This window comes from Heptranchias perlo, chromosome 38 (genome assembly GCF_035084215.1).
Source record: "Heptranchias perlo isolate sHepPer1 chromosome 38, sHepPer1.hap1, whole genome shotgun sequence".
Lineage (NCBI taxonomy): Eukaryota > Metazoa > Chordata > Chondrichthyes > Hexanchiformes > Hexanchidae > Heptranchias > Heptranchias perlo.
The window spans coordinates 12,952,786-13,074,681 of record NC_090362.1 but is presented as its reverse complement, the minus strand read 5'-3'; the positions used below and the strand labels follow the sequence as shown (position 1 = coordinate 13,074,681).

The window sequence follows — 121,896 nt, the reverse complement described above, 5'->3', positions numbered from 1 at the left end:
CAATTGCTAAATTTAAATGTGCGATAGATGGCTTTTTGGCAACAAAAAAGTATTAAGGGATATGGGCCAAAGGCAGGTATATGGAGTTAGATCACAGATCAGCCGTGATCTTATCAAATGGCGGAGCAGGCACGAGGGGCTGAATGGCCTACTCCTGTTCCTATGCTCCTATGTTCCACTCTCCAACAGCTTCTCCTCCCTCAAACCAGTTCTCTCAATTTGCCCGGCCCACTGCTTCTGATCCCAGTCCCACAACATTTGAAACTATTGTGGGGGAGGGGGATGGGGGGCATCTCCGGTGGCATTGCTCCTGGTGAGTCTCCGGTGGCATTGCTCCTGGTGAGTCTCCGGTGGCATTGCTCCTGGTGAGTAGGCGGGCCTTTCTCAGAGACATCCCTTACCTTTTAGCCCCGTCCCTTTCTCCCAGCCCCGCCCCACACCCGTTAGCCACACCCCCTCCCGCATCACCAATATAAGGGGCGGGACGGGGAGCGCTTCTTGATGACATCATCACTCCGCGCCCCCCCTCTCCCCCGGATCTTTCCGAGTCGCCATCTTGTGAGCTTTTTTGTTTCTTTCCTGAGTTTTGTTCCTCGGCAGCGTCGCCATGGCGGCTCCGATCAACCTCAGCGCCAAGCAGCCGCCGATCCAGTCCACGGCTGGGGCCGTGCCCGTCCTCAATGAGAAAGGTAACGTGGAGGGAGGGAGGGGAAGAGCGAGTGGGGCAAGTCCGGGGACTGAGGCCTAGGCCCACCGGGGAGCCCCGGGCTCTGGGTATCAACGACACGGGAAGACTGTGGGGTTGTTGATCTCGAGAAGTTTGGCACCTGTGGGGTGAGGGGATATTGTATCAATTTTATTCTAACGTTTTATTGCAACATTGAGGGGCGAGTGTGTGAAACCTGGAGTGAGGGGACTCTGTTTACCACCAGGACTAGTCTCTAATCAGTGCTCTGCCCACGGACCCTGAACCCCCCTTTGCCCATCTGTGTGTCGCTCTTTTTGTCCGATTACGCCGCTGTGAAGCGTTTTGGGGCGTTTTACTAAGTTGAAGCTGCTATATAAATGCAAGTTATTGTTTATTTTAGCTGCTGCTCCAGACTTGAGCCCATTCCTTCCATCTCCCCTTCCTGTCTCCTCCCTCTTCTGCCTAGTCATAGAATCATACTGCATGGCAGGAGGCCATTCGGCCCATTGCGCCTGTGCTGGAGAGTCATGCCACATATTATTTCTTCCTTCTCGGGTACTTTGCCCTGACCCTAACTCCTCTACCCTCCTGCTGCCATCCCAGGCTTGAATCCCTCTCTGATGAGCCCACAGCTTTGCTCTGTGCCTCTCTTGACATTCTCCAAAAGCCCTATTGAGGAACATGTTGTTGCCTCCTTACGAGAAGCAGTCCCAACTGTCTCATCCCCCCCCCCCCCCCTCACTGACCTTCCTGGCCAGCGCGCTCGCTGGCGATTTGTCTCGCTCAACGCCCGCTCAGTCCACAGCAGACTAACAAACGCCATCCCTCTCTATATTTTCTTCCAGAATGCTTGCTCAGTCACAAATAATGCCCGTGGTATTCACAACCTTGTGGACAATTGCATTGACACTTGGTTTTGACTGAAATCTGCCCCTTACTGAAGCCGTCTTGCCTGGCTATGCTTTCCACTACTTGGTCCACCCAAACTGCTGTGGTGACAGTGTCACCCTTACCACCAAATCACACCTTGGTGTCTCCCTCTACTTCTCTGGCACCTTCTCTTCCTTCGAGCACCTCACAAGATTCACCCCTCTCGCCTCTCCTTTAAGATCCTAATTCTTTACCGCACACATCCCCAACCCCATCCCAACGTTCTCCCTGAGATAACCGCCCTCTCCTCCCTCAGACTCTGCACTGAGCGACTTCTCATCCGTGGTGATTTCAATTTTTATCTCCGCTTACCCACAATGTAGCCAGGGTGGGAACCCCGAGAACCAGGCCCCTTTCGGGGGGCTGTTGCTGCTGATCCCCAGTTACTGTAGATAGGCCCGTGGCTGAACGCTGCTGCCTTGTGTGCCCAGGTGAGGTGTCGATGGAGAAGGTGAAGGTGAAGCGCTATGTCTCCGGTAAACGACCCGATTACGCTCCGATGGAGTCCTCTGACGAGGAGGAGGAGGACTTCCAGTTTGTTAAGAAGCCGAAGGATACGGAGGCGGAGCCTGAGGTGAAGGAGGAGGTGGCGAACGACCCGCGTCTGAAGCGTCTCCAGAACAGACTCTCCGAGGATGTAGAGGAAAGGTGAGAGAATCTGGGGCACTGGGGTCGACACGCGGGATCTGGGGTCTGCCAGGCAGGTGGTGGAGAGCGGATCCTGATTTAGTGGTTTGTGTGCTGTTTACAAAATGATAGGGCTCCCTGCTTAAACAGATTGTCCGGTCCTGAGCCGCACCAAGCAGGGAAGGTCTCGGGTGAAATGCCTGGTTTCAGCTGAAGGTAACGGGAGCTGATTATTGGCTTCAGAGCCTCTCAGTTGGGGAGTAAAAAAGCTTGTCAGGATTCCTGGTCCTGATCAGGAATTGAGCACATAATCTAGGCTGACACATTAGTGTGGTACTGAGGGAGAGCTGCAGTGTCGGGAGGTGCCACCCTTCAATTGAAACGTTAAACCAAATCCCTGTCTGCCCTCTCAGGTGGATGTCAAAGATCCCAAGACACTAGTCAAAGAAGAGCAGGGAGTTCTCCCCATTGCCTGTCTAACATTTATCCCTCAGCCGATGTCCTGAGGATGTGAAAGGCACTGTATACACTGACACCTGCAAAAAAGAGACACTCATTGACAGCCCCAAATAATTTACTGTACATACAATGACCATTTTGAAAATAGGGACACCTGCAAATAAAGGTCACCTGATGCAAGTCCCTTAGGTGTCCCTAATTTACAAGTTTGTAGATGCAAGTTCTTGTATTTAAAAAGAAAGTAATGTCCAACGTTTAAGCTGCGTTGGGGAGATGACTGAGGGTTGCCCCTTTGCTTTCCTGCAGGTTGGCCAGGCATCGTATGATTGTTGAACCAGAGGTCGTAATGGAGGCTGAGTCGGAGGATGAGGGCGAGCCGTGGCACGTGGATCGGGAGGACAGCAGTGAGGAGGAGGAGGAGGAAGTGGACGACGAGGTGGGTACGAGCCTCATGCAAAGATGAGGATGAAGGAAATACAGCAAGTGCTGGAAACGTAAAATAAAAGCAGGAAGGTCCCCACAGCAGCTCGCCAGTGTCTGAAAGTTAAGAGGCAGCTTACGGACTCGGTGGAGATTCTGAATCGGAGACTTGATGCAGATTCTCGCCCGAGTCACTAGATTATCTTCTCTCTTTCAGGTCTGGACTTTTCCAGCGTGTTCTGCCTTTACTTTCACTCTGTGATGGCAGCTGGAGAAAGTCAGCACTGCTCTTTGCTCGGATCAGACCGAGTATGTAACTGCTTCGGCCCAGAAGTTACATCTCACTCGGCAAAGGGTCAAAGCAGCTAAATTCACTTCTAATTGTTTGAGAGACAGATTAGAAATGACTTGCACACTGTCAGATACAGAATTATTGCATAGATTCACATTGAATTTACAGCACAGAAACAGGCCATTCAGCCCAACAAGTCTATGCTGGTGTTTATGCTTCACATGAGCCTCCTCCCATCCCTCTTCATCTAAATCTATCAGCATATCCTTCTATTCCTTTCTCCCTCACATGCTTATCTAGCTTCCCCTTAAATGCATCTATGCTGTTCGCCTCAACTACTCCTTGTGGTAGTGAGTTCCACGTTCTTGCCAATCTCTGGCTAAAGAAGTTTCTCTTGAGCACGTTGGGCAGCGGATGTTTATGTTTAAGTTGGAGCCTGGATGGAGATCATCACTGGACTATTCAACCCTGGGTCATCACAACTGAGCCCAATCCTTCCTCCAATTGACATTCCTTCCCCACCATGCAGCTTCCAGCAGTAGGACCCAGGGCTGACTCTCCCTCTCTCTAGCCCAGTGTGGTGCCCTCACTGCTGCCCCAACTGACACCAACTAATTCAGCACAGGGATCAAACCTGGGACCTTCGCAGTCTATATGGCACAGATACTCACTGGGTAAACTCATTATCCCCTTCCCCCAATAATTCTGTCGCTGCCAGTGTGTGACCTAGTTTTGACGTGTTGTCTGAATGGCCGAGAAACCTTTAATTATATAACGTTTCAATTTGGAGTGGGAGGTACAAGTTTAGTGCAAGGCCGTTTTACTTTTTCTCCCCAGTTAATCATTACTGGGAGAAAACCTCAGGATGGAGGCACCCAGAGTGAAACTGAGCCGCCCAGATCATGGAGGTCCCGGCAACTTTGCTGATCACAGCTGAGGGGGAAATAGATATTACTGCGGTTAACTTCAGCCTCCCTTGAGCAAGATAAGAACCAGGGTCCCCTGACCACTATCCAGTGATCCCTGCTGGGAAGCACTTATGTGTGATGAGGACACGGTTGGGCTCGGCTGCGACGCCTCACACAGTCGAATAGCCGGCCACCACTCACTGGGTTAACGCATGAAGAAAGGCCACTTGAGCGAGGTATCGGAAGACTGTCACTGCCTGCGGATCTGCATGCAGGATGGGTAATTGTGGCTGGACAAGGAAAGGGGGGAGGAACTGATGATTTATTGTTTGTTTAACCTGTGGTGTGTTGGGGGGAGAGTCTTTAGTTGAGTGGCTGTGATTGCCAGTGGCTTTGACTGAAATCTGCCTCTTACGGAAGCCACCTTGCCTGGCTATGCTTTCCACCGCCTGGTCCACCCAAACTGCTGTGGTGACAGTGTCACCCTTATCCCAAATCACACCTTGGTCTCTTCCCTCTACCCTGGCACCTTCTCTTCCTTCGAGCACCTCACAAGATTCACCCCTCTCGCCTCTCCTTTAGATTTCCTAATTCTTTACCGCACACATCCCCAGCCCCATCCCAACGTTCTCCCTGAGATAGGCTCCCTCTCCTCCCTCAGACTCTGCACTAAGCGACTCCTCATCCTTGGTGATTTTAATTTCAATCTCCGCTTACCCACAATGTAGCCACGCTGGGAGCCCCGAGACCCAGGCCCCTTTGATCAGTTGTTAGGGTTAACGAGCCCAGGCAGATTTATTCCGCCCAGTCTGCAGCTGTCTCACTCTCGTGCTCCCGCAGGAAATCGAGCGTCGTCGCGCCATGATGAGGCAGCGAGCTCAGGAGAGAGAGAACGAGGAATTGGAACTGTTGGAATTGGAGGACGAAGGCAGATCTGGGGAAGAATCGGAGGAGGAGTCGGAGTACGAGGAATATACGGACAGTGAGGATGAAACTGAACCCAGGCTGAAGCCTGTCTTTATCAGACGGTATGATTCAATTGTAAACCTAGCTGATCCGCAGCCTTTCTCATTAGTGACTTACAAAGGAGGGACAATGTGAACTCAGCTTGCAGTGTTTGTGGGCACATAGAATAACACCTGCCCTTAAATGACCAACAATCGGCACCAAATCAGCAATTTCACCCACAGGCTGGCTGGTGCACGAAATGGAAAATATGTCGTACTGTTGAAATAAGGGACACTTTCTGTGAATGAATCTAAGGTATTTTGAACAATGTAGAATGAACATAACTCTGTATCCAGCCCATGCTGTACCTGCCCTGGGAGTGTTTGATGGGAGAGTGTAGAGGGAGCTTTACTCTGTATCTAACCCGTGCTGTACCTGCCCTGGGAATGTTTGACGGGACAGTGTAGAGGGAGCTTTACTCTGTATCTAACCAGTGCTGTACCTGCCCTGGGAGTGTTTGATGGGAGAGTGTAGAGGGAGCTTTACTCTGTATCTAACCAGTGCTGTACCTGCCCTGGGAGTGTTTGATGGGAGAGTGTAGAGGGAGCTTTACTCTGTATCTAACCAGTGCTGTACCTGCCCTGGGAGTGTTTGACGGGACAGTGTAGAGGGAGATTTACTCTGTATCTAACCCGTACCATGCCTGCCCTGGGAGTGTTTGATGGGACAGTGTAGAGGGAGCTTTACTCTGCATCTAACCCGTGCTGTACCTGCCCTGGGAGTGTTTGATGGGAGAGTGTAGAGGGAGCTTTACTCTGTATCTAACCCGTGCTGTACCTGCCCTGGGAATGTTTGACGGGACAGTGTCGAGGGAGCTTTACTCTGTATCTAACCCGTACCATGCCTGCCCTGGGAGTGTTTGATGGGACAGTGTAGAGGGAGTTTTACTCTGTATCTAACCCGTGCTGTACCTGCCCTCAGAGTGTTTGATGCAGACACTGGGAGTCTAAAGTGGATAATTTGCATGTTTCCTACATTACAACAGTGATGACACTTCAAAGGTACTTCACTGGCTGTAAAGTGCTATGGTGTGTCCTGTGCTTGTGAAAGGCACTATAGAAATGCAATTCTTTCTTTGATCTGAGGTTTTTACCATAAGCCAGTCTGCACAGGTCACTTGACCAACGTCCCCTTTTGATTCTCCCAGGAAGGACCGAGTTACTGTGCAGGAACGTGAGGCTGAGGCCGTCAAACAGAAGGAACTGGAACAAGAGGCCAAACGCTTGAGCGAGGAGCAGCGCAAGTACACGCTGAAGGTAGTGAGCGCTGCCTGCGGACTGCACCGGTTCATCGTGATGCTGTCTGTGGGATCCTGTCCTAATACACACTTTCCAGCAGAGGTCACTGGATAGTGATCAGGAGCGGGAACCCTGGCTGATTTCACCATCTCTAGCCCAGGAGCACTGCAGGAAGCATTTTTTTTTAAGTGGCTGTTAGTGGGGGGGGGGGGGGGAGAGTGGGGGGTGCTGTGGTTTCCCTGCTGTTTTACTGAGCGATGCGACGTTATTTTGCAGATCGTGGAGGAGGAAGCCAGGCGGGAGATCGAGGAGTCGAGGAGAACACTCTCTGCTCTCGATGCACTGAATACTGACGATGAGAATGATGAGGAGGAGTATGAGTCGTGGAAAGTACGGGAACTTAAACGCGTCAAACGGGACCGAGAGGAGAGGGAGTCGTGAGTACTTGTGCTATCTGTGTTTCACTTACCTTTTAGAAACTTGAAATTGTAAAGTTGAATACTGTATTTGATCACATATATACCGCCTCTGCATAAAGGCTACACCCTCTAACCTCAATGCACAAAAATAATCAATATGCACATAAGCTGCAAACCCAACTCTGCTGAAAGTCTATCCTATTTACAAGTTAGTAGAGCATTTCTTTGAGCGGTGTGCAATCTATATGAGTCAGAACGGTAATTTGTCCAATGTGCGACCTATATATAAGTCAGAACGGTAATTCTTTAAGCAAAATGAAAAGCTTGCTCTTCCTCTCTCGTGCCAGACTGCGAACGTGTCTGCCTCGGTGTGGTTTAAAGTGGAAGAAGTGATTATTTTGTGAAAGGTCTTTTCTTCTTTAATTGTCTTCCCTTCATTGCAGCATGGAGAAGGAGAAAGCTGAGATTGACCGGATGCATAATCTGACTGAGGAGGAGAGACGAGCAGAGCTTCGAGCCAACAGCAAAGCCATCACCAACAAGGCCAGCAAAGGAAAATACAAGTTCCTGCAGAAATACTACCACAGAGGAGCCTTCTTCATGGTGAGTGGGGCTGATTTCACCCGATACAAAAGACAAACGCCAATGTTTTAGGGTTCCCCCGATGGCTCAATTAATACATGCATCGCTTGATGCATCAGCCAGTGTTCACACGCCTGATCGCTGTTCAGTGACTCGTGCTGGCGAGTGTATGTGGAGATAGGATTAGGCTCTGGTGTGATGCCCTCCGCAGTCAGATAGCCTGCTGATATTCACTGCCTGGCATCACGCATGAGGAATGGTCATTCCGAAGAGTTGCGAAAGGGCTGTCTATGCCAGCGGAACCCATGCCCCAGCAAGAGGCAGCACCTTTGGGAGATGGAGGGGAGAACTCCGATCACTCTGTGGGGTGTTTGAGCAAGCACTGATTTCAGCATAAACTTGGCCATCGAGGGAGTTTGATATGTTTTGTTTTGTTACAAACTATATTTGGTCTGTCTGGGAATGCACCACTTGCATGGTTCACATGTACCTCCCTCTAGTGTGTCAAACTAACTGACCCTCTTGTTTACCGTTTAACAGGACGAAGAAGAGGATCTTTACAAACGGGACTTCAGTTCTCCGACGTTGGAGGACCATTTCAACAAGACCATCCTGCCCAAAGTCATGCAGGTACTGTGCACCTGGATCACCAGAGGTTGCGTGTCCAACAGGCACTGCTGAACAAGCACTTGCCTTTCTGTAGCACTCCTTGCGCATTAGATGGACGCCTCTGAGCACTTGACAGGGCGGAGAAAAGTTCTGCACCCTCATCTCTGAGGAAGGAGAGAACGCAAAGGTCGGGGGAGCCTAAGGCATGGCCAAAGAGAGGGGTTTTAGGAGGCTGCTCAATAAAGGGAGGGTGTCCCAGAGGGTGGGGCTGTAGTGCCTGAAACAGCAGCCGTGAGAGGGGAATGAGGAGGTTGAGCTGGCGCCAGAAGAGCAGACGGTCCTTGCAGGGACAGGTGGCTGGAGGATGTTGCTGAGGTCTCGGTTCAGTACAAGATCAGGGGTCAACCAGGGCTTACTTGTTTCCTCCCTCACTGACCTAAACTTCAGCCAACAGGTAATGCACAGCAGGTCGATCAGCATTTGAAAGAGAAAAGATGAGTTCATGTTTCGTGTGGAGACTCTTCATCAGAACGCTGTCTTTTTTTTGATGGATGGTCCCACCAGGAGCTTTAAAACGGGTCTCTTTCAGAAGCTGACTGACTGCTGCTGTGCGCTTCCCTGGTAACTATCTTATTGTGAAGTATGGGGGAATGAGAAACCTCACAGTTGTTCCCTGTACGACTCTGTTACTCGTGACGTGCAGAGAATCGTCAACTGTTGGTCGAATCCCCCGCCACCCCGATCCCGAGATAAAGTCAAATAAAAAGAAAGCAGTGAAATGCTGGAAATCGGAGATGACGAAGGATTACAGCGGGAACTTTAACGCATCTTTTTTTCTTGTAGTGTTTATTTAGTTTTAAGCCCCTTTTTTTGGACATTAGAAATATCAGTTACTGAGGTGGAAAAATGGTGATCAAAAATTTTCAGATGAAAATTTATCAAAGCATCAAGAAAACTTATTGGAGCGAGTTGTTATGATCTGGAATGCGCTGCCTGAAAGGGCGGTGGAAGCAGATTCAATAGTAACTGTCAAAAGGGAATTGGATAAATACTTGGAGGGGAAAAATTTGCAGAGCTCTGGGGAAAGAGCAGGGGAGTGGGACTAATTGGATAGCTCTTTCAAAGTACAGGCACGATGGGCCAAATGGCCTCCTATGTGCGGCAAGATTCTGTGACTATTTGAACAAAAATGGCTACCTGTTTAAACTCAATTTGGATGTCATTTTGCCCCCCCCATGAACACCAGGTCAAAAACTTTGGCCGTTCGGGTCGGACGAAGTACACTCACCTGGTCGATCAAGACACCACCTCGTTTGACTCTGCCTGGGCCCAGGAATCTGCTCAGAACAGCAAGTTCTTCAAGCAGCGGGCGGCTGGTGTACGCGACGTCTTCGATAGGCCTTCGGCCAAGAAGAGGAAGACCACGTAATCGCTGGGGGGGGGAGGGGGGCGTTCCGGCTGGACGGTCTGTGCGCTCGGCACCAAGCATCGGAGCTCTCGGACGGTGAACTTCACTACACCACTTCCTGCCACGTGTGGAATTTAAAGAGTTTACAACACTCTTAGTGACTCTTTGTTGAAACATTGTTTTCTCTGTAAAAATGCTCTTCTGTAATTTAAACCTGCTTTTTAAAAAAAAAAGATTTTCTAAAGTGTTTATAAGTGTGTAATCATGTGTTCTGTTTTATGTCATGTAGGATTAAAAACTGCAAGGTACCAAATTTATAATCTCCTCGTTTCATTATCAGGGAACGGCTGCACAGCCTCCAGAGGGAGAGAGATCTGTGTCCTGGCAACGACGAGATGTAGCCCTGCATTTTATAGTGAATTAGTACCTTGGATTCTATCCATCCCTCCCTCCCAACACAAAAACAGGCCATTGGGCCCAACCATTCCATGTTGTTACTTGTCCTGCTGTGCATTAAGAAGGTGAAGGGGAGATTTAATAGAGGTGTTCAAAATTCTGAGGGGTTTTGATAGAACAAATAGGGAGAAACTGTTTCCATTGGCAGGAGGGTCAGTAACCATAGAACAGATTTAAGATAATTGCCAAAAGAACCAGAGGGGAGATGAGGAAATTTTTTTTTTAACGTGAGTTGTTATGATCTGGGATGCACTGCCTGAAAGGGTGGTGGAAGCAGATTCAATAGTAACTTTCAAAAGCGAATTGGATATATTCTTGAAAAGGAAAAATTTTCAGGGCTGTGGGGAAGGAGCGGGGGAATGGGACTAATTGGTTAGCTCTTCCAAAAGATCTGGCACAGCCACGATGGGCCGAATGGCCTCCTGTGCTGTATGATTCTATGATCAGCGTTGAGAGTCTTGCATTTGAATGGTTCTGATGTTGCCGGATTTGACTCCCGCACGCGTGTAGAGAGCTCAGATGCACTTTCGCGGAGCCAATGCCTCGTGACCAGCATGTGGATACCAGGAACTTTTTACCCCGGGGTCGTGAAACCATTGTTAAAATTCAGTAGCTTAAAATGTCAGTGGTCAAAACTCAGATCAGTTTGCTTTTATTTTAACCGGTCCTATGGAGCCAGGTTAATTATTTCATAAAAATATTAGGGATTTCTAATGAAGATGCTACAAGATACACACAGATGAGGAAAGCCAATTGGCTCATCTTCTTTCATTCATTCAGAAAAACTCTCCTTTCCGTTTCACCATCTGTGCAGTTCACCATTCTATTGGGTCTTTTGGTTACTGCTCAGTGGTGGTTGGCCAATGTTGAGTTTTCTATGAAGTTTCCTAAGTTTTTCAACTTCAAACTTAGTTACTTCAATAGTATTGGGAGGGGGGGAAAATCCCTGAATAAAACTCCTTATGCTGCTGTACTGAACATACTTTAAATTTATATAAAACCGGAGCAGCAGTGACTGTGTCCCAGCTCCAATCAGATTAATTCAGTGTCTGTGGGGCGTTAACTCCTCAATAATAAAAACTCCTAATCCTGAGCTCAACCCGGAACAGCTCAGGGGACGTTACTTCTGCTACGTGCTGACGCAGTTTCCGGCGAGTGCCCCTCCCCCTGGACGGTGGGTGTGCGCGGTGACGCGATTTCCGGTGGCGGCGGCGGACGCGTGCTGATGGCGGAGGCTGACGGCGACCTGGATTTGGAGAATGAGGAGACGGAGCGGCCGGCGGAGAAGCCGCGGAAGCACGACAGCGGGGCGGCGGATCTGGAGAGGGTGACCGACTATGCGGAGGAGAAGGAGATCCTCAGCTCCGACCTGGAGACGGTGAGGCGGCGGCCTGGGGGAGGGAGTGAGGGAATAAAGGGGGAGGGAGTGAGGGAATAGAGGGAGGGAGTGAGGGAATAGAGGGAGGGAGTGAGGGAATAAAGGGGGAGTGAGTGAGGGAATAGAGGGGGAGTGAGTGAGGGAGTGAGGGAATAAAGGGGGAGGGAGTGAGGGAGTGAGGGAATAAAGGGGGAGGGAGTGAGGGAATAAAGGGGGAGGGAGTGAGGGAATAAAGGGAGGGAGTGAGGGAATAAAGGGGGAGTGAGTGAGGGAATAGAGGGAGGGAATAAAGGGGGAGGGAGTGAGGGAATAGAGGGAGGGAATAAAGGGGGAGGGAGTGAGGGAATAAAGGGGGAGGGAGTGAGGGAATAGAGGGGGAGTGAGTGAGGGAATAAAGGGGGAGTGAGTGAGGGAATAAAGGGGGAGTGAGTGAGGGAATAGAGGGAGGGAATAAAGGGGGAGTGAGGGAGGGAATAAAGGGGGAGTGAGGGAATAAAGGGGGAGGGAGTGAGGGAATAAAGGGGGAGGGAGTGAGGGAATAGAGGGGAGTGAGTGAGGGAATAGAGGGAGGGAATAAAGGGGGAGTGAGTGAGGGAATAGAGGGAGTGAGTGAGGGAATAAGGGGAGTGAGGGAATGGGGAAATGGGGGGAATAGGGAAGGGGACATGAGGGAAATAGGGGAGTGGTGAGGGAAATGGGGTGGGGGGAAATGAGGGCACGGCGAGGGCGGATGGGGAAGGGGGGGGCACGGCGAGGGCGGATGGGGAAGGGGGGGGCACGGCGAGGGCGGATGGGGAAGGGGGGGCACGGCGAGGGCGGATGGGGAAGGAGGGGGCACGGCGAGGGCGGATGGGGAAGGGGGGCACGGCGAGGGCGGATGGGGAAGGGGGGGGCACGGCGAGGGCGGATGGGGAAGGGGGGGCACGGCGAGGGCGGATGGGGAAGGGGGGCACGGCGAGGGCGGATGGGGAAGGGGGGGGCACGGCGAGGGCGGATGGGGAAGGGGGGGGCACGGCGAGGGCGGATGGGGAAGGGGGGGGCACGGCGAGGGCGGATGGGGAAGGGGGGGCACGGCGAGGGCGGATGGGGAAGGGGGGGCACGGCGAGGGCGGATGGGGAAGGGGGGGGCACGGCGAGGGCGGATGGGGAAGGGGGGCACGGCGAGGGCGGATGGGGAAGGGGGGGGCACGGCGAGGGCGGATGGGGAAGGGGGGGGCACGGCGAGGGCGGATGGGGAAGGGGGGGCACGGCGAGGGCGGATGGGGAAGGGGGGGCACGGCGAGGGCGGATGGGGAAGGGGGGCGCAGGTGGGTTTATTTTGCAACAGTGAGTGTGGGTCGATATCGTGACCTGTTTTTTGTTTCTAGGCAATGTCCGTCATTGGAGACAGGAGATCCCGGGAACAGAAAGCCAAACAAGAAAGGTCAGAATCTCCAGTTCAATGGTCTGTCTGCCCCGTAAATAACCTCTTGTGCTGCTGAGGTCTCCTGTCTGCCATTCTGACCAGGGAGTGGGTGAAGGAGAGGAAGCGGAGGCGGGGTGTTGGCACCAGGGAGTGGAACAATTCCTGTTTCAGTCCAGCTCCAGCCCCTGGTTCCACCTCCCTCCTAGGCCGCTGACTCAGGCTGAACCTGATGGGAGCTCGGTCGCAATGCTTCAAACCCCACAGCCTATTTCCACCTCTAACGCTGCCTGCCTCCACCCCCAGCTCAATCCCACCACCGCCGGAAACCCCCGTCATGCTTTCTTTGACTGTCCAGTGGCCTCTCGTGGTTCCGAGCTCTTTCACCACCTGCCTGCTATTCTCTAACAGGCCTCTGTCCTTGCTGACCCCCTGACTCCCAGAGCATTGATTTCAATGCCCCCACCCTTGTTTACGGATCTCTCCATGGCCTCCTGTGGTTGTACCTCTGAGGGGCCCTGTTCTGAATTGTACATCCCCACCGCCCTCCGCCTCACCGTTGGTGGTAAAACCTCAGAAGTCGTCGTCCTGCACTCAGGAACGCTCTGCCTCACTAACCCACGCCCCCCCCCCCTCCCAATTTAAAAACCCACCAGTGCACCCACACTCTGTCAGCTGCCCTAAACTCTTCTCCGACTCCTGATTAGTGTCCGATTTCCTCCCCCCTCCCCGAACCACCCCCTTTGGATGTCTCGCTGTGTTTAAGTTGTTGAGACTTTTGTCCCATTGGTCCAGATACGATCCCAGAGGTGGAAATACATCATTCCAAGAAACTGTGCCTTGCATAGCTGAGTCTAGTGAAGAACTGGGAATTAATTTTGTTCTTTGCTCCGCAGGGAGAAGGAGCTAGCGAAAGTGACCATCAAGAAGGAAGATGTCGAACTCATTGTAAGTCGTCTTTGCAACGATACAAAGCAATTGTTTGAGATTCAAAGCAGCTTTAGCTCTGAGCTCCTCGATATGATACCGAGCCATGTTAAACACAGGAGATTCCAGCTCTGTGCTGAGGTCCCTTGGAGTTGGGCAAAAATACTCCCCTTGCTAATGTCACCCACGAATAATAGAAATAAAATCAGCCGAGGTTCCTGCTCAGTACTCACCATCTGGGCACACGTGGGCCTGTACTCCAGCAAGAGTCCGAGCTTTCAGGAGAGGAAATGCTTTTAAGGGAAAACTAGATAAACACATGAGGGAGAAAGGAATAGAAAGATATGCTGATAGAGGAGAGGGAGGAGGCTCGTGTGGAGCATAATCACCGGCATGGACCTGTTGGGCCGAATGACCTTTTTCTGTGCTGTAAATTCTAAGTAAATGTACAAAACATCGTACGCCCAACTGCAAAAAATCAGTTCACTGTGTATCCCAAGGATTGGAGTTATGGCCGTGTAATCCATTCAAATCTCATTGCACCCTCAGTCCTGTTTATTCAAATCGATGTCCGGGAATCAGCAGACAATACGTTAATCTGTTTCCTCCGTACTCTCACCTCAGAGAGTTGTGGTTCGAGCTCCACTCCAGGACTGACCTTTCAGCGCAGTACTCAGGGAGTGACCCTTTCTTTCGGGTACAACATTAAACGGGGGGGGCCCCGTCTGCCGGTTCAGGTGGATGTTGAGAATCTATGGCACACGGAGTTCTCCTGGTGCTCAGCAACACTCCTCTTTCACCCAGCACCTGCTAAACAAAATTAAAATGGTTATTCATCTCATTGCTGTTCCTGGTGCAGAGTGGCCGCAGTGTTTGTCTGACAATCAGTGCACTCCAATAACTAACTGACTGAGACGGTGCCTGATGTTCTGAAGTGATAAAGCATTAGCTAAACGCAGGGATTCGTCAGGTTCACTTTCAACTTTTTTTTTTCTCACAGATGAACGAGATGGAGATTTCTCGAAATGCAGCAGAGCGCGGATTACGAGAGCACCTGGGAAATGTTGTTGAAGCCTTGATCGCTCTCACAGACTGAGGCCACAGTGTGTTGACAGGGACTGTTTCGGAGAAGTTTGGTGGGTGAGGAGGGAGGAAAAGGAATGTATAGTGAGTGGGGCAAGTGATGGATAAAATGGAACCTCGGGACAGGTTCATCCGTTTAGACGCTGTCAGCTGTTTGGTGACCGGATTGGCAGGGTTTCAGTAAAAGGAGTGCTTTGCTCGTGCAAATGTTTCTCGTTGTGATCCAGTGCTGAATCCTGACGATCAGCATAACATCCACAGGGAAAAGATTAAAAAGACTTAAAACGGAACCAATAAAATACAAGCTCGCTTACTCAAACCTGGCCTCGCTGTGTGCTTTGGGGATTTTTACGGCGGGGGTGGGGGGAGGTTTCGATTGCGATGTTGAGTGTAAAACAGATCCTGCAGTGAGTGATCCACTCGAGTCTCTTCACTGGAACACAAAATCGATGGGGACAAGGACAGCCATTCAGCTCATCCATCCTAAACAATGTTAAATGATTCCAGGATTCCCTCTCTCCAACCCACATGTGTCGATCGCTCTGAGTGTGAAGAAGTCCCTGATACCAGTCCTAAATTTACCTTTTACCAGTTTGAACCTGTGACTCCTGAGTGAACTCTCACAATTTAATTTAAAGTAATATTCTGGATTCACCTTCTCCACGTTTCACTGTTTCTAATATCTTATTATGGACACCTCCTATTCAAGCTGATAAGTCCAAGTTTCCTCAGTCTTCCCCCATAACTCGGTCCCTCTAACACCAGTGATCAGCCTCCTCGCTCCTCTCTGCACTACCTCTAGGGTTGGAATATTTTCCTTGTGTCTGGGCGATCAGAGCTGGGCACAGTCCTCAGGGGCAGTCTGACCGGAGCACTGGACAGTTTGATCATCACTTCCTCTGACTTGTGCTCTACTGTCCTGGTTCTAGTGTTCAGCATTCAGTTTGCTTTGTTGATTGTTGCTCTGCACCTAATCTAAAACCCCTTGATTTCATTCAATCTCCCTGCCAGTTCTAGATTAGCCCACTCACAGTATGCAACGATGGACGAACCCCCTTATCTTTACGTAGTCATAGATGGGACCCCCTTATCTTTACATAGTCATAGATGGACCCCCTTATCTTTACCCAGTGATAGATGGACCCCCTTATGTTTACCCAGTGATAGATGGACCCCCTTATCTTTACATAGTCATAGATGGACCCCCTTATCTTTACCCAGTGATAGATGGACCCCCTTATCTTTACACAGTATTAGAGATGGACCCCCTTATCTTTACCCAGTGATAGATGGACCCCCTTATCTTTACCCAGTAATAGATGGACCCCCTTATCTTTACCCAGTGATAGATGGACCTCCTTATCTTTACCCAGTGATAGATGGACCTCCTTATCTTTACACAGTAATAGATGGACCCCCTTATCTTTACACAGTAATAGATGGACCCCCTTATCTTTACACAGTAATTGATGGACCCATCATCTATATATGGTCTTTTAGAAAGCCTTTGACAAGGTACCACACAGGAGACTACTGGAGATGATTGAAGCATATGGAATTAGGGGCATGTAGCAAATTGGATTGAAAACTGGTTAGAAGGAAGGAAACAGACTCGAAGATAGAGGTAGATTCTCAGAGTGGCTGGAAGTAGGTGGCGTTGTCCCACAGGTTTCTGTTCTGGGACCGGTTCTATTCACTGTGCATCATTCGTTTGGATATGGGACTAGAGGGAGTGATGTTCAAATTTGTAGATGATACTAAAATAGGAGGCATATTAAATAATTCTAAGGATCAAAGGAATCTACAAAAGCACGTTGATAATACAGGGACCGGACAAAAAAGGTCAGATGGAATTCAATGTCAGTAAATGTGAGGTGGTACATTTTGGTCAGAAGATTGAATGGGTGAAGGCTGGGTGATGTGGAAGAGCAGAGGGATTTGGGGATTAAGGTTCACGCGACATTAAAAGCAGCCCCTCAAGTGGATAAGGTCATAAAAAAGCTGATGGAATCCTGGGTTTGTGGCAAGAAGTATAGAATATAAAAGTCGAGATGTAACGGTGAATCTATATAAACCTGGAGTATTGTGTAATGTAGAGGGTACAGGACAGATTCAGTAGGTTGAGGAAATAACTAACATAGATTTAAGGGGATTGGCAAAAGAACCAAAGGCGACATGAGGAAAAGCTTTTTTACACAGCGAGTGGTTATGATCTGGAATGCACTGCCTGGGGGGGTGGTGGAGGCAGATTCAATCGTGGCTTTCAAAAGAGAATTGGATAAATACTTGAAGGAAAAAAATTTGCAGGGCTATGGGGAAAGGGCGGGGGAGTGGGACTAGCTGGAATGTTCCTGCAGAGAGCCAGCATAGACTCGATGGGCTGAATGGCCTCCTGTGCTGTAACCTTTCTATGATTCTAACATGAAGAAAGATTTGAAAAATTAGAACAGAAGAGATTAAGCGATGCTTTGATAGCAGTGTTTAAAATTATGACAGGATGGAACAGAGGAGATGGAAATACATAGACATAAGATTAAATGTAAGAGACCTGGGACAGAGGGCAGGAGAAACCTCCTTACGCAGAAGAATGAGAGGCTATGGAATGCACTACTGGAGTTAGTAACTGAAGCAGAGATTAAGTCAACATTTAAGAATAGGTTAGATAGGTGGTTGAAGGAAAGGGGAATAAAGGGCTATGGGAACAGAGCAACAGATGGGATTAAGACTACTGCTCAAGTGGAGCATAAACACCAACACGGGCTGATTGGGCCAAACAGCCTGTTTCCATGTTGTAACTCTATCTGCAGTCATAGGTTGACATCCTCATGTGATAGACTGACCCCTTCATGTATTCAGAGTCAAAAATGGATCCCATTGTCTGTACACGGTCATAGATGGGGCCCCTCATACATAGACAATCGTAGATATGTGTGTCTATCCATTTGCAATTCCTCAGATAATGAAGCAGGACAATGTCCAGGCTTAGGCTGATAAATGACAAGTAACATTTGACCCACATAAATGCCAGGTAATGAATATCTCCAACAAGAGAGAGTCTAACCACCTCCCCGTGACATTCAATTACATTATCATCACTGAATCCCCCAGCATTCTGACCATCAGCATTCTGGGGGTCGCCATTGACCAGAAACTCAACTGGACCAGCCATATAAATACTGTGGCTACTACAGCAGGTCAGAGGCTGTGTATTCTGCAGTGAGTGACCAACCTCCTGACTCCCCAAAGCCTTTCCACCATCTACAAGGCACAAATCAGGAGTGTGATGGAATACTCTCCACTTGCCTGGATGAGTGCAGCTCCAACAACACTCAAGAAGTTCAACACCATCCAGGACAAAACAGCCCACTCGATCGGCAGCCCATTCACCACCTTGAATACCCACTCCCTCCACCACCGGCGCACTGTGGCTGCAGTGTGTACCATCCACAAGATGCACTGCAGCAACTCACCAGGGCTTTTTCGACAGCACCTCCCAAACCCATGACCTCCACCACCTAGAAGGACAAGGGCAGCAGGTGCATGGGAACAATACCACCTGCACGTTCCCCTCCAAGTCACACACCATCCCGACTTGGACATAGATCGGCTGTTGCTTCATCGTCGCTGGGTCAAAATCCTGGAACTCCCTACCTAACAGCACTGTAGGAGAACCTTCACCACACGGACTGCAGCGGTTCAAGAAGGCGGCTCACCACAACCTTCCCAAGGGGCAATTAGGGGATGGGCAATAAATGCCGGCCTCGCCAGCGATGCCCACATCCCGAGAATGAAATAAAAAACAGATAGATCCAGTCATAATTGGGCCTCATATATGTTTTAAAATGCAGTCATTCAGAAAATTTCCTGTCCGTTTTTCAGTTTTGAAATGAGGTCCCCTGGACCAGAGAAAATGTTTCCACTTGTGGGTGATCCAAAACTAGGGGTCATAAATATAAGATAGTCACTAATAAATCCAATCAGGAATTCAGGAGAAACTTCTTTACCCAGAGAGTGGTTAGAATGTGGAACTTGCCACCACGAGGAGCAGTTGAGGCGAATAGCATAGGTGCATTTAAGGGGAAGCTGGATAAACACATGAGGGAGAAAGGAATAGAAGGATATGTTGATCGGGTGAGATGAAGAGGGGAGGGAGGAGGCTCGTGTGGAGCATAAACACCAGCATCGACCAGTTGGGCCGAATGGCCTGTTTCTGTGCTGTAGGCGCGATGTAACCAGGCGGTTCTGGGGCTAGGCAGAGACAGGCTGGAGGAGGGCCAGAGCAGGGCAGGAACCTGGCTCCAGCTCCTTCATGGGGCAAGTAAGACCAGAGGCAGAACGATGTGATTTCAGGATCGATTCCTCCCTGTGTTATCTATTAACCTGCAGGTCCGCACCACAGCTGAGGGTTTTAAAGTGTTTGTCCCGAGGTCTATTTCCATCCATTAAGAGGTTTAAAGAGCCTCAGAGGATTTTTAGGATAATCACTTTTTAATGCTGGTTTGACATTCCAACTGCAAGATCAGGAACTGTCCACTTCACACCTTCACTGACCAGAAACCTGTCGAGCAATAGAGCCTGTTCATCGAAAGTTCAGGTTTCATTAATGAAGTTTTGAAGTCTGATTTTTAAAACGTTGTGATTCCTGTGGCCTGGCGTTTCTCTGCAGCATGGTGTTGGTATTCCCGAGACCCCACATCCAGTTACTAAGAAGCCGAGGGCTTGGCGGGGGTGCATTCGACCTGTGGGTGCCCTGATCGCGGATCTCTCCAGTCTGTGAAGGAATGTGTGGGTGCAGCTTCCGAGCACAGGTAAGGACATCGGGGTGAGGGTAAAGGGTGGGACCGCGGGAGAGTTGGGTGAAGGGTCGAGGCCCACGGTCCAGGACAGCACCGAGGGTGGAGAGAGCAGGAAAGGAGAAGGGGGAAATCAGGCCGTGGAGGTTAGGAGGAACAGGAGACAGTGGGAGGTGAGGAGGACCATAGTCTTGTGAAAGAATGGGTTAGAGGAGGCGATGGTATGATGAGTCTAGATTTTAACACAATGAGGGAGGAGGAAGAGAGTAGGACGGGAGATTTGGAGCTTGCTGTGCACACATTGGCTGCTGTGTTTCCTAGATTACAACAGTACTTCATTGCTGTAAAGCGCTTTGGGGCGTCCTGAGATTGTGAAAGGCGCTATATAAATGCAAGTTTTCTCTTTTTAGAATCTCTGGTTTATGTCAGTGACAATTCTCTTGTTAACCTCAGCTGGTTACCTCCCCCTGGTGGCTTGATGGGAAGGTGCACCTTCCAGACTGAACCATAGAGACTGAAGGGTCCAGGTTCGATCCCTCACCAGGACTGAGTGAGTTGATCTCAGCTGATGCAGCGCTAGGGACTGTGATATTAGTGACAGTGCCACAGGGCTAGGGAGGGGACCTTAGCTGTGGTTCTTGATCCTGCGTTACAGGTGGGTGTGGGGTGAGGACAGGAGCGGGCTGCCCAATGCTTACTGTCTAATCTCACATAAGAGGAAAGGCAACTTGGACGAGGTATCGGAGGGCAGGCAGTGGTCACGGAAACCGTACCCCAGTGAGAGTCAGTACCTTCAGGGACTGTACCCCAGTGAGAGTCAGTACCTTCAGGGACTGTACCCCAGTGAGAGTCAGTACCTTCAGGAACTGTACCCCAGTGAGAGTCAGCACCTTCAGGAACTGTACCCCAGTGAGAGTCAGTACCTTCAGGAACTGTACCCCAGTGAGAGTCAGCACCTTCAGGGACTGTACCCCAGTGAGAGTCAGTACCTTCAGGAACTGTACCCCAGTGAGAGTCAGCACCTTCAGGAGAGGGGAAAATAAGAGATTGAATTATGGGAATTCATGATAGGTGTAGAGCAAAGCAAACCACTGCAGCCTGGGCTAAAATTGGGTTAACATTAATCCACTCCAATCTGTGCATTTAGTGCCTCTGTCTATGATGACAGAACAGATGGCGGTATGGGCCCCTCCCCTAATCTCACTACCTTTACAGAGAAAGCACCTTGTGTTAATGTAACATTACCAGAATATCTGAAGGTTCCATTGTCTCCTTTCCTGAAGATACTGAGGGTTTCAGTTCCACAGGCCCCGGCAAACTCTCCTATTTCCAGCTGAGGCCTCGGGCAATTTGAGCCTGATTTTCTTTACTCTGTATCTAACCCCTTCTGTACCTACCCTAGGAGTGTCTGATGGGACAGTGTAGAGGGAGCTTTACTCTGTATCTAACCCGTGCTGTACCTGCCCTGGGAGTGTTTGATGGGACAGTGTAGAGGGAGCTTTACTCTGTATCTAACCCGTGCTGTACCTGCCCTGGGAGTGTTTGATGGGAGAGTGTAGAGGGAGCTTTACTCTGTATCTAACCCGTGCTGTACCTGCCCTGGGAGTGTTTGATGGGAGAGTGTAGAGGGAGCTTTACTCTGTATCTAACCCGTGCTGTACCTGCCCTGGGAGTGTTTGATGGGAGAGTGTAGAGGGAGCTTTACTCTGTATCTAACCCGTGCTGTACCTGCCCTGGGAGTGTTTGATGGGAGAGTGTAGAGGGAGCTTTACTCTGTATCTAACCCGTGCTGTACCTGCCCTGGGAGTGTTTGATGGGACAGTGTAGAGGGAGCTTCACTCTGTATCTAACCCGTGCTGTACCTGCCCTGGGAGTGTTGGATGCTGACACTGGATGTCTGAAATGGAACGTGTTCCATTCTCCAGCGCTGACATCCCTCACCCTGATGTACATTCCAGGGGGCCTCTGTTTTCCTGTTAATCGTGGCATGATGTCTCTTGTAACCTGCTGTCCCATTCGTTTCTGACCCAGATCTGCTGCTGCTGTGGCCCAGCTCCTTGCTCGCTGTGCTGCTCGTTTCTCCCAGGCATTAAGGTGTCGTCAGGGACCCGAATGATGTACACATTGTATCACATTGTCAGCTCCACCGGCTGCTGCCTGATGTTGTCCAGAACGGTGGCAGAGTCAGTGAGGGAGAATGTAAGTACAAAATGGCACAGAGACCATCGAACGCTGGAATCACATAGAGGTGTGAACTGAACCCTGCAGTGTACCCCGTATATCAGCGGGACTCCACGGACATGCTGTTTAAGGGTCACAATCCCAACCCATGCCTTGGTCATTGTTTCACTGTTGAGTGGGACCTGCACCCACCATCCCCCACACGGTGACCTCCTGGTCTCACTCAGGCCACTGTGGTCAGTTACTGTGTGGAGGTCAAGCCCTTCCCACAGGGCAGGAAAACTACAGGCCCCAATGGTTCCGTTTTAACGGGGCTTCTCACTTTCCGTATGGAAACTGGGATTAACCTTCCCTCTGAAAACAGTCCCCTTCCTTCTTTCCCTGGAGAACAAGGAGAAGGAACATGGGCTGTGGGAGGAGATTAAATGGGTGGGTGGAGTCCGTGATAGGGGAGAGTGCACATGGGCTGTGGGAGGAGGAGGGCAATGGGTTGAATGGCCTTTTCTCACTCTGATATCTTGTGTTCTCGTTGTGAAGCACCTTGGGACGTTTTACTACGTTAAAGGCACTATATTAAAGCAAGCTGTTGTTGTTGTTTGTGTTGAAGTGAAAGACTTTCCAAATGGAGACAATCGCTCATGATTCTGTAACAGGGTTAACTTTCAGCTGTCTATCATGGTTGGGTTTGGTTCAGCCTGACTGAGTCCCTGGTCTGTACACAGGTATGATGTGGAGATGCCGGTGATGGACTGGGGTGGACAAATGTAAGGAATCTTACAACACCAGGTTATAGTCCAACAGTTTTATTTGACGAAGGAGGTAAGCTCCGAAAGCTTGTGATTTTCAAATAAAATTGTTGGACTATAACCTGGTGTTGTAAGATTCCTTACATTCGTACACAGGTAAATCACAAAGTGTTTGACTCTTTTGCCTTCTGTTTCAGGTGCCTTTCTTTGGAATGTTCTGTGAACAGCTGCAGGCCGGCTCCGACTGTGACATGTTAATCGGATACTCGGCCGTGTACCGGGTTTGCTTTGGAACGGCCTGCTTCTACCTGTTGCTCTGTGTGTTCCTGCTCAACGTCAAGTCCAGTAGAGGTTTCAGGGCTGTGATTCACAATGGGTAACTGGAATTGTGACTGGAGTACAGTACCATTCAGTATCTGCAGGAGAGCCTGAACTATGTGTGATGGGCCGGTCAAAATCTCAATGGGAGTAACAGCATATCCTGCTGTCGGGGCAACGGGAACTATAGCAACGCACACACTGACCAATCGACACACGCACTGACCAATCAATTCAAACACTGACCGATCAACACAAACACTGACCAATCGACACACACACTGACCAATCAACACATGCACTGACCAATCAACACAAACACTGACCAATTGACACACACACTGACCAATCGACACACAAACACTGACCAATCGTCACACACGCTGACCAATCAACACACGCTGACCAATCAACACACACTGACCAATTGACGCACACACACTGACTAATCGACACACACACTGACCAATCGACACACACACTGACCAATCAACACATGCTGACCAATTGACGCACACACTGACCAATCAACACAGACACTAACCAATCAACACACGCTGACCAATTGACGCATACACACTGACCAATCGACACACACACTTACCAATCAACACACACTGACCAATCAACACACACTGACCAATCAACACACGCTGACCAATCGACACACACACTAACCAATCAACACACACTGACCAATCAACACACACTGACCAATCAACAAACGCTGACCAATCAACACACACTGACCAATCAACACACACTGACCAATCAACACACACTGACCAATCAACAAACGCTGACCAATCAACACACACACAGACCAATTGACACACACACTGACCAATTGACATACACACTGTCTAACTGTCACACACACTGACCAATCGACACTGATTCCTGGTGGATATGAGAACACAGCATAAAACTGTATCTAATTTATCAGCAGCATTACTGAAGGGCCACAGATTGTTCGGTGCCAGAGCCAAGAACCTTAACCTGATGCTTTTCTGAGCTTGGGGTTAAGGCACGTGTTTGAGGATTTCTGCCTCCTCGTGATCATATGTTCCTCATGCCTATAGGTGGCGCTGTGCTGGTACATGGAATACAATGTGACCCGGACCTGCTGCTCTGTCTCAGTGTTTCTCAGTGACCGTGCTGCTCTGTCTCAGTGTTTCTCAGTGACCGTGCTGCTCTGTCTCAGTGTTTCTCAGTGACTGTGCTGCTCTGTCTCAGTGTTTCTCAGTGACTGTGCTGCTCTGTCTCAGTGTTTCTCAGTGACTGTGCTGCTCTGTCTCAGTGTTTCTCAGTGACTGTGCTGCTCTGTCTCAGTGTTTCTCAGTGACTGTGCTGCTCTGTCTCAGTGTTTCTCAGTGACCGTGCTGCTCTGTCTCAGTGTTTCTCAGTGACTGTGCTGCTCTGTCTCAGTGTTTCTCAGTGACTGTGCTGCTCTGTCTCAGTGTTTCTCAGTGACTGTGCTGCTCTGTCTCAGTGTTTCTCAGTGACTGTGCTGCTCTGTCTCAGTGTTTCTCAGTGACTGTGCTGCTCTGTCTCAGTGTTTCTCAGTGACCGTGCTGCTCTGTCTCAGTGTTTCTCAGTGACTGTGCTGCTCTGTCTCAGTGTTTCTCAGTGACTGTGCTGCTCTGTCTCAGTGTTTCTCAGCCCCTGTGCTGCTCTGTCTCAGTGTTTCTCAGTGACTGTGCTGCTCTGTCCCAGTGTTTCTCAGTGACTGTGCTGCTCTGTCTCAGTGTTTCTCAGCCCCTGTGCTGCTCTTTCCTGGTGTTTCTCAGTGACTGTGCTGCTCTGTCTCAGTGTTTCTCAGCCCCTGTGCTGCTCTTTCCTGGTGTTTCTCAGTGACTGTGCTGCTCTGTCTCAGTGTTTCTCAGCCCCTGTGCTGCTCTGTCTCAGTGTTTCTCAGTGACTGTGCTGCTCTGTCTCAGTGTTTCTCAGTGACCGTGCTGCTCTGTCTCAGTGTTTCTCAGTGACTGTGCTGCTCTGTCTCAGTGTTTCTCAGTGACTGTGCTGCTCTGTCTCAGTGTTTCTCAGTGACTGTGCTGCTCTGTCTCAGTGTTTCTCAGTGACTGTGCTGCTCTTTCCTGGTGTTTCTCAGTGACTGTGCTGCTCTGTCTCAGTGTTTCTCAGTGACTGTGCTGCTCTGTCTCAGTGTTTCTCAGTGACTGTGCTGCTCTCTCTCAGTGTTTCTCAGTGACCGTGCTGCTCTGTCTCAGTGTTTCTCAGTGACTGTGCTGCTCTTTCCTGGTGTTTCTCAGTGACTGTGCTGCTCTGTCTCAGTGTTTCTCAGTGACCGTGCTGCTCTGTCTCAGTGTTTCTCAGTGACTGTGTTGCTCTTTCCTGGTGTTTCTCAGTGACCGTGCTGCTCTGTCTCAGTGTTTCTCAGTGACTGTGCTGCTCTGTCTCAGTGTTTCTCAGTGACCGTGCTGCTCTGTCTCAGTGTTTCTCAGTGACTGTGCTGCTCTTTCCTGGTGTTTCTCAGTGACTGTGCTGCTCTGTCTCAGTGTTTCTCAGCCCCTGTGCTGCTCTTTCCTGGTGTTTCTCAGTGACTGTGCTGCTCTGTCTCAGTGTTTCTCAGCCCCTGTGCTGCTCTGTCCCAGTGTTTCTCAGTGACTGTGCTGCTCTGTCTCAGTGTTTCTCAGCCCCTGTGCTGCTCTGTCTCAGTGTTTCTCAGTGACTGTGCTGCTCTGTCTCAGTGTTTCTCAGTGACTGTGCTGCTCTTTCCTGGTGTTTCTCAGTGACTGTGCTGCTCTGTCTCAGTGTTTCTCAGCCCCTGTGCTGCTCTTTCCCGGTGTTTCTCAGTGACTGCGCTGCTTTGTCCCAGTGTTTCTCAGTCACCGTGCTGCTCTGTCCCAGTGTTTCTCAGCCGCTGTGCTGCTCTGTCCCAGTGTTTCTCAGCCTCTGTGCTGCTCTGTCCCAGTGTTTCTCAGCCTCTGTGCTGCTCTGTCCCAGTGTTTCTCAGTCACTGTGCTGCTCTGTCCCAGTGTTTCTCAGCCGCTGTGCTGCTCTCTTTCTCTAGGTTCTGGTTTCTGAAGTTCCTGATCCTAGTCGGGATTTCTGCCGCAGCCTTTTTTATCCCAGATGAATCATTCCTCCACGGTGAGTGAAATAAAAAAAGCTCCCCAATTTCCTCCCACCTCTCCTGAAGGCTCGGCCGCATGTAGGGATGGCCTCCAGTCCCTCACCCCAGTGACTGTGCTTTCTGCATGAGCCTAGGCAGTGGGGGTCAACAGGATATTTGACCTTGGGGTGCATCACAGCCGAACCTGATCGTTTCTGCACCTGATTTCCACACACGCAGATTTTCCAGCAAGTAAAGCGCTGGATAGAGATCAGGAGCAGGAATTGTAGCTGATTTTCTTCCCCCTCCCTAAGCTCAGGAACATTGTCCCTCATCTGATGCCCCGATGGAGAGCAGATAACTCAGCACAGACCGGGGATCGAACCCTCGAGCTCTCTGGCCCTCACGGCCACACCCCTCGGTGACAGAAAGTGGGGCCTCCGTCTCCCCAATCCAAACGTTGCGCGAAGTGGAATTTCCCCGTTCCTTGTTTCATTCCACCCGTTTTCTGACCGGTTCCAGAACATTCTTTCAGACTTGATCGTGCCCCAGACCTCAGTGGTCCTCCTCATAGCTCAGCCTATTCCTCTGACTCGCAGCCCGAGGCACAACCGACAGCTCAGTATCTCCACCTCTGCTGTTTTATCACTCTACATAGAACGATACGGCAGAGAAGGAGGCCATTCGACCCATCGTGCCTGTGCCGGCTCTTTGAAAGAGCTATCCCATTAATCCCACTCCCCCGCTCTTTCTCCACACTCCTGCAAATTTTTCCCCTTCGAGTATTTATCCAATTCCCTTTTTGAAAGTTACTATTGAATCTGTGCGGTTTATATCTGCAGGTTAAATAATGTGCTTTTAATATCGGGTTTTAAAGCTGCAAGTTGCTGTAATGTCAGCTGAAAACCACCAGATGGCAGGAAACTGCCACAAACTCAACCTGTTCATTTCCAAAGCCCTTTCCCCCCCCCCTCTCCTCACCTGAAGCTGCTGCTTCCTCACTGGGGTTCGGTTCCACAGGTCGATGGTTGCACACAGCTGGGGCCCAACAAAGTCAGCACTTCCCCTGCCCTGCCCACTAGCGCAGTACTGAGGGAGTGCTGCACTGTCGGAGGTGCCGTCTTTCAGATGAGACGTTAAACCCAGGCCCCGTCTGCCCTCTCAGGTGGATGTAAAAAAATTCCAAGGCACTATTCGAAGACGAGCAGGTGTGTTCTCCGTGGTGTCCTGGCCAATATTTAGCTCTCAACAAATATCCATAAGGCAGATTATCTGGTTATTATCACATTGCTGTCTGTGGGATCTTGCTGTGCACAAATTGGCTGCTGCGTTTCCTACATTACAACAGTGACTACGCTTCAATTGGCTGTAAAGTGCTTTGAGACATCCTGAGGTTGTGAAAGGCGCTATATAAACGCAAGTCTTTCTTTGAATGTTGGGTGAGTACAGGATTAGACTCGGCTGTGGTGCCTCTCAAGGTCAAATAGCCAACCAGCACCCAGTCTTAAGGCGCTCATGTGAAGAATGAGGCGAGGTGAGGTATTGGGGGAGGGGGGAGCACCTGTGGAACGATATCCCAGGGGTCTTCAGAAGTGGGAAGGAGGGGGGTCAAAGGTAAACGGACCCCAGACCCCAGACGGCATCTCTGTTTCACAATAGACTGAAATCAGCTTAAAGATAAATTCCACTCCGAGTCTAAATGTAGATAAGGTGCAGGTCACTTTAAAGTTCAAGTGGTTACTGTGGGAGCCTAACAGAGGAATGTCTGTTTGTTACCGGGAGATTCAGGCTGCTCACCAATGTTTATAAACACCGGTGGAGAGAATGTAGGGGAGTCGTGCCCCACCTTGGCCCTGCGACCAGGGGATGCATCACATCAGCTGGTGGGGGGAGAAGAAACAGTCAAGAACTTGTTTTCCTGTATCCTGGTTTCCTCTCCCCCCTCTCCCAAGATGCTGGCTCCAGTGGGATGGATGGTTTCCACGGACACCGGTTGCCTTGGCATGGCCTGATTTTACCCGTGAGCCCAGATGGTGAGAGGTGTCCTCCTATTCCACCACAGGGAGCATCACACCAGAGTCTAATTTGCTCCTCTCCTGTTGCCCATATACACAGGGGCACTTTCCAGCAGGGGTCAGGGGTCAGGAACCCTGACTGATTCTTTCCCCAGTCCTTAACCCAGGATCACTCAGACTGTAACTGGGTCTGATAGCTTAGTTCCCCTATTGGATGGTGAATTCAGCTACTGAGATTCATCTAGACTTAGACACTTGGGCAAAGTACAAGAAGTGTCTGTGGGACCCAATGGGAGTCTGTGTCTGTGGGACCCAATGGGAGTCTGTGTCTGTGGGAACCAATGTGAGTCTGTGTCTGTGGGACCCAATGGGAATCTGTGTCTGTGGGCCCCAATGGGAGTCTGTGTCTGTGGGAACCAATGGGAGTCTGTGTCTGTGAGAACCAATGGGAGTCTGTGTCTGTAGGACCCAATGGGAGTCTGTGTCTGTGGGACCCAATGGGAGTCTGTGTCTGTGGGACCCAATGGGAATCTGTGTCTGTGGGACCCAATGGGAGTCTGTGTCTGTGGGAACCAATGTGAGTCTGTGTCTGTGGGAACCAATGGGAGTCTGTGTCTGTGGGACCCAATGGGAGTCTGTGTCTGTGGGACCCAATGGGAGTCTGTGTCTGTGGGACCCAATGGGAGTCTGTGTCTGTGGGAACCAATGTGAGTCTGTGTCTGTGGGACCCAATGGGAATCTGTGTCTGTGGGACCCAATGGGAATCTGTGTCTGTGGGACCCAATGGGAGTCTGTGTCTGTGGGAACCAATGGGAGTCTGTGTCTGTGAGAACCAATGGGAGTCTGTGTCTGCAGGACCCAATGGGAGTCTGTGTCTGTGGGACCCAATGGGAATCTGTGTCTGTGGGACCCAATGGGAGTCTGTGTCTGTGGGACCCAATGGGAGTCTGTGTCTGTGGGACCCAATGGGAATCTGTGTCTGTGGGAACCAATGGGAGTCTGTGTCTGTGGGACCCAATGGGAGTCTGTGTCTGTGGGACCCAATGGGAGTCTGTGTCTGTGGGAAACGCGAGGGGGGCGTCAGTGCTTACAGGACTGGGTAATTCTGAGGTTGGTGCAGTCGTTTAAAGCCTCTCCTTGTATGGGTGTCTCTGGCCTGAGTGATACCAGGAGATCTCAGTGTGGGGGAATCACAGGGACGGGAGGGTTCGAGTGAAACAGTCCCAGGAGGGTGACTGTAACAAGCGAGGGGCAAATTTGGGATTGGCTCCAGGAAATTCCTCCCAGCAGGAGGGATCAACGATTGGAACGGACTTTGGGTGGGGGGAAGGGCCTGTAAACTCTGGGCTCAATTATGAGGATGGTTTGGTGGCTGTAATGAGGGGACTGGAGGGTCTTTCTCGATGGGTGAAATAAGATGGGCCAAAACTAATCTGGGAAAACGGGGTAATTTTAACATAACCCGCCCGGCGGGAAACTGACGGGATGGGGTGCAACACTGGTTTTACACCCCGCCCGATTCTACTCCCCGTTGAAGTCAACGGGGACCAATATTGGACGGAGTTCCACCCCATCCCGTCAGATTCCCGCCCGGTGGGTTCGGTTAAAATTATCCCCAATATTTCAGTGGGCGAGTGGTCAATCTATGGAACAGGCTCCCTAGGGAGACAGTGGGAGGAATTATTCATTAAAATGCAAATTTACAAGATTTCTTTCAGAAAATAATATTTTAGGACACAGTATATGAATAATGTGAGACATGACGTGTGGCGAGTGTAACATGTTCGGGAGGAACAGGTGACTTTGGACCTCTGGTTCCCAAAGCTCTCCACCACTGGGGGTTTCCTCACCTCATGTCTGGGTCTGTTGTAGACTAATTGATAGAGATTGATCGCTCTGATTAGTCAATAACTCTATTATCGTTGTATCATGTGACTACCAGGATGGTAGAAGGTGAACTGGATGGACATTAATCTTTTTGCCAATTCCTATCTCATCTGGATCTTGTTGTTCTTTACTAACTAATATCATCCTTTTCCCTTTTCCCCCCCCTCCCGTCTGTGGGGCTGTTGATATGTTGCGGTGTGTAGTTTGGCGTTACATTGGCCTGGCTGGAGCACTTCTGTTTATCCTGATTCAGCTCTCCCTCATCACCGCATTCGCCCACTTCTGGAACAAGAACTGGTGAGTTTTCTCCTCAGCTTAACGTTTAAAGTCATTTTAGCAAAGAGCAGTCCCTTCCCGCTGATTCGACAGTATCTGACTTGGCAGTGATGCCCTCTGGGAGCTTTACTCTGTATCTAACCCGTCCTGTACCTGCCCTGGGAGTGTTTTATGGGACAGTGTAGAGGGAGCTTTACGCTGTGTCTAATCAGTGCTGTACCCGCCCTGGGAGTGTTTTATGGGACAGTGTAGAGGGAGCTTTACGCTGTATCTAACCCGTCCTGTACCTGCCCTGGGAGTGTTTTATGGGACAGTGTAGAGGGAGCTTTACGCTGTGTCTAATCAGTGCTGTACCTGCCCTGGGAGTGTTTTTTTTAATTCATGGGCTGTGGGCTCACTGGCAAGGCCAACATTTATTGCCCATCCCTAATTGCCCTTGAGAAGGTGGTGGTGAGCCGCCTTCTTGAACCGCTGCAGTCCGTATGATGAAGGTTCTCCCACAGTGTTGTCAGGTAGGGAGTTCTAAGATTTTGACCCAGCGATGATGAAGGAAAGGTGATATATTTCCAAGTCGGGATGGTATGTGACTTGGAGGGGAACGTTCAGGTGGTGGTGTTCCCATGTGCCTGCTGTCCTTGTCCTTCTAGGTGGTAGAGTTCGCGAGTTTGGGAGGTGCTGTCGAAGAAGCCTTGGCGAGTTGCTGCAGTGCATCTTGTAGATGGTACACACTGCAGCCACGGTGGTGAAGGGAGTGAATGTTTAAGGCGGTGGATGGGGTGCCAATCAAGTGGGCTGCTTTGCCCTGGATGGCGTTGAGCTTCTTGAGTTGTTGGAGCTGCACTCATCCAGGCAAGTGGAGAGAATTCCATCACACTCCTGACTTGTGCCTTGTAGATGGTGGAAAGGCTTTGGGGAGTCAGGAGGTGAGTCACTCGCCGCAGAATACCCAGCTTCTGACCTGCTCTTGTAGCCATTGTATTTATGTGGCTGGTCCAGTTAAGTTTCTGGTCAATGGTGACCCCCCCAGGATGTTGATGGTGGGGGATTCGGCGATGGTAATGCTGTTGAATGTCAAGGGGAGGTGGTTAGACTCTCTCTTGGTGGAGATGGTCATTGCCTGGCACTTGTCTGGCACGAATGTTACTTGCCACTTATCAGCCCAAGCCTGGGAAGGTCATTGATGAAGCAGCTGAAGATGGTTGGGCCTAGGACACTGACCTGAGGAACTCCTGCAGCGATGTCCTGGGTTGAGATGATTGGCCTCCAACAACCACTACCATCTTCCTTTGTGCTAGTTATGACTCCAGCCACTGGAGAGTTTTCCCCGATTCCCATTGACTTCAATTTTACTAGGGCTCCTTGGTGCCACACTCGGTCAAATGCTGCCTTGATATCAAGGGCAGTCACTCTCACCTCATCTCTGGAATTCAGCTATTTTGTCCATGTTTGGAACAAAGCTGTAATGAGGTCTGGAGCTGAGTGGTGCTGGCGGAACCCAAACTGAGCATCGGTGAGTAGGTTATTGGTGAGTAAGTGCCGCTTGATAGCACTGTCGACGACACCTTCCATCACTTTGTTGATGATTGAGAGTAGACTGATGGGGCAGTAATTGGCCGGATTGGATTTGTCCTGCTTTTTGTGGACAGGACATACCTGGGCAATTTTCCACATTGTCGGGTAGATGCCAGTGTTGTAGCTGTACTGGAACAGCTTGGCTAGAGGCGCGGCTAGTTCTGGAGCACAAGTCTTCAGCACTACAGCCGGGATGTTGTCAGGGCCCATAGCCTTTGCTGTATCCAGTGCACTCAGCCGTTTCTTGATATCACGTGGAGTGAATCGAATTGGCCGAAGACTGGCTTCCGTGATGGTGGGGATATCGGGAGGAGGCCGAGATGGATCATCCACTCGGCACTTCTGGCTGGAGATGGTTGCAAACACTTCAGCCTTGTCTTTTGCACTCACGTGCTGGACTCCGCTATCGTTGAGGATGGGGATGTTTGCAGAGCCTCCTCCTCCCGTTAGTTGTTTAATTGTCCACCACCATTCATGACTGGATGTGGCAGAACTGCAGAGCTTTGATCTGATCCGTTGGTTGTGGGATCGCTTAGCTCTGTCTATAGCATGTTGCTTCTGCTGTTTAGCATGCATGTATAAGAACATAAGAACATAAGAAATTGGAGCAGGAGTAGGCCAATCGGCCCCTCGAGCCTGCTCCGCCATTCAATAAGATCATGGCTGATCTGATCCCAACCACAAATCTAAAGAACACAAGAAGTCGGAGCAGGACCCGGCCACACAGCCCCTGGGCCCTCTCCGCCACCCACAGGGCATTGACCTGTGTTGTAGCTTGACCAGGTTGGCACCTCATTTTTAGGTACGCCTGGTGCTGCTGCTGGCATGCTCTTCTACACTCCTCATTGAACCAGGGTTGATCCCCTGGCTTGTTGGTGATGGTAGAGTGAGGAATATGCCGGGCCATGAGGTTAGAGATTGTGCTGGAATACAATTCTGCTGCTGCTGATGGCCCACAGCACCTCATGGATGCCCAGTTTTGAACTGCTAGATCTGTTCTGAATCTATCCCATTTAGCACGGTGGTAGTGCCACACAACACGTTGGATGGTCTCCTCAGTGCGAAGATGGGACTTCATCTCCACAAGGACTGTGCGGTGGTCACTCCTACCAATACTGTCATGGACAGATGCATCTGTGACAGGTAGATTGTTGAGGACGAGGTCAAGTCAGTTTTTCCCTCGTGTTGGTTCTCTCACCACCTGGCGCAGGTCAGTCTGGCAGCTATGTCCTTCAGGACTCGGCCAGCTCAGTCAGTCGTGGTGCTACCGAGCCACTCTTGGTGATGGACATTGAAGACCCCCACCCAGAGTACATTCTGTGTCCTTGCTACCCTCAGTGCTTCCTCCAAGTGGTGCTCAACATGGAGGAGGACTGATTCATCAGCTGAGGGAGGGCAGTAGTGTAGAGTGTTGATGGGACAGTGTAGAGGGAGCTTTACTCTGTATCTAACCCGTGCTGTACCTGCCCTGGGAGTGGGATAACTCACCTGTATCGCTCTGATGTTAGGAGAGGAGAGAATGGGACTGAGTTGGGTTTGGGGCCGTGAGTCGGGATGTTGTTGGCCATTCATGGCTCCCATTCAGTAGGTTCCGTTTCTCTTGCAGGATGATGGGGGCTGCGGATGGGAAGTGGTGGAATCTTGCTGTGCTGGCCGTTACCCTGGTCTTCTACACCATCGCTGTGACCGCGTTCTCCTTGATGTACAAGTTCTACACACACCCGGCAGGCTGTCTCATCAACAAAACTCTCCTGATCTTTAACATCAGCCTCTGCTTCGTGGTGTCCTTCTTATCTGGTACTCCCTGTGTACAGCAGAGTAAGTCATACAACAACAACTTCCATTTATATAGAGCCTTAAACGTAGCAAAACGTCCCAAGGCCCTTCACAGGAGCGAATATCAAACAAAATTTGACACCAAACCACGTAAGGAGATATTAGGACAGGTGACCAAAAGGTTGGTCAAAGAGGTAGGTTTTAAGGTGCATCTTAAAGGAAGAGAGAGAGGCGGAGAGGTTTAGGGAGGGAATTCCAGAGTTTGGAGCCTCGGCAGCTGAATGGAGGGATGAAGGAAGCAGAGTGAACCTTGCTGGAAATTGCACGCGTGTGTCATGTGTGAGTGCAGGTGTGTGTCATGTGTGTGTAAGCATGCATATATGTGTGCGTCATGTGTGCATAAAAGTGCACATGTGGGTGTGTCATGTGTGCTTGTGTGTAAGTGCGCCATGTGTGCGTGTGAAGGTGTGAGCGTGTCATGTGTGAACACGCGTGTGTGGGCTAAGGGCGAAGACAAGCTTGGATGCCACCCGAGCTGGGATATCCCACTGTCCAGGCTTGTGAAGAATAGAGAGCAGGGTGAGGTGCCAGAGGGGCCGGTGTCTGTGCTACTCGACCCCTAAAGAGAGTCCGCACCTTCAGGAGACAAAGGGGGAAAACTGGGAAAATAATCATATTAACAGGGGTGAGTGTGACTTCCTGATGGTCTTTTCCTGCGGTGTGATGGGGTCTTTTGTCTTTGATTTCAGGGCAGCCGCACTGCAGTTTGCTTCAAGCTTCCATCATCAGCTGTTATGTCATGTACCTGACATTCTCCGCACTCTCCAGCCGCCCCCCAGAGACAGGTCAGTACACAGGGAGATCCCGCACGGGGATTTTAACATCGTTAAAATAGCACAGCAAGCGATCTGGTACGAGCGGGGCGGGGAACGGGCGAGGGGCGGGGAACGGGCGAGGGGCGGGGAACGGGCGAGGGGCGGGGAACGGGCGAGGGACAAGAAACGAGCGAGGGGCGGGGAACGGGCGAGGGGCGGAGAACGGGCGAGGGGCGGGGAACGGGCGAGGGACAAGAAACGAGCGAGGGGCGGGGAACGGGCGAGGGGCGGGGAACGGGCGAGGGGCGGGGAACGGGCGAGGGACAAGAAACAGGCGAGGGACTGGAAACGGGCAAGGGACAAGAAACGGGCAACGGGCGGGGAACGGGGAACGGGCGAGGGACGGGGAACAGGTGAGGGACAGGAAACGAGCGAGGGACGGGGCACGGGCGAGGGACAGGAAACGGGCGAGGGGCGGGGAACGGGCGAGGGACAAGAAACGAGCGAGGGGCGGGGAATGGGCGAGGGACAAGAAACAGGCGAGGGACTGGAAACGGGCAAGGGACAAGAAACGGGCGAGGGACGGGGAACGGGCGAGGGACGGGGAATGGGCGAGGGACAGGAAACGAGCGAGAGACAGGGCACGGGCGAGGGACGGGAAACGGGCGAGGGGCGGGGAACGCGCAAGGGACAGGAAACGAGCGAGGGACGGGGCACGGGCGAGGGACAGGAAACGAGCGAGAGACAGGGCACGGACGAGGGACGGGAAACGGGCGAGGGGCGGGGAACGCGCAAGGGACAGGAAACGAGCGAGGGACGGGGCACGGGCGAGGGGCGGAGAACGGGCGAGGGGCGGGGAACGCGCAAGGGACAGGAAACGAGCGAGGGGCGGGGCACGGGCGAGGGACAGGAAACGGGCGAGGGGCGGGGAACGGGCGAGGGGCGGGGAACGGGCGAGGGGCGGGGAACGGGCGAGGGACAGGAAACGAGCGAGGGACGGGGCACGGGCGAGGGACAGGAAACGGGCGAGGGGCGGGGAACGGGCGAGGGGCGGGGAACGGGCGAGGGGCGGGGAACGGGCGAGGGACAGGAAACGAGCGAGGGACGGGGCACGGGCGAGGGACAGGAAACGGGCGAGGGGCGGGGAACGGGCGAGATGTTCATGCAGCAATGATGGAGACTGAAGTCTCCGGCTTGTTATTCCCGGGGCAGCAGCTGCCATCCTTCCAGAAAGTTCTGTCGTCTCTCCTTCGGGGGGGAGTGTAGTCGAGAACAGAGTCGTGAAGTGTTTTTATGAAACATACAGCAGCTGAGCCCCTGGGGAGTCGTCCTGTTCTCAGTGAGGAATGTGTGGAGATGATTAACGATAATTCTGGGATCAGTGCCCAGGTTCCACAGAAACAACATTCCTTCCTGTTTCCCCCTCCTCTCCTGAAGGTGCTGATTCTCATCGTGTCTTGGTTTTACGAGCACCGCTACCTCAGGCTGTTCTTGCCGTGTGACAGGAAAATCCAGGCCAGAATATCGGCAAGGCATTTCATCGCAACCCAAGCCCAATCTTATCCTCACCCGACATCCACACACGCTTCCGGATCGCGGTCCGGAGTCTCCCCAACCCGGGGCACTGAGGCCAATTGGAGCCGTCCCCCCGCAGCAGGGAGCAGCGAACGAACTCAGCACCGAACCAGTGATTGAACCCGGCACCTTCTGCCGTTTGTGGCTCAGGGACAAGGCTTTTTATCTGCGAACGTTTCACATTAGAGGCAGGTCTTGCAGCTGCCATCTTGTTTTTTGAACTCCCCTCCTCTGACATCGTGAATGGGAATCGTAGAAAGAAACACTTGCATTTCTATAGCGCCTTTCACGACTCCAGGATGTCCCAAAGCGCTTCACAGTCCAGTGAAGTATTTTTTTTGGAGTGTAGTCACCGTTGTAATGTAGGAAACGTGGCAGCCAATTTGCGCACAGCAAGATCCCACAAACAGCAATGTGGTAACGGTCAGATAATCTGATTTTTAGTGATGTCGGCCAGGACACCGGGGAGAACTCCCCTGCTCTTCCTTGAAATAGTGCCATGGGATCTTTTACGTCCACCTGAGAGGGCAGACGGGGCCTCAGTTTAACGTCTTATCCGAAAGACGGCACCTCCGACAGTGCAGCACTCCCTCAGTCCTGCACTGGGAGTGTTGGCCTGGATTATGTGCTCAAGTCTCTGGAGTGGGGCTTGAACCGTCTAACGATATGGGCATGAAACAGACTGAGTCAGACGTGAGATTGTTTTGAGACAGAGCTGTGTGTAACTGTTCTTCCATTCTTTCAGTGGAATACCAGGGTCAGAACATCAGTATCTGTTTCCCGAGTATCGGTGAGGATGGGCTACAGGCCGAGGGAAAGATGGTTGCCGTTATTGGAGCCGCCATCATGTATTGCTGCGTGCTGTTTGCTTGGTAAGTCTTTCAATGGACAAATCAGTCAATCTGTACAGTCTCTCTTAAACATCCACTCCCTCCACCACCGGTGCACTGTGTACTATCTACAGGATGCACTTGTACTGAGCTAATTGATTTTTGTGCTCAAGTCTTTGGAGTGGGACTTGAACCCACAATCTTCTGACTCAGAAGCAAGAGTGCTGCCCACTGAGCCACACACCGAGAGCGACTGTGCCTCTGTTGTGATCATTTTTCAATAGTTATCTACTCTGATCTGATTTGGTGTCTTTCATTCTCCCAATGCCTCCTGAACAGTAATGAAGCCTCTTACCTGGCCAAGGTATTTGGACCGTCTTGGATGCTCAGAGTCTACAGATACGAGTTCAAGGTCAGTAATCATAGAATCATAGAATGTTACGGCACAGAAGGAGGCCATTCAGCCCATCATGTCCAGCATTTGGTCTGTAGCCCTGTAGGTTACGGCACTTCAAGTACTTTTCAAATGAGTTGAGGGTTTCTGCCTCTACCACCCTTTCAGGCAGTGAGTTCCAGACCCCCACCATCCTCTGGGTGAAAAAATCTTTCCTCAGCTCCCCTCTAATCCTTCTACCAATTACTTTAAATCTATGCCCCTGGTCACTGACCCTTCTGCTAAGGGAAATAGGTCCTCCCTATCCTCTCTATCTAGTCCCGTCATAATTTTATATACCTCAATTAAATCTCCCCTCAGCCTCCTTTGTTCCAAAGAAAACAACCCCAGCCTATCCAATCTTTTCTCATAGCTAAAATTCTCCAGCCCTGGCAACGTCCTCGTAAATCTCCTCTGCACCCTCTCTAGTGCAATCACATCTTTCCTGTAATGTGGTGACCAGAACTGTATGCAGAACTCAAGCTGTGGCCTAACTAGTGTTTTATACAGTTCCAGCATAACTCCCTGCTCTTATATTCTATCCCTTGATTAATAAAGGATCCCATATGCCTTTTAACCACCTTATCGACCTGTTCTGCTACCTTCAGGGGTCTGTGGACATGCACTCCAAGGGTCCCATTGTTGCTCTAAACCTCTCAGTATCCTCCCATTTATTGTGTACTCCCTTGCCTTGTTTGCCCTCCCCAAATGCATTACCTCACACTTCTCTGGATTGAATTCCATTTGCCTTTTTTCTGCCCATCTGACCAGCCCATTGATATCTTCCTGCAGTCGACAGCTTTCCTCCTCACTATCAACCACACGGCCAATTTTTGTATCATCTGCAAACTTCTTGATCAAGCCCCCCATATTAAGTCCAAATCATTAATATATACCACAAAAAGCAAGGGACTTAGTACTGAGCCTTGCTGAACCCCACTGGAAACAGCATTCCAGTCACAAAAACACCCATCAACCATTACCCTTTGCTTCCTGCCACTGAGCTAATTATGGATCCAATTTGCCACTTTCCCTTGGATCCCATGGGCTTTTACTTTTTTGACCAGTCTGCCATGTGGGACCTTGTCAAAAGCCTCGCTAAAATCCATGTAAACTACACCAAACGCCTTCTGTTGCCACTTCTGCCTCATTCTGCCCTCACTGAGGTTTATCAACATGAAAGAAATTACCGTCCCATTTAACGCCCAGCCTCCCTATCACTCAGTCGCTCCGATTCCTCTTCAATTGTTGGATATTTTCACAAACTTTTTTCTCCTTTTTTTGAGATTTTCGCAAGCTCCCCCCAATATTCCATGATTCCCATTGCCGATCCTTTCCTCTCCGTCTCTCTCTCAGTAACACCTCATGACGACCTCTCTCTTCTCCGTTACAGAAAGCCTCCTGTTGCTTCTGCTGCCTCAATGAGGAAGGTGAGTGATGACATTTACTTGCTCCCAACCACTCCTCATCTATGCTGACTCTCACTGGGCTACAGTCCATGAAGGTGCTGACTCTCACTGGGGTACAGTTCCTGAAGGTGCTGACTCTCACTGGGGTACAGTCCATGAAGGTGCTGACTCTCACTGGGGTACAGTTCCTGAAGGTGCTGACTCTCACTGGGGTACAGTTCCTGAAGGTGCTGACTCTCACTGGGGTACAGTCCCTGAAGGTGCTGACTCTCACTGGGGTACAGTCCCTGAAGGTGCTGACTCTCACTGAGGTACAGTTCCTGAAGGTGCTGACTCTCACTGGGGTACAGTTCCTGAAGGTGCTGACTCTCACTGGGGTACAGTCCCTGAAGGTGCTGACTCTCACTGGGGTACAGTCCCTGAAGGTGCTGACTCTCACTGGGGTACAGTTCCTGAAGGTGCTGACTCTCACTGGGGTACAGTTCCTGAAGGTGCTGACTCTCACTGGGGTACAGTCCCTGAAGGTGCTGACTCTCACTGGGGTACAGTCCCTCAAGGTGCTGACTCTCACTGGGGTACAGTCCCTGAAGGTGCTGACTCTCACTGGGGTACAGTTCCTGAAGGTGCTGACTCTCACTGGGGTACAGTCCCTGAAGGTGCTGACTCTCACTGGGGTACAGTTGCTTAAGGTGCTGCACTGCTTGTGAGCAAAACTTTCATAATGTACAGCTGAAAATATCCCGGGCATCTCAGAGTGAGAGACTGTATAGATTGACAGTCAGTCCCTGTGCAGAGAACATGGTGAGAAGGATCTGTGAATTACACAGTGGAGCAGCATTAAATCCTATTATTTAAAATTGCGTTTAGTTTTAAAATTGATGCCAAAGTAATAAGCTCGTCCCTGCGGTTTGAGTAGATTTATTACTGTAATGTGAGCTGGAATTGTTTTTTTTAAAGAATAGCTTGGTGCTGAAAGGCTTCTGATTCTCCGGGCAAGTCATCAGTTCTTAATATGTTTTTTTTTCCCTTTTATAAATTTTGGGGATTATTTTGAATCGCCCGTCATCGGACGCTGCAGAACCCAGTTACCAAGTGGAGAGCGCAGGAGGACAGAGTGTGATACACAACGAGCGGGAGCAAGTGGCCTATAGTTATTCCTTCTTCCATTTTGTCTTCTTCTTGGCCTCGCTCTATGTAATGATGACCCTGACCAACTGGTTCAAGTAAGTTCGAACAAAGTGGCTGAGCCACGGAGCGATTCAGTGACAGTGTTTGAGAGGCTGCTGCTGGCTCACCATTCCCCCGGTACTGAGCCGATCAGACTAACCGCCCTGAGTTAGTGGACCTCAGCCACCACTAAGGAGGTGCTAGACTTGGCCTCAGTGCCCCTGGGGTGGGGACACTGCTCCTGACCACTAGCCCAGTGACCCCCCCCCCGCTCCCCCGGTGGAAAGTCCGTGTATGTAAACATCGTGTGGGGGACAGGATCGGACAGTCTGTTGACCCCGGTTGTCTGGGACAAGCTGGGCACTTGCGAGAGATACTGACGTTGGAGGGGTCGGGTGGGGGGGTAGACAGTGTCTGTCGGATTGTACCCCGAGAGAGAGAGAGAGGGGGGAAAATTACAGCAAAAAGAAATACAGCTCAGTCTTAACACTCAGTCTCCTGGACTGGTCTATGATCGCCTAAGGGGATTGGAGAATAATTTTCCAGTTGCCTGCACCCCATAATTGGCCTGTGCTGTTGTCCTTTCCAGGAGATTACAAGGCTCTGGGTGAGTCTGTACAGTGAAACACAAGGCATCACCATTATATGGGACTGGCTGGATGGACCAGTGGGTCTTTTCCCGTCTGCCATTCTTCGTATATAAACATACTTTCCCGGAGCATTTCGAAACAGTTTGTTTTTCCTCCATGAATGATTTGTTTCACCGTCCCTTCTAACACGCCCTTTCTCTCTTGTTCGACGCTTCAGCTACGAATCTGCTACCCTGGAGAGGGTCTTCTCGCAGGGCAGCTGGTCGACGTTCTGGGTTAAGAGCTGGTCCTGCTGGCTGTGCCTGCTGCTGTACCTGGGGATCCTCCTCGCCCCTCTGTGCTGTACGGACAGTGAAAGGCGAGTGTCGTCCATCGGACATAGCTGCCCGCCCCGGAGAGGGATGGGACCGAGGGGGTTTCGGGAGCAAGTGCCAGACGGAATGTTTTACGACTGACGTCAATTTGCCGATTCCTTTTCCGAACACGGGCGGCTACAGAGGTGGTTTTTGGAAATGGGCCTTTGGAGTTCCAACTGCAGCTGAAGCACTGAAGAGTATGGTGACCTGGTGCCTCTGGTACTGCGCTAGTAACCCAGTGAGTTCCAATCCCACTTGGACAAGTTGTGAAAGTGAAATCAATCAATTCTGTGGAAAAATTACCGTGACGATCTGCCAGATTGTCGTAAAAAATCCAACTGGTCCATTAATGTCCTTCAGGGGAAGGAACCTGCCGTCCTTCCCCAGTCTGGGCCCACACGTGACTCCAGTTCCCCACACTATGTGATGGACTCTCAACGCCCTCTAAAGTGACCAAGCTGTACAAACAATGGCTTCAAGAACTAGGTCGACCAGCACCTTCTCCGTAGGGAAAACAAGTAAAGAAAACAACGGGACGCTCTGACGGGGAAATGTCGGGGTGGGGATTCCTCGAGTCGGGGCTTTCTCCGCGGAGCTGATACTCCTCTACATTTACTGCCTGAGGGTCCGCTGGTTCTGAAGTACACTTGACGGTGCGTCTTGAGGGCCAGCTCTTTGAGTTCCATCGCACATTAAACAGGACACCTCAAGGAGTCCGACGCGATATTGCGAACGGGAACATGCGGCAAAGGGAAGAGGATCCCAGCGGAGATCTGTCACCTGAATCGTTCAACGTTAGAAATCCTCAGAACATCTGGTGGGAGATTTTTGGGTGAGCCAAAGAACTCCCACAGCTGGACACGGTATATGGGGAGTCCCACAGCTGGACACGGTATATGGGGAGTCCCACAGCTGGACACGGTATATGGGGTGTCCCACAGCTGGACACGGTATATGGGGAATCCCACAGCTGGACACGGTATATGGGGTGTCCCGCAGCTGGACACGGTATATGGGGAGTCCCACAGCTGGACACGGTATATGGGGAGTCCCACAGCTGGACACGGTATATGGGGTGTCCCACAGCTGGACACGGTATATGGGGAGTCCCACAGCTGGACACGGTATATGGGGTGTCCCGCAGCTGGACACGGTATATGGGGAGTCCCACAGCTGGACACGGTATATGGGGAGTCCCACAGCTGGACACGGTATATGGGGTGTCCCGCAGCTGGACACGGTATATGGGGAGTCCCACAGCTGGACACGGTATATGGGGTGTCCCGCAGCTGGACACGGTATATGGGGAGTCCCGCAGCTGGACACGGTATATGGGGTGTCCCGCAGCTGGACACGGTATATGGGGAGTCCCGCAGCTGGACACGGTATATGGGGAGTCCCACAGCTGGACACGGTATATGGGGTGTCCCGCAGCTGGACACGGTATATGGGGAGTCCCACAGCTGGACACGTTATATGGGGAGTTCCACAGCTGGACACGGTATATGGAAATTTCTATGAACTGAACATTGTAATGGACAATAAAATTACTGCATCAACGTTGTTTAGTTAATTCGCACCTTTAATTATTGAGCAATGGAAACACAAAGCTCTAGTCTTTGGGACTTGTGCAGTGAGTCGGAGACTTGAGCAGAATTGGACTGCACTTCACTGGCGCTGATCATCAATTCCACCTTATCAGAACACGTTGGCTCAGCAAATCCTGTGCTCCTGTCACCGTCCCTCCCTGAGTCAGCTACTGTTCACCTTCAAACTGCAGTCAATGCAAGTACGATGGGGGATAATCAATATGCTTCTCATTATCTAATCAATACTGAGAGCCACATGTGCAGACGAGCGAGATTTTCACATTTGCCATTTTTGCTTGTTTATTAGATTTGTTCTATTTCACAGAGGGGTCATTTCCTGAGTACACACTGGCAGTTGACCCCGCCCGCTGGCAGTTGACCCTGCACACTAGCGACAGACCCCACCCACTGGCAGTTGACCCCTGCCCACTGACAGTTGACCCCACCAACTATCAGTTGACCCCCATCCACTGGCAGTTGACCCCTGCCCACTGACAGTTGACCCCCCATCCACTGGCAGTTGACCTCACCCACTGGCAGAAGTCACAGGCAAATCACAGAAGGGGTCCCCTCCCCAAGCATACTCAGCCAGTCGACCTAATGTGCTGTAATCAGACTTGTCCACCTGAATTGTTAAACAATGACTGTTGGTATTTGCATCCTAATCTCAGTACTGTACAATCTTATGCTCTAGCCACTAATGGACTGTCTAGAATGTGCCTTTTGAGGTGGGGGTGGCATAAAGAATTAAAATACAAAATTAGGAAGCTCCTCCCATACCTTCCCCTGATGATTCAATGGGTAAGTGTCCAGCCGATGTGGTGTGGACCCATCCAGACCAGTTTGGTTCCTGATCTCCGTTGACCCCATACCTCCACTCCCAATCAAGTCCAAATCCCTTTTGGGTTACAATGTGCACCACACACCAACTTACAGTGAAGAAGTTATTGAGTTAAATTGATTTTACCTCACTACTTAGCTCAGTGGGCAGCACTCTCACCTCTGAGTTAGAAGATCATGGGTTCATAAGCCCCACTCCGGAGACTGGGGCACATAATCCAGGCTGACACTCCCAGTGCAGTACTGAGGGAGTGCTGCACTGTTGGAGGTGCCGTCCTTCGGATAAATTTTATGTCTCCTAACGTATTCAGGGGATGTAAAAGATCCCATGGCGCCATTGGACGGAGAGCAGGGGCGTTCTCCCCGGTGTCAACCGACACTACTGGAGACACATTAATTGGCTGTTTATCTCATTTGTGAGTAAATTGGTTGTTGTGTTTTCCTACTTATCGATAGTGGAAAGTATTGATTGGCTGTGAACAACAATAACTTACATTTCTATAGTGCCTTTAACGTAGTAAAATGTCCCAAGGTGTTTCACAGGACTGTAAATCAGACAATGTTTGACACCAAGCCACATAAAGATATATTAGGACAAGTGACCAAAAGCTCAGTCAAAGTGGTAGGTTTTAAGGAGCGACTTAAAGAAGGAGAGGCGTAAAGGTTTAGGTGGGAAGCACTTTGGGTCATCCTGAGGATGTGAAAGGCGCTATATAAATGCAAGTCCTTCCTTATAATCTTTTGGTTTACTGCCTTGGTTTTGCATAAAATACCTCCCTACACCCACCTTATGGGCTCCCCATCACCTTCTGAATTATTTTTTCCTTCATGGGTGTGGAGAGGATCTATTGAAGTATATAAAATAGTAAACTAGTATATAAAATAGTAACTGGCTGAGGTGGGGTTAATCCAGATTATTTACAGTAAGAGAACAGTACGTCAAGTGAGAATTTCCTGCCCCCTCACACTCTGCCATCACTTTCACGCTTCAAAACAAAAGTACAAAGATACACAGGGCACGTTTAAAACAGGAGTCAGAATGTCTGTCATCCCTGGGTGACCTCACCAATCATACTCAAAAAAAGAGAAGAAAAAGCCACGACTGGAGCAGGACAGGCTCGAGGGGCTGAATGGCCTATTCCTGTTTCTATGTTCCAAGAGGGGCGAGCAATAGTGGGTCAAAGGCTCATTACACATTCCTGAAATGTTTAGATGCTGTGTTAGCTTGAAGCAAGTCAAAGCCGAACTCTCAGAGTACACCTGGAGCCCATTCCTCTTTCATAAAATGAGAACATTGTACCCTCTTAAAATAAAGCAGCAAGAGGAACATTTTAAAGTACATTCAACTGCATTATACAATACCACTGGGCACTGACCCTGCAGCTGCTCCTGGGACTAGGTGACGCCAAGCTGGGGTTTCAGAGCCTGTAGATTGCAAGGAACACTGGAGTCCAAGGGTTCATCCACTTCAAGATGATAAATCAGTCATGGAGGAATTCTGAACATTAAATGAGCATCTGTACATTGTGCATTTGTGATATACGTGGTCACATATACAGACACAGACACACACAGATATACATACACACCGACAGACACACACACAAACAGATATATACACACCGACAGACACACACACAAATATACACACCGACAGACACACACACACACACACACACACACAGACATATACACACTGACAGACACACACACAAACAGATATATACACACCGACAGACACACACACAAATATACACACCGACAGACACACACACACAGACATATACACACTGACAGACACACACACAGACAGATATATACACACCGACAGACACACACACACACAGACATATACATACCAACAGACACACACACATATAAACACCGACAGACACACACACACACACAGACATACACACACCGACAGATACACACACAGTCACAACACACACCGACAGACAGACACACACACACACACACACACACAGATATATACAAACCGACAGACACACACACACAGTCACAACACACACAGACAGACACATACACACACAGACACATACACAGAAAAACAGACATATAAATCCCTGTCTTTTACACAGTGTATTTCTACACTGCTGCATGTGATAACCCCTAAGGAATTAAATGTAAAATTGAATTGAGTTCTCCAGCAATGGAAGCTGATGGTCTCAGACTCTCTTAATTCAGGAAACAACTCATCCCTTTTGGTTAAAAAAAAGTTATTTTTCAACCTGTTAAATCTACTGTCACAAAAATCTTCATTCTCCCCCAAAAAAATGTCCATTAGTCGTGCAGACCTGGCTGCTAGTTATTGAAGTGCTACTGTTCCGTTCTACAGGAACATGTGTATTTGAAAAGAAATCTGGACAGAAATGAAGCTTTTTTTGTCGACGATGGATTATTTATTGGATCTTTTCTTGTTGGTTACAGCACACACGTGGGGTTAAAATCGGTTACTGCTAGCGACCTCTGCAGGCTGCAGAGAATATACATCTCAGACCGGCTAAAATACACATCTCAGACCGGCTAAAATACACATCTCAGACCAGCTAAATTACACATCTCAGACCGGCTAAAATACACATCTCAGACCGGCTAAAATACACATCTCAGACCGGCTAAAATACACATGTCAGACTGGCTAAAATATACATCTCAGACCAGCTAAAATACACATGTCAGACTGGCTAAAATACACATCTCAGACCGGCTAAAATACACATCTCAGACTGGCTAAAATACACATCTCAGACCGGCTAAAATACACATCTCAGACCGGCTAAAATACACATCTCAGACCGGCTAAAATATACATCTCAGACCAGCTAAAATACACATCTCAGACCGGCTAAAATACACATCTCAGACCGGCTAAAATACACATCTCAGACCGGCTAAAATACACATCTCAGACCAGCTAAAATACACATCTCAGACCGGCTAAAATATACATCTCAGACCGGCTAAAATACACATCTCAGACCGGCTAAAATATACATCTCAGACCGGCTAAAATATACATCTCAGACCGGCTAAAATACACATGTCAGACTGGCTAAAATATACATCTCAGACCAGCTAAAATACACATGTCAGACCGGCTAAAATACACATCTCAGACCAGCTAAAATACACATCTCAGACCAGCTAAAATACACATCTCAGACCAGCTAAAATACACATCTCAGACCAGCTAAAATATACATCTCAGACCGGCTAAAATATACATCTCAGACCGGCTAAAATACACATGTCAGACTGGCTAAAATATACATCTCAGACCAGCTAAAATACACATGTCAGACCGGCTAAAATACACATCTCAGACCAGCTAAAATACACATCTCAGACCGGCTAAAATACACATCTCAGACCAGCTAAAATACACATCTCAGACCAGCTAAAATACACATCTCAGACCAGCTAAAATACACATCTCAGACCGGCTAAAATACACATCTCAGACCAGCTAAAATACACATCTCAGACCAGCTAAAATACACATCTCAGACCAGCTAAAATACACATCTCAGACCAGCTAAAATACACATCTCAGACCAGCTAAAATACACATCTCAGACCAGCTAAAATACACATCTCAGACCAGCTAAAATACACATCTCAGACCGGCTAAAATATACATCTCAGACCGGCTAAAATACACATCTCAGACCGGCTAAAATACACATCTCAGACTGGCTAAAATACACATGTCAGACCGGCTAAAATACACATCTCAGACCGGCTAAAATATACATCTCAGACCGGCTAAAATATACATCTCAGACCGGCTAAAATATACATCTCAGACCGGCTAAAATACACATCTCAGACTGGCTAAAATATACATCTCAGACCAGCTAAAATACACATGTCAGACCGGCTAAAATATACATCTCAGACCGGCTAAAATACACATCTCAGACCGGCTAAAATACACATCTCAGACCAGCTAAAATACACATCTCAGACCGGCTAAAATACACATCTCAGACCAGCTAAAATATACATCTCAGACCAGCTAAAATATACATCTCAGACCGGCTAAAATACACATCTCAGACCAGCTAAAATATACATCTCAGACCGGCTAAAATACACATCTCAGACTGGCTAAAATATACATCTCAGACCAGCTAAAATACACATGTCAGACCGGCTAAAATATACATCTCAGACCGGCTAAAATATACATCTCAGACTGGCTAAAATACACATCTCAGACCGGCTAAAATATACATCTCAGACCGGCTAAAATACACATGTCAGACTGGCTAAAATACACATCTCAGACCGGCTAAAATATACATCTCAGACCGGCTAAAATACACATCTCAGACCGGCTAAAATACACATCTCAGACCAGCTAAAATACACATCTCAGACCGGCTAAAATACACATCTCAGACCGGCTAAAATATACATCTCAGACCAGCTAAAATACACATCTCAGACCGGCTAAAATACACATCTCAGACCAGCTAAAATACACATCTCAGACCGGCTAAAATACACATCTCAGACCGGCTAAAATACACATCTCAGACCAGCTAAAATACACATCTCAGACCGGCTAAAATACACATCTCAGACCGGCTAAAATACACATCTCAGACCGGCTAAAATACACATCTCAGACCAGCTAAAATACACATCTCAGACCGGCTAAAATACACATCTCAGACCGGCTAAAATACACATGTCAGACCGGCTAAAATACACATCTCAGACCGGCTAAAATATACATCTCAGACCGGCTAAAATACACATCTCAGACCAGCTAAAATACACATCTCAGACCAGCTAAAATACACATCTCAGACCGGCTAAAATACACATCTCAGACCAGCTAAAATACACATGTCAGACCGGCTAAAATACACATCTCAGACCGGCTAAAATACACATCTCAGACCGGCTAAAATACACATCTCAGACCAGCTAAAATACACATCTCAGACCGGCTAAAATATACATCTCAGACCAGCTAAAATACACATGTCAGACCGGCTAAAATACACATCTCAGACCAGCTAAAATACACATCTCAGACCGGCTAAAATACACATCTCAGACCAGCTAAAATACACATCTCAGACCGGCTAAAATACACATCTCAGACCAGCTAAAATACACATGTCAGACCGGCTAAAATACACATCTCAGACCGGCTAAAATACACATCTCAGACCGGCTAAAATACACATCTCAGACCGGCTAAAATACACATCTCAGACCAGCTAAAATACACATCTCAGACCGGCTAAAATACACATCTCAGACCGGCTAAAATACACATCTCAGACCAGCTAAAATACACATCTCAGACCGGCTAAAATACACATCTCAGACCGGCTAAAATACACATGTCAGACCGGCTAAAATACACATCTCAGACCAGCTAAAATACACATCTCAGACCGGCTAAAATACACATCTCAGACCAGCTAAAATACACATCTCAGACCAGCTAAAATACACATCTCAGACCGGCTAAAATACACATCTCAGACCGGCTAAAATATACATCTCAGACCAGCTAAAATACACATCTCAGACCGGCTAAAATACACATCTCAGACCGGCTAAAATATACATCTCAGACCAGCTAAAATACACATCTCAGACCGGCTAAAATACACATCTCAGACCAGCTAAAATATACATCTCAGACCGGCTAAAATACACATCTCAGACCAGCTAAAATATACATGTCAGACCGGCTAAAATACACATCTCAGACCGGCTAAAATATACATCTCAGACCAGCTAAAATACACATCTCAGACCGGCTAAAATACACATCTCAGACCGGCTAAAATATACATCTCAGACCGGCTAAAATATACATCTCAGACCGGCTAAAATACACATCTCAGACCAGCTAAAATATACATGTCAGACCGGCTAAAATATACATCTCAGACCGGCTAAAATACACATCTCAGACCGGCTAAAATACACATCTCAGACCGGCTAAAATATACATCTCAGACCGGCTAAAATACACATCTCAGACCGGCTAAAATACACATCTCAGACCGGCTAAAATACACATCTCAGACCGGCTAAAATATACATCTCAGACCGGCTAAAATATACATCTCAGACCGGCTAAAATACACATCTCAGTTCAGCACAGCTCAGGAGGCCTTGATGTGCAAGGGTTGATTGCTGCCTTGTCCTTGGGTTGGTTGTTCAAACTGTGTGGTATAGATCAATGGGTCACGCCATTCAAGCATCCTGTGGGCCAGTTTGTGTACGTTTGACAGCTGTGCACATGTAGGCAAGCAACATTTTGAATCCTGTAAATAGCTTCCGAGAGATACAGTTTTAAGATCCTTTGTTCTGGGATCCCTTCAAAGGGATTTGGAGCTGTACCTTGGGAAGTGTTGCATGAAGTCAGCGGTCAATCAGAAGCTAACAAGGGCATGTGATGGAGTCGGAGGATCCCATTGTGCCCACACCAGGAGTAAGTGACCACATTTCAAGGGTCAGTTTAATGTTTTTTTGACATTTCAAGATTAGTAAAATTTTACGATTCCTGTAAATATCCAGTTTGTATCGAGCACTGTTTAATGTTCAGTAAGTTTTTCTAGTGGCTTATAGCCAGAGTCATGATCTGGTCGAATGGTATTCTACCAAAACAGAGGCAATCAAGTGGTGATCCACTTAATATATCCGAGGAAGGACAAGTGACAGGAGTTCTCTTGTATCACTTGAGCTGGGATGAGCTAACTCAGCGCAGTGCTGGTGAGTGAACCTGGGATTAACTCCCAGGTCTGTGTGGTTCAGTTTGATATAGGAGCAGTGCATTTGCCCACTGAGCCACTAGCACCACTTTGCTGTTATGTAGCAAGATCACCTTCAGTAACCCAGCCTCCCCTGCTGTGTAATCAGCCCTGGTTCATCTATTCCACACAGGCTGCTTTCCATGGGGCCTCTCCCTGCCCCCTCTGGCCTCTCCCCTGGTGGCCCATCACTTCAATCCCTCGAACGTTTATTTAACAATACACCATCATTAAACCAATTACTCAAATAAAACGTGTTCTCCAATAAATACTTTGATATAATTTGAACTATGCATAGATATTTATACATAGATTTATACATTTAGTGTCTAATACAGAATAATCCCTAAACAGTGACTGTTTAAAACCTTGTGATACATTGACACTTAACATTTCACAGAATTAACAATTTTTTTATCAATGTAACTGAAGAAAGTTCTTTCATCCCTAAACAGTTTGGGCTGCACCAGTGCTGGGGTCTCTGCTCACTCACCCGTTCTCTCTCGCTCTCTCTCACTCCCTCTCTTTGTCTCTCTCACTCCCCCTCTCTCTCTCTCTCTCACTCCCCCTCTCTCTCTCTCTCTCTCTCTCTCACTCCCCCCCTCTCTCTCTCACTCCCCCCTCTCTCTCTCTCTCACTCCCCCTCTCTCTCACTCCCCCCCTCTCTCTCTCACTCCCCCCCTCTCTCTCTCTCACTCCCCCCTCCCTCTCTCTCACTCCCTCTCTCTCACACTCCCCCCCCTCTCTCTCTCCCCCTCTCTCTCGCTCTCACTCCCCCCTCGCTCTCTCTTTCTCACTCCCCCTCTCTCACTCCCCCTCTCTCTCTCTCCCCCTCTCTCTCTCTCTCTCACTCCCCCTCTCTCTCTCTCACTCCCCCTCTCTCTCTCACTCCCCCTCCCCCTCTCTCACTCCCTCTCTCTCATTCCCCCTCTCTCTCTCTCACACACTCCCTCTCTCTCTCTCTCACTCCCCCTCTCTCTCACTCCCCCCCTCCCTCTCACTCCCCCCTCTCTCTCTCTCACACCCCCTCTCTCTCTCACTCCCCCTCTTTCTCTCTCTCACTCCCCCTCCCCCTCTCTCACTCCCTCTCTTTCTCTCTCTCTCACACACTCCCCCTCTCTCTCTCTCACTCCCCCTCCCCCTCTCTCACTCCCCCTCTCCCCCTCTCTCTCTCTCACACTCCCCCTCTCTCTCTCTCTCACTCCCCCTCTCTCTCATTCCCCCTCTCTCTCTCTCTCACACACTCCCTCTCTCTCTCTCACTCTCTCTCTCTCTCTCTCAAGCACAATTACCTATTTGGTTATTTGTTCTGCTTTCATTAGTTGAGTTATGAAGCACCTGTGTACAGTCAGTGTACGTGGATACAGTCATGTACTACAGTATATAGTCCAAAGTGTACATTATGTAATGAAAACGCCTTCAGCTGCCTCCCGCCCGTCTCATTTCACTGTTTGCAGTTCATGTGTTGTTATAGATTCACCACCTGTTCCAACCTTGCCTTCCTCATTTGTACACATTTGTCAGTTAAACATAAGAGAGGTGTGGATTAAGACAGAGTGATTTAACCAGTCATTTGCCTGTTTTAATATTTCCTTTATATCCTTAGTAACTCAGACTGAACCTCATCTCCAGATCAAGGCAAAGTGATAACCTTGCTTTACTTTGGTGCTTTTTTTTTCTTGTGAAACTTCTTCTGAATCTCCTATTAGGGCCTCATGACAGACAGCCCCTGACTCTGTGATGTACTTCCACCACAGAGTGTTTGTGAACTGTCCCCTCTCAGCCCCTGCGCTCTCTATCACCGCCTCCAGACCCCGGTCAGTAACACAGCCAGGCCTGAATTTTCATTGCGTCACTTTTTCTTGAAAAATGTTTCCCATTCCACAGCTGGATGAATAAAACCTTCACCGTTTACACACATTAACGACAAGTTATCTGCTCGTGATGGACAGGAACAGATCACATGATTGCAGGCGCACTCTGAAGGGCTGATTCATTTTCAGTCCCGCTATCAAATTCACATCGCACAAAACTGTCGGCAGCAAATTCATGTGCTGTGGTCATTTTGATTTTAGTTTGTTAGATTTTAGGAAGGAAAGACAATTAACCTGCTGTTCGCCAAATGTGGAAATTGTGGGCCCAACTCAGTCGCAAACTGCTGGAACTATTGGTTAAAATCCCAGCTGAATCCATCATCGTCTTCAAGATTTGGCAGAGGGGAGACATGTTTATTAATGATTATTAATTGAGGCCTGGGGGGCAGGATGCCACCGAGGTTAAAAAAGAGCAGGAGAGATGACTTGGTTGGTTGAGGGGTAAATATTGGCCTGAACACCGGGGAGAACTCCCCTGCTCTTCTTCGAATAGTGGCCGTGGGATCTTTTATGTCCACCTGAGGGGGCAGACGGGGGCCTCAGTTTAACGCCTCGTCCAAAAGACAGCACTCCCTCACTACTGCACTGGAAGTGTCAGCCTAGATTTTGTGCTTAAGTCTCTAGAGTGAAGACTTGAACCTACAGCTTTCCGAGTCAGAAGCAAGAGTGTTACCCACTGAACCACAGCTGACACAAGACCTTAGGAACTGAGGAGGAACCAGAGAGGGAGAGCTCGGAGCCACAGCGATTACAGTATTGGTAGAATGAAGAAAGACACAGAGAGAGGCCTCAGCTGAGGGAAGTTATCAGCTGATAACCGCTCTCTTGTCGAGCACAAGATGCAGCTTGTGACCCCGCCATACAGGTTAATGTCACCCCGTGGGTAATCTTTTTGTGCAAACCTACGGGTAGGTTTATGTCAGTGAAGGGATTAGTGTGCTGTCTGCATTCCCTGGTGAGGCATGGTCCGGGGTTTGGGCTGTAATTCTCTGACTGTGTTCTGAAGCACAAAGATCTGATATCCTTTCTGCCTGAAGCCTTTTCCTGTAATGTCAATAATTTGAGGCCTACCCGAGCTCAGTTAGATGCTGCACCCTTCGCATCTTACAGTCCGATCCAATTATGCCTTTGTTCCGATTTATAGCCGCAGTTAGCAACCTCAAGCCAATCTGTCGGCTGAGGCCTTGACTGGCCTCAGTTAAGCCGGGTTCAAAAGGCCACAACTTTTCTCATAACCTTCCTATGAAACTAAATATTCAAATAACTTCGCTACACAACTCGGAGCGAGCTGCTCGCTCAGTGAGAACGTTCCAAACTCTGTGTCAGGAGGTGCGGAGTTGGAACCCCACTCCAGACAGTCCCGGCTTTGAATTCTGGGTTGACGTCTAACGGGATGGTCGCGTCCATTGGGTGCGCGTGGCCATAAAACCCTCCCGCCATGTGGGACTAACCACCCCATCGGCCGGTACAAAGATGGTTACGGCCATGGAAGGAGCGTTCACATCACGGCCTGTCAGACTGTTAATCAGCCCGCGAATCCTTCCACTACTTCATACCGTTCTCCAGGGGAAGATAGTAAACATTACACAACATACTAGAAATTGCTTTTTCCACCAATTTTACACGGGTTGCTGCAGAGCGAGGGGTTTTGCTGCTGATTTTGTCCCATCCTGTCCCGAAGGTCCTGACTCTTGTTGGGGTACAGACCCAAGGCACCGAAAACCCCTCCGTTATCTCAGCCAAGTGCGGGTGTGAGCCCGGGCAGACTATATGACCACAGAGGCCGCCCAACCAGGCCCTGTCCTCACCTGACGTCCACTAGGATTACCAATCCTTCAGGATTGCCCTAGAGTCTCCGGGAATTGACGATTAATCTCCTAGACACTGCTGCGAGCAAACCAGGAGAAAAATCATAGGGACACTAAATATTGCAGGGTTTTGTTTCATTCTCTTTGAACACTTTTGTTTATTAGCTATAAAAATATAGGAGTTGGGGATAAAAGGCTGTTTGACAGTCAAGAATCATCCAATTGAGTCATAAAGAATCTGTTCGCTTTGCGATTGGCTGTGGGAAGATCGTGTGCCTTGAGGATGGACGTCTTGGGCAACCAATGGCGGGAGTGTGGGGGCGGGGCAGTGGGAGGCAGGGCGTCATGTGACGAAACCTCCAGGAATACATCCAGCCAGAGTTGGCAACCCTGACGTCCACTTGCAGTGGGAGGCCTGGCTGATTTTACCCCTCTCTACCCCAACTGTAACACCCCCAGTTGCCGCCCTGGTTAAGGCCATCAATGGAACTCAGGCCTCTGTCCTGTCACTGCACTGACAGCAGCTGTGTGCGCATGTGGCCATTTGAGCAAACGGTTAATAAAACCTCTCGTTATTCTAATGGTTGATAAAAGCAGACATGGCCTGTGTTATGGTCGGTTATGGTGATGCTGCAGTTGAAGATTACCCTCGGAAGGTGATGGGTTTGGTCCCACCTGGGAAGAGAGAGCCTTTCGAAGACCAGAGCTGAGAGGCCCATCTCTAAATTCCTTCAGAATGAAGCAAAGTTTCAGTAATTTTCCACTTTTTCAGCTTTTCCAGGTAAAGAGCCGAGGGGAGGGGCATCGCCTGGAATTGCGGGCCGAACAGCCAGTCATGTCTTGGCTATAGCCCAATGCTCCAAATGGATTGGGCCTGTCCGATTGTCCCCATTGAGGATCCTCAGTACTGCACAAGAAATGAATTGAAGGCAACTTTTGCTCAAATGGTTGGGTGCTCAGGAAGGGCGTTACATAGAATTTACAGCTCAGAAACAGGCCATTCGGCCCAACTGGTCCATGTCGGTGTTTATGCTCCACACGAGCCTCCTCCCACCCCTCTTCATCTCACCCTATCGGCATATCCTTCTATTTCGCCTCATCCACTCCACATTCTGGTATTGGTACCAGTGCAAACATACCAACAAATATCAGGGCCTGACTGCCTCTCGGGATCTCTGAAATGTCTGTCTGTTGTGCAGAAACGTAGAAGACACCTTCAGGGTGTAGAACTTCCCACATGAAGTTTCTGACCAGGCTGCAAACCGTCTATGGAGCCACCTGGTTTGATGCCCGTTTGCAAGCCAACTCTAAAGTGGCAAGACGTATGGACGTCCCATCATCATCCCCGTCAATCTCGAGTCAAGTTAACACAGAAAGGGTCACACTCGGTCCGTTAACTCCTGCGGACCGTAATGGTGTTGTCTTGAATCCTATCCCTGTGCGGTTGTCGTGAGCTGGTATCCACGCTTCTCACACTCCTTGTCCAGACCCTTCATGAGTTTGTCCTCTTTGGGCCTGTAGGCTCGGACGAAGCTGTCCGTCTCCAGCAGTATCCTGTTCAGCGTCTGCTCGTAGTTCACGTGTCTCCGTGCCATCATGACGTACTCCCTCGTCTCTAAGAGTCTGGGACAGTCGCAGACGTTTGGGACCCATAGGTATTCCCGCCTTAAGATGGCAAAACTCTTCTTGTAGGTCATCACTACTTGAATGTCATAGCGTGTCTCCAGGCCGATAATTCTCTTACTAATAATCTTAACACGGAATACTGGGAGGGACAAAAGAGAGAAAAGGTTCAGCAACATTGGGGGTCATTTTATCCTAACCCCCCCGTCAGGAAACTGACAGGATCGGGTGCAACGATGGTTTTACACTCCGTCCAATTCTACTCCCCATTGAAGTCAACGGGGACCAATATTGGGCGGAGTGTAAAACCATCCCGTGGGATTCCCGCCCGGTGAGTTAGGTTAAAATTACCCCCATTGAGTCTGAAAATGTACCCAACATTTATCCCCTTTTGATTTTCTTCCCTTCTCTCCTGAAGACGCTGGCTCCTCGTGGGGGATACCGATTTTTTAAAATGATTCGTTCATGGGATGTGGGCGTCGCTGGCGAGGCCGGCATTTATTGCCCATCCCTAATTGCCCTTGAGAAGGTGGTGGTGAGCCGCCTTCTTGAACCGCTGCAGTCCGTGTGGTGAAGGTTCTCCCACAGTGCTGTTAGGAAGGGAGTTCCAGGATTTTGACCCAGCGACGATGAAGGAACGGCGATATATTTCCAAGTCGGGATGGTGTGTGACTTGGAGGGGAACGTGCTGGTGCTCTTGTCCTTCTAGGTGGTAGAGGTCGCAGGTTTGGGAGGTGCTGTCGAAGAAGCCTTGGCGAGTTGCTGCAGTGCATCCTGTGGATGGTACACACTGCAGCTACTGTGCGTCGGTGGTGAAGGGAGTGAATGTTTAGGGTGGTGGATGGGGTGCCAATCAAGCGGGCTGCTTTGTCCTGGATGGTGTCAAGCTTCTTGAGTGTTGTTGGAGCTGCACTCATCCAGGCAAGTGGAGAGTATTCCATCACACTCCTGACTTGTGCCTTGTAGATGGTGGATGGGCTTTGGGGAGTCAGGAGGTGAGTCACTCGCCGCAGAATACCCAGCCTCTGCCCCAACCTCCGTCCAGTGCCCATTCTTCATGTGTGAGCATCAACATCTCAGACCAACCCATCCTGCCCTCAGCTCGTGCCCACACAGGGGCCTTTTCCATCAGTGATCAGAAGCAGGGACCCTGGGTCAGGTTTCCCTTTGTAGCCCCACCCTGGCAGACTCCTGGTCTACGTGTCTCTTGCTCTCCGTCCACAATTTGCCCAACTGCGGGAGGTTCGAGCTGGCAATAAATGCCGGCCTTGCCAGCGACGCCCACATCCCATGAACGAATAATAAAAAAAAAAGTTTGTTTCTCTTCCTGTGGGGATCAGTCAAGGCCACGATGAGCCCCTCAATCGCAAGCCCTTCGCTCCATGGCATATCATAGCCAAAGGTGGGCTTTGACACGACGTTAGTGGATGACACTACTACACATGAATATCTGGCTTGCAATCCAATTTTAAGTACACTCAGGTCTTGCTGAAGTAAGAGAAAGACTCATCACCATGAGCAATGAGGGCGCAGGAGTCAAAGACTGAGCGGAGGGAATGACAGCTTAGTTTGATGGAAGAGAATGACTATACGAGGAGCTACTCACCAAGATCTTTCTCACAGTACTGCCTGAGGCGGTTTGATCTCCCACGAACCCGTTGACACTTCCCACAGTTATCTAAGACGCCAGGAAAAAAAAAACAGATCACAATCAGACGTCATGCCCATTGGGGACTGGATTGAGACTGGCCAAATTCATTTCCTATAGGAGCAGTGAGAAAGAACAAACTTGCATTTATATAGCACCTTTCACATCCTCAGGACATCCCACAGCACTTCATTACCACTGAAGTGCAGTCACTGTTGTGACGTAGGGAAATGCAACGACTAATTTGTACCCAGCAAGGTCCCACAAACAGTTGAGACTTTCCGATGAGACGTCAAACCGAGGCCCTGTCTGCCCCCTCAGGTGGATGTAAACGATCCCATGGCATTATTCGAAGAAGAGCAGGGGAGTTCTCCCCGGTGTCCAGGCCAATATTTATCCTTCAACCAACATCACTAAAACAGATTAACTGATCACTATCCCATTGCTGACTACACTTCAAAAGTACTTAATTGGATGTAAAACGCTTTGGGACGTCCTGAGGTTGTGAAAGGCGCTGTAGAAATGCAAGTCTTTCTTTTGGTTTTGGAATTACGTTACCAATGGAGACAAAGATTGCAGCCACCGATTTTAGCAGTGTGGTGTTTACATTGTTGCGTTACCACTGACTCCAGAATTGATGTTGGCAGATGCCCAGTGCAGTGCTGAACTATCTGGCACCATGTCGATGCTGTTGGCAGAGGCTCCCCTTTCACAGCTTACCTCCTTCTGTTACTAATTATAAAATGTGTGGAAATAGCCAGTGGGCAGCTGCTGTTCACCAAGAGGCTCCGAGGGAATTTGCAATTCTTTTGATCAACTTGTTAATTTTAGAGGCTTCAATCGATGTGATGAAACAACAAAAGGCAGCGATGCAGCACACTACAGGGAAGGCCACTCGCTGCACACTACAGGGCACACTGCTCACTGCACACTACAGGGCAGGCCACTCGCTGCACACTACAGGGTACACTGCTCACTGTACACTACAGGGCACACTGCTCACTGTACACTACAGGGCACACTGCTCACTGTACACTACAGGGCACACTGCTCACTGTACACTACAGGGCACACTGCACACTGCACACTACAGGGCACACTGCTCACTGTACACTACAGGGCACACTGCTCACTGCACACTACAGGGCAGGCCACTCGCTGCACACTACAGGGCACACTGCTCACTGTACACTACAGGGCACACTGCTCACTGTACACTACAGGGCACACTGCTCACTGTACACTACAGGGCACACTGCTCACTGTACACTACAGGGCACACTGCACACTGCACACTACAGGGCACACTGCTCACTGTACATTACAGGGCAGGCCACTCGCTGCACGCTACAGGGCACACTGCTCACTGCACACTATAGGGAACACTGCTCACTGCACACTAAAGGGCACACTGCTCACTGCACACTATAGGGCACACTGCTCACTGCACACTAAAGGGCACACTGCTCACTGTACACTACAGGGCACACTGCTCACTGCACATCACAGGGCACACTGCTCACTGCACACTACAGGGCACACTGCTCACTGTACACTACAGGGCACACTGCTCACTGCACACTACAGGGCACACTGCTCACTGCACACTACATGGCACACTGCTCACTGCACACTACAGGGTACACTGCTCACTGTACACTACAGGGCACACTGCTCACTGCATTCTAAAGGGCACACTGCTTACTGCACACTACAGGGCACACTGCTTACTGCACACTACAGGGCACACTGCTCACTGCACACTACAGGGCACACTGCTCGCTGTACACTACAGGGCACACTGCTCACTGTACACTACAGGGCACACCACTCGCTGCACACTACAGGGCACACTGCTCACTGCATTCTAAAGGGCACACTGCTCACTGCACACTACAGGGCACACTGCTCGCTGTACACTACAGGGCAGGCCACTCGCTGCACACTATAGGGCACACTGCTCACTGCACACTACAGGGCACACCACTCGCTGCACACTACAGGGCACACTGCTCACTGCATTCTAAAGGGCACACTGCTCACTGCACACTACAGGGCACACTGCTCGCTGTACACTACAGGGCAGGCCACTAGCTGCACACTATAGGGCACACTGCTCACTGCACACTACAGGGCAAACTGCTCACTGCACACTAAAGGGCACACTGCTTACTGCACACTACACACTACAGGGCAGGCCACTCGCTGCACACTACGGGGCACACTGCTCACTGTACACTACAGGGCACACTGCTCACTGCACACTACAGGGCACACTGCTCACTGTACACTACAGGGCAAACTGCTCACTGTTCAATAAGTACACAATAAGAATGTTAGTTTTCATCAATAATACGTTGTTTTTGGAGCAAAAATCATGAATTGACAGTTTGCCAAAAAGCAGTGAAATCTTTGGCATCGGTAACTAGCACTAGTTAACTGAGGATCCTGATTGGATCATCAGGGTTAAATCATCTACTGAACGTTTGGCTAAAGATCTTCACTGAAGTTTGACAGTATAATCAGCAAGAATCTGAAAAGACAGAGATTCTGGAACATTCTCTCAGACAAGAACACACCACCATATTAGGAGAAAGTATGATGGAAAATGAGGTCAAATATTTTACTGACATGTTAGCCAGAAACACGTTCACCTCATCCGTGAGACACCAGTCTCTTCTTCCTCCGACAGTCCCCAGCGCCTTCAAATCCAAGCACACCGTTAACCAACCATCACTTCCCAACTTCCATCATCTTCTTTGCTACTCTTTCCACCTCGGTGATTATCTGCACTCTTACATAAGAAATAGGAGCAGGAGTAGGCCACAGGGCCCCTCGAGCCTGCAGGCCACAGGGCCCCTCGAGCAGGAGTAGGCCACAGGGCCCCTCGAGCAGGAGTAGGCCACAGGGCCCCTCGAGCAGGAGTAGGCCACAGGGCCCCTCGAGCAGGAGTAGGCCACAGGGCCCCTCGAGCAGGAGTAGGCCACAGGGCCCCTCGAGCAGGAGTAGGCCACAGGGCCCCTCGAGCAGGAGTAGGCCACAGGGCCCCTCGAGCAGGAGTTGGCCACAGGGCCCCTCGAGCCTGCAGGCCACAGGGCCCCTCGAGCAGGAGTAGGCCACAGGGCCCCTCGAGCAGGAGTTGGCCACAGGGCCCCTCGAGCCTGCTCTGCTTGGTCCTTAACCTGGGATTCTCAATGAAAACATTTTTACAAATGAACGTTCAACAAAAAAGGAACCAAAATCCAGTTCTGCAACGGGATTCTACTTGCTTGTTAGACCAGGAAAATTGCCCCTGGTTCTCCCCATAGATAGGTGATGAACATAGGTTATATACAAGATGATGAACTATTGTACTATAGGTGGGCGGTCAAGTAAAATTGGGTAATACGGTATTGGAGGCAGTCTATCGGATGAGACGTTAAACCGAGGCCCCGTCTGCCCTCTCAGGTAGATGTAAAAAATCCCATGGCACTATTTCGAAGAAGAGCAGGGGAGTTCTCCCCAGTGTCCTGGCCAATATTTATCCCTCGACCAACTTCACTAAAAAAACAGATTATCTGGCCATTATCACATCGCTGTTTGTGGGATCTTGCTGTGCGCAAATTGGCTGCCGTGTTTCCTACATTACAACAGTGACTACACTTCAAGGAAGTTCTTCATTGGCTATAAAGCGCTTTGGGACGTCATGAGGTCGTGAAAGGCGCTATATAAATGCAAGCTCTTTCTCTTCTCTAAGAGTTAAAGGTGTGTTGTAGGTTCATGGGCTGTGACTGGGGGCTGTCAGTCCCTCACAAGGGGAGATAGCTCTTTACATTCATTATCTTTAAGTGGAGTTGACATGTTTAATCCTCTTTAGCCAGCTTCTCGTTCATAGTGGAGCAGCTCCTCTCCTCCACCTTGTCTATAAAAAGGTCAGCACACTGTGAGTTTATAAGCTTTGGAGCCGGATTATAAAGGATTAAAGCCCGGTCAGGATCGAGTGATGAACCAACTTGCTTACAGTGGAGGAACCCTCCTGAGCTCCGCTCCACAACTGTTAGTGCACAGTGCCCGTGTCAGCGTGTACACCACAATGTCTGTCAGCGGGTACACAGTGTCCGTCAGTGTGTACACCGCAGTGTCCGTCAGTGTGTACATCGCAGTGTCCGTCAGTGTGTACACCGCAGTGTCCGTCAGTGTGTACATCGCAGTGTCCGTCAGTGTGTACACCGCAGTGTCCGTCAGTGTGTACACCGCAGTGTCCGTCAGTGTGTACACCGCAGTGTCCGTCAGTGTGTACATCACAGTATCTGTCAGTGTGTACACGCAGTGTCTGTCAGTGTGTACATCACAGTATCTGTCAGTGTGTACACGCAGTGACTGTCAGTGTGTACATCGCAGTGTCTGTCAGTGTGAACACGCAGTGACTATCAGTGTGTACATCGCAGTGTCTGTCAGTGTGAACACGCAGTGACTATCAGTGTGTACACCGCAGTGTCCGTCAGTGTGTACACCGCAGTGTCCGTCAGTGTGTACATCACAGTATCTGTCAGTGTGTACACGCAGTGACTGTCAGTGTGTACATCGCAGTGTCTGTCAGTGTGAACACGCAGTGACTATCAGTGTGTACACCGCAGTGTCTGTCAGTGTGAACACGCAGTGTCTGTCAGTGTGTACACCGCAGTGTCTGTCAGTGTGTACACAGCAGTGTCTGTCAGTGTGAACATCACAGTGTCTGTCAGTGTGAACACGCAGTGTCTGTCAGTGTGTACATCACAGTGTCTGTCAGTGTGTACACGCAGTGACTGACAGTGTGTACATCACAGTGTCTGTCAGTGTGAACACGCAGTGACTGTCAGTGTGTACATCACAGTGTCTGTCAGTGTGTACACGCAGTGTCTGTCAGTGTGTACACGCAGTGACTGTCAGTGAGAAAACATCATGCTTCCCGCTCCCAATGGCTATCCAGTGACTCCTGCTGGTAAGAATGGGTGTGTGCGGGTGTCTGTGTCTGTGTGTTTGTCTGGTGGGTCTGGTGTGTGTGTGTGTGTGTGTGTGTGCGGGTCTGGTGTGTGGGTGTGTGTGTGTGGGTGTGGGCGGGTCTGGTGTGAGGGTGTGTGTGGGTGTGAGTGGATCTGGTGTGTGGGTGTGTGTGGGTGTGAGTGGGTGTGTGCGGGTCTGGTGTGTGGGTGTGAGTGGGTCTGGTGTGTGGGTGTGTGTGGGTGTGAGTGGGTGTGTGCGGGTCTGGTGTGTGGGTGTGTGCGGGTCTGGTGTGAGGGTGTGTGTGGGTGTGTGTGGGTCTGGTGAGTGGGTGTGAGTGTGTCTGGTGTGTGGGTGTGTGGGTGTGGTGTGTGGGTGTGTGTGGGTGTGTGTGGGTGTGGTGTGTGGGTGTGTGTGGGTGTATGTGTGGGTGTGTGCGGGTGTGTGCAGGTCTCGTGTGTGGGTGTGAGTGGGTCTGGTGTGTGGGTGTGTGTGGGTGTGTGTGGGTGTGGTGTGTGGGTGTGTGTGGGTGCGTGTGGGTCTGGTGTGTGGGTGTGTGTGGGTGTGGTGTGTGGGTGTGTGTGGGTGTGTGTGGGTGTGTGCAGGTCTCGTGTGTGGGTGTGTGCGGGTCTGGTGTGTGGGTGTGTGTGGGTGTGTGTGGGTGTGGTGTGTGGGTGTGTGTGTGTGTGTGTGGGTCTGGTGTGTGGGTGTGTGTGGGTGTGTGCAGGTCTCGTGTGTGGGTGTGTGCGGGTCTGGTGTGTGGGTGTGTGTGGGTGTGTGTGGGTCTGGTGTGTGGGTGTGTGTGGGTGTGGTGTGTGGGTGTGGTGTGTGGGTGTGTGTGGGTGTGTGCAGGTCTCGTGTGTGGGTGTGTGCGGGTCTGGTGTGTGGGTGTGTGTGGGTGTGTGTGGGTGTGGTGTGTGGGTGTGTGTGGGTGTGTGCAGGTCTCGTGTGTGGGTGTGTGCGGGTCTGGTGTGTGGGTGTGTGTGGGTGTGTGTGGGTGTGGTGTGTGGGTGTGTGTGGGTGTGTGCAGGTCTCGTGTGTGGGTGTGTGCGGGTCTGGTGTGTGGGTGTGGTGTGTGGGTGTGTGTGGGTGTGCGCGGGTCTGGTGTGTGGGTGTGTGTGGGTCTGGTGTGTGGGTGTGATTGGGTGTATGTGTGGGTGTGTGCGGGTGTGTGCAGGTCTCGTGTGTGGGTGTGTGCAGGTCTCGTGTGTGGGTGTGAGTGGGTCTGGTGTGTGGGTGTGTGTGGGTGTGGTGTGTGGGTGTGTGTGGGTCTGGTGTGTGGGTGTGTGTGTGTGTGTGTGGGTGTGGTGTGTGGGTGTGAGTGGGTCTGGTGTGTGGGTGTGTGTGGGTCTGGTGTGTGGGTGTGTGTGGGTGTGGTGTGTGGGTGTGTGTGGGTCTGGTGTGTGGGTGTGTGTGTGTGTGTGTGGGTGTGGTGTGTGGGTGTGTGTGGGTCTGGTGTGTGGGTGTGTGTGGGTCTGGTGTGTGGGTGTGTGTGGGTCTGGTGTGTGGGTGTGTGTGGGTGTGGTGTGTGGGTGTGTGTGGGTCTGGTGTGTGGGTGTGTGTGTGTGTGTGTGGGTGTGGTGTGTGGGTGTGTGTGGGTCTGGTGTGTGGGTGTGTGTGGGTGTGGTGTGTGGGTGTGAGTGGGTCTGGTGTGTGGGTGTGTGTGGGTCTGGTGTGTGGGTGTGTGTGGGTGTGGTGTGTGGGTGTGTGTGGGTCTGGTGTGTGGGTGTGTGTGTGTGTGTGTGGGTGTGGTGTGTGGGTGTGTGTGGGTGTGGTGTGTGGGTGTGTGTGGGTGTGGGTGGGTCTGGTGTGTGGGTGTGTGTGGGTGTGGTGTGTGGGTGTGTGTGGGTGTGGGTCTGGTGTGTGGGTCTGGTGTGTGGGTGTGTGTGGGTGTGTGTGGGTGTGGTGTGTGGGTGTGTGTGGGTGTGGGTCTGGTGTGTGGGTCTGGTGTGTGGGTGTGTGTGGGTGTGTGTGGGTGTGGTGTGTGGGTGTGTGTGGGTGTGGGTCTGGTGTGTGGGTCTGGTGTGTGGGTGTGTGTGGGTGTGGTGTGTGGGTGTGTGTGGGTGGGTCTGGTGTGTGGGTGTGTGGGTGTGAGTGGGTGTGTGTGGGTGTGAGTGGGTCTGGTGTGTGGGTGTGAGTGGGTGTGAGTGGGTCTGGTGTGTGGGTGTGAGTGGGTCTGGTGTGTGGGTGTGTGTGGGTGTGAGTGGGTCTGGTGTGTGGGTGTGTGTGGGTGTGTGTGGGTGTGGTGTGTGGGTGTGAGTGGGTCTGGTGTGTGGGTGTGGTGTGTGGGTGTGAGTGGGTGTGTGTGGGTCTGGTGTGTGGGTGTGTGTGGGTGTGAGTGGGTCTGGTGTGTGGGTGTGTGTGTGTGGGTGTGTGTGGGTCTGGTTAAACATAACTTCTCTGCTTTTCAATTCTATCCCTCTGGAAATGAACCCCAGTGTTTTGTTTGTATTTTTATGGCCTTGTTAACCTGCGTTGCTACATTTAATGATTTGTGTATCTGTACCCCCAGTTCCCTTTGCTCCTCGACCCCATTTAGACTCTTACTTTCCAAGCAGTATGTGGTCTCCTTATTCCTCCCACCAAAATGCATCACCTCACACTTATTTACAATGAGATTCATTCGCTGTTTACACCCCCATTCTGCAAGTTTAGTTTAGTCCCCAAGTGTCAGACACTCACCTGGTTTGGGTGGTGCTGGCAGACGGTTTCTCTGTGACCAGCCTTGTCTGGGTGAAGCTGTGTTATAGCGACTACGAGCAGGGAGTCTCCTTACTGAGAATCAAGAAATAACAGGAAATAAGAAAGAACTTGCATTTATATAGCGTCTTTCATGACCTCAGGATGACCCAAAGCATCTCACAGCCAATGAAGTACTTTTGAAGATTGGCGCACAGCAAGATCCCACAAACAGCAAAATCAAAAGCAAAATACTGCAGATGCTGGAAATCTGAAATAAAAACAGAAAATGCTGGAAATACTCAGCAAGTCAGGCAGCATCTGTGTAGAGAGAAAGGGGGCTCTGACGATGGGTCATCGACCTGAAACGTTAACTCTGTTTCTTTCTCCACAGATGCTGCCTGACTTGCTGTGTATTTCCTGCGTTTTCTGTTTTTATCCCACAAACAGCAACGTGATAACGACCAGATAATCTGCTTTTACTGATGTTGGTTAAGGGATAAATATTGGCCAGGACACTGGGGAGAACTCCCCTGCTCTTCTTTACCTCTCTACTTTTACATTATATTCCTCGAGAAGTGAACCCCAGATACTTTGTTTGCACTCTTTATGGCCTTATCAACTTGTGCAGTTTAACGTGGATAAATGTGAGGTTATCCACTTTGGTTGTAAAAACAGAAAGACAGATTATTATCTGAATGGTGATAGATTGGGAAAAGGGGAGGTGCAACGAGACCTGGGTGTCCTTGTACACCAGTCGCTGAAAGCGAGCATTCAGGTGCAGCAAGCAGTTAGGAAGGCGAGTGGTATGTTGGCCTTCAATGAAAGAGGATTTGAGTACAGGAGCAGGGATGTCTTACTGCAGTTATACAGGGCCTTGGTGAGACCACATCTGGAGTATTGTGTGCAGTTTTGGTCTCCTTATCTGAGGAAGGATGTCCTTGCCATGGACGGAATGCAGCGAAGGTTCACCAGACTGATTCCTGGGATGGCAGGACTGATGTACGAGGAGAGATTGGGTCGACTCGGCCTATATTCACTAGAGTTTAGAAGAATGAGAGGTGATCTCATCGAAACATATAAAATTCTAACAGGACTAGACAGACTGGATGCGGGGAGGATGTTCCCGATGGCTGGGGAGTCCAGAACCAGGGGTCACAGTCTCAGGATACGGGGTATGCCATTTAGAACTGAGATGAGGAGAAATTTCTTCACTCAGAGGGTGGTGAACCTGTGGAATTCTCTACCACAGAAGGCAGTGGAGGCCAAGTCATTAGATGTATTCAAGAAGGAGATAGATATATTTCTTAATGCTAAAGGGATCAAGGGATATGGGGAAAAAGCGGGAACAGGGTACTGAGTTAGACGATCAGCCATGATCATTTTGAATGGTGGAGCAGGCCCGAAGGGCTGAATGGCCTACTCTTGCTCCTATTTTCTATGTTTCTATGTGTTGCTACTTTCAATGATCTTTGTATCTGTATTCCCAGATCTCTTTGTTCCTCTACCCCATTTAGTTTCCTACATGGCAAGGAATAAGTGGCCATATTGAATTTAATTTGCCAATTATCCGCCCACTCGGAAAGCCTGTTTATGTCTCCCTGTATTTTGGCTCAGTCCTCCACATTATTAGCTAAACCCCCAATTTGGGGGTCATCTGCAAATTTTGACACCATACTTTCAAATCATTTATGTATATGCTGAACACCAGTGATCCCAGCACGGATCCCTGTGGGACACCACTTCCCAGTTTCTGCCAGTCCGGGAAACTACCCTCAACTGCCAACCTCCGTTTCCCGTTATGTAGAGAGTGGGATTGGACTCCTCCAGCCCTACAACCCTCCGAGATCTCAGCGTCCTCCAATTCCGGCCTCTTGCACATCCCCCACCTCCTTCGCTCCACCGTTGGCGGCCGTGCCTTCAGCTGCCTCGGCCCTAAGCTCTGGAATTCCATCCCTAAACCTCTCCGCCTCTCTCTCCTCCTTTAAGATGCTCCTTAAAAATTATTTTTGCTCTTGTACAACTATGGAAGGTAATGTGCCCGGATCCATGTGCTGTTATCCAGTACAGTAAGGGTTGCCAACCCTCTCCAGGATTGTCCTGGAGTCTCCAGGAATTGAAGATTAATCTCCAGGACACTGCTTCGAGCAAACACCAGGGAGCAAAATCATAGGGGCATTAAACAAAATTGTGTTTTATGCATTTTCTTTGAACACTTTCATTTATTAGTTGTAAAAATATTGGAGTTAGAGAAAAAGGCAGTTTGACCGACAGTCAAGATTAATCCAATTGGGTAACAAAGAGTATGTTTCATTTCCAATTGGCCGTGGGAAGGCAGAACACCTGGAGGATGGACCAATGGCGGGAGGGTGGGGGCGGGGCGGTTCGAGGCGGGAGGTCAAGTGATGAAACCTCCAGGAATACGTCCAACCAGAGTTGGCAACCCCGCGGTCCAGGAACCCACCTGACGCGGTTGCGGTTGTTACCGGGCCGGTAGCCTGTATCCTCGGTGGGCGTGTGAACGAGGGAGACTCATCAATCACTGCGTGATGGGCCTCTCGCAGCGCGCTGCGGTCTCCGTGGTAACGCTGATATCGATCGTTAGGAAGCCAGTATTCATATTCAATCCCAGAGTTTTGCTCCATAAACAGAACCTGCAGAATGGTTTAAAAAAAAGAACTTGCATTTATATAGCACCTTCCTCAGGACGTCCCAAAGCGCTTTACAGCCAATGAAGTACTTTTGAAGTGTAGTCACCGTTGTAATGTAGGAAACGCGGCAGCAATTTGCGCACAGCAAGATCCCACAAACAGCAATGAGATAATGGCCAGACAATCTGTTTTTTAGTGATGTTGGTTGAGGGATAAATACTGGCCAGGACACCGGGGAGAACTCCCCTGCCTTTTCCTCAAAATAGTACCACTGGCAGGAGGGTCGGTAACCGGAGGACACAGATTTAAGGTAATTGGTAAAAGAACCAGGGGGGAGATGAGGAGACATTTTTTTTTTTACGCAGCGAGTTATGATCTGGAATGCGCTGCCTGAAAGGGCGGTGGAAGCAGATTCAATAGTAACTTTTAAAAGGGGAACTGGATAAATACTTGAAAAGGAGAAAATTTGCAGGGCTACGGGGAAAGAGCAGGGGGAGTGGGGCTAACTGGATCGTTCTTTCAAAGAGCCGGCACAGGCACGATGGGCCGAATGGCCTCCTCCTGTGCTTTAAGATTCTACGGTTCCTGGTTGCTATCCACACGGATGGAGGACGGGGCTGGGATGTGATGGCCCCAATCCATGAGGCACCCTCAGTGCCCGAGCTTAGTGATGAAGAATGGGTGAGATACGGAGGGTGGTTGGTGCCCCCTTGGAGAGTTGGCAGCTTCAGGGGAGAAAACTGGAAGAGAAACTGGTGCAGGAGGATTCCCACTCCATCTGTTCCCTACAAGACAGGCAGAAAATTTAATTTAAACCACATCAGGATAACGTCTAGGATCTTGGCATCGGGCCTCGATTATCTCTTACATCTTTTTAAAGCCGGACGTTTCACTCAATTAAACACATGTGTCGCAAGATACTTTCATTCTGAACCTGGGGATAATTTACAGCCAAATATCCAAATGTCAGCCACAGGAGACACAGGGAGAACAACTTTAAACATTCCCAGTGTCTGGAATTCTGTACCTGTTGACCCAGCCCCTGATCGGGGGAGAGTTTGCGGAGACTGAGTAATCCTGGGATGAGAGACCCCGGATCTGATGAGGTTCTCTGGGCGAGGTGTTGAAAGTAATGAAGGGAACTGAGAGTCCCTTCAATCATAATTTTAATCCTAAAAATTATTTTCCCTCTTACACAAGGCAACTATGGAAGGTAATATGCCTGGATCCTCGTGCTGTTATCCAGTACAGTAGGGCTGCCGGGGACAGTGACGGAATCCAGCACAAGGGAAGACGATCTTGGAGTATGAACCAATCCAGGAAAAACTTTCGAAGGTAATTTTAACCCAATCCCGCTCAGCGGACGATTGACAGGATCAGATTGGCCGTCGGTTTTTACTCTCCACTGACTCTGCGCGGCTGATCCAATCCTGTCAGTTTCCCGCTGGGGAATAGAAGGAAAAGACTTCCATTTATATAGCGCCTTTCATGACCTCAGGACGTCCCAAAACGCTTTACAGCCAATTAAGTACTTCTGAAGTGTAGTCACTGTTGTAATGTAGGAAACGCGGCAGCCAATTTGCGCACAGCAAGATCCCACAAACAGCGATGTGATAACGATCAGATAATCTGTTTTAGTGATGTTGGTTGAGGGATAAATATTGGCCAGGACACCGGGGAGAACTCCCCTGCTCTTCTTCGAAATATTGCCATGGGATCTTTTACATCCACCTGAGAGGGCAGATGGGACCTCGGTTTAACGTCTCATCCGAAAGACGGCACCTCCGACAGTGCGGCACTCCCTCAGTACTGCACTGGGAGTGTCCGCCTGGATTTTGTGCTCATGTTTCTGGAGTGGGGACTCGAACCCACAACCTTGTGACTCAGAGGCGAGAGTTTAAAAACCCCTCTCCTTTGTCACAATAAGAGACGTGGAATAGACAAAGAATGAAGTGAGATGAGAGAGAGCTACATAGTAGGGTAGTGAGGATATTAAAGGAGACAGAGGCAGAGCGTGAAATTGGGATTGAAGAGATCGAGCTGCTGAACAGCCCACTCCTGTGGTCGGTGAGATTTGGATTGCGGACATGTGCGTGTAATGGAGGACGACAAATGTGGAGATTCAGGAAGGGAATGGGCTAGTACAGGAGGAGGTTCAAACACAGCGAAAGGGCAGTGCAAGGACCAGGGTCTGGCAACAAAGAGTGTGAACCTCCCACAGTTACAGAGTCGGAGGACTAGATTCATTCATGTCGGGTTTCATTGCTGCTTTTAGTTCCCAATTTTCTTCCCTCGTCTCCTCAAGATACTGACTCCCGGTGGGGTACAGTCCGAGGACACTGTTTAACTCTCTCATTCCTCACCCAAGAGGCTATTCTTCATGTGTGAGCCCAGAACAGTAGGCGTTGGCAGGATGCTCAACTGTGGCAGGCATCACAGTTGAGCTTGGTGCTGCTCTCTCCTGACCTTCAGCCACAGGCACTGTCTAGCAGGGGTCCCTGGGTAGTGATTAGGAGCAGGATCCCTGGCTGATTCCCCCCGGCCCCTTAACCTAAAGGAGCCAAACTGCCTCGTCGGCTGAGATCAGAATTCCCGAGACAGTTACTAAGGTACCGAGGGCTTATTGGGGGTGCGTTTGACCTGTGGGTGCCCTGATCTCGGATCTCTCCAGTTTGCGAAGGAATGTGTGAGCGCAGCTTCCGAGCACAGGTAAGGACATCGGGGACCGCAGGGGAGTTGGGTGAAGGGTCGAGGCCCACAGTCCAGGACAGCACCGTGGGTGGAGAGAGCAGGAGAGGAGAAGGGGGATATCAGGCAGTCGAGGTTAGGTGACACCCAGCCTGGGTTTTAAGATCCAGCAGATTGTGGGAGGAAGGGAAGACTGAGGGAGGGGAGGAGTTCCTCGGTTTGAGGTCCTGAGAAAGAATGAGTTAGAGGAGGAGACGCAGTGAGGGGTGCAGAGTTTACCACAAACAAAACATTTTGCTCACGATTATTAATTTTACCATCAGGTGTAGATCCTCTTTGATGGGACCCAGTGCCTCCAAACTCTCTCGATTATCCGCTGACCGCCTGTAGTGGACATTGGTCCCGGCCACTGCGTAAGTCCCCGGCCAGTTAATTGCCCAGTTCCCATTGATGACGTAGATGTAGTTTCCATTCTGTAACGCTGTTGGGGGTTAACAGGAGAGACAGGCATTCAGTGGCACAAAGTGCACTCGACTAAAGCAGCTGTGAAATACAGAGAGAGGCATCGCCATGCTGAACATCGGGACTAAAGACCGTCTCTCTATTCCCACTCTCTCCCCCTCCTCTGCTGAAGGTGCTGAGACTCACTGGGGTCCTGGTTCCACGGGCACTGACTACTCCCCCATACCCTGCCCGAGTGGCAGCTCTTCCTGACTGAACGTTGGCACTGGGGGTACATTTTACAATCACACATTCCAGGAATGGACGGAGAATGGTGTGGGTCATGATTCGGGAGGAGGGGGGGCGGGGTGGGCCTTGCCCACTGTGAGACGGGTTCCTGATACCTGCCCCCGTTGTGCAAATCACAAGTGCCAGGGGATCATTTGACCCTTGGGGTCATCACCGCCCAGCCCTCCCCCGACACCCACTCTCATTCACCTCCAGCGGGGGTCAGTGGGTGTGGGAATGCTGGCTGATTCTTCCCCGTCCTCCCAGGACCCAGTGAATTCAGCTAACTCAGCACACCTTGGCTGCAGTGTGTACTGTCCACTGACTGTGAACTGAAGCAACTCGCCAAGGCTTCTTCGACAGCACCTCCCAAACCTGCCACCTCCACCACCTAGAGAGACAAGGGCAGCTGGTGCATGGGAGCAACACCACCTCCAAGTTCCCCTCCAGGTCACACACCATCTTGATTTGGACATATCTCGGCTGTTCCTTCATCGTCGCTGGGTCAAAATCCTGGAACTCCCTCCCTAACAGCACTGTGGGAGAACCTTCACCACACGGACTGCAGCGGTTAGAACCATAGAACCATAGAAAAGATACAGCACAGAAGGGGCCATTCGGCCCATCGTGTCCGCACCAGCTCGAAGAGCAACCAGGTGCCCATTCCAATCCCACCCTCCAGCACCCGGTCCGTAGCCCTGCAGCTTACAGCACTTTAGGTGCAGGTCCAGGTACTTTTTAAAAGAGTTGAGGGTCCCTGCCTCTACCACCAATTCGGGCCGCGAATTCCATACACCCACCACCCTCTGGGTAAAAAAGTTTTTCCTCATGTCCCCTCTGATCCTTCCGCCAATCAGCTTAAATCTCTGTCCTCTAGTTCTTGAACTCTCCGCTAGGGGAAACAGGTACTTCCTGTCTACTCTATCTGGGCCCCTCATAATTTTGTACACCTCAATCAAGTCTCCCCTCAGCCTCCTCTGCTCCAAGGAAAACAACACCAGCCTATCCAATCTCTCCTCGTAGCTGCAATTTTCAAGCCCTGGCAACATTCTTGTAAATCTTCTCTGCACTCTCTCCAGAGAAATTACGTCCTTCCTGTAATGTGGCGACCAGGACTGCGCACAATACTCCAGCTGTGGCCTTACCAGCGTTTTATACAGTTCCATCATTACATCCCTGCTTTTGTATTCTATACCTCGGCTAATAACGGAGAGCATTCCGTATGCCTTCTTCACAACCTTATCTACCTGTACTGCCACCTTCAGGGACCTGTGCACATGCACTCCAAGGTCTCTCACTTCCTCTACCCCTCTCAATATATTCCCGTTCAAGAAGAAGACCCACCACCACCTTCTCAAGGACGACTAGGGATGTGCAATAAATGCCGGCCTTGTCACCGACGCCCACATCCCGAGAATTAATGATCAGTTAACAACCTGACTTCTCCAAGTCTCTCTACAATTTTGCTATGTCAACTGTCATGCTGTATCTGCAGGCTCCGGTCAGCAGGTGGCTCTGTGGAGCGAGTGTCTGAAGCCTCTCTCCCAACCATCAGACTGCAGTCAATCCCCCCGGCAACTAAATCAATGTAATTCTAATTGAACGTTTTTAATAAAAGCAAAATCGTTCGGTTCATTAGTCTGAATGAGCTAACCGGAAATAACTTTACAAATAAAATAATTCCACCACAGGATTTGAGAATGACCTTCCCGTGAGAGAGTGGAAGCTGATCCACACAGTGGAATTCCACAGAGAACTGGGAATATAGGGGGTGCAATGTCTGTGCTGTTCACCGGTCAATGAGTGCAGAGTAATCTCGGTCATTCTCCTCCGATACAGCACGTCCCAGGCGGGCAACATCTGGATTCACTGCTGAATTCAAACACATTCAAAACCTGGGGCAGGGACAAGTTTTACTCATCTCGCTGCACTTGTCCTCTTCAAAGGGGGTGACACTGGCTCGTTTACTCACTGGTCCACAGACCCTTCCTGTTTGACTTGACACAATCGCACTGTCCTATTTGACCCTGAGCTGAGCTTCTGACCCCATATCCGCTCCATCACCAAGACTACCTACTTCCATCTCCCGTCTCTGCCCCTGCCTCAGCTCTTCTGCTGCTGAAAGCCTCATCCGTGCCTTTGTTACTTCGACTATTCCAATGCTCTCCTGGGCGGCCTCCCATCTTCCACCCTCTGTAAACTTGAGCTCATCCCAAACTCTGCTGCCCGTATCCTAACTCGCACCAAGTCCCGTTCACCCATCACCCGTGTGCTCACTGACCCACATTGGCTCCCAGTCCGGAACGCCTCGATTTTAAAATTCTCATCCTTGTTTTCAAATCCCTCCATGGCCTCGCCCTTCCCTATCTCTGCAACCTCCTCCAGCCCTGCAACCCTCCGAGATCTCTGAGTTCCTCCAATTCTGGCCTCTTGCGCATCCCCTGATTTTCTTTGCTCCACCATCGGCGGCTGTGCCTTCAGCTGTCTAGGCCCTAAGCTCTGGAATTCCCTCCCCAAACCTCTCCGTCTCTCTCTCCTCTCTACCTCTCTCTCCTCCTTTAAGACGCTCCTTAAAACCTACCTCTTTGACCAAGCCTTTGGTCACCTGTCCCAATATCTCCTTGTGTGACTCGGTGTCAAATTTTGTTTGATAATCGCTCCTGTGAAGCGCCTTGGGATGTTTTACTATGTTAAAGGCGCTAAATAAATGCAAGTTGTTGTTATTGCATTCGGCCTTCTACAATAATGGCTCCGAGGACACAGTTTCTACCCAATGTTGACCTCACTTCTAAATTGATGGTGGGGTCAGGAGTAAGTTAAAGATTTTAAACTTTAAACTTTAGAAATAGAGAATTGCTCACCCAGATAATTGCTGCTGTTGTCGGTCACTTTGATGTAAGTGGCACCGGCTGGGATCGTGGTAACCTCAATATATCCAAACGGGCCTGAAGGGAGAAGGACCCACAACAGTGTCAGAAATACAAGGGAAGGGGGAATCAGCCCTTATACACTGGGAGATACACACACACACACAGACACACACACACAGATACACAGACAGATACAGATACACACACACACGCACACGGATACACAGACAGACAGACACACACACAGACAGACACACACACACACACACACACTTACACAGACACACACACACACACACACACAGATACACAGACAGACACAGATACACAGACAGACACACACACAGATACACAGACAGACACACACACACACACACATATACACACAGGCAGACACACACACACACACACACACTTACACAGACACACAGACAGAGACAGACAAACAGACACACACACACATTCACACAGGCAGACACACATGCACAGAGACACAGACAGACACACACACACACACACACACACACACACAAACAGACACACACACACACACACACACGAACAGACACACAGAGGTTAAGGAGCTGGCCCTGGACCGGGAATGAACCAGTCCCCCCGGAAATGTCCGGCAATCACCAGGAGTGAGGTGGGAGGTGATGTAAACACTCCGATATCTTCGGCAGGTGCTGTTCCGACCGCCACACACACCACACACGTCCTCCTCCTCCTTCGAGCCCAGAATCTGGCCACAGCCGACCGCCTGCCAGGGAGGGAAGATCAGAAATAATATCAGAACACGCAGGGGGTTTCGACATCACTAGAACGGGAACAGGAAGGGGATAGGAGTGCACGTGGAGGCCCTTCCTCTTACACCTGCAGTGTGGTTCAATTTACACCATCAGTCTGCAGGACAAACCTGTACGGAGAGCTCTGGCCGCATCCCTGGGATGGAATTCCTGCGACCCGGTTTAACCGGCAGAGATCCCGATTTTCTGTTGGGCTGAGTTCATTGCGGAAAGAACAGGTAACAATCTCCGACATGGGGGGGGGGGGAGGGGCAGACGTGGGGGAGGGGTGGTCAGTGACCAAGCGAAACCAACCTTTACCCTCAGGGACCTGCTTCAGGGGAGTAGACTGGACATCCTGGGGCAGCTGTACACAAATCACTAAAAACTAGTGCACAGGTACAAAAAGTAATGAGAAGGGCTAATGGAATGTTGGCCTTTACCTTAAGGGGGCTAAATTACAAATGGGTGGAAGTTATACAACAGTTGTACAGAGCCTTGGTCAGACGCTATCTGGAGTACTGCCTTCAGTTCTGGGCACCGCACCTCGGGAAGGATATATTGGCCTTGGAGGGGGTACAGCGCAGATTCACCAGGATGATAGCGGGGCTTAAAGGGTTAAAATACGAGGACAGGTTGCATCGACGAGGCTTGTATTCCCTCGAGTATAGAAGATTAAAGGGTGATCTAATTGAGGTGTTTAAGATGATTGAAGGATTTGATAGGGTGAATAAAGAGAAACTATTTCCTCTGGTGGGGGAGTCCAGAACAACCTTAAAATTAGAGCTCGGCCGTTCAGGAAACACTTCTTCACACAAAGGGTAGTGGAAATCTGCAACTCTGTCCCCCAAAAAAGCTGTTGACGCTGGGGATCAATTGGATTTTTGTTAGGCAAGGGTATTAGGGAATATGGAGCAAAGACAGGTAGATGGAGTTATGATACAGATCAGTCATGATTCATTGAATGGGGGAACAGGCTCGAGGGGCTAAATGGCCTCCTTCTGTTCCTCTGTCAGATTCAATGTTTATGGGAGCATGGGGTGGAATTGAACGACACAACAATCTCCTTTCATCCCGGGACGGGCTGGGGTTGATGGGGTTAAAGGCTCCTCTCCCTTTCTAGCTTTTGCCCCCCTCTCCCCTGAAGTCGTTGACTCCTCGCTGGGGGAATGGGTCCCACCAACTCGGGCAGTCCCCCCATCCAAGTGGCTATTCTTGATGGGCAAGCCTGGGCTGCGAGTGTTGGCCAGCTGTTCAACCACGGAGGCGCACTTCCCTGCGTTGCGGGGGGGAGGGGGCTGAGTCACAGAGCCACCATTAAGAGCAGGGACCCTGGTCGGTTATTTCCCTCCTAAGGGAACTGAGGCCAATTGTGACGCCTCTCCCTGTGCCACCCTGGCTGACTCAGCGTCAAACTCCCTGATCTGCAGGGCTCACCAATCACCATCTTCACCACTTGCCTTAATATGGAACCTCTAACCTAGAAAACATCCCAGAGTCGCCATCTCAGGTTGGACGTACTTCTGGAGGTTTCATCACATGACCTCCCGCCAACAGCCCCGCCCCCCCACACTCCCGCCATTGGCCACCCAAAACGTCCAACCTCGAGGTGTCCCGCCCCCGCACTCCTGCCATTGAATCATAGAAAATGATTGAAAATTTACGGCACAGAAGGAGGCCATTCAGCCCATCGTGTCCGCGCCGGCCGAAAATGAGCCACCCAGCCTAATCCCACTTTCCAGCACTTGGTCCGTAGCCTTGTAGGTTACGGCACTCCAGGTGCACATCCAGGTACTTTTTAAATGAGTTGAGGGTTTCTGCCTCTACCACCCTTTCAGGCAGTGAGTTCCAGACCCCCACCACCCTCTGGGTGAAAAAATCTTTCCTCAGCTCCCCTCTAATCCTTCTACCAATTACTTTAAATCTGTGCCCCCTGGTTATTGACCTCTCTGCTAAGGGAAATAGGTCCTTCCTATCCACTCTATCTCGGCCCCTCATAGTTTTGTACACCTCAATTAAATCAACCCTCAGCCCCCTCTGTTCCAAAGAGAACAACCCCAGCCTATCCAATCTTTCCTCATAGCTAAAATTCTCCAGTCCTGGCAAAATCCTCGTAAATCTCCTCTGCACCCTCTTTAGTGCAATTACATCTTTCCTGTAATGTGGTGACCAGAACTGTGTGCAGTACTCAAACTGTGGCCTAACTAGTGTTTTATACAGTTCCAGCATAACCTCCCTGCTCTTATATTCTATGCCTCGGCTAATAAAGGAAAGTATTCCATATGCCGTCTTATCTACCTGTCCTGCTACCTTCAGGGGTCTGTGGACATGCACCCCAAGGTCCCATTGTTGCTCTAAACCTCTCAGTATCCTCCCATTTATTGTGTATTCCTTTGCCTTGTTTGCCCTCCCCAAATGCATTATCTCACACTTCTCCGGATTGAATTCCATTTGCCATTGTTCTGCCCACCTGACCAGCCCATTGATATCTTCCTGCAGTCTACAGCTTTCCTCCTCACTATCAACCACATGACCAATTTTTGTATCATCTGCAAACTTCTTAATCATGCCCCCTACATTTAAGTCCAAATCATTAATATATATCACAAAAAGCGAGGGACCTGGTACCGAGCCCAGCGGAACCCAATGGAAACAGCCTTCCAGTCACAAAAACACCCATCGACCATTATCCTTTGCTTCCTGCCACTGAGCCAATTTTGGATCCAATTTGCCACTCTCCCTTGGATCCCATGTACTTTTTTCACCAGTCTGCCATGTGGGACCTTGTCAAAAGCCTTGCTAATATCCACATCAAAAACACTGCCCTCATCGACCCTCCTTGTTACCTCCTCAAAAATTCAGTCAAGTTAGTCAGACACGACCTTCCCTTAACAAATCCATGCTGACTGTCCTTGATTACTCTGTGCCTTTCTATGTGATGGTTTATCCTGTCCCTCAGAATTGTTTCCAATAATTTTCCCACCACCGAGGTTAGACTGACTGGCCTGTAATTACTCGGTCTATCCCTCGCTCCCTTTTTAAACAACGGTCCAAAGTTAGCAGTCCTCCAATCCTCCGGCCTGTATCCAGTGAGGATTGGAAAATGATGGTCAGAGCCTCTGCTATTTCCTCCCTTGCTTCTTTTAACAGCCTGGGATACATTTCATCCGGGCCTGGCGATTTAATATTTACATTAATAGATTAGTGTTAAACGGGAAACAGTTACAGACTCTAAATACTGCAGTTCGAAGCAATGGCACCCTGTTTACATCGAGAGAAGATGGGAGCTCAGGTAACTACCACCCAGTCCCCATTCAAAGATGCTAATCCCCTTAATACTTCCTCTCTCACTAAGTTTATCCCATCCAATATTTCACACTCCGCCTCCTTAACTACAATGTCAGCATCGTCCCTCTCTTTTGTGAAGACAGACGCAAAGTATTCATTAAGAACCACACCCACATCTTCTGACTCCGCACATTGGTCTCTACCTTAGGCCCGACTCTTTCTGTCTCTGACTCCAGGTTGAGAGGAGGTTGTAGCTGAGATCCTCCTTGATTGCTCCACTCGCAAAACTGCCCTGAAAGCGTTTTGCACCAACAACTTGAATTTATATAGCCTTTAACGTAGTAAAATGTCCCAAGGCGCTTCACAGGAGCGATTATCAAACAAAATTTGACACCGAGCCACATGAGGAGATATTAGGACAGGTGACCAAAAGCTTGGTCAAAGAAGTAGGTTTTAAGGAGCGTCTTAAAGGAGGCGAGGTGGAGAGGCGGAGAGGGTCAGGGGGGGAATTCCAGAGCTTAGGGCCTAGGCAGCTGAAAACACGGCCACCAATGGTGGAGCGAAGGGAATCGGAGATGCGCAAGAGGCCAGCAAGACGCTCACATGAAGCTGAAGGCCCCCTTTTATTTTATAATGGCCCATTTACTCTACGGCTGCCGGTGGAGTGTCTGACACTCTGTGAGCCAGTCACACGCTCACTTCCTGAACTGAACACGGCCGTACTCTCCCTCGGAGGCGAGAGCACGGGGAGCGTCACGAGCCCAGTAAACTTCAACTGCCTGTCATGACCCTGTGCGAGTCTTGTCTTGCAACGCAGGGCGCGTCTGGGTTACTGCAAGAGTCACTGCGACCTTGGATTAAAAACCTGAGACTTTCTCATGAAGTCAGCCCATGGATTGCGAGCTGCCCGCGACCCCGGCCTTGACCTTTTGTACAAACTGTTTTTCTGTGGTAATATTTTTTTGGAATGACTCACTTATTTGATAAATATAGAATAAAAATTAAAGATGCAGAACAGGCCCCAGAATGTAAAACAAAGAACTTTTTTTATTCGTTCGTGGGATGTGGGCGTCGCTGGCAAGACCAGCATTTATTGCCCATCCCTAATTGCCCTTGAGAAGGTGGTGGTGAGCCGCCTTCTTGAACCGCTGCAGTCCGTGTGGTGACGGTTCTCCCACAGTGCTGTTAGGAAGGGAGTTCCAGGATTTTGACCCAGCGACGATGAAGGAATGGTCGGGATGGTGTGTGACTTGGAGGGGAACGTGCAGGTGGTGGTGTTCCCATGTGCCTGCTGCTCTTGTCCTTCTAGGTGGTAGAGATCGCGGGTTTGGGAGGTGCTGTTGAAGAAACCTTGGCAAGTTGCTGCAGTGCATCTTATAGATGGTACAGACTGCAGCCACAGTGCGCCGGTGGTGAAGGGAGTGAATGTTTAGGGTGGTGGATGGGGTGCCAATCAAGCTGGTTGCTTTGTCCTGGATGGTGTCGAGCTTCTTGAGTGTTGTTGGAGCTGCACTCATCCAGGCAAGTGGAGAGTATTCCATCACACTCCTGACTTGTGCCTTGGAGATGGTGGATTTACATGTGGCTAATTGGGAACACAGAGGTTGCATTTCTGACTAGTAAATAAAAAAATGAGTAATAGTCCTCGTGATTGGTCATGTGATCTCAATACTCATATTCGCACGGTGTACACAGGTGAACTTTAACCTTTTTGTGCGTTTGTTGATAAAATGTTAAGATGAAAAGCAGAGTGTGAGAGTGTTTTTTTTGATTGTTGTTACTTCCTTGGTCACTGAATGGTGGAAGATGTTTGTTAAGTGAATATACACACGTGAAGTACATTTACTTGTAATATGTATAAGGCATTTTTTATTAAAATTAGTGCAAGTGGCTATCACGGTGTCAGCATAGCCTCACCGGTGGCTAGTCAGTAATTTTCACCGGACAACACTGCCGATAACTCTGCCACCCTTGCCTCTAATGCCAGCCCACTGATGGTACTTCCCCTTGCATGACATATACCAGCCTGTCTAATCCCTGACTGGCACTAGAGTTGGATCACAGATCAGCCATGATCTTATCAAATGGCACGAGGGGCTGAATGGCCTACTCCTGTTCCTACTTACCAGGCACTGCCCATTGATGCACACACCACCTGAGTCTGCCTGGCACCTTGTCCCGTCCAGCACTCGACCGAAATTGTAGTAAAAATTCTGCCCTTTGGCTAAACAGCTCAGCTCACAGGGGCTGGGGCCTGGAACAGAAACCAGAGCAGATGTCACCCTCCCAACAAGGCTCCATAATACAACCTGTTCTACACACTGTCTTACTCAGGTAATATTCACAATCTCTTTTCTGAACATATTAAAAAAGAAAAAGAATTACTTCTATTTCTATAGCACCTTTCATAACCTCCGGACGTCCCAAATCGCTTTACAGCTATCTTTGAAGTGTAGTCATTGTTGTAATGTAGGAAACTTGGCAGCCAATTTGCGCACAGCAAGATCCCACAAACAGCAATTTGATAATGACCAGATAATCTGTTTTTAATGATGTTGGTTAAGGGATAAATATTGGCCAGGACACCGGGGAGAACTCCCCTGCTCTTCTTCAAAATAATAGCGTGGGATCTCTTACGTCCACCTGAGAGGGCAGACGGCGCCTCGGTTTAATGTCTCATCCGAAAGACGGCATCTCCGACGGTGCAGCACTCCCTCAGTACTGCACTGGGAGTGTCAGCTTAGATTTTGTGCTCAAGTCTCTGGAGCGGGGCTGGAACCCACGACCTCCTGACTCAGAGGGGAGAGAGCTACTGGTGAAACGCGACATGAGCAAAATTGGAATATTTCCTATAGTTTCAGTTGGGGGATTTGTGAGGATGATGTAGAGATAAGGGAGATAGATCACAAATCTGCTTAAAGCAGGGTGAGCAGCTCCTTCCTAAAACGTAACCTTTGGCAGATCTGGTTTCCAATAAAAATGTCCAGCTTAACGCAGTCAACAATGCAGGTTGTGGGGGAGGGAGTTCGACAGTCTTCGATATTCCTCCTTAGAGTGAAAGTTTGACCAAAGTGAACATTTTTCTATTTAAAGATTCGCTCTCAGGTCAAAGAGTTCTCAACAACAACAAAAACAGAAAATGCCAGAATTAATATCATCTGAAAGAGGAAATAAAATAGGTTAACATTTCAGGAGTGACCCTCATTACAGATGTTCCAGTCATGGCGAGAATCTTTTTTATAGGACCAACTGAAATAGGTTAAAGGTCGATTGTGCTCCTACAGTAACCACACCCTTATCTCCAAATCGGCAGCTTAATACAGCCAAAACCGAAGGATACTTGAGGTAACTTCTGTAGGGAGACTTAAATGGAAAGAGAGAGACAAGAGCAGGCAGAGAGAGAGAGAGAGAAGGAGAAATAGAGAGTCAGAAACAGGCAGATACAGAACGAGAACACAGACAAGCAATGAGAGAGACACAGGCAGGCAGACACAGAGATCTTGAGAGAGACAGACATAGAAAAGGAGAAAGGGAAAGAGGGAGTCAGGCACAGAGACAGAAAGAGAGAGTAAAAGGAACGGGAAGAGGCAAAGACAAAAGACATGAGAAACAGAATGTGGGAGAGAGTCACAGAGACAAATAGAGAGATAGAGACAGAGAAAAGGAGAAAAAGGACAGAGAGAGAGAGAGAGAAAGACAGAGACTGAAACAGAGAAAGAAAGAGCGAAACAGACAGTGAGTGACAGATACACAAAAGTAGCCACACTCACATATATGAGAGAGAATGATCAGGCAGAGTTTTATATACAGAAACTAATCACATTTCGCTGCCAGTCTGAGCTCCAGTCCCAGTGGCGATAATATTTAACTTTGGCATCGGAGCGTGAGACTTGCTTCCCGTTGGCTGGATTCAAGGGCTCCGTGTTCCCAGATCCCTTGGGTGATTGATACACGTCCATTGCTCCCTCTCCTCCCACCTACTACCCTCCCACCGACTCCTGTACAGAACCCAAAGATCGCCCAACATCGGGCAAGTCCTGGACATGAGAGTTTCAGTCACGTGGAGTTCATCAAGAATAGAACCATGATATGAAGCTGGGTCTATCACACGGGTCTTAGGGTTTTAGTCGAGTCAGTTCACTATTGCTATGGATGCTGAAAAGTTAATTATTAGCAAATTTTACAGCTAGCCAGAAAGAGTTTGCATTTATGTTGCATCTTATTACATTTCAAGGATGGCCCAAAGTGCTTCACATCAAATAAATTACTTTTTTTGAATCACAGTTACTTTTATCTAAGAAAACATAATAGCCAATTTTATGCACTGACCCCACAAACATCAAATGAAGCGGAGAACAGTTAATCTACTTTTGGTGATGTTGGTTGTAAATGTTGGTCAGAACACTAGGAGAACTCCCTGCTCTTCCTCAAATAGTGCCATGGGATCTTTTATATCCACCTTAACAGGCTGTTTAACGTCTCATCCGAAACACGACATCTCTGACTGTGCTGCATTCCCTCACTGGGATTGTCAGCCTAGATTTTGTGTTGAGGTCTCTGGAGTTGGACTTGAACCCATGACCTTCTGACTCAGAGACGAGAGTGCTACCACTTATCTAGTAGTGTAACACGATGACGTATACATCAGAGTCATGCTCCAGAAACTTGAGCGCATTATCCAAGCTGACGCTCCCATTGCAGAATTGAGGGAGTGCTGAACTGTCGGAGGGGCCGACTTTCAGATGAGACGTTAAACCGAGGCCCCATCGGCCCTCTCAGGTGGATGTAAAGGATCCCATGGCACTATTTTGAAGAAAAACAGGGGAGTTCTCCCCGGTGTCCTGGACAATATTTATCCCTCAACCAACATCACCAAAAAACAGATTATCTGGTCATTATCACATGGCTGATTGGGGACGGGCCAGATATTTACCCCAGGACCAGGCCCAGATATTTACCCCAGGACCAGGCCCAGATATTTACCCCAGGACCAGGCCCAGATATTTACCCCAGGAACAGGCCCAGATATTTACCCCAGGAACAGGCCCAGATATTTACCCCAGGAATAGGTCCAGATATTTACCCCAGGAACAGGCCAGATATTTACCCCAGGGACAGGCCTAGACATTTACCCCAGGACCAGGTCTAGGTATTTGCCCCAGGAACAGGCCCAGATATTTATCCCAGGAACAGGCCCAGATATTTACCCCGGGACCAGGTCCAGATATTTACCCCAAGCCCAGGTCCAGATATTTACCCCAGGACCAGGCCCAGATATTTACCCAAGGACCAGGCCCAGATATTTACCCCAGGACCAGGTCCAGATATTTACCCCAGGACCAGGCCCAGATCTTTATCCAGGACCAGGCCCAGATCTTTATCCAGGACCAGGCCAGATATTTACCCCAGGACCAGGTCCAGATATTTACCCCAGGACCAGGCCCAGATCTTTACTCCAGGACCAGAGCCAGATATTTACCCCAGGCCCACATATTTACCCCAGGACCAGGCCCAGATCTTTACTCCAGGACCAGGTCCTGATATTTACCCCAGGCCCAGGTCCAGATCTTTACCCCAGGAACAGGCGCAGATATTTACCCAAGGAACAGGCCCAGATATTTACCTCAGGGCCAGGTCCAGATATTAATCCCAGGACCAGGTCCAGATATTTACCCCAGGACCAGCTCAACCAACATCCCCAAAAAACAGATTATCTGGTCATTATCACATTGCTGATTGTGGGATCTTGCTGTGCACAAATTGGCTGCCACGTTTCCTACATTACAACAGTGAGTACACTTCAAAAACTACTTAATTGGTTGTAAAGCGCTTTGGGACGTCCTGAGGTAGTGAAAGGTGCTGTATAAATGCCAGTCTCTCTTTATTCAGGTTTTAATTTCAAGAGCCCTCAGTGCCCCTGGACGAGGAAGGTACAAAACTAATCAGCCAGGGTTCATGATGCTGATCATTGTCCAGCTGTGACATCTTCCAAAGTCGAGCAGCCTGCTGACGCCCACTGTCTGGGTTCACATGTGAGGAATGGTCACTTGGACAGGGGTTGGGGGGGTGGGGGGTTGGAGGCTGGAGCTCCAGGCATCGGACCCACGTATGAAGCCGAACCTTCGAGAGAAGAGCGGGGAACACTGGAAATAAGGAAAGCCTCTCACCTCCGTAGAAAGGAACCCACTCAAAGGGATCCCTGCGAGTCCGTAGGATCGGCTGGCCGTCATAGGCAGAACACTGAAGCTGTCTGAAATCCACTGAACCTGGGGGGCAGTCCTGAGGAGAGACAGAGACAACACTGAGAACCCCAGGAACAGGCCAGATATTTACCCCAGGAACAGGTCAGATATTTACCCCAGGAACAGGTCCAGATCTTTACCCCAGGAACAGGTCCAGATCTTTACCCCAGGAACAGGTCCAGATCTTTACCCCAGGGACAGGCCCAGATATTTACCCCAGGGACAGGCCCAGATATTTACCCCAGGAACAGGCCAGATATTTACCCCAGGAACAGGTCCAGATATTTACCCCAGGAACAGGTCCATATATTTACCCCAGGAACAGGCCCAGATATTTACCCAGGAACAGGTCCAGATATTTACCCCAGGAACAGGCCCAGATATTTACCCCAGGAACAGGTCCATATATTTACCCCAGGAACAGGTCCAGATATTTACCCAGGAACAGGTCCAGATATTTACCCCAGGAACAGGCCCAGATATTTACCCCAGGAACAGGCCAGATATTTACCCCAGGAACAGGTCCAGATATTTACCCCAGGAACAGGCCCAAATATTTACCCCAGGAACAGGCCAGATATTTACCCCAGGAACAGGTCCAGATATTTACCCCAGGAACAGGCCCAGATATTTACCCCAGGAACAGGCCAGATCTTTACCCCAGGAACAGGCCAGATATTTACCCCAGGAACAGGTCCATATATTTACCCCAGGGACAGGCCCAGATATTTACCCCAGGAACAGGCCAGATATTTACCCCAGGGACAGGCCAGATATTTACCCCAGGGACAGGCCCAGATATTTACCCCAGGAACAGGCCCAGATATTTACCCCAGGGACAGGCCCAGATATTTACCCCAGGGACAGGCCCAGATATTTACCCCAGGGACAGGCCCAGATATTTACCCCAGGAACAGGTCCAGATATTTACCCCAGGAATAGGTCCAGATATTTACCCCAGGGACAGGCCCAGATATTTACCCCAGGAACAGGCCAGATATTTACCCCAGGGACAGGCCCAGATATTTACCCCAGGGACAGGCCAGATATTTACCCCAGGGACAGGCCCAGATATTTACCCCAGGGACAGGCCCAGATATTTACCCCAGGGACAGGCCAGATATTTACCCCAGGGACAGGCCAGATATTTATCCAAGGAACAGGCCCAGATATTTACCCCAGGAACAGGCCCAGATATTTACCCCAGGGACAGGTCAGATATTTACCCCAGGGACAGGCCCAGATATTTACCCCAGGAACAGGCCCAGATATTTACCCCAGGGACAGGTCAGATATTTACCCCAGGAACAGGTCCAGATATTTACCCCAGGAACAGGTCAGATATTTACCCCAGGAACAGGCCCAGATATTTACCCCAGGAACAGGCCCAGATATTTACCCCAGGAACAGGTCAGATATTTACCCCAGGGACAGGCCAGATATTTATCCAAGGAACAGGTCCAGATATTTACCCCAGGAACAGGTCAGATATTTACCCCAGGAACAGGCCCAGATATTTACCCCAGGAACAGGCCAGATCTTTACCCCAGGAACAGGCCAGATATTTACCCCAGGAACAGGTCCATATATTTACCCCAGGGACAGGCCCAGATATTTACCCCAGGAACAGGCCAGATATTTACCCCAGGGACAGGCCAGATATTTACCCCAGGGACAGGCCCAGATATTTACCCCAGGAACAGGCCCAGATATTTACCCCAGGGACAGGCCCAGATATTTACCCCAGGGACAGGCCCAGATATTTACCCCAGGGACAGACCCAGATATTTACCCCAGGAACAGGTCCAGATATTTACCCCAGGAATAGGTCCAGATATTTACCCCAGGAACAGGTCCAGATATTTATCCAAGGAACAGGCCAGATATTTACCCCAGGAACAGGCCAGATATTTACCCCAGGGACAGGCCAGATATTTACCCCAGGAACAGGTCCAGATATTTACCCCAGGGACAGGCCCAGATATTTACCCCAGGAACAGGCCAGATATTTACCCCAGGGACAGGCCCAGATATTTACCCCAGGGACAGGCCAGATATTTACCCCAGGGACAGGCCCAGATATTTACCCCAGGGACAGGCCCAGATATTTACCCCAGGGACAGGCCAGATATTTACCCCAGGGACAGGCCAGATATTTATCCAAGGAACAGGCCCAGATATTTACCCCAGGAACAGGCCCAGATATTTACCCCAGGGACAGGTCAGATATTTACCCCAGGGACAGGCCCAGATATTTACCCCAGGAACAGGCCCAGATATTTACCCCAGGGACAGGTCAGATATTTACCCCAGGAACAGGTCCAGATATTTACCCCAGGAACAGGTCAGATATTTACCCCAGGAACAGGCCCAGATATTTACCCCAGGAACAGGCCCAGATATTTACCCCAGGAACAGGTCAGATATTTACCCCAGGGACAGGCCAGATATTTATCCAAGGAACAGGTCCAGATATTTACCCCAGGAACAGGTCAGATATTTACCCCAGGAACAGGCCCAGATATTTACCCCAGGAACAGGCCCAGATATTTACCCCAGGAACAGGCCAGATATTTACCCCAGGGACAGGCCCAGATATTTACCCCAGGAACAGGCCCAGATATTTACCCCAGGAACAGGCCAGATATTTACCCCAGGAACAGGCCAGATATTTACCCCAGGAACAGGTCCAGATATTTACCCCAGGAACAGGCCCAGATATTTACCCCAGGAACAGGCCCAGATATTTACCCCAGGAACAGGCCAGATATTTACCCCAGGAACAGGCCAGATATTTACCCCAGGAACAGGCCCAGATATTTACCCCAGGAACAGGCCAGATATTTACCCCAGGAACAGGCCCAGATATTTACCCCAGGAACAGGCCAGATATTTACCCCAGGAACAGGTCCAGATATTTACCCCAGGAACAGGTCAGATATTTACCCCAGGAACAGGCCCAGATATTTACCCCAGGAACAGGCCCAGATATTTACCCCAGGAACAGGCCAGATATTTACCCCAGGGACAGGCCCAGATATTTACCCCAGGAACAGGCCCAGATATTTACCCCAGGAACAGGCCCAGATATTTACCCCAGGGACAGGTTCAGATATTTACCCCAGGGACAGGTTCAGACTTCATTTCGATGGACTGGTTTACAGATCGATACAGTTACTCTGCATTGTTTTAGCATGGTACTTATAGTAGGATACAGGTGAGTCAGGATCAGAGGGCCTTATCTAGGGTATTAGCACATTGTATCTCATTACAGTATTACACTCCATTTGGGAATTTTTATAAATTCATTCTCGGGATGTGGGCATCGCTGGCAAGGCTGGCATTTATTGCCCATCCCTAGTTGCCCTGAGAAGGTCTTGCAGCTTTGATACAACTCAGCATCTTCAGAGGGCAGCTAAGAGTCAACCACGTTGGTGTGGGACTGGAGTCACATATAGGCCCAGACCGGGTAAGGACGGCAGGTTTCCTTCCCTAAAGGACATTGGTGAACCAGATGGGTTTTTAGGACAATCCGACAGCTTCATGGTCACTTTTACTGATACCAGCATTTTATTTTTAGATTTTTAAACTGAATTCAAATTCTCAAACTGCCTATGGTGGGATTTAAACTCACGTTCTCTGGATTATTAGTCCAGGCCTCTGGATTACTTGCCCAGTAATTTAACCACTGCACCCCTGTTATACACAGATTAAGGTATTGTCATATTAAAGTACAATGGTTTCATTGTGACTTTTGTACCAAAACTTTAGATAACCCCAGTGGCACTCGTATCATTAGAAAAGGGATCTTTCTGCTGGTAGAACGTTATAGAATGTTGTGGGGACAATCCTACCTCAGTAGCGCACACCTTGTATTGCCTCTGGTCCCCTGCACAGGTCTCCGCCATGGGATCTCTGGAAATAAACAACAGACCACTTCAGCAATACACCCAGTGCCTCACCCACACCCTCACCCAGACACACACCCAGCGCCTCACCCACACACACCCCCAGTGCCTCAACCACACCCTCACCCAGACACACACCCAACGCCTCACCCACACACCCCCAGTGCCTCAACCACACCCTCACCCAGACACACACCCAGCGCCTCACCCACACACACCCAGTGCCTCACCCACACCCTCACCCAGACACACACCCAGCCCCATACCCACACACAGCTTCACCCTCACACACCCAGTGCCTCGCCCACACACAGCTTCACCCACACACACCCAGCGCCTCACCTACACCCTCACCCAGACACACACCCAGCCCCATACCCACACACACCCAGTGCCTCACCCACACCCTCACCCAGACACACACCCAGCCCCATACCCACACACACCCAGTGCCTCACCCACACCCTCACCCAGACACACACCCAGCCCCATACCCACACACAGCTTCACCCTCACACACCCAGCGTATCGCCCACACCTCGCCTACACCCTCACCCAGACACACACCCAACGCCTCGCCCTCACACAGCTTTACCCTCACACACCCAGCGCCTCACCCACACCCTCACCCAGACACACACCCAGCCCCATACCCAAACACAGCTTCACCCACACACACTCAGCGCCTCACCTACACCCTCACCCAGACACACACCCAGTGCCTCGCCCACACACAGCTTCACCCTCACACACCCAGCGCCTCGCCCACACACAGCTTCACCCTCACACACCCAGCGCCTCGCCCACACACACCCAGCGCCTCGCCCACACACACCCAGCGCCTCGCCCACACACACCCAGCGCCTCGCCCACACACACCCAGCGCCTCGCCCACACACACCCAGCGCCTTGCCCACACACACCCAGCGCCTCGCCCACACACACCCAGCGCCTCGCCCACACCTCGGCTCAGGAAATCCGGGTGGGGTTTCCCCGAGCTTTTCCTGAAATTGGTCACCGGTCTTTCTCTCTGTGTTCCCCCCTCTCCCGAGTTAGATTCAGGAGTGACTGGGGAGGGTGGTGCATGAAGTTACCCTCTAACGGGCAGGAGGAGCAAGGGTGGGCACAGAGTCTTTTCCCAACTTTCTTCTTGTGTTTGTGAGTTTTTAAAACTCAAGCTTGGTCACATGTTATGCCTGGATTATGGGGCTGGGGTTTGAACCCACGACCTTCTGACTGAGAGGCGAGAGTGCTCCCACTAGCCACGTCTGACAAAGGCCGTACAGATTGAGGGGGCACAGCCCCTAAACAGACACAGAGTGAAACTTACACTGGCACATTCCCACCAACCGTATCCGGTGATTTTACCAAAACCTGGGGGTTATTGTAACTCTGTTTCCCCTCCCTGGTGTGTTACACGAGGGGGCCTCTCCGATAGTGCAATAGTGAAGGGCAGGGTTCTAAATCCAGGGGGGTTGGTACCTGATGGAACATCTCCGGATCCTGGTGGCTGCACCCGCTCCGCAGGTCCTGGAGCACGGAGACCAGCTCTGCCATGGGCTCCACTCGCCGCCTGATCCCAGCTCCTGCCGCCCAGCGCCCTGCGAGGGGGAACATGGCGAGAGAGAGAGTGAGAGAGGGGGAGGGAGAGGGAAAGAGAGAGAGAGGGGGGGGAGAGAGAGGGGGGAGGGAGAGGGAAAGAGAGAGGGGGAGAGTGAGAGGGAGAGAGCAAGAAAGGGGGAGGGGGAGATAGAGAGAGAGGGGGGAGGGAGAGGGAAAGAGAGAGAGAGGGGGGAGAGAGAGAGGGGGGAGAGAGAGAGGGGGGAGGGAGAGGGGGAGGGAAAGAGAGAGGGGGAGATTGAGAGGGAGAGGGCAAGAAAGGGGGAGGGGGAGATAGAGAAAGAGAGAGGGGGGAGGGAGAGGGAAAGAGAGAGGGGGAGGGAGAGGAAAAGAGAGAGAGGGGGGAGAGAGGGGGGGAGGGAGAGGGAAAGAGAGAGAGAGAGGGGGAGGGAGAGGGAAAGAGAGAGAGAGGGGGTAGGGAGAGGGAAAGAGAAAGAGAGGGGGAGAGAGCGAGAAAGGGAGAGGGGGAGAGTGAGAGGGAGAGAGCAAGAAAGGGGGAGGGTGAGATAGTGAAAGGGAGAGGGAGAGAGAGAGGGGGGGAGGGGGAGGGGGAGGGAGCGAGAAAGGGGGAGGGTGAGAGAGAGAAAGGGAGAGAGAGGGAGAGAGCAAGAAAGGGGGAGGGTGAGAGAGAGAAAGGGAGAGAGAGGGAAAGGGAGAGGGAGAGAGAGGGGGGAAGGAGAGGGAATGAGAGAGAGGGGAGGGAGAGGGGGAGAGAGCGAGAAAGGGAGAGGTGGAGAGTGAGAGGGAGAGAAAGAGGGACAGAGAGAGAGAGAAATGGAGAGGGAGAGAAAGGGAGAGGGAGAGAGAGAGACAGGGGGAGGGAGAGGGGGAGAGAGAGGGAGAGAGCAAGAAAGGGGAGAGAGAGAGAGAAAGGGAGAGGGAGAGAGAGAGAGAGGGGGGAGGGAGAGGGGGAGAGAGAGAGTGAGGAAGAGGGGTAGAGAGAGTGGGAGAAACAGAGGGAGAGAGAGAAAGGGAGAGAGGGAGGAGAGAGAATGAAGGCGCGAGAGAGGGAGAGAGAGAGAAACCACAAACACTGAATGAAACGGCAACAGAGTGTGCTGGAAATACACAAGGGCCAAACAGTTCGGATGTGACCCTTCCTCAGACCTGTCTCGGCTGGTCGGGTGATGGGGTGGGGGGAGGCGGAGAGAGGGGGAGGGGAGCCCAGAAACATTGCCGGCTTCTCATTTTCAGATCCTGACTGACACGTTGCGGATTTAAAACATTTTCAATTTTTACTACACAGAACTGTCGAATTTTTTTTACTTAAGTTTTGAAGGGTTTTGAAAGAGTAAATAAGGAGAATCTGTTTCCACAGGGAGGAGGGTCGGTAACCAGGGGACACAGATTTAAGATAATCGGTAAAAGAACCAGAGGGGGAGATGAGGAGAACGTTTTTACGCAGCGAGTTGTTATGATCTGGAATGCACTGCCTGAAAGGGATAATAAGTTTCAAAGGGGAATTGGATCTCTACTTGAAAAGGAAATGTCTGCAGGGCTGTGGGGAGAGAGCAGGGGAGTGGGTCTCATTGGGACTCTTTCAAAAGCTGGCACAGGCATGATGGGCTGAATGGCCTCATTCTGCACTGTAAGATTCTATTCTACCTGTTGATTGAACTATTCCAGCTCCTGATCGCTGTCCAGTGACCCCCCCCCCACAACTCCTGCTGGAAAACGTGAATCTGTGCAGACTGTGAAGCCCCCTGTAGCCCAATCCCCTTCTGATACTCGCTGCCAGGGCCCACACACGTTGGCCAAAGTAAGTGCGTGCGGTCGACAACTCTGCGTTTTTAGACTGCTCGAAACCAACTCACTCGCAACAAACCCCCCGACCTCCAGGACTCGGGAGCTTTGGAAATAACGAGCAGAAATAAATCATTTGAACGTGTCAGGGAACAGAAAGGTAGATTGATGACTGAATCAACACTAACCCGCAGGGGGGGAATGAAGCAAGCAGTGAGCCCCTCGCAGGTGAGTGTGTGGCAGTGTTGGGACTTGTCTGCACGGGCTCGTCTCATCAAATGCCTTGATTGTAACGACAAGCGGGTTTCAGCCCATCTCCCTACAGGGTCTCCCTTCGAGAGGAGACAACGCTGCTTCTTCTTAAAAAATATATATATATATTTCTTCCCCATTTTCTCCGTGCTTCTCCTGAAGCCACTTGGCCGAAGATTCTACTGAACTATTCCTGTTCCTGACCTCTGTCCAGTGACCCCCCCCCCCCGCCCCCCCGGCTGGGAAACGCACCTCTGCGGACATCGCCCACGGCCAAGATCAGGGCGGGCTGCGAAGCCTCCTGTAGCCGAATACCCCGCTCACTCAGGGTTGCCTGCTCTCCAGGGTTGTCCTGGAGTCTCCAGGAATTAAAGATTAATCATAGGGGCATTTTAAAAAAAACATTGTTTTTCTTTTTGTTTATTAGTTATAAAAATATTGGAGGTGGGGGGAAAAGAGGCTGTTTGACTGGGTGAGGCGGTTGGAGGCGGGAGGTCATGTGATGAAGCCTCCAGGGATACGTCCAACCAGAGTTGGTAACCCTATGCTCACTATCAGTCCGTCCACCTGCCCTCCAATACTTTACCCAGGTGGCTAAGTCCCCAATCCAAGTCTAAACAGGGAGCAGTGCAGACTATTGGACTGTGGAGGGCATCGCAGTGGAGCCTGATCTTGTTCTTACCCAGTGACCACGCACACGTACTGATGCCTGGGCTGAGACCAGCTAACTGGGCACCGCCCACGGGTTAGACATGGGATCTTTCTGATCTATAGGGTGCAGCTCCTCACCCAGCGCGGCCATCGGGAGAGGCTACAAAAACAAGAACTAAAATATCAAATCCTACCACCTAAACATGTGCCCCTTCTCCGAGCTGAGGGCGGTGTTGTGATCGGCTGTAAGAGTTTCGAAGACAGAGAGAGCGAGAGACAGAGCGCCAGTACATTTGGGTGTTGGCTCTGGGGGTTTTGCTCTTGTGGGGTCCCAGCACTGCCTCCTCGACCCTGGGACCCCGTGGGGCCAAGGTTCGATCCCTGGGCTGTGCTGAGATAGCTGGTCTCAGTCTAGGTGGCAGTAGGGGGAGGGGAGGGGGCTAAAATTGGCCTCAGTGCCCCAGACGAGGGAGAGAAGCAAACCCCACCCCCCCACCAGGGTTTCTGCTCTTGATCTCTATCCAGACTCCGCAGCTGGAAAGTGCGGGCGGATATCCAGTGAGAAGGGGATCAAGCTCGGCTGTGAAACACTCTGTGGTCGAATAGCCTGCAACACTCACTGTCTATATTCACACGCGGAGAGTAGTCTCTTCGACAAGGTCAATCAGCGCCTTTGGAACCGGAGCCCAGCGAGAGTCAAGACGTTTTGAGGGGGTTAGGGGAGGCAAACCAGCCATGGAACAGACACCCTCTCTCCCATTCCCGAGGGGCTGAAACCCTTACACACGGTTGGTGGGGGGAGGGGTCCGCACATGGTGGGGGGGAGTGGGGAGAACGAAAGGGGCGGAAATCGCATTCAACGCCCCTTACGCTCAATAGAACCAAAGATCGGATGCGTCGTGTAACGGGTGATCGGAGCAATTCCACCCGATTCACACCCCCACCCGTGAACAATTTCCACCAGCCCCCACCCCAGTGGTATTTAATGGGCCCCAAGATAATGGGATCGAAACCGCACTTGACGGAGGTGGGAGAGAGGTGGGGGGGGTTGGGAGAGAGGTGGGGGGGGTTGGGAGAGAGGTGGGAGGGGGTTGGGGCAGAGGTGGGGCGGGGGGGTTGGGGGGTTGAGAGGTGGGGGGTTTGGGAAAGAGGTGGGGGGTGGTTGGGGGAGAGGTGGGAGGATTGAGAGGTGGGTGGGGGGTTGGGAAAGAAGTGGGAGGGGTGCTTGGGGGAGAGATGAGGGTTGAAGGAGAGGTGGGGGGATTGGGGGAGAGGTGGGGGGTGTTGGGGAGAGGTGGGAGGGTTGACAGGTGGATGGGGGTTGGGGAAGAGGTGGGAGGGGTGCTTGGGGGAGAGATGAGGGTTGAAGGAGAGGTGGGGGGATTGGGGGAGAGGTGGGGGGTGTTGGGGAGAGGTGGGAGGGTTGACAGGTGGATGGGGGTTGGGGAAGAGGTGGGAGGGGTGGTTGGGAGACAGATAAGGGATTGAGGGAGAGGTGGGGGGATTGAGGGAGAGGTGGGGGGGTTGAGGGAGAGGTGGGGGGATTGAGGGAGAGGTGGGGGGGTTGAGGGAGGGCGGTGGAGGGGTTGGGAGAGAGGAGGAGGGGGTTAAGAGGTGGGAGGGGGGTTGTGGAGAGGTGGGGGGGTTGGGGGAGAGGTGGGAGTGGGAGGTTGGGGAGAGGTAGGGGGGTTGGGGGAGAGATGGGAGGGGGAGGTTAGGGAGAGGTGGGGGGGTTGGGGAGAGGTGGGAGGTTGGGGGAGGATTGGGGGAGAGGTGGAGGGATTGGGGGAGAGGCGGGGTGGAGGTTGGGGGAGAGTTGGGAGGGGGTTGCGGAGAGGTGGGAGGGGTTCGGGGAGGGGTGGGAGTGATTGGTGGAGAGGTGGGAGGGGTTCGGGGAGGGGTGGGAGGGGTTCGGGGAGGGGTGGGAGGGGTTGGTGGAGAGGTGGGAGGGATTGGTGGAGAGGTGGGAGAAGTTGGGGGAGAGGTGGGAGGGGTTCGGGGAGAGGTGGGAGGGATTGGTGGAGAGGTGGGAGGGATTGGTGGAGAGGTGGGGGGTTGGGGAGAGGTGGGAGGGGTTCGGGGAGAGGTGGGAGGGGTTCGGGGAGAGGTGGGAGGGGTTCGGGGAGAGGTGGGAGGGGTTGGTGGAGAGGTGGGAGGTTGGGGAGAGGTGGGAGAAGTTGGGGGAGAGGTGGGAGGGGTTCGGGGAGAGGAGGCAGTAACACATGCCACACACTCTGGGGATTTCAGCACTCCACAGGGACAGGGTGGGACCTGCTCTCTGTCAGCCCTTACTGATCTCCAACCATCACGAGCCGACAGCTCAAAGTCCACCCATGGGATTGGATCGGACTGTGCGTGTCTTTAAGGTGACAGAGTGTGACCCTCCACCCAAACCTTTCTCCTTTTATAAAGATTGAAAGATTAGTTTGTGTCGACTCAGGGGCCTGGAGACACTGCTCCTCACGGGACTGAGCCACTCCGACTAGGCAAGGCCCAGGTTTCATCCCAGGCCTGTGTCAGGTTGGCAAAGCGCAGCTGAGTTTGGAAGTAGGGTGCTGCAATTGCCTTCGGCATCTTCATACTATTCAACCTTGGGGGGCATGATAGCCGAGCCTGATCCGGTCCCCAGCTGAAGCCCACGTCTGTAATGAGTGCGTGTGGATGTGGCGTGAAGGCAGGATCGGGCGTTGCTGTGATGCCCTCCACAGTTCAACAGCTCACTTACACTCACTGCCCAGGCTGACTGGTGAAGAACAGCCACTTGTTGAGATATTCCAGCTTGAGTCAGCACTTTCGGGGAAGAAGGAAGGAAGGGAAATCGGGAAATCGGGAAATAAGGAGGGAGGAAGTGCCAGTATCCCTTTTTTCAATTTGTCACACTGCAGGGAAATGAAATAAAACAGGTGAACAGGCTGCTCACAGACTGTGCTCACCTGATCTGGTAACTGGGAGAGAATCACAAACCCAAGCACAGAGTGAATCAGAAGCAGAGATCCAGGCCGGGATCTGAAATAACAACCAGAAAACATCAGAGCAACTGTCCACACCTCCCACTCACACCCTCCCCTCCCCTTGCCCCCCGCCCTCCACTCTAATCCTCCTCTTCCAACCCCTTCCCTCTCTCTGTCACTGTATAACACTGGGGTACAGTACTGGGGGTACAGGTCTGTCACTGTATAACACTGGGGTACAGTACTGGGGAGTACAGGTCTGTCACTGTATAACACTGGGGTACAGTACTGGGGAGTACAGGTCTGTCACTGTATAACACTGGGATACAGTACTGGGGAGTACAGGTCTGTCACTGTTTAACACTGGGGGACAGTAGTGGTGGGTACTGATCTGTCACTGTATAACACTGGGGGACAGTACTGGGGGTCACAGGTCTGTCACTGTATAACACTGGGGGACAGTACTGGTGGGCACAGGTCTGTCACTGTATAACACTGGGGGACAGTACTGGTGGGCACAGGTCTGTCACTGTATAACACTGGGGTACAGTACTGGTGGGCACAGGTCTGTCTCTGTATAACACTGGGGGACAGTACTGGTGGGAACAGGTCTGTCACTGTATAACACTGGGGGACAGTACTGGTGGGCACAGGTCTGTCACTGTATAACACTGGGGTACAGTACTGGTGGGCACAGGTCTGTCTCTGTATAACACTGGGGGACAGTACTGGTGGGCACAGGTCTGTCACTGTATAACACTGGGGTACAGTACTGGTGGGCACAGGTCTGTCACTGTATAACACTGGGGTACAGTACTGGGGGTCACAGGTCTGTATCCCCCCTCCCCCCAGATTTTTTGCCCCCTCTACTCCCCCCACTCCAAATCCCAGAGTGCACCGTGATATTGTTCCCTGCCCACCTTTGGACATGGTCTCAGTATTAGGGATGTCTGGCAGGCTGTTCTGCCTTGTTTTGAAATTAGAACCTCAGTGTTAATTTTTTTAAAAATTCCAGTTGTGCCTTTAATTGGTATAGAATCTGAATTAATGAAATATTCTCGATTACCCTGAGCTGGATTCAATCTCAGTTCAATTTGCCTTTCTCTGTCAGATAATCTCACTCCAAAGAGTAAAGCTCCCTCTACACTGTCCCATCAAACACCCCCAGGGCAGGTACCGCACGGGTTAGATACAGAGTAAAGCTCCCTCTACACTGTCCCATCAAACACTCCCAGGGCAGGTACAGCACGGGTTAGATACAGAGTAAAGCTCCCTCTACACTGTCCCATCAAACACTCCCAGGGCAGGTACAGCACGGGTTAGATACAGAGTAAAGCTCCCTCTACACTCTCCCATCAAACACTCCCAGGGCAGGTACAGCACGGGTTAGATACAGAGTAAAGTACCTCTACACTGTCCCATCAAACATTCCCAGGGCAGGTACAGCACGAGTTAGATACAGAGTAAAGCTCCCTCTACACTGTCCTATCAAACACTCCCAGGGCAGGTATGGACTGGGGCAGTTTCCCCCATGGACTGGGACAGCTTCCCCCCACGGCCTGGGACAGTGTCCCCCCACGGACTGGGACAGTGTCCTCCCACGGACTGGGACAGTTTCCCTCCACGGACTGGGACAGTTTCTCTGTGGTCTGGAGTTGAAACATTAACCTGTCTTTTCTCTTCAGGTGCTGACAGACCTGATCAACCAACAGATTCCAGGAAAGGATGGGAGAAAAACATTTTAAATAGTGATCAGTCTCTAATATAATATAACAGCTCCTTACGTCTGCACTCTGTCTCTCTACAGTCAGAACTCTGACTTCCTAGTCTGGGACACACACTAAAAGCAGAAATCTAAAGAGCACACACAGGTAACTAGATATGGGGACACACACACACACACACACACACACTCACACAGATAGACACACACACACACAGATAGACACACACACTCACACACAGATAGACAAGCACACTCACACACACACACACACACACACACACAGATAGACACACACACACACTCACACACACACACACACACACAGATAGACACACACACACACACAGATAGACACACACTCACACACACAGATAGACACACACACACACAGATAGACACACACTCACACACAGATAGACACACACACTCACACACAGATAGACACACACACTCACACACAGATAGACACACACACACACAGATAGACACACACTCACACACAGATAGACACACACTCACACACACAGATAGACACACACTCACACACACAGATAGACACACACACACACAGATAGACACACACTCACACACACAGATAGACACACACACACACACAGATAGACACACACACACAGATAGACACACACAGATAGATACACACACACACACAGATAGACACACAGATAGACACACACACACAGATAGACACACAGATAGACACACACACACAGATAGACACACAGATAGACACACACGGATAGATACACACACACACACACAGATACACACAGATAGACACAAACACACAGATAGACACACACACATATTACCTGCGCCTCAGGAGGATCATACTCCCGCAGTGTCCGGCGTCAGACTCCTCCCGTGAGCAGGACCCTACCCTTGGGCTGCAGAGGGCAGTTGGACCGGGTGCGGGGAAGTGGAGGTGAGGGGTTAAACCCCACCAGACTTCACAGCAAGAATTTCACAACAGGATCTGTATTGATCTCACCCAGTCTGCAAAGCCTGAGTTGGTCGCTATCACCCAATGCGGAGACACTTTGCATTTTTAACAGAATATCAATAAATAAATAAATGGAACAACGTATTTTCCACATCAAACCGGTGTCCATGAGCTGGGCTGAGATCAATGTCCTGGGAATGGGATAAGTTTTTCTCTGCTGATGTCTTTGGCGCTTTCTAAAGGGGTGGATCTGAAATCGACACTTTTCGTCCTCTGTCTGATCAGGAAACAAATCGAGAGAGAATGGTTATTATTGCTGCAAAAACCCGACTGGAACAAACACACGCTGTCCCGGGACAGGTAGGGACAGACCCGAGCCAGGTACACGCTGACCCGGGACAGGTAAGGACAGACCCGAGCCAGGTACACGCTGACCCGGGACAGGTAAGGACAGACCCGAGCCAGGTACACGCTGACCCGGGACAGGTAAGGACAGACCCGAGCCAGGTACACGCTGACCCGGGACAGGTAAGGACAGACCCGAGCCAGGTACACGCTGACCCGGGACAGGTAGGGACAGACCCGAGCCAGGTACACGACATCCCGGGACAGGTAGGGACAGACCCGAGCCAGGTACACGCTGACCCGGGACAGGTAGGGACAGACCCGAGCCAGGTACACGACATCCCGGGACAGGTAAGGACAGACCCGAGCCAGGTACACGCTGACCCGGGACAGGTAGGGACAGACCCGAGCCAGGTACACGACATCCCGGGACAGGTAGTGACAGACCCGAGCCAGGTACACGATATCCCGGGACAGGTAGGGATAGACCCGAGCCAGGTACACGCTGAGCCGGGGCAGGTAGTGACAGACCCGAGCCAGGTACACGATATCCCGGGACAGGTAGTGACAGACCCGAGCCAGGTACAAGATGTCCCGGGACAGGTAGTGACAGACCCGAGCCAGGTACACGCTGTCACTGGGCTACGAAATCCCAATAGTTCATCCCGTGAGCGGCAGTTTTTAGAAACTTTTCCCCAAATCTTCACAGATTCTCTGAGTTGGAGAGAGTTTTGGAAATGTCTCTCTCTCCTGGTCGGTGTTAACTGCTCTTCCTCTGTGGCAAACTGTTCCTGGACTGAAGCTTCTGCAGCTCCCTCTCCCAGCTGCTTTACTCCTCTCTCTCCTTCTCTCCCTCCCTCTCTCCCCCTTTCTCTCCCTCTCCTTCTCCTCCATCTCCCTCTCCCCTCCCTCCCTCTCCCCTCTCTCATTCTACTCCCTCCTCTCCCTCTCCCTCACCCTTCACCTGCTCTCTATCGCAGCATGTGTGCTGCTCTCTCGGACTGATGGTGAGACCGACTCGCGGCTCCGCCCATTGCCGCTTTTCTCAGGTTTGAGATGAGGTGATCAAAAAAAAACACGTGAAACTTCTGAATGCAGAATCCGAGAGATTTCGAGCTCCAGCCTCGCTGACAGTCCCTCCCTCTCACACACTCTCTCACTCACTCTCACATTCACACTCTCTCCCTCCCTCACACACTCACTCACATTCAAACTCTCACTCACACATTCTCTCCCTCTGTCACTCTCACACTCCCTCTCACTCACACACACTCTCACTCCCTCTCTGTCTCTCTCACTCTCACACACCGTGTCACTCTCACTCACACACACTCTCACTCCCTCTCTCTGTCTCTCTCACTCTCACACACCGTGTCACTCTCACTCACACACACTCTCACTCCCTCTCTCACTCTCTCTCTGACTCACTGCCTTTCGATCTCTCCCCTCTCTCTGTCTCTCACTCTCTGTCTTTTTCTCTCTCTCTAATCCTCTGACTCTGAATACTGATTTTGCTCTCAGGTCGATGTTGCTTTTCCCCAATGATGTTGGTGTCAGCTCCTCCCTGCACTCAGTTCCAGCCTGTCTGAGGCTGCCAGTCTCTCTCCCTCTTTCTTTCTGTGTTTCTCTATCTGTTTCTCATTTTCTGTCACTCGCTCTTACTCCCTATCTCTGTTTCTGTATCTCTGTTTATCTCTTTATCTCTGTTTTTCTCTCTCTTTCCCATTCTCTCTCTGTCTCTGTTTCTCTCTCTCTTTCCCATTCTCTCTCTGTCTCTGTTTCTCTCTTTCCCATTCTCTCTCTGTCTCTGTTTCTCTCTCTCTTTCCCATTCTCTCTCTGTCTCTGTTTCTCTCTCTCTTTCCCATTCTCTCTCTGTCTCTGTTTCTCTCTTACTCCTATATGTTGTTATATTTGTCACTCACTGGTTTGTCCTGTTTGAACGCTGTGACCCTGGAGGTTTGGAACAGGCTGTTGTTGGTTTAATTCCCTTGTTGAGGTATTAATTCTGAGCCAGAAAACGAGGATCTGTTAATATGGGCAGTGTGAGATATCTGGCAATTAATGGGGGCATTTGGGGCGAAACAATAGTAACTGCACTTCAGAAATAATTCACTGCCTGTGAAGTGCTTTGGGACAACTCTGAGAGGCAGAAATGTAAGTTCACCCTTTCTTTATAGGAGGTCCTCGAAGCTCCATCGGAGGTTACCATAGAGACAGAAAGCTTGGACCAGCCTGTCATACAGTGCCAATGTAACATTTACACACAGTGTGGGCTCGGAGTGACATTGCCAATCCGATGCCCAAATTAGGGGCACTCTGTCAGCTGGTGCCCACTGGAGCCGGGATTGGGTCTGGGTCCAAACTCATTTCGTGCGGAACCCTGGCAGCCAGCACTCGGCCTGATAACGCGCGATTAAAAGAAGTGGGGTGGAAATAGATCACTCATGGAGCCCGCAGAAAGACTGCTCCAGACATAAGGTTCCCTGGCAGAGTACCAGCTTTCGAATTTATCTACAAGGAACTACTTCAAAGGAACTGCAGTGTTATTGGCAGGGAGTGGAATGTGACAGGTGCAATTCACCACCTCCTGCTAACTCTCTGTGATACAAGTGTATGAACACAGCCTCTGTCCTTTACACAAGAACATCACATATATTAAAATAGTGGCAGTAAATTAAAGAATGGTATTTGAGTCACTGGAGGTGGTTATTTATACAGCTGGGTGTGTACAACAGCTGAGAGCTGTTTCTGAACCAAATGGGGACTTTCTGTAGAGCTACTGGGAATACAGCGTGATGTAGACGTTTTATAAAAATATTTTTCCTATTTAATTTTCCTCCCCCCCCTTTCTCTCCCTTCTCCGGAAGGTGCTGGTTCTGCAGGAGATGGCACCTGACTCAAAGTGGCTCTTCTACATGTATAAGGCCAGGTGGTGTCAGTGGGCTATTTGACTGTGAGTGCATCACAGGTGTGGCTGATCCTCTTTTCTCCTTACACAATCCCACTCCCACTCGCTCCCCATATCCTTTAATATCCCACCCAGTCTAATCCCACTCTCCTGCTCACTCCCCATACCCTTTAATATCCCACCCAGTCTAATCCCACTCTCCTGCTCACTCCCCATACCCTTTAATATCCCACCCAGTCTAATCCCACTCTCCTGCTCACTCCCTATACCCTTTAATATCCCACCCAGTCCAATCCCACTCTCCCCCTCACTCCCCATACCCTTTAATACCCCACCCAGTCTAATCCCACTCTCCTGCTCACTCCCCATACCCTTTAATATCCCACCCAGTCTAATCTCACTCTCCTGCTCACTCCCCATACCCTTTAATATTTAGGCACTTCGCCTAAATACGAACAGTTACTGTGCTTCAAAGTAATTAATAGTATGTGAAACACTTTGGGCTGCTTCTGAAAGACACAATAAAGCACTGACTAATTGCAAGACTTTCTGTCCAGTGTACGAACTCCTCACCTCCCTCAGTCTTTCCTGCGTCCTACAATCTCCAACTTGTTAAAAACCCAAGCTTGACGTCAGCTAATCATCGCTAACTGATCTACCTCATGTTCCCTCCTACCCCTGGTGCTGTCTTGCGCTGTGGGTCACGACTCTTCACCTGGGTTTCCATAAACTGACCTACATGTAAAGTTGCAAATGTTTAGAATTTCCCAATCACAATGTCTGTGACTTGTTATTGTAACCAGTGCACTAAAGCAGAAAGACATTAATGGAGCCATTAGGAATGTATGAGAGCAGTCGGCCTTGACGAGGTATAAAGCCACCTAATGTGGCTCCGCTGGACATTAAAATGTTATTGCAGTGTTTGCCCTGCTCAGAGAATACACGAGATATTTCAATTTTACATTTAAAAAGGTTTTGGAGCTAGTTACACAAATTTCTTTGTACTCCCCCCCACCGCGGGCACTGACCCTTCCTGGGGTACAGGTCCACGGGCCCTGGCACCCTCTGGTACCTCATCCAAGGGCCCTCATTCATGTGTTAGGCAATAAGTGTCGGCCAGCTATTTGACTGCAGATAGCATCACCTGATCCTTTCCTCACCCAGTGTCCACACGCACTGAACCCTGGTTAATTTCCCCCAATTCCCCATCTTAATTAAGGGCACCACATCTCGGGAAGGATATATTGACCTTGGAGGGGGTGCAGCACAGATACACCAGTGATACTGGGGCTAAAAGGGTTAAATGATGAGGACAGGTTGCATAGACTAAGCTTGTATTCCCTCGAGAAGAGAAGATTAAGGGGTGATCTAATCGAGGTGTTTAAGATGATTAAAGGATTCAGTAGGATAGATAGAGAGAAACTATTTCCTCTGGTGGGGGGGAGTCCAGAACAAGGGGGCATAACCTTAAAATTAGAGCTTGGCCGTTCAGGGGTGATGTCAGGAAGCACTTCTTCACACAAAGGGGAGTGTAAATCTGGAACTCTCTCCCCCAGTTGAGTCTGGGTGTCAATTGAAAATTTCAAAACTGAGATTGATTGATTTTTGTTGGGTAAGGTTATTAAGGATTACAGAACCAGGAGGGTAAATGGAGTTAAGATAGAGATCAGCCATGATCTAAATGAAAGGCAGAACAGACTCGAGGGGCTGAATGGCCTACGCCTGTTCCTATGTTCCGATGAGGCCCCGTCAGTCCATTGAGGCTGTAATTAGTTAATAACAAACCAGGGATCCAACCAAAAACCTTCCAGGTCAAGTATGGCTCAATATCACACTGGGAGGTGCACTTAACAAGTCCGGCAACAGGAGGTGCTGTTACTCACATTCTCACACGTTTCTCATCTCTGCTTAAACCGACAATAGTGAGCTCATCCAGAATGGTGGGCTGGGCTTCAATTTATACCCTTCACACTTGTTCCTGTAAACCATTGAACGATTCTTGACCAACCTGTTGTGTTTACGTGTGTACGACGACACTTGCTGATAGCTGCCAGCGTTCAAGGAACGTCCCGCTGACTTGTGTCAGCTTCCATTGACCTCAAGGAGAGGGAACTCTCCAAAGCCCAATATTGTTATTCCAAACGTTGACTCGCTAGCTCCCCCCAATGGCAGAGTGGGTGAAGGCAGGATGGAGCCACACAGACCGGGGAGAGCCCCAACTTCCAACCCTGGTTTGTGCTGAATTACCTCAGTGCTGGGCCAATATTTATCCCTCAACCAACATCAACATCACTAAAAAATAGATTATCTTATCATTTATCTCATTGCTGTTTGTGGGAGCTTGCTGTTCGCAAACTGGCTGCTGCGTTTCCTACATTACAACAGTGACTACATGTCAAAAAAGTATTTCATTGGCTGTAAAGCGCTTTGGGGGTGTCCTGAGGTCATGAGAGGAGGAGAGAAGAATTGCTGACCTACATTGGCTCCCGGTCTGGCAACGCCTCGATTTTAAAATTCACATCCTTGTTTTCAAATCTCTCCGTGGCCTCGCCCCTCCCTATCTCTGTAACCTCCTCCAGCCCTACAACCCTCCCAGATCTCTGCACTCCTCCAATTCTGGCCTCTTGCGCCTCCCCGATTTTGATCGCCCCACCATTGGCGGCCGTGCCTTCAGCTGTCTAGGTCCTAAGCTCTGGAATTCCCTCCCTAAACCTCTCCGCCTCTCTCTCCTCCTTTAAGACGCTCCTTAAAACCTACCTCTTTGACCAAGCTTTTGGTCACCTGTCCGAATATCTCCTTATGTGACTCGGTGTCAAATTTTGTTTGATAATCGCTGCTATGAAGCATCTTAGGACATTTTACTACGTTAAAGGCGCTATATAAATGCAAGTTGTTGTTATTGATGGTAATGAAATTGGTGCAATTTTCGAGCACTTGAAGATGGAATTCTCTCTCCCCCCTCGCCTTGCTTTCTTTAATAAAGAGATGACCTTCCCTCATCCTGTTAAACAGCTCGTTAACTTTTACGTCCCTCACCAGGAGCCCTGTGACCACCTCAGGCTCCCATACACCAGCTCCTTTAGACTTTTTACTCCTCGACAGGGGTGGGGGGCGGCAGGGGGAATGTGCTGACTGAGACCCCCCCCCTGGGGTTTACCCAAGACCGGTTCTCTCGGTTGGGAATCACCATCCATCAAGTGGGCCACGTGTTTAGTGCGACTAAAACAGTTTAGCCCCAGTCCCTGGTCCCTCCGACACTATCGCTAACCAGATGCTGCCAGAATTTAGAAATGTTAGTTCGATGGGAATCTGATTTGTTCAAGGTGAATTCTAATTTTAATTCAGATTGTGTTAACTCCAGTTCTAAAGCAAACTGTGACTCAAGGAGTAAATGCACTGCCCTCTGTGGTACTGAGTTACGCAGACCAGAAGGTTCCCCTTTCAATCCCTGCTCTGTGCTGCGTTAGCTGATCCCAGTCGAGGTTATACAATCCGCCTTCTGAACCCTGCGCCTAGCACCACAGGATCAGACTCAACCGTGATGCTTATCATAGTTCAATAGTCAACAGATACTCAATCTCTCGGCTCACACACGGAGAATGGTCCGTTGCGTGCGGTAGTGGAACCCGTACCCTGGGGAGGAAAGTGGTAACAAATTTAATCCCTCATTGTTTCCTTGGAAACCGAGGCATTTAAACAGGACTAGTGCCTCTCACGATCTGTCAGGACAATTATTGTAATAAACTGAAAATAACTGCAGCCAATTATTGCCGCTCATCCCAGAGCAGTGAGGTAGATTCCCAGTGACACACACTGAGTGAGTGTGAGGCAAAGGATAATCTGTGTTCCCAACACCACTTCCGTTAGTGAATTTTATACTTGTCAAGGTGAAGGATGTTAGTGCTGGGGAATGGATCCCAGTGTCAGCATCAAACACTCCCAGGGCAGGTACAGCACGGGTTAGATACAGAGTAAAGCTCCCTCTACACTGTCCCATCAAACACTCCCAGGGCAGGTACAGCATGGGTTAGATACAGAGTAAAGCTCCCTCTACACTGTCCCATCAAACACTCCCAGGGCAGGTACAGCACGGGTTAGATACAGAGTAAAGCTCCCTCTACACTGTCCCATCAAACACTCCCAGGGCAGGTATAGCACAGGTTAGAAACAGAGTAAAGCTCCCTCTACACTGTCCCATCAAACACTCCCAGGGCAGGTATAGCACGGGTTAGAAACAGAGTAAAGCTCCCTCTACGCTGTCCCATCAAACACTCCCAGGGCAGGTACAGCACGGGTTAGATACAGAGTAAAGCTCCCTCTACACTGTCCCATCAAACACTCCCAGGGCAGGTACAGCACGGGTTAGATACAGAGTAAAGCTCCCTTGTCTAATGAAAGCTCCATTCCCCATTTCACACGGACTTTGACTTTTAAGCTGATTTGATCAGATTAGACCCACGAGAGGCCCCGTTCATCCTGACCTCAAACTAAAGGCCCTCCTCCAGATTTACATCGAGGGCAGCTGTCAGTCAGATGATGTTCAGAGTGGAATCTGCAGCCCACACACGCACTTAATGAAGAGTTTTAGTGTGATGGGAAAGCTGCTTCAGGCGGTTATGTCAGACCTGCACATTCCTCCCTGCCTGGCACTACCCCAAAGTGAGGGAGGATTGTGGAGTCTGTTCACTGAAACCCTTCAAAATGAGCTCCATCTGCGCTTCAATATTGCATTTATACAGTGTCCTCTCACCTCAAAGTGTCTCCAAACACTTCACATGGATTACTTGGGCACAGGTGCGATGATGAGCTAAGTTTAAAAGGTGTAAACTGAATTCACTCCTTAGGGTTGCAGAATCTTGCGGCCTGCGTTGGGAATATCGATGGTGCAATACAACCATGGGATTTACTGAAAATAAAGCTTCCAGCGGCAGGGTCGGTCTCTCCCACCTACCCTCTCCCCCACCGCCCACCCCCTCTCCGGCTCAGTTGCTGAATGCACGGTCTGCCTTGGTTCTGCCATAGACTGCAGGAGGTCCCATCGTCACTTCCTAGTTTAGCTGTGGCTCAGTGGGTAGCACACTTGCCTTTTGAGTCATGAAGGTTGTAGGTTCAAGTCCCACTCCAGGGACTTGAGTACAAAAATCCAGGCTGATACTCCAGTACTGTACTGAGGGAGTGCTGCACTGTTGGATGGTACTATCTTACAGATGAGAGGTTGAACTGAGGCCCTCTCAGGTGGATGTAAAAGATCCCATGGCACTATTTCTCCAAAGAAGAGCAAGGGAGTTCTCCCCAGTGTCCGGGGGCCAATATTTAGCACTAAAACACATTATCTGGTCGTTATCACATTGCTGTTTGTGGGAGCTTGCTGTGCGCAATTTGGCTGCTGTGTTTCCCTACATTACAGGGCTACACTTCATAGGAACGTTGGAGGAGGCCATTCAGCCCCTCGAGCCTGTTCTGCCATTCAATTAGATCAAGGCTGATCTGTATCTTAACTCCATTTACCCGGCTTGGTTCTATTGCCCTTACACAACAAAAATCGATCAATCTCAAAAGTACTGCGTTGACTGTAAAGCGATTTGGGATGTCCTGAGGTCGTGAAAGGCGCTATATAAATGCAAGTTCTTTCTTTCTTCCTAGTTTGGGGTAAGTTGGCCGATCTGGATTGGGGAAATGTTTCCGGTTCTTCAATTAGTGTCAACACTCCTGGGCTTGAAAAGGGTGTAAAAAAAATCAGACAAGGTTCCCACTCCTGAATGTCAGGCTGGGCTGTGAGGGCTCCCGTAGGCGAATAGCCTGCTGAAACTCACCCTCGGTCAACATGTGACGCATGTCCTTGGGGGTGAGGTACCAGGAGTTGAAGGTAGAATCATACCCCAACTAGAGGTGAAGAGCAGAGAAAATTGGGAGAGGACCTGGCAAGAGGTATTTATTGACAGTGAATTTTGGCGCAAGAGCAGAGCTGGCTGGTCTCCCGTTTATTTTAGTTTGGATATAAATAAGAGTTAACTGGTGAAAACTATATTTTTAATTTCAAAGAGAATATCGTAAAATCAGAGAATGTTGAGAGGCCGATTAATATCCTGTTTCAGTTACTCTCCGATTTACCGGGCTCCAAAATTCACCCTGGGAGCCCAGGAGAATAAGAATTTATGACAAATATTCTATTCAAAATCTGACAAGAAAATAACCCTTTAGCCACCAGGGACCTCCAGAAATGCTCAACCTGCAGATAATACCCGGGAGTGGGGCCCAGGCTGTGGGTAATAGCCAGGAGTGGGGCGCAGGCTGTGGGTAATACTGGGGAGTGGGGCCCAGGCTGTGAGTAATACTGGGGAGTGGGGCCCAGGCTGTGAGTAATACTGGGGAGTGGGGCCCAGGCTGTGAGTAATACTGGGGAGTGTGGCCCAGGCTGCGAGTAATACTGGGGAGTGGGGCCCAGGCTGCGAGTAATACTGGAGAGTGGGGCCCAGGCTGTGAGTAATACGGGGGAGTGGGGCCCAGGCTGTGAGTAATACGGGGGAGTGGGGCCCAGGCTGTGAGTAATACGGGGGAGTGGGGCCCAGGCTGTGAGTAATACGGGGGAGTGGGGCCCAGGCTGTGAGTAATACGGGGGAGTGGGGCCCAGGCTGTGAGTAATACTGGGGAGTGGGGCCCAGGCTGTGAGTAATACTGGGGAGTGGGGCCCAGGCTGCGAGTAATACTGGGGAGTGTGGCCCAGGCTGCGAGTAATACTGGGGAGTGGGGCCCAGGCTGCGAGTAATACTGGGGAGTGGGGCCCAGGCTGTGAGTAATACGGGGGAGTGGGGCCCAGGCTGTGAGTAATACGGGGGAGTGGGGCCCAGGCTGTGAGTAATACTGGGGAGTGGGGCCCAGGCTGTGAGTAATACTGGGGAGTGGGGCCCAGGCTGTGAGTAATACTGGGGAGTGTGGCCCAGGCTGCGAGTAATACTGGGGAGTGGGGCCCAGGCTGCGAGTAATACTGGGGAGTGGGGCCCAGGCTGCGAGTAATACTGGGGAGTGGGGCCCAGGCTGCGAGTAATACTGGGGAGTGGGGCCCAGGCTGCGAGTAATACTGGGGAGTGGGGCCCAGGCTGTGGGTAATACTGGGGAGTGGGGCCCAGGCTGCGAGTAATACTGGGGAGTGGGGCCCAGGCTGCGAGTAATACTGGGGAGTGGGGCCCAGGCTGCGAGTAATACTGGGGAGTGGGGCCCAGGCTGTGGGTAATACTGTATTAGACTGTGGAGGGCTTCACAGTCAATCATTTCCTCAGCCATTAGCCAAACACACATGCAGTGCCCCAGCAGAGGGTCAGGAGTGGGATTCCTGGCTAATTTACCCCTTAGTAGCCTGTAGGTGCAGAAGCCAATGTCGGCAATCCAGCTGCCACGCTGGCTGAGGTGAGCAGACTCAGTACAGGCAGTGGGGGATCGAGCCTGGGTGGATCAGGGCACACAGGTAGGGAGCACCACACAGAGTTTTCCAAGTTACGAGTGAATTAGTTTGTGGGGTTCATTGTGGTTCAATGGGGGGGACCCTTGAAGGCAGCGAGTGAATTCTCAGGGCCTGTGACTGGACCAGACTCCCACACTTTAGGAGGAAAGAAAATTATTGCCACAAGAAATTACTTCATTTAAACTTCAAAGAAGGTTTTAAAAAAAGCAGAGTCATAAAATTAAACTTGAAATGATTGTTTTTAATCGTCTGCCATTTGAAATGCAGCCAAGGCCCTTGATAAGCTGCTCGCTGCTGTGTGACCGAGCCAAAGACAGCAACTTGGACACAAAGGTTTGAAACGCACTCACCACAGAATCACTGAGCAAAATGCAGATTCTCTCTCCCACTGTTGTAATTTCATTGAATTATACAACACAGAAGGAGGCCATTCGGCCCATCGTGCCTGTGCCGGCTCTTTGAAAGAGCTGTCCAATTAGTCCCACTCCCCCCTGCTCTTTCCCCAATAGCCCTGCAAAAAAAAATTCTCACCCTTTATCGATTATAATGATAATCTCTTATCTTAACTTATCGGTGTAACTCGCACTGCCCAGTGACAGTGCCAGGTTCAGTGCTGTGCGCAGAGGGACAGATCCCGGTTCGATCGTTGCTCTGTGCCAAGAGTGCTCACAGTCCCATTAATACTCGGAGCGAGCGCATTGTTTCAGGAGAATCACAGCAAGGGGCCCTCAAATCAGCCCCTGACTAAAGGGAGAGGCTTAATACACAGCATGTACAGCACAGAAACAGGCCATTCGGCCCAACAGGTCCATGCTGGTGTTTATGCTCCATATGAGCCTTTTTTTTTATTCGTTCACGGGATGTGGGCGTCGCTGGCAAGGCCGGCATTTATTGCCCATCCCTAATTGCCCTTGAGAAGGTGGTGGTGAGCCGCCTTCTTGAACCGCTGCAGTCCGTGTGGTGACGGTTCTCCCACAGTGCTGTTAGGAAGGGAGTTCCAGGATTTTGATCCAGCGACAATGAAGGAACGGCAATATATTTCCAAGCCTCCTCCCACCCCTCTTCATCTCACCCTATCAGCATATCCTTCTATTCCTTTTTCCCTCATGTACTTATCCAGCATCCCCTTAGATGCATCTAAGCTATTCGCCTCAACTGCTCCTTGTAGCAAGTTCCACATTCCCACCGCTCTCTGGGCAAAGAAGTTTCTTCTGAGTTCCTTATTGGATTTTGAACTTGTCAAGTCTCATTCTTTTCAAGGAAGATAAAAAAATATGTCAGCTATGTGAGTTAGCTGATAGGCTCACACCTTCCTGAGGAGGGGCCCATGCTGCTGGGAGTATTAATGAGCGTCCAGCTGTCCCTTTCTATAAAGGGCGACTGTCTTCCTGTGCTTACCTTGGGGAGGAACGAGCGCAAGGAAGGGGGCTCAGCTCTCGCTCCGTCAGGGCGATATCCACTGGTCAGGCGGAGCTGTGGTTCACTATTAATGGGCAGACAATCATTGACCAACAGGAGGAGATCGAGATTAACCCTTTGAGTTCCGAATTATCAGGCATCTTACTTAAGTCCTGATCCTCCCTGATATTTGACCCATTAATAATCCCGGACGTGATACAAGAGAAAAGCTTCTTGTCCAGCAGGTGAAGACCCTCTCGCCTCGAGGCCCCTGCCCTCTCACCCGCCGCGACCTCCATTTAGCGATAATTATATAGGCAACTGCCCCTCCGACCTTTCACCTCTAGATACGCTTAAAGCTCCAGATCCCCTGTCCTGCAACATCTTCCTTCTCCTACGCTGAAATCCCGACCCACCGCTGCATCTCCAACTCTAACTCATTCTCTCCCAGGACCTCAGTCCTTCACCTCCCTTCAGTCTTTCCCTTCCTCCCACATTGGTCTAAAACTCAAGCTTAACGTCATCGACTGATCAGTATTTGTAAGGATTTACCCTGTCTCTTCTACTATTTCCAAGCTTGGCCGGTACCGGGCTGCAGTCTGGGGCTCTGCACTTCTCAGTTTAAAAAAAAAACAAAATTGCATCACAAGCTTGATTTTTTATGTGATTAGCTCTCTGTTTCCCTGATGCAGTCTGAACTCTCAGCGTAAAGTTGGAATGGATGGGTCCTGAGGCCTGACATCTGTTATCTTTAAACAGCCTTTACTGGAAGGCGCAACAGAAAGCAAGAGAGATTTGTATTTACATGCTGCCTGATTACATCTCTCAAACATCACAAAGTGCTTCACACACAAAGGGTTATTTTGAAATGTCGAGGCTGTTATTAGAAAAATGCAGCAGCCATTTTGTGCACGGTAAGATCCCACAGACAGCAGTGAGAGATGACTGACCAGTTAACCTGTTATGTTGGTTGAGGCCAGAGGAGAACTCCCCTGCTCTTCTTCCTATAGTGGCCGTGGGATCTTTAACATCCACTCGAACCACGGGATCGAAGGCAGGGCCTCAGTTTTAACATCTCATCTGAGGGACAGCACCGCTGGCACTGCAGCACTCCTGCAGTACTGTCAACCTCAGTACAAAATCGCACCGAATCCTTATCTGTTTTTGGATACATTTCGTGAGGAGTTCATGGACTCGCTCCTCCAGCAACAAAACCAGCAACTTGCATTTAAATAGCGTCTTTAACCTAGTAAAACGTCCCAAGGCGCTTCACAGAAGTGTAAATCAAACAAAACCGAGCCACATCAGGAGATATTAGGACAGGTGGCCAAGAGGTAGGTTTTAAATAGCACCTCAAAGGAGGAGAGAGAGGCGGAGAGGTTTAGGGAGGGAATTCCTGAGCTTAGGGCCTAGGCGGCTGAAGGCACGGGGCCGCCAATGGTGGGGTGATTAAAATCGGGGGATGTGCAAGAGGCCAGAACTGGAGGAACGCAGAGATCTCGGAGGGGTTGTAGGGCTGGAGGAGGTTCCAGAGATAGGGAGGGGGTGAGGCCATGGAGGGATTTGAACACAAGGATGAGAATTTCAAAATCGAGGCATTGCTGTACCCGGCACCGATGTGAACCAAGACCGCATTAACCCCTCTATCAGTCATTGTATGTTACAGCACAGGAAGAGGCCATTCGGCCCATCGTGCTTGTGCCGGCGTCTATGGGTATGACTTTATATTTCACGTAATCCTCAGTGGAGGGGCAGCCAAACACAACACAACACTTGATCCTAATAATTAAATTCTTCATTAGACGTTGGAAATCCTTTCCAGGGATCTGGATTAAGGGGATAGATTGTCGTCCTGGCCCACTGATATGGTCAAGCACAATATCCAGTATCCTTCAGCAGGGAACAGCTGAAGAGACGGAGGGGGATCTATGGACACCTCCCCCACCCCCCATCTGGCTTATAAAACAGCGTAAATGGACGTGAGAGACAGCATTCCGAGGTCCTGGGGAGAGAAGGGATTGAGGGATAAAGTGAGAAGGTCGCAGACGGAGAGCATGCAGTTTCCTAGGGATTTTGAGATGATGCTCATCAGAGGCTAATGTAATTATCAAGCTGCAATCAACTAGCAGAAAGCTCCATCCCAGCCCTGCTTGTTTCTGTGAACTCGGGTGAGGTGCAGTTTGTTTTTCTTATCAATGGGACTCGGCAATGGGCATTGCTGCAGTTCCTCCTGAACGTTTACTGCCACCTAGTGTTAGCCTCTGGAACATTGGCAGGGGACAATACCCAGATTATTGGAAGTGCATAATTCTGAGAAATGCACGGCCTCTTGTTTCCTGCTGTGGAGGACGCACTCTCTCCCCAAAGGGTCACATCTCACCCCAGTCCAAGAGCTTAGGGGCAGGTGGCAAATCCCAGAGACTGAGGACTACCAACAACAAACAGACAACAAGTTGCATTCATATAGAATCATAGAATGATACAGCACAGAAGGCCATTAGGCCCAACATGCCTGTGCTGGCTCTTTAAAAGAGCTATCCAATTTGTTCCACTCCTCTGACTTTTCCCCCATTGCCCTGCAAATTTTTCCCCTTCAAGTATTTATTCAATCCCCTTTTGAAAGTTACTTTAGCTACATCATTAAATAAATTTAAAACAGAAATAGACAGTTTCCTAGAAGTAAAGGGAATTAAGGGTTACGGGGAGCGGGCAGGAAATTGGACATGAATTTAGATTTGAGGTTAGGATCAGATCCGCCATGATCTTATTGAATGGCGGAGCAGGCTTGAGGGGCCGAATGGCCTACTCCTGCTCCTATTTCTTATGTTCTGTTTCCACCACCCTTTCAGGCAGTGCGTTCCAGATCACAACTCGCTGCATTAAAAAAAGTCTCCTCATCTTGCCTTTCAATCCTGGGTATTTCAAATGAAGGAAATGCAGACACACATTGCCTAGATTTAATATATTTTATTTGAAAGACAGAATGCAAAATGACACTTTACAAAAAGTAACACTACCTCACGGACAAATCCTATTTAAATATTACTGTACACTTCACAATAACTGAATTCAAAAAGTCAACAAAAGATGTCACAGGAGACTGATACACAATGGTAAATATTAATAAAATTAGTAGTATTTTTTTTTAAAAATGGACCAGCTACTTATTACAAAAAAAAGGTAACAGAGACCTACGGTTCAGGAGGTCAGAATAAATTAAAAGAATTAAAAAATAAATGGACATTGATAAAATTCAATGATGATAATGAAGGCGGAATAGGAAGAGAGCTTAATACTGAGCTCAATCCAGCTTTAATCTAACAACCCAAGGGATGGGTCTGTGGAGGTGACATGTTGCATAGTCCCATTCTCCAACCCACCTATTGCAACCATCTCCTCTCCTCTCCTGAAGGTGCAGACTCTTACTGGGGTACGGTTATAGTGTGCTGACCGGCCTGCCTGAGCAGCCATTTCTTCACCTGTGGGTGGTGGGGATCCCTGTCTGCACCAGGTGCCCACAGAAAGGTGTTCAGGAGTGGGCACCCAGGCTGAGATCAGCTAACTCGATGCAGACCTGGTCTGTGTGGGCACACCGGGCAGTGCTATCACAGCCGAGACACCGACGGGCGTTTTTTTGGAGCGTGGGGGAGCCCCAAACTCTGAGGGGGTCATTCTAACCTAACACGCCCGTCGGGAAACTGACGGGATGGGGTGCAACGCTGGTTTCACACCCCGCCCGATTTTACTCCCCACTGAAGTCAACGGAGACCAATACTGGGCCAGGTATAAAACCGGCATTTCACCCGATCCCGTGGGATTCCCGCCCGGTGAGTTAGGTTAAAATTACCCCCGTGTTTCTAAGGCCTGCAGGTTTTGAGAGAATTAAGCCATACACGTGCGCTACTGACGCCCGCTCTAGTGAGATCAAGCAAGGCTTTCCTCAGCTCTACAGCACTGTGAGGCAAGTCAGTTAGGAAGGACGGACTCAAGGGTTTATTAAAGTTATTGGTGGGGTAATAGTTAGAAATCACACACTATTGTACAGGAAAAGAATCCTTTTTTAAAAAAAAACTTTTGTAAGAAAATGCAGATGATAAAATATATGTATTAAAAACATTTATACAACTGAGATTAATCCATCACCAAAAAACATTGGACGATCTTACAGACCATAACCCTATTCTATATCCTAGTGGACTAGACCCCTCCTCTAGGTGCAGAATCTGTCAGAATCCACTCTAATATCCTGGGCTCTGCACGTTGAGGAATAAAGGCTCTTCCTTTCAGGATTTTAACAGACACACTTCACCTCTCTGACGAAACGTTAACTCTGTTTCTCTCTCCACAGATGCTGCCTGACCGGCTGAGAGTTTCCAGCATTTTGTGTGTTTGCACTTCATCCCTCCCCTGCTTCCAAAACTATTTTATGAAAGTGAACCAAACAGAATTTGATTATGAGAGATAAATGTATATATTTTTTTCTTTAAAAACACTGCGAACGTGGAAATAAAAACAGAAAAAAAGGGGCTGGTAACAGAGAACAAGTCAATGAGGATCTGAGAGGAAAGACAGGCCAACGTTTCTGGTGAGTTCTGCTCGAGAGGTCCCTCCCAACGAATCAATCACTCGTCTTTTCTCCTTACAGAACCCGAAGGGCCTGGTCTCCATTCCCCAAATGTTCTGCTTTTAACTCAGGAAATCACAGAACGGGCACAGAGGCAGACGGAACATGTCGGTGAAATGTGGAACATGCTCTTAAAAAAAAATAGTGCAAATGACTAATAAATTCTTCAATGGGTGAAAAGGGTAATATTTTCAATGCAAGACCCCCCTCCCCCTCCCTGTGCACTGCCACCTGCCCATTTTTTCCTTCTATTGTTCCTCGTTTGACTTCGCTTCTTTCGGTTCTGAGGGAGTTTTCCGTTACAAACGCCTCTCCCAGGTTTTTTTTTCCCCTCCCTTTTCCTGTACACGCAGATCAAGGTACGAGTGGAGTAACCAGTACCAGCACACTCGATCTCAGTCTAAGCATGTTGCAGGCAGATGCAAAGTACAAAGCTCTCCCAGAGGAACACTGCAAGCACTGAGCCTCAGAAGATTGCAAGTCATTTCCCTCTCGTTCAATCCTTTTATCAAATCAACTTTTGATTAAAACTGAACAGAGAGGGGGAAATGTTTGTGCTGGTGACTGGATCACATCTGTGGACGAAACGGAGAAGACTTCCATTTGCCAATTTGAATACAGGTCTTAAAAAAAAATGGCTGAACATACTGTGCAAAACAATCCCCTTGGCCCCTACAAATCAGTAAAAGGAGAATCTTTGCCAGTGTTCGAGAGAGGGGAGGGGGAGAGAGAAGAATATGTCCAGGTTCTAGAATATAAGTGCGTCTGGGTTCTAGAGTGGGAGAGATCTGTCTTTGTTCTAGATTCTACAATGAAAGAGAGCCTTTGGGTTCCAGAGTGTAAGAGAGCAATGAACCTTTGTACTGGTTCAAGAATGAGATGATGGTTTGGGTTCTAGAGAAAGAGGCTGCCCTGTGTGGAGGTTGTAAGACTATGAGATGGAACCACCTTTATTCAGTATGAGCTCCAGAATGAATGGTATTAGTTTCCTGGCCAGTGGAATGAGGGATAGGGAGCTGAAGTTTTGTCTGGGTCCTCTCTGAACCAAAGTCTTGGAGGCAAAAGGGCAGTGTGATTACATGTTGTACCAACCAGCGCTGATATTCTGAAAATACAATCTAACCAAAACATCGTACTGAGTGCAGGGATAGCAAAACTCGATCTGTAAAGAATCTGCTCCAATAACTGAACAGTTTGTTTCAAAAATAGTCAACATACAATACACTTAGAAGCAGGTTCATAATAAGCCGACATAAAACTCTCATCTTATAAAAGAAAAATAAATGCTTTATAAACCATGAAAGGTGACTGGCTCTGTACAGAGTCGTGTGCCCTTGTGTTAGAAATATACAGTTCCATTTGGCTTGTATTTTAGGTGAAGTTTCTGCTCTAGACATGAATTGTACAAAGATCCTACCAGACAAATGATACAAGTTTGAGTCCATTCATTGATTTTAAAGAATATTCTGTATATCGGCCTGATGAGCACCTGTCAGAATGGGTGTGCTGTCCCTTTGTGCCTCTGCATTTTGCAAAAAGAATTCTCACATCTCAAACACTGAACCATGATGTCAACCTGACATTATATTAACATTCAGGGTCTATGAAGCCGGGGATCTGTGGTTATGACTCAATAAGCTCTTTTTATACAATTTCTAATCACAGTGCTCTTTTTAGTGTAGCTTCTAGCTTCAGGGTATAAAGAAACAATCAATCCTTTCTATAAAACAATACCCAGGCTGTAATTCTCCGTCTATTAAGGCATTCAGGGGGGCGTTTCCCTGTACAGTATAGCGATTCAAAAAAATAGTTTTTCACCATCTTGATATCAGTAACTGATTATATATTATTTAAATTCTTCCCCACACAACTGAGGAATTGCTTTTTGAATTTAGAGTTATAAGCCATATATTTTTTTAAAAAGGAGAGATGACACAGTTACCTATTGCACTAACCTGTCTCACAGAAGGTGAGAAAGTGGGGTTCAGATGGGAGAGCTTGTTGGGCCACAATTCCTCTTCCTGCTCCTTAAAATTCTTACATTTCATAAAATATTTAGAACTGCAGAAAGTTTTCCTTCATAACTGCTGTGTGTTTTGTTTTGGAGAACAAAATTGCAACTTTCAAAGGGTTAATGTTTAAGCTTAATCACAGTGCCCAGTGATTCCTCTCACGGTCCCACAGTGCCCAGTGATTCCTCCCTCGGTCCCACAGTGCCCAGTGATTCCTCTCACGGTCCCACAGTGCCCAGTGATTCCTCCCTCGGTCCCACAGTGCCCAGTGATTCCTCCCTCGGTCCCACAGTGCCCAGTGATTCCTCTCCCGGTCCCACAGTGCCGTGATTCCTCCCTCGGTCCCACAGTGCCCAGTGATTCCTCTCCCGGTCCCACAGTGCCCAGTGATTGCTCTCCCGGTCCCACAGTGCCCAGTGATTCCTCCCTCGGTCCCACAGTGCCCAGTGATTCCTCTCCCGGTCCCACAGTGCCCAGTGATTGCTCTCCCGGTCCCACAGTGCCCAGTGATTCCTCCCTCGGTCCCACAGTGCCCAGTGATTCCTCTCCCGGTCCCACAGTGCCCAGTGATTCCTCTCCCGGTCCCACAGTGCCCAGTGATTGCTCTCCTGGTCCCACAGTGCCCAGTGATTCCTCCCTCGGTCCCACAGTGCCCAGTGATTCCTCCCTCGGTCCCACAGTGCCCAGTGATTGCTCTCCCGGTCCCACAGTGCACAGTGATTCCTCCCTCGGTCCCACATTACCCAGTGATTGCTCTCCCGGTCCCACAGTGCCCAGTGATTCCTCTCCCGGTCCCACAGTGCCCAGTGATTGCTCTCCCGGTCCCACAGTGCCCAGTGATTCCTCTCCCGGTCCCACAGTGCCCAGTGATTCCTCTCCCGGTCCCACAGTGCCCAGTGATTCCTCTCTCGGTCCCACAGTGCCCAGTGATTGCTCTCCTGGTCCCACAGTGCCCAGTGATTGCTCTCCTGGTCCCACAGTGCCCAGTGATTCCTCTCCTGGTCCCACAGTGCCCAGTGATTGCTCTCCCAGTCCCACAGTGCCCAGTGATTCCTCTCCCGGTCCCACAGTGCCCAGTGATTCCTCTCCCGGTCCCACAGTGCCCAGTGATTCCTCTCCCGGTCCCACAGTGCCCAGTGATTCCTCTCTCGGTCCCACAGTGCCCAGTGATTCCTCTCTCGGTCCCACAGTGCCCAGTGATTTCTGTCACGGTCCCACAGTGCCCAGTGATTTCTGTCACGGTCCCACAGCGCCCAGTGATTTCTGTCACGGTCCCACAGTGCCCAGTGATTCCTCTCTCGGTCCCACAGTGCCCAGTGATTTCTGTCCCGGTCCCACAGTGCCCAGTGATTCCTCTCTCGGTCCCACAGTGCCCAGTGATTCCTCTCTCGGTCCCACAGTGCCCAGTGAGTGCTCTCTCGGTCCCACAGTGCCCAGTGATTCCTCTCTCGGTCCCACAGTGCCCAGTGATTCCTCTCTCGGTCCCACAGTGCCCAGTGAGTGCTCTCTCGGTCCCACAGTGCCCAGTAATTTCTGTCTCGGTCCCACAGTGCCCAGTGATTTCTGTCCCGGTCCCACAGTGCCCAGTGATTCCTCTCTCGGTCCCACAGTGCCCAGTGATTCCTCCCTCAGTCCCACAGTGCCCAGTGAGTGCTCTCTCGGTCCCACAGTGCCCAGTGATTTCTGTCCCGGTCCCACAGTGCCCAGTGATTTACATGAGTGAAAACTGCTGCAGTCTTTTCATTTCAATTAACGGCCTTCCGCTAATTACAGGGTTGGGAACTTTTATTGGATTATCTCCTCTCTCTCCTGAAGGTGTGGACCCTGGGGGTCCAGTTCCACAGGTGTCAGTTGCCCTCTGCTCCTTTGCCCCTGTGACCATTCTTCATGTGTGAGCCTAGGCAGCCGGTGTTGACAAGCCATTTGATCAAGAGGGCATTTATGGCCGAGCGAGGAACTGTCCTCACCCAACAGGTGAAGTTTCCAGCTGGGGGGGGCGGGGGTCACTGTCTGATTTCTCCCCCCAGGGCCACAGGCTCTGTCAAAATGTAGCAACCCACTTGCTATCCCAGCTGAGACCAGCTAACAGCACAAATGTGGGCTGGGACTTTCTGGTGTGTACAGCTCAGTACCAGGCCCAGAAACGAGCATTAAAACAATGCCAAAGAATTCTGTATCTTAAAAGGGGTTTCAATTAGTGGTTTAGAATGATGTGGATTTTGACAAGTGTAAAAAGACTAACAATTTATAAAACGCAGACTTTCTGGTTTTGATGTGAAAAGCTAAGATTTTAAACCTGTAAACAATTTGCATTGCATGACTTCTAAATAAGTCAATACGGTACAATCATTTGCCCTGTGCTGGGGTGGTTATTTTCTGGCAATGGTTAGCTTAAATTGAAAACATTTCAACCATTTCCCAACTAAACAGACATAGAAATGTATACAGTTTAAAAAAAAAACAAAAGCAGTGACTAGTGCTTTAATGATTAAAAAATAAGTCTAACTCCAAATGTGCCATTCTGTAAATGCTCTTCTTCACTCTTTAGTGTCCAGATATATTCTCTCCCCCACCCCCCCCCCCCCCCCCCCCCAAGTTGCTGCCATTACACTCGGTCTGTCCTGAATGTGTCTTCTATCGTGGGGTCAGCCAGAACCAGATCGGGGTCACTGAGCATGCTCAGTCCATCTAGGCTAAGTGGTTCGATCTTTAACTCGTCGTCCAGTTGGAACTGGGCGTCGGTTTCGAAGGTGATATCTGGAACACCGGCCAGCGCACTGCTGATGTCCTTGGACAAGCTTGGCGGGGAGTCGCCTAAAGTGCAACAGAAGCAGAATGAAGTCACGGAAAGGAAGATGGATAGCATCCTAAATTTACAAATCGTGGTGACTGTCTCGGTTCTCAGCTGAAGGTTGCTGGCTCTCACCGGGGTTCTAAAGGCACCGATTGCTCTACAATACTCGGCCCAAGTGACCAGTCTCTTTACCCAGAGAGTGGTGAGAATGTGGAACTCGCTACCACGCGGAGTGGTTGAGGCGAATAGCACAGACATGTTTAACGAGATAAACACGTGAGGGAGAAAGGAATAGAAGGGCGCGCTGACCATCTGATCAATAGGTCAGGGTCGTGTTAGCAACTACAGGCCGATTTCGTCAACATATCACCGTCTGGCTACAGTCTGCGGTGCTCAGTGGGAGTTAAACGCGAGATAAAACCAACTTTCTCTTCCAAAACCCTTGGGCACTAAAAGACAATTGGAAGCATTTTCTTTTAGCACTTGGAATCTTCCAGTAAAATCCCATGGAAGCAGATAATTCCTGGCAAACGTTCCTGATCTCATTAGTATTGGGTGAGAGGGACATAGAATGAACAACACAGAATGAATGAATGAATGAAACAGGCCTTTCGGCCCAACTGGTCTATGCCAGCGTATATGCTCCACCCTCATTTATTTGTCTAGCTTTTCCCAGCCCACTGTTAGCGTTGGGTTGCTCACCTGTGAGAATGATGTTGGGGATGTTCCCGGTGCAGGTGGAGTACAGGAGGTTCTGTTTCAGCTGCGCTTGGTCCTGTAGACTCCCGGTCAAGCCCACCACGGAGGCCTGGGAGTAGTGCAGGCTGGACCCCGGGTTGTAGAAGCTGTTGCTGCTCATTGGCATGGTGTTAACCGGGCTTTCCAACATGTTGAACTGCTCCAGCTGGGGAGGGAGGGAGGGAGGGAAGGGAAGGGGGTAGAACAAGCTTGAGAATTTCACCTCTGATGTAGAGGAGTGCGGGCTGGTTACTTACTCCACACACAGCGTACAGCAGGGTTGTCCAAACTAAAGCCAGCGGCATCCCAGCCCACAAATCCCAGGCAACTCCGTACTATTTGGGCTTGCATATCTTACTCACTGGTCAGTCCTGTTTGAATTTTATGGGCTTGGAAGTTGGGAAAGAGCTATTCTTGGCACTTTCACTTCACTACTGGACAAATCCGAAATCAGAACTTTAGGATGTGTCCTCACCCAACAGGTGTCTGCAGCTCGCGATAGCAGCAGATTAATGGGGACAGGGATTTAAAGTTTATATGTTGCCCCTAGGCTCCTTGGAATGAAGACAAAAGCTTGGACACTCCTGATATACAGCATCTACTAAGAAGCTAACCTGGACCAGTGTATTTCTGTACTCGGGCATCAGAAATTTTAAACTGTGACGGAACATGGATTCAAGTTCGGAAGATGGGGGTGGGGGGGAAGGGAAGATGAAAAAGGTACTTTCAGGAAACTTCAACAAAGCTAAGAAGATTACAGTCTGTCGAGGGTCACGGCTAAAGGGGAGATGGGCCGCCTAGGGTCACAGGTGGGCTGTCGAGTACCATGTGATGGGAGGGTGGGCTGTCGAGGGCGACGGGTGATGCGGAGGTGGGTTGCCGAGGGCGACGGGTGATGCGGAGGTGGGTTGCCGAGGGCGACGGGTGATGCGGAGGTGGGTTGCCGAGGGCGACGGGTGATGTGGAGGTGGGTTGCCGAGGGCGACGGGTGATGCGGAGGTGGGTTGCCGAGGGCGACGGGTGATGCGGAGGTGGGTTGCCGAGGGCGACGGGTGATGCGGAGGTGGGTTGCCGAGGGCGACGGGTGATGGGGAGGTGGGTTGCCGAGGGCGACGGGTGAATTGGAGGTGGGCTGTCGAGGGCGACGGGTGATGCGGAGGTGGGTTGCCGAGGGCGACGGGTGATGCGGAGGTGGGTTGCCGAGGGCGACGGGTGATGCGGAGGTGGGTTGCCGAGGGCGACGGGTGATGTGGAGGTGGGTTGCCGAGGGCGACGGGTGATGCGGAGGTGGGTTGCCGAGGGCGACGGGTGATGCGGAGGTGGGTTGCCGAGGGCGACGGGTGATGCGGAGGTGGGTTGCCGAGGGCGACGGGTGATGGGGACGTGGGATGCCGAGGGCGACGGGTGATGCGGAGGTGGGTTGCCGAGGGCGACGGGTGATGCGGAGGTGGGTTGCCGAGGGGGACGGGTGATGGGGAGGTGGGTTGCCGAGGGCGACGGGTGATGGGGAGGTGGGTTGCCGAGGGGGACGGGTGATGGGGAGGTGGGTTGCCGAGGGCGACGGGTGATGGGGAGGTGGGTTGCCGAGGGCGACGGGTGATGGGGAGGTGGGTTGCCGAGGGGGACGGGTGATGGGGAGGTGGGTTGCCGAGGGGGACGGGTGATGGGGAGGTGGGTTGCCGAGGGCGACGGGTGATGGGGAGGTGGGATGCCGAGGGCGACGGGTGATGGGGAGGTGGGTTGCCGAGGGCGACGGGTGATGGGGAGGTGGGATGCCGAGGGCGACGGGTGATGGGGAGGTGGGTTGCCGAGGGCGACGGGTGATGGGGAGGTGGGTTGCCGAGGGCGACGGGTGATGGGGAGGTGGGTTGCCGAGGGCGACGGGTGATGGGGAGGTGGGTTGCCGAGGGCGACGGGTGATGGGGAGGTGGGTTGCCGAGGGCGACTGTTGAAGGGGAGGCAGTTTGCCGAGGGGGGGAGGTGGGCTGCCGAGGGTGTCAGGTGAAGGGGACGATGGGCCATTTTATAAGCAGCACTTGTGAATCTAGTTGGTGAAAATGGAACAGTGGGTTTA

At 50.3% G+C, this 121,896-nt stretch overlaps 5 protein-coding genes across 5 annotated transcripts in view; 3 read left to right on the top strand and 2 right to left on the bottom strand.

Moving 5' to 3' along the window:
* Window positions 1-509: 509 nt before the first annotated feature.
* On the top strand, window positions 510-9,901 carry mfap1 (microfibril associated protein 1). Its single transcript, XM_067973457.1, has 9 exons — window positions 510-689; window positions 2,050-2,266; window positions 3,011-3,140; window positions 5,165-5,352; window positions 6,480-6,588; window positions 6,847-7,007; window positions 7,433-7,592; window positions 8,112-8,201; window positions 9,427-9,901. Exons 1-9 carry the CDS (start codon window positions 608-610, stop codon window positions 9,607-9,609), a joined length of 1,320 nt encoding a protein of 439 aa, XP_067829558.1. The 5' UTR covers window positions 510-607; the 3' UTR covers window positions 9,610-9,901.
* Window positions 9,902-11,216: 1,315 nt separating this feature from the next.
* On the top strand, window positions 11,217-15,153 carry hypk (huntingtin interacting protein K). The gene is made up of 4 exons (XM_067973273.1): window positions 11,217-11,422; window positions 12,790-12,845; window positions 13,721-13,772; window positions 14,752-15,153. The coding sequence occupies exons 1-4, from the start codon at window positions 11,270-11,272 to the stop codon at window positions 14,845-14,847; spliced, it is 357 nt and encodes a 118-aa protein (XP_067829374.1). The 5' UTR covers window positions 11,217-11,269; the 3' UTR covers window positions 14,848-15,153.
* Window positions 15,154-18,782: 3,629 nt separating this feature from the next.
* Window positions 18,783-41,445, top strand: serinc4 (serine incorporator 4). Its single transcript, XM_067973456.1, has 12 exons — window positions 18,783-19,642; window positions 21,659-21,826; window positions 22,752-22,930; window positions 25,904-25,983; window positions 30,051-30,144; window positions 33,302-33,513; window positions 34,221-34,316; window positions 36,607-36,733; window positions 37,031-37,103; window positions 38,518-38,554; window positions 39,612-39,756; window positions 40,508-41,445. Exons 1-12 carry the CDS (start codon window positions 19,616-19,618, stop codon window positions 40,743-40,745), a joined length of 1,476 nt encoding a protein of 491 aa, XP_067829557.1. The 5' UTR covers window positions 18,783-19,615; the 3' UTR covers window positions 40,746-41,445.
* Window positions 41,446-51,084: 9,639 nt separating this feature from the next.
* adamtsl5 (ADAMTS like 5) lies at window positions 51,085-99,342 on the bottom strand. The gene is made up of 14 exons (XM_067973455.1): window positions 98,853-99,342; window positions 97,413-97,820; window positions 94,839-94,911; window positions 89,122-89,240; window positions 87,586-87,646; window positions 83,657-83,768; window positions 79,616-79,743; window positions 74,053-74,176; window positions 73,408-73,491; window positions 70,135-70,298; window positions 66,943-67,132; window positions 64,482-64,574; window positions 56,799-56,870; window positions 51,085-55,334 (listed from the first exon to the last, which is right to left on the bottom strand). The coding sequence occupies exons 2-14, from the start codon at window positions 97,430-97,432 to the stop codon at window positions 55,000-55,002; spliced, it is 1,575 nt and encodes a 524-aa protein (XP_067829556.1). The 5' UTR covers window positions 97,433-97,820; window positions 98,853-99,342; the 3' UTR covers window positions 51,085-54,999.
* Window positions 99,343-118,868: 19,526 nt separating this feature from the next.
* The window catches only part of crtc3 (CREB regulated transcription coactivator 3), a 73,761-nt gene continuing 70,733 nt past the window's right edge, over window positions 118,869-121,896 (bottom strand). The window contains exons 14-15 of the mRNA XM_067973454.1: window positions 119,787-119,988; window positions 118,869-119,104 (exon numbers count right to left, since the gene is read on the bottom strand). Coding sequence (XP_067829555.1) covers window positions 118,896-119,104; window positions 119,787-119,988 — 411 coding nt within the window. The 3' untranslated portion in view covers window positions 118,869-118,895. The remainder of the gene's footprint in view (window positions 119,105-119,786; window positions 119,989-121,896) is intronic.

Bases quoted from the DNA above. Each gene is read 5' to 3' on its own strand.
- adamtsl5 (XM_067973455.1), bottom strand. From the start codon at position 97,432: ATGATCCTCCTGAGGCGCAG. The intron at 89,241-94,838 runs GTGAGCACAGTC...TCCCCCTCGCAG, and splicing joins TCTCCCAGTTACCAGATCAG to GGCGCTGGGCGGCAGGAGCT. The intron at 64,575-66,942 runs GTGGGTTCCTGG...CTTGATTCTCAG, and splicing joins AACAACCGCAACCGCGTCAG to TAAGGAGACTCCCTGCTCGT.
- serinc4 (XM_067973456.1), top strand. From the start codon at position 19,616: ATGTGTGGGTGCAGCTTCCGAGCACAG. The intron at 25,984-30,050 runs GTGAGTGAAATA...TGCGGTGTGTAG, and splicing joins AGATGAATCATTCCTCCACG to TTTGGCGTTACATTGGCCTG. The intron at 38,555-39,611 runs GTGAGTGATGAC...CGGACGCTGCAG, and splicing joins CTGCTGCCTCAATGAGGAAG to AACCCAGTTACCAAGTGGAG.
- mfap1 (XM_067973457.1), top strand. From the start codon at position 608: ATGGCGGCTCCGATCAACCTCAGCGCCAAGCAGCCGCCGATCCAGTCC. The intron at 690-2,049 runs GTAACGTGGAGG...TTGTGTGCCCAG, and splicing joins GCCCGTCCTCAATGAGAAAG to GTGAGGTGTCGATGGAGAAG. The intron at 3,141-5,164 runs GTGGGTACGAGC...GTGCTCCCGCAG, and splicing joins AGGAGGAAGTGGACGACGAG to GAAATCGAGCGTCGTCGCGC.
- hypk (XM_067973273.1), top strand. From the start codon at position 11,270: ATGGCGGAGGCTGACGGCGACCTGGATTTGGAGAATGAGGAGACGGAG. The intron at 11,423-12,789 runs GTGAGGCGGCGG...TTTTGTTTCTAG, and splicing joins TCAGCTCCGACCTGGAGACG to GCAATGTCCGTCATTGGAGA. The intron at 13,773-14,751 runs GTAAGTCGTCTT...TTTTTCTCACAG, and splicing joins AGGAAGATGTCGAACTCATT to ATGAACGAGATGGAGATTTC.